Genomic DNA, 121,896 nt, shown 5'->3' with positions numbered 1-121,896 from the left:
ATTTGTGTTTAGCGTTTCACTTTCTTCACACGCCGAGTAGCTGATTTCCACAGGAAGGGGTTAAACTGGAATTAAGAATACATCAGACCTGCAGGTGAGGGTGTTTACACATGTGGGTTTCCAACTTCACATTTCAAAAAAGGCTTGAGGTCTGCTTTTTTTTTTAAAAGTGGAATTTGTTCATATTCTCTACAATTGTAAGTGAGAGACCAGCAGAAAAATGTGAGCCACTAGCAGCATCAATTAAAATAACTTCACTTATGTTTGTACGACCATTAGGCTGATTACAGACTAACTTTTTTCCTCTAATATGTCACACACATGTTTAGAAAACACGTTTGAGAAGAGACAGGCTCCCATGACAAGCAGAGTTTATTTTGAAAACTCCTGACCCCACTTATCTACTTTCCAGGTTTAGGCAAAAGGACATTAAAACTATGCTTTACAATATTTAAATGTCCCCTTGTAACTTCTTTTAATCCAAATGTTTCTGACAGAAAAAAAATACAATCTGTTCAATGTAATATTAGTTTAATTTTGTAAATGGAATGGAAACATAAAAACACGATTACAATAAACATTTAAACTTCATTAAAAGATACTTCACAGCTTACACAAACAGGGACATGGAAAAAAAAAGACTAAATGGAAAAACAAAAGCACAATAAGAAAATCAATAGAAGTGAGAGGTACCATTATTTCACATCAAAAATACACTGAAGGACTTTTTCCAAACAAAAACTGTATTTGTGACCCATTAAATGCTGCAACTATGAATTGGTAACTGAACTTTTCCTAAGAACCAGACAAATTGGAGTGCCGATGTTTCTGTAGAAAGCATATGGATGGCCACCCTCTATTCCAAAGACATTGAGCAGGCTTAGCATGTGTGGGCCAACTGATTGTCAGATATGCTGAAAAGTACGAGCTGCAGTGTGTTTATATTTTTGGTCACTCGGGACTGTGCTGCGTTTCGTTGTAGTTCTACAGTTTGATCCGGAGGTATTTTGACCTGCATCGGTTCACAATGTGTTGTGAGCTAAACTGAACAGTTCCAGACCGATGATTACTTTTGCATTTGTCTGTTCAGGCTAACTGTAAGTAAACACTGAAAATCAATCAGTCTATATAGCAAGCTGTAACTGTGACAACCTTTAGAAAATGTTAACTGACTGTCATGGCCAAAAGAATTCACAATAAAACTGTATTATTAACATAGATACAGAAAATTTACAAAAAAATGTTATCAGTACAATTCTCCAAGAATCGTTGACTTTATTATTTTTCTGTTTTTTTAGAAAAATTAATTGCACTAGTTATAAGAGTGTAGATAGGCATTGTTTGTAACCAAAACTGTATAAAAAGTATATAAAACAATAAACTACAAGACTATTTATTGTATTATCATATCTGTATAGTTAATATGATCTCAATAGTTCATTTTCTAAAGATCAAGGGTCTCGTTAATACTTACTGTTACAGTCCTAATCTGAATAGCCCAATTCTCGTAATTGTTTCTCTCTGTCCATTAGTTGTGGTGAGATCTAGCCAGATCATAGTTCAGATACACCACAGTAACTGTGATATCATCTCTGTACATTCGCGCTAGATCCTCCGGCAAAGCAAGCATTGACGCCAGCCTCTCCTGGGATAGTTCTCCATAGTCCCCAGTGCCGAGAGCATGTCTGATGAGGTGTGTGGCAGCGTTTGTGTCTAGAGCCGGGGAGGCACGGGCCTGGCGTTTCAGCAAGAGTTCATGCATCTGACCCAACTTCAGCTTTCTCTCAGACTGAGAAACTGGAGCCTGGAAGAAAAAAACAAAAAAGGTTAGTTAGAAGCCTTTTTGTTTTTTCAGGTCAAGATTGCAGGATAAAGTCTAAATAAAGTGCTGTATCTAAAAGTTACATGTTGTGAAGTAGTTACTCCATACAAACCTGTAGGTGAATTCCACTCAGGTGCTCTCCAATGAGCCGTACTGCCTCCTCACTCCCTAGTTCATCCCATAAGCCGTCAGTACCGAGGATCAGGAAGCGGTCCTGGGGTCTCAGTTTATGATAAGTGATCTCAGGTGACACGTCCAGGTACGGCGGTGTTAGATAGTTAGGCGGAGTGTACTGATACAGATTAAGAGAGTCAAGGTCTACTCCAGATTCCAGGCTGGCTAAAATACTTTGCTGCAGCTCATGGCTCCATTTAAATCTCACATCACCAAACGCACGGAGTGGCATTAGGACCTGACAGAAAGATAAAGAATTGAACCAATGACTCATTCTCTAAACCGAATGGCAAACAAATTTGTGATCTGTTGCATGTGGCGACAAAAACCCACCCCTAGCAGCCTGTCATCTGTAACCACTGTGTCGCTCTCTGAAGGTGGATGTTGGGCTTTGATGCGTTCCACCTCAGCCTGGTTCTGTGAGTTATGGTCTTGAGAAAGGGGTAAAGCGCTCCATGAGCCATCTTCATTTTGCACCCCTAGTACTGCTCGACAGTCACCGGTGTTCGCCACGTGGATGCCATCCATGCCAACATGGGCCACACAAGCAGTGCACCCGGCAAATGCAACCTGGACAGATAATGCATGTGTATCAACCTTGTATGAACTTAAAACACACTAGAGACCGAAGACTGCTGTATCTTATTACCTGAATGGCTGTACTTCTCATTAGGTCATTGGATAGAGGAACTTGAGCCTCCAGAGAGATGTCAGCATCAAGCCGTTTGAAAGCATAATCCAGAGCATCCTGAGGACTAAAAAAAGAAAACAGGCTTTTTGTTTTGTGCTATTCTGCATACACAGATAACTGACAAGTTAAGACATAAATCAACACGTATTAGTAAAGTGTTTGATGCTGAAACGGCTTCAGTGCGTCCTGTTATTGATTTCTAATTTTCTGTAAGGCTACTACAGGGATGATGTCATTCTTTAAAAATATTTTCCATATATAGTGGTTAGATGTTGGTACTTAAGAGCACTACAGTCACCTCAGTCTAAAATTTCCTACTAGTATTCAGTAGTAGAATATGATTTAGATCATTTTCATACTCATCAGCCCATTGTGTGACCCCTATTGCCCTTTAGATGTGTGCACTCTCATCATAAAAGAGACCACTCACATTAATATAAAAGTGTTTCATGTTACAGTGAAGGTGTTCACTGAGACGTGGAATCAAATCATGCCAGCAAAATAACTTTCAAAGCATAACAGAGCCAACAAATCCAATCACTGCAGAAAATTCATGTTTTTCCTTTCACTTTGTGTTATGTATTTTAAAGGCCGTTTGAAAGCAAAAAATAGCATAAAAATTAAAAAGTAATCGAGGGAAATGACAAAACTAAAAAATCTATCAAATGTGTGGAAATACATATACGTCTAGACACAAGTTTGCAGCTTAGGTTAGTTGCCATCATATCAATAAACATTTTATTTCTTGTTGTGCTTGTATTATTTCACACCCACCTGGTTCCTTTAACAAGCATATAGCCTATTTTAAACTGTATTATTAAACCCCACTCAAACCTTCTATCACTACCACAGCATCCATCCCTCCACAGTGGGTCAGCGCCCTGACCCACTGGTGTCAAGACAACCATCTCACCCTCAATGTCGCAAAGACAAAGGAGTTGATAGTGGACTTCCAGAGGTGCAGAGAAGTACACACCCCCATCACCATCAACGGCGCTGCTGTGGAGAGAGTGAGCAGCTTCCGGTTCCTTGGTGTACATCTGGCTGAGGATCTTACGTGGTCAGTACACACAAACAAAACAGTGAAGAAGGCGCAGCAGCGCCTCTTCTTTCTCAGGAGACTGAAAAGATTCGGCATGAGCCCCCGCATCCTCAGGACCTTCTATCACTGTGCCATTGAGAGCATCCTCACTGGATGCATCACCACCTGGTATGGCAACAGCACCGCCTACAACTGCAAAGCTCTCCAGCGAGTAGTGCGGTGCTCTGAACAGATAATTGGAGGTGAGCTTCCCTCCCTCCAAGACATCTACAGGAAGCGGTGCCTGAGGAAAGCGGGGAGGATCATCAAGGACTCCAGTCACCCCAGCCATAAACTGTTCAGACTACTTCCATCAGGAAGGAGGTTCTGCAGCATCCGGTCCCGTACCAGCAGACTGAGAGACAGCTTCTTCCATCAGGCCATCAGACTGCTGAACACGTCATAGACACCTCAGCTTCACTACTGGAACTTTAACATTATGCACTCCATACTGTACAGTAACGCCACTGTTTTGCACATGTCTCACTCTGTATATTTTATTTTATATATTTTATTTATTGTTTACTCTATTTAATTTGTAAAATATGTGTACACACACACACACACACACACGTAGAAAAATATTTAGTATACACATCCAGAAATGCATATACTATTATATATTGTACATATATTTATTAGTTTCAGATGTAGCCATTCTTGTATTTTGCTTGTTTACATTATTGTATTTGCACAACTCTGTTGCTTGTGAAGCTCGCACACAAGAATTTCACTCACATGTGCTGTACCAATGTACCTGCACATGTGATGTGACAATAAAAGTGATTTGATTTGATTTTGATTTGATTTGACACACACAAAAACTGGATAATGCTTTAAAAGCTGGGTCAAAGCGTTGACATTTGTATAATTTTACACCATTTGCTACATCTATCAAGGACTAGGTTTGAAACAATAAAACAAGCTAAATAATAATTCCTCCCAGTCTTTGCTGAAGAGAAGATTTATTTGCATTTACCTCATGCCTGACTCGTGTTCATCACTGTCCAGTAATTCTTGCCAGAAGACTCTGAGGTTGTCGATGTACAGGGAAGCAGATTCACGATAATTAAAATCTGTATGATGTTTATACCACTGCAGGATGGGAGGAATAGGTCTGCTGTGCTCCATGCATTTTTCGAGTTCTTCCAGGCTGTGCCTTTGCATCATTGCAACTGCTATATAGTACAGCAGCCGCTCACTAACGGCCTGAGCACACGCCCAACCCCCGTGGCCATCAAACACTCCAAAGAGCATGCCCTTTGACTGGAGAAGACAGAGAAACATAAAATTTGATTTTACAAGAAACAAGTGGAAAAAAAACACAGATTTCACTATAGCAAGGGGGAAAAAACTGCATGCCTGTAAGCAGGTGGCTGCACTGCGACGGTCCTCATTAGGAGTGTTAGCAGCTAGCTGGTTGCTCTCAAACTTCCTCACAACACTTAGTCCCCTGCCATCAAACTCTGGGACACTCACAGACTGAAACAGAGATATGGTTTGTGTTACTTTAGCTATTTACCAAAACAGTTACATAATAAATATGAACTTAAAATGAAGACACTTAACTAGAGTTCGTCAATATTCACATTCAAACTGAAAAAGGTTTTTGAAAGAAAATGGCAAAGAAAATTACTGAACTCTTTTCAACCCAACTGAGGCAAGCATTCAGGTTGCTGACAACAAAATGCAATAAATGAATAAAAAGTAAAAACTAGTGTTTAGTGCATACTTCTTCTGCACATTGTACAATGGCCAGCTCATGATAGTCTGAGTGCTAAAGATTGTTACCCAGTCAAAATATGTGAGTAAATTTTTAAGTTCCCAAACACTTTCAGAGTTTTGCTAAATGAAGAGGTGATAGGCATAACGGTAAACACAATATTTTTGATGCATATCGCTGGTATTTAGTAAAAAATTAGCACAATATTCTGTCTTTGTTGTATTTTCATTTAATTAATAAGTTTAAAGTATCTGCTGGGTAAGACTGTGTGCTATCCCTTACTTGTTCATTGGATCTAAGAATACTGTTGATCTGTACTCTCCTCTGCTGAAAGTCCAAATCCTGATGAGTTGAGAGGTGTCGCTGGCTTTTAGACAAATTCCCAGATTCATCACCATTGGATGGACCCCAGGATGAGAAGTAGCAGTGGAGTAAGTGAGACTGAGAACAGCAAATTGCTACAGCGTGTGCATTCTGAGGAAGAAAGGGGATTAAAAATACATTAGGGCAGTGGTTGCTAAAGCTTTTCTGCTAGACCCGCCTTTGATTTAGAAGAAAGAATAAAATAAAAGCAGACAAACCTGGAATTGAGCACCATAATAAAGCGTGAGTGAGTTTGACGCTCGTTGCAGGATGCTGGCGTACACACGTCCATACATCGCTGTTGCGACACTCTAGGTAGGCTGTGCTGCAGCCTAATCACCTTTATGCCTAGCTCAAGGATGAAAAAAATAAAAATGTTATACATTTGCTTATGTGTATGGTGATGCTACGATGTTCCTGGCGATAATTAAATGGCTAGCGTAAGCTGGTAGCATTTTACATGCTCCATAGATCAAACAGTTTCAGATTAACAACATGATACATTTGTTACACGCCACTCCCAAGTGGCATCTTCTGACATTTAGGTACATTACGTGCAAGTCCGCCACGTACCACAGAGCTGTCAACATGACACGTAAAGTTAGCTTGCTAGCTGGCTAGCTTGCGCTAACATTTGGTTATAAACCACACCGTACTAGCGTTACCCAGTAGCCTGTACCTAGCTAAACTTCCACACATGTAGCGGCTTAAGATATATGTCAAGTCAACTGAACAACCAAATACGTACAAACTTCGTAAAACTTCGAGTGAATCGATGTCCATTGAATCACTACTCAAAATCATAACAGGACGGTCACGTGCTGAAACGTCTGACGTAGCAGTTATCGCGCTCTGCTGTAGTAGATGTAGAGCTTAGTGGGGTGCATGCTTCCTCTTTTCTTACCTCTACTGCAAATTTTTGGTGTCGATCCATTACACAATCGATCATTGTGATCTTTACTTCCCACAATAATTAGTGACTATAACAAAACACATTTTTCAGCTTTATATGTATTTTGAAACTGAGTTTTCTTTCGAGACCTGCAATGTATATCTGCTTCTAAAGCACTTTGGATCTGTTTCTGTTGTTTGTATGTGTTTATAGGCCGTCAATAAAATAATCTCGACGAAAAGGTTCAGACATTTTTCATAGTGACTGTTTGAGGTATAGATTTTAATGTAAAAACAATCATTTATCTTTAAATTTCTTTTTCTATTTTTCTGTCCACTGCTTCTTGGCTCTTTCAACGCATTTGGGAGAACAAAAAGTTGTGTTATCTTTCTCACAATTCCTGTTTTTCCTAAAGATACAGTCTTTGTTGTAACCTATTCCTAACCAATCGATATAAGTCCTTTTCTCCTTCCTGTGTTCAGCCGCCTCACATACAACTCACAATGAAAAATTAAATTATTTTATTTATTCGTACAACATCTCTATGTTGTATAAATAAATAAAATAATTTAATTTCAACCAGAGCTCAACCAGAGAAGAAAAAAGTTATTTATATTTTTTCCTCAAGACTGTATTATAATTTAAACGTTAGGCTCAAGTGGCAAACTACCCGTTTCAACTACAAATTTACAAATCAATCAAATTTTGCAATTTCTTTCTTTTTTGTCCATTTCAGTCAACTTCCCTCAGTGACCTCCTTGTTTATGCTGCAGTTGGTTTTTGGCGTTGAATGGATATTGTCAACCATTTTTCTTCGAACATTATATTGATCATCTTTAAGAAGTTATCATTACAAGGCAGCGAGAGAGACAGAAAGGCAGGAGAGTTCAGGTAAGAGTTGGATTTTAAATAGAGGGCTCTGTGTGCGGGCAGGCGGAGATGAGGATCCAAATGCAGGACTCAAACACAGAATTGTAACTCAAAAGCTCAGCTTTATTGCTGGAGAAATTAAAACATGAACTGAACAAGGGTAGTGAACACGAAAATACTGAACACAGTATAAAACACACAGGCATAATCCGACGGTACGATGCAGCACTGAGCAAGGGCAAACACAGGGCTAATATACACAGGGAAGTAATCGGGGAATGGAAAACAGGAGGGAGACACAGCTGGGAGAGATTGGGGCTAACGAGTCAGGGGATCGAAGCTGGACACACTGACATAAGACACAATCCTTCAAAATAAAACAGGAAACAATACACACTAAACTAAGACACGGACTGGACAGAGAGAGACAGACTAGACACTGAACTAAACCAGCAAAAAACATGAGAACACAAAACCTAAGAACTAATCCCTAAACAAGAAGAACTAAAACATAGATTAATAATCATCATCATCATAACCAACAAAAGCACCACAAGAGAATAAGAAAACTATCCATAATGCAAAAACACACCAAAACATAACAACTCAAAATACTGGGTCAAACTGACCCAGAACCGTGACAGGTAATGAGATGTCATTTCAGGACTTAAACCAGACTCTAAGAAATTGCTGTGTCTAATTTTGCGATGCTGCGAGTAACAAACTGGGTTGAGTTTGGAGGTTGAAGAGGAACTTTCCCTCGCCAGGCCTCGACAGCCGTCTGTGTTTATCTCATGCAGCGCAGGGCTAAATTTAAAATTATTAAATACTTAAGACAATGTATATTCTTCTATGACAAAAAATACAAGTGTTCATTTAAGCAAATAAACAGAGCCGTAAGAGATGTTTTTCAGAAACTGTTGTCTTTATTTTGATTTGCAACTAACAATTTTTTTTTAAATTTGTAGTTTTTGTTGTGCTCTCTATTATGTGAACCCCTCACCTAATTTGTTATGTTTTTTAACAAGTTAAACCCCAACAATCAAATGATCCCCTGTGAGCAAGCACTAGGCACGATGGAAAGGAAAAACTCCCTTTAAACAGGAAGAAACCTTTGACAGAACCAGGCTCAGGAAGGGGCAGCCATCTGTCGCGACTGGCTGGGGGGTGAGAGGCAAAAGAAAAGAAAAATGAGAGCACAAGTTAGCTAAATGTTGTCTAACATAAACCACTTATGGTTTTCTGGACTGTGGATGAAAAGCAGTCCATCATTACTAGTCTTTAAAAAGGGACTAATCGATCACCAAGGTAGCAATATGGCTCAAGGAGGCCATAGTCAGAGTTAAATAGGCAATCACTGTTAAGCACTGAAAAGCCCCAGTAAGCTGCAGCTATAATAAGGCCTACTGCAGCAACACCTAAACCTATTTTAAGTAGGCGTTTAGCACCATGACACCATGAACCACTAGTCGGAACCACGTCAGGAGATGGTTCTGAGACAGGAGAAACAAGCTCCTCGGGTTCAGGAGCAAGATTCTGCTGTGTCGGGACCACGTCAGGAGATGGTTCCAAGGCCGGAAAAAAAAGATCCTCGGGTTCAGGAGCAAGATTCTGCTGTGTCGGGACCACGTCAGGAGATGGTTCCAAGGCCGGAAAAAAAAGATCCTCGGGTTCAGGAGCAAGATTCTCCAGCTGCAGAGGTTCACTAGTGATGTTGTGAACAGCAGCTAATATTTTTTCTTCCTGCTCCCTTCTCAGCTGATCCTTAAGATTATTAATTATTTCTCCTTTAATTTTAAGATGTTCATAAAGTTCATCTATGAGATCTTCGTTATGAACAATCTTGAAATTTTGCTTTTTGACTTTTTCTTCCAGCCAAAATATTTGCAGTGTCTGACTTTCTGTTGTGTTCTCATGCATTTTAGCCTCCAGAGATTCCACCTGTGACTGCTTATCATCCAGTGTCTGTCTCACCCGGCGCTGAAGAGTACAAATTTCTCTTTTCAGCTCAACTGTGAGTTCTATCTTCCGAAGTATTTCCCTATATTGTTTTTCTATTATCTTTTCTTTTTTTATCATGTCATGGTGCATTGTCTGAACATTCTTTTCCTGTTCCTGGAGTTTAGCCTCCAGAGATTCCACCTGTGTCTGATTTTGTTCAGCCTGAGCCTTCATGTGTTTAAGCTCATCTCTTGACTGATGGAAATTATCTTTATAATTATTCTTTTTGAGCTTTAGGGTGCTCAACTTCAACTGGAGTTGTTGAATTTTCATTTGAAGCTCCATAAATGTTTCGTTTGACATTTCTTTAAACTCTTAATGCAAAGTGTCGACAAGAAAAAATGTCTGCTTAATTGTTTAAGTTTAAAAACAGTCCCTTTCTGAAAGGTTTCTGGTTTGTTAAACACAACTCGCTGTTTCTGAAAATGTTCCAAGTAAAACTGTGTTTGCAAAGGTGAAGAGGGGCTATTTATAGACTTTTGTGGCAGCGAATTTGACGTCAGCGCTCTTTGAGCCTTTGATCCTTTGTTCGATCACAGGATCACATGACAGCTGTGCGTAATTCTGCGCATGCTCAGAGAATACCCATTGTGATGCACGGTTTTGTTTTGTTTTGAATTTTTTTTAAATACCCTGAAAACAGTCCAAACAGTGTTGCCAACTTAGCGATTTTGTCGCTATATTTAGGGAGTTTTCAAACCCCCTTAGCGTCGTTTTTTTTTTCTAAAAAGCGACTAGCGACAAATCTGGCGGCTTTTTCTGGTGTTATTGGAGGCTTATTTATGACGACTTTTAACGTGAAACCGCTGTTACTCTCAACAAGCAGCGGGTGCTGCCGTGGGCACATCGCTCGTGCCAAAGCGCTCACAGGCGGAGGATAGTCCTCCTCCAGCCGCTATCAGGGCAGGAGATGTTCACGTGCGTCCAAACTGCAAATGAATCGCGCACGAGCAAAGCCGCCGCTCCCGCACTGACTGTAACGCAGTCAATTCTTCTTTTACTGTTATGCTGTTTTGTGGATCACAAGGTTTAAAACTACTTGTAAACACACACACAGTAACTCCACCCTAACCTGCAGCTGCAGCGCAAATAACAACGAAAATTGTTTGTAAACGTGTCCTGGAGTTTACAGGTGCAGACAGTGCAACAGCTTCCAGGTCATTTATTCTGCCAATATGGCAAGAAGGTCATAACTGCTTCAAGCACTGTCTATATCAGGGGTAGGCAACGCCAGGCCTCGAGGGCCGGTGTCCTGCAGGTTTTAGATCTCACCCTGGGTCAACACACCTGAATCAAATGATTAGTTCATTACCAGCCCCCTGGAGAACTTCAAGACATGTTGAGGAGGTAATTTAGCCATTTGAATCAGCTGTGTTGGTTCAAGGACACATCTAAAACCTGCAGGACACCAGCACTCGAGGCCTGGAGTTGCCTACCCCTGGTCTATATGATCTGGTCAGAGAGGCTGACTGCATCACTGCTGATGATGAGTACTAGCGGTTCTGAGACAGGAGAATCAAGCTCTTCACGTTGAGGACCAAGATTCTCCTGTGTCGGGACCACATCAGTAGATGGTTCTGAGACTGGAGAAACAAGCTCCTCAGGTTCAGGAGCACTACTATGGCAATTTCCCACATGCCAAAGCAACGGAGGAATGTGCTTCATTTGAGCACGATGTAGCCAGATGGGCTACTCGCCTTCCGTTTTTTTTCTTCTCTCTCTCTCACTCTCTCTCTCCTGCGCTCGTTCTTTTCGCCGCACAACTCGGTTAATTGGGAACCCACCTGCACATTGATTGCACGGTGGCGCTAGCCCGTATAAAGCTAAGCCGATGTTTTGTTGGATTATTTCCTCCATTTAGCGCAAAACAGCAGTAAATGCTGGCGTACTGCGACGGACTGCTCAGCAAGAGCCGATTATATGACAGCTACAGGTATGCTCTCGCTTAACCTCAGATTCCCTCCGAATACTGGAATTTGTGTTCATAACAGGACGTGGCCATTTTGGCCACGAACAAGCTGAGAGGGAGTTCTTTTGTTTTTCTGTCACTGCACAACAACAAAGATGAATAAAATTCATTGATACTGTTAATTATTGCTAATGTAGACCGCTCATAGTTGTCCAGGATTGTCATGTAACCTGCGAGCCCACAAATCCCATTATTACAGTGATGACTGCAAACACGATCTGAATGTTTAAGCTCAGAATGTTTGAAAGCACACACTAAAGAAAGTGGTTACATTTCTCAGTTTGCTCTCATTAACATTGGAGAAGAGCGGCTGTGAGGCTTGATCCTGCACTGTGAGTGTTATGCCTTTTGGTCAAAAGTCAGTAGTTGGTGCATAGTCTGATTAAGTTACATAAGCAAAGTGATAAATGAGTTCAAAGTTAAGAAATATATTATAAGTGATTCATGCTAACAGTTAAAATGTATGGGTTCGTAATTTGCTCAGAGTGAGAATTCGTTACCACAAGCGATCTTTGTATTGTATGTGCGGAAATGGGAGCAAGGGAGCGCTCTGATTATTAACCTATCTTTGAGGTATTTTCTCCGTTAATGCCGTGAGTTCATGTACACGCTAAGAGTGCCCTACACGCTTGTACCTTGGGAAACGTTCGTCTTTGCGAGTATTAATATGTTCAGAGATAACTTTTGTCTTTACCTGGAGTGAACTGCGATGCTAATGTAACGCACGTGTTAAGCTAGGCTAATCAGTAAGTTTGTCATTAAGATGTGTATTAGCTAGCAATTTATTTTCATTTTCTGTATGTTTCAGTTACAAATAAGAAATGGCAAGGAGAAGCCTTGAGAGATAAGGCTTTAAAGGATCTTCATTAAAAGCAAGAAAAGCAAGCATTGTGTGGAAGATCTCCTCTATTTTGTTCGCTAGCTGTCTAGCTTCACATGTGTCGTGAGGGCAGCATAGTGAGGCTGCACTGACTTACAAAGCTTGCTCTACCCTAGGCAGTTCAAACACAGAACACGTCTTTGTACAAGGACAAGACACAGCAGTCGCTAAATAAACTAGAAAAGATTTGTCACCTGAACAGAGTTTGTGTGGATTCTATCAGTCATGTGTTAGCAGGGTGAACAGCAGTGGGCTGTGTTTATTCCTAGTGAGTCCAACTTCTTTACCAGCTTCTGGGGAAGTTGGGGTGTGTGTGTGTGTGTGTGTGTGTGTGTGTGTGTGTGTGTGTGTGTATATGTATGTGTGTGTGTATATATATGTATATATGTGTATATATATGTATATATGTGTGTATATATGTGTGTATATATGTGTGTATATATGTGTGTATATATGTGTATATGTATATATATGTGTATATGTATATATATGTGTATATGTATATATATGTGTATATGTATATATGTGTATATGTATATATGTGTGTATATATATATATATGTGTGTATGTATATGTGTGTGTGTGTATATGTGTGTGTGTGTATATATGTGTGTGTGTATATGTGTGTGTGTATGTATATGTATGTATATATGTGTATGTATGTATACATATACACACATATACACACATATATGTATATGTGTATATATATGTGTATGTGTATATATACATGTATGTATATATATGTGTATATATATGTGTATGTGTATATATACATGTATGTATGTGTACATGTATGTATGTGTACATGTATGTATGTGTACATGTATGTATGTGTACATGTATGTATGTATGTGTATATATATACATATGTACATATATATACATACATACACACACATATACGTATATATATACATACATACACACACATATACGTATATATATACATACATACACACACATATACGTATATATATACATACATACACACACATATACATACACATATGTATATGTGTATATATATGTGTATGTATATATACGTGTATGTATATATACATGTATGTGTATATATACATATATGTATATATACATATATGTATATATATATATATATATATATATATATATACACATATATATGTATGTGTATATTTAAATTACCAGTAACTTTTCAGATCAAAAGGTGATAAAGTTCAGATTTTTTTTCACCATATCATTGATGAAACTTACTTTTTATTCTTTTTTTTTTTTTTTTTTTTTTTTAATTTCAGCATCAGGGACAAGGCTGTTAATTGTTAAGGTCAAGGTTAAGCATGTGTACTCTGTGTGAACACTCGAGAGCAACAGAACATGATCTGGGATGCACTGAACAGGTTCCTGAAAACTGTGGAACAAACCAAAAATGCTTATAAATATGTGACCTCATGCAGTGTGTGCACTTAACAAACAATGAAGATAGAGATATTCCATTATTAAAATATGTAAAAGGACTCTGATGTGTGAGTGACGTCTATTGTTATATCTTACACCGATTAGTTTTCTCTGAAATGTAAAAAGAAGAAACAAACATGTACTCCCCCTCCGTCTGCTCTCACCTATCATTTTAGTGATAAATGTCTTGAATTCTCGAATTGACTCGTTAAATATTTAACCTAATTAAACCCTAAAAATGGAGTCATAAGACTTTTGTCCAAATGTTACCTGCAGTCACAACAACAGTCACCGGAAGGGGCTGAATACTGCAAAGACCCCACAGAACAATCAGACAATCCACTGTCAGTAAATGTGAGTAAATCTGTGATTCTGTGAGTAACACACTGGCTCCAGTTTGGAGGCTGAAGTGGAGCTCTCCCTCGCCAGGCCGACAGCCGTCTGTGTCACAGTTAATCTCATGCAGTGCTGATTTAAAAACTCTCACATATTTGGACAATCTATAATCTTCTAACACAAAAACATACAAATGTTCATTGAAGTAAACACACAGAACAGTAGCAGATTTTTTTAAAAATGTGTTTTATTTATTTTCATTTGCTGCTAACTGCCTTGTTTTCATTTGTAGTTTTTGTAGTAGGAAGAACTACAAAATCTACAAATAAAAGTGCAGTTAACAAATGTAGTGCTCTCCACTATGTGAACCCCTCACCTGAATTTTTAGGTTTTTCAGTTCAAGCCAATTAAATGAAATCTAAAAATTCAGCCCCAACAATCAAAATACATATTTAAAGTAATACCTTGAGGGCAGCACGGTGGTTAGCACTGTTGCCGCACAGCAAGAAGGTCCTGAGTTCAATTCCACCATCAGGCCGGGGTCTTTCTGTGTGGAGTTTGCAAGTTCTCCCCGTGTTTGCGTGGGTTCCCTCTGGGTACTCCGACTTCCTCCCACCGTCCAAAGACATGCAGCTTGTGGGGATAGGTTAATGGGATAATCCAAATTGCCACTAGGTGTGAATGGTTGTCTGTCCCTATGTGTTAGCCCTGCGACAGACTGGCGACCTGTCCAGGGTGTACCCCACCTTTCGCCCTATGACAGCTGGGATAGGCTCCAGCGCCCCCCGCGACCCTGAAAAGGATAAGCGGAAGCGAATGGGTGGATGGATGGATGGATCTTGATGTGTGTTTCAAAGTTTGTTTTTCATAAAAGCTTCAAACAAACAGAGGTGACTGATCTCGAAACGGTTTAATGCATTTAAAAATGACTACAGCTACCGTCAGCATGCTTGCTTGGTAACGACTACACGTGGCTACTGCAGCATTAGCCATTTAATCCAACGATGATGGATTAAATCTATTACAAACGTTAAAGGACTTGTGTGCTGCAAAATACCCTCACATGGTGCGTAAAGCAGTTTTTGCGTTAGAGTTCTGCTAGCTTTTTATAAACTGATGATGCTAACGTTAACTGGAGCGCCAAGACTGAAAATCATTTGAGTTGCGTTAGTTATGTGTTTATGTCACTGAGTTCTGCAAAAATCTCTTTCCTCTTTAGCTTGAAAATGAGTGATTCAGAGGATCCCGAGCTGGAGGAAGAGCTTACTGGTGTCAAGCCAGCCTCCAATTCGAGACTTGCAGTCAAGCCAGCCTCCAGTTTATTTTACGTTCCCTGTGTATTCAAAGTATTACGGGAATGGAAGTAGAAACCGGATTTCAAAATAAAAGCCAACTTCGAGTGAATCAACAGATATGTTAAGAACATAACATATAATTTAGGCTTTTTTTTTTTTTTTTTTTTCCAAACTCTAATGTTAGATCTATATGACACAGCCTTGTACCCTAATTGTGCCCTGTCACTATCAAGGCCATCTTATTTTGGATTTCGAAGTAAAAGCCCTGTGAATCTTCATTTTTGAACTACTCTTTCAATGACTTACTAATGCTCTTAAAAGCAAAAGTCGTATTTCCAAATACTATTTGAACTTTATATCAACACTTTCCAACCACAGTCTTTTTCACAGTAATACCATATCAATATCAAGTCAGTCTGATTTTGCCTTTCATAGTAATGGCCCTTTGAAATTGCCGATATTTGACTTAATCTTCTAACGATTCAAAATGCTCTAAAATGAAAAATTCTTGTTTCCACAGGGTAATTCCACCTTAGATCAACAGTATACAGACCTACAGTGATACCATATCAATATCAAGTCATTCTGATTTTGCTTTCAAAAATAAAAGCCTTTTCAAATTGTCCACGATTGACCTACCTTTCAGTGATTTCAAAATGCTCTAAAATGTAAAATTCCTGTTTCCACAGGGTAATTCCACTTTAGATCAACAGTATACAGCCCCACAGTGATACCATATCAATATCAAGTCATTCTGATTTTGCTTTCAAAAATAAAAGCCTTTTCAAATTGTCCACGATTGACCTACCTTTCAGTGATTTCAAAATGCTCTAAAATGTAAAATTCCTGTTTCCACAGGGTAATTCCACTTTAGATCAACAGTATACAGCCCCACAGTGATACCATATCAATATCAAGTCATTCTGATTTTGCTTTCAAAAATAAAAGCCTTTTCAAATTTTCCACAATTGACCTAACTTTCAGTGATTTCAAAATGCTCTAAAATGGAAAATTCCAGTTTCCACAGGATAATTTCACTCTGTATTTACAGTATAAAGCCCCACAGTGATACCATGTCAATATCAAATCAGTCTGATTTTACTTTCCAAAGTAATGGCCCATTGAAATTGCCCATATATGACTGACTTTTGTAACGATTTTGAAATGCTCTAAATAGAAAAAAATCCTGTTATCCGCATATTGTAGCATCATCCATAACTGTGTCCCAATTCAGGGGCTGCATTATGGGTAGTAGTAGTAGCAGCTAGGCTAGTCCGTTTCTATGGTAACGTGCAATGTAAAGTTTCGTCGTCACTTTCTTTCTATTAAATATCTCTGGTAACGTTTAATATTGCTGATATCGCAGTAAGATACTCGAACCTTTTTTCCGTGACGGTTTGGGAGTGTGTTTAAAATAGGACATTAGGGTGACAATAAACAAATTGTGGTTTAACTGAGCACAATTACTTCGTTTAGATATTAGGCTTTAGCTAACTTTTGGCTAGTTTAGCTATAGCTAGCTAGTTAGCGAGCATAATTTCTGAAAATGGTAGTATTATAAGGTTCACCTAACTGAACAAATATGGGAAATAAGATATGATGTTCTCGTAATTTGGAGCTATCCAGACACTAATGACATTTGCCAGTGTTTTTGTTAAACACTTCAATTAAACATTGACATGGATAAGACTAAGATTTGCAGCAACCGGCGCAATAGTAAGTGTAATTTCCGTTTACTCCTCAGGCTCTTTCATGTATTTGTGGAAGGACAAATGTATCCCTGACTGGCTATATTACATTCTTCCGTTTTCAGCTATTAAGACAGATCTCAGTTTGCTGCTGGAGTGTCTCAAGTTTCAGATGAAATGCCCCGATTTACAGAAACAAGCCCTTCTCACTATTCATTCAATCTGCGAAAAGAGAGGTAATAATGAACAGTCAATGACATAAACGTACTTTCAACTTGAACTGAACCCGAACACATCTGTCATATGAATACATGTATTTAGTGAGATATTTATATAGCATAAGGTCTTGACATGGTAACTGATGACCGTCTCACTTTAAATTGGGAATATTTCAGAGGATAATGTGGACCTGCTAAGAGAAATGGGAGGTGTGGCATTTGTGTATAACCTCTCCAAATCCAGCATTGTTCATCCAGATGTTAAGGAGACTGCTCTCTTTACACTTGGCACACTGGCAGAGGCCAACGGTAGGCACGTCTGATATTTGTCCAATCTAAGTTCAGGGAGGTTTATTTTTTTTTTTTAAAGGATGCAGTTTCTGGAATCTTCCGATAATTACGTAACATTCTCACGATGGGACGATCAAGCATCGGAAGGAAGAAATACCTTCCCCCTCCCCCAAAAATTAAAGGCAGCTCTGTGGTCCTTAATTGATATCCAACTTGTGCTTTATGTGTGTAATATGTGTTTGTGTGATATCTGGTATTTATTAAGTGTTTATTAAGTGTAAATTTTTTAAAATAAATTATAGTTTTAAATTTTAACAACATATAATTTGTCTTTCATTTTGTTAGTCTACTGCAAGAATTCTCTGTGCAAAAATGAGATATTTGCAGACCTTGCTGATTGTCTAATGAATGAGGACATCCCGCTGAAACAGAAGCGACTCTCTGTTTATTTGCTGCTTGTGCTGGTAGCCAACAACAGTAAGATCAAATTCTAAAAAGACAGAATAAGTTTAAGCTACAGGACTGGATCACACATTTATCTGCATGTTTATCAGTCACTTTACTCTATATGGTCTGGTTTATTTGGAAGCTCATTAAATTTATTCCATATAACTAGAGCAAAATATAGCATGAATCTCTTTTTTTAGTTCTGAGAGCATGATAATGTTTGCAACCTTTGTCTGACTTTGTTTTATTGTAGAATTAGGACAGACTTTGGCTCAGAACAGTGGCTGCCTGGACGTTCTACTGAATCTCTTCAGGTATTTCTCATTGCTGAAATCTCTTTTGACCAAAGATAATTTTTAATCACACCACTTGTAGTTACAAAGAAAGGAAAACAACATCAATAAAAACACTCATTTGAGTCCATGTAAGGTAAATGGTATATATTTTGCAGGGCCACTTTCCCCATCTCCACAGAAGCCACTTTCCGAGCAGCTAATGCTACTCAAACTTACCAGCTTTGGACGTCTGTGTCTAGTGCTCTTTGTGGATGTGTAAACAACCCTCAGAATGGTAACATGAGATTTGTATTTTTCTGTCTTGTTCAGATAAGGTGAAATGTAAAATACAGATTTTCTTGCTATAGTGGCAACAATTTTCAGTACTCAATTAAATGTTTTTTTGGGGTAAGCACAAAAGCTGGGTTTTTTTTTGCTCTGTTATTTCTTTCTTTTGTATTGCAGAGGAGGGTCAGCGTATTTGTGTGGCAGCGTTTCCTGTGATTAAAATCTGGCTTCAGCAGCTTACTTTTCCACAGACTGAAATTTTTCAGCCAATATGCACATTCATAGCAATGACAGTGGCCAACAACTGTAAGTGCTGAAACTGTTTTTGTTTTTTTGAAATGTAAAACATCTTAGTTGATCCTGAAATGCAAATGATTACATGTTCTTCACTTCTTTCTTTTGGCAGCCTGTGTTCAGGAGAGTTTTTCTGCCTGTGGGGGATTAGAAACTCTCGCTCTTACCCTGGGTCGTCTAGCTTCTGCTGCAGATACGAGCTTATTGTCTTGCCAGCTTTCTGTCATTATATCCAAGACTCTGTCAGCTTGCATCACTGATAACTGTGCGAACTGCTCACGAACACATACACATGCACCCTAAATCCACAACTGAATAACCAAAGTATTTCCTTCTTTATTTACAATCTCTTCTTTGTAGCTTCTCTGGCTTCAGGTCTGGCGCAGTATGGCGTGGTCTTACACCTTTTCTCTTTGCTGGCTAGTCCACACTTGGACCCAGAAGACAGGCTTCCTATTTTACTAAGCCTTGGTTACTGCACTGAGGCCTCTGGTGCGACTGCACTATTTTTTTTTTCTGCTTAAAATATATATTCCAATTTATATCATAACTATGATATCTTGCATAATGCACATATTAAGAGCACAGTGTTCCTTTTTTAAAGATCATAACACACTGTCCATGCATTTCACAATTGCACTGTGCTTATTTGGTTCTACAGAAAAGCACCAGTCCCAGCTGATATGGTGTGGAGGGCTCCCCATTATCATAACTTTACTCACAGAGGATTCAAGTGAGGAGGTTAGGAGGGCTGCTACATTCATATTGCAAACTTGCAAAAAGGCCAGTAAGTCAAAGCAGTTTTATTTTCCAATAATTCTGTATTCCTATGTATTTTCACATGTCACAGTCACTTTGATATTTCTGTTTAGCTTTTAAGTTACTGTGTATCACAGCAGTCTATCTTATATACATTTTATTTGCATTATTTGCCTCTGTCTTACATTTAAGATAACTGGCATGTATATAGTATGCAAAACATAAGAATCTGCAGTATTTGCCTTTTCTATAAAGCTATGTGCTCAGGAGTGGGTGATCCGATAGCAAAACAGGCTGAAAATGTGGAAGCCCCTAAACACATTGAGGAGATCAGGAGTTCAGCCAGAGAAATGCTACACAGGATTAACCTGCTAGAGAAGAGAAGGGTGAAAGTTAAACATGCATCAGACACATGTATTTGCCAAGTCTGACCAGATCATATCATGGTGACTCATGATGTGTACTTATGTTGATCTTCAGGATGTCGAGGGTAAGCAGGAAGACACAGGTCTACCAAATTCACATGAGGGGCGAGACCAAATATCTCTACCAGCTTTAAATCTGCCACTGCACATACCACAAAATGAGGGTGTTGAAACTGTCCCCAGAAACATAACTGAGAGGGGGAATAATGGTGAAAACAAGGAATTGACCTCTGGGTTAAGTTCTCACAAAGAAACCAGTGAAGGTGACGTCAGGTGTTCAATGTGCAAAGGTACTGGAGCGCTCATGTCTTCTCATATCCTGCCACTAGAGGGAGCCAGTAAGCAACTTGAGGCAAACAGGTTAGTGGAGTGGCTCTGCGTCTGTTATTTATCAGAAAAAAAATGAGGGTGAATGATAAGGTTTTTTTTTTTTTTTTTTTTTTTTGGTTTTTTTTTAGTCAGCGGTTTAAGCCACTATTTCCAGTGAGGTACACAAAACCAAGCGAGATTAAGTGTATTGAAGGTAAGAGACACAGTATCACTTATTTTCACTTCCAGGCACTAGAATTACAGTATTTAGCTATATGCTCAAACTGCCTTTACTTCCTCACCTGGTTCCCCCAGTTAACTCACCTGTTTGCACTCTGCAAATCACTCCCTCAATATATACACACATCTTCCCAACATTTAATCTCTAGATTGTGTGTTGTCTGATACCTGAGCTTACTGGCATTCTTTTACTCAGTTAATCCCTGTGAATGTTTTTTTTAATGTGTTCCTGGTGTTTGGATTTTGCCTTTTTATGCAATCTGCACAAGTCTCTGCCTGACCTTTTTTGTATCAGACTGATTTGTGTGTATGGGTGTGTGTTTACTTGCCTCCTGTGTCTTACACTTGGATTTTCAATGAAAAGGACTTTGACATTTTCAGTAAGTGTATAGTATGTGATGTTTTCCTAAATGTGTTTTATGTTTAGAGTTACAGCATACTGATATGAAGAACGTGATCAAAGCCCCAGTCCCTTATAGTCGTTGTGCAGGTAAGAAATAGCACAGAAATCCTATTAATTTTGTATTATTAAAGGCAGAGTTTAAACAAGGACAGTGTTCGACAGCCTTTACTTCTCTATATCTTTGCAAACACGAGTGTCTCTCTTAATAAGCCTCATTTCAAAATAGTTATGACGTGTTAAAGTAGGACCATACATTTAAAGTTCTGGTTAAATGTACAGGTAGGCCTCAGTCAAACAGGCATAGACACCGGTATGGGACCCACTGGCATCACTAGTGTGAAATTTGTCGCAAAGAAGTATACACACTTTTCCCAATGGCCCATCTGTAGACCTGCGAGAAAGAAGAGATTTATTTCACAGCCTCCACTTGCTCCTGATGGTCACCAAAGTTCATTTGTTTCTTGCTTCTGGTATATATGTCCAGGTTATCCTGGGGACTGCATCATAAAGCAGCTCGATCCCTTCAAAAACTGCAACGAAGGAGTAACTGGAAAGGCAACTGTACTGAAGAGCTCAGTCACTCTTTGTGGGCTGTGACATTCAGTTACATTTTTGGGGAGGTTGACATGAGGTTATAGTGTAGGTTATGGTGTGGAGTTTGGGAAGTATTTGTGGTTATGACATAAACATGGTTTACAGAAGGAGTTAAACAGAAGTATAAATCCCATGTCCTTCTTTCTCCACATAGCCTGTGTGTTACCTTTTGAGGAAGTGACCAGTCACACTTTTGAGTCTCTCCAAAGCTCTTGCCACCAAAGCTGTGACAGGCACAAGGTTCTCAGAGAGGCCACCAAGCACTTCAGAATGCATCACTGCAGGCTCGTGTTTGAGAAGGAGCACCAGGATCCCGCTGAGGCTGAGAGATATTCAACAGCAGAGCCACAACAAACCTGCAAAAACTGGACTGGTAAGAAGATTCTCCATATGCACAGAAATCCAGTTTATCACTGGATTTCTGTGTATTTACAGTTAACACTAATAGTTCCTGTAGGTCCTAGGTTTGCATTTTTTTTTTTTTTGTTATATTAAAAAATACTAAAAAATACTAATTATTGTTAGTTTCCTTTAAAGGCCTTGCTGCTAATGGATAGACAGAGTTTTCAACATGTTTGGTTCAGAAGGTGATGCACTACCTGCTTTATCACTCAATTAGCATCAAAGTTCAGCAGAAAAATTATTTTCCTCAGTGACCACAAAGGGTGCAATTGTTTGCACTTTGATAGGCGTTTGTCATTGGGTAATCTGCTCTCTGTAAATCACACACTGAGATTCTTTGTCTCTTAGACAGGGTCGAATTAGTGGCAGCATATGTGATTTCAGCTAACCACATTTAATGGTTGAGTAATGCCCACATAATCTCTGAAGTTTTCTTATTAATTTCTTGCATTGGTAGTCTTGCAGTGTCTTGCAGGCACTCTTCACTGTTAGTGTGAGAGAAGAACTGAAATGCATGGGTGGAGCTTTACTTTACCTTTGAACAGTATTTTATTGTCATTGTGTGAAAGTTTTTCTTTTTAATCCCTTTGTATCATATTTGATACATGAGTTTCTGACACCTTTATCTCATCAACATGATCAATACTTGTTGATCAATACTTATGGACAAAACTATTTTTTTTTTTTGTCTAAAATTGACATTGTTGTTAACAAGAAGGTGTCAAAAACGCCCACTGTATCAAATATGATACAAAAAAATATAATTAATATATAATAAAAATATATCATACCCAACATGATATAGCAAAAAAAGTGGATTTTGTTATAAGGGTTAATAAACATCTCAGTTCCAAAAAAATCAGAATTTTCTGGCTAATTTTTGATGGGTTGGGTCTTACAGGGTTAAGTTGAAATAAAAAATGCTTAAATGTAAAATTGTTGCCATGTGTTGCTAATAAAATGACTTTCTACTCCACTGTAGGACCTTCTGAAGGTGAAGGAAAGGTAATTAACAAGAACACTCTGCCTGAACACCGATGGAGAAAGCACAATGGTAAGAAATTTACCACAAACACCTGAAAGCACTGTTGCAAATGAGATTTTGTAAATCTAATATACGAGCTATTTTGAACCCTTTGTGGTAATTATTTTGTATCAGAAATGCACCAGTGCAAGTACAAAAAAGAGCTTTTGCCACATACTTGGCACCAGTCACCTGGTAAAGGTGAAGACATTAACACAAAAGTGTGCCTGGACAACACGCAGTGTTTCCCAACTGTGTAGTTCACTGTGGGGTCCATTTGTGCCTGTGTGAGAATGGTGCTGCTAATGTGCAGCACTCTCAGCTAAACAGACTGAGACTGAAAATTACTTCATTCACACCTGGCCTGGAAACCAGGTGCCCCATGATTCCTCGAAATCCATAGCAGTCTTCTAAGAAGCCACAGTTTAAACTGTAACCTTCTATTATTATGTACTCTGTTTGTTCTGTAGAAATCAATTCAACTCACAAGTCTCAGTTTCCGAGGTTTAATATACCTACTGCTGATATAACAGCACTGAGTAAAATGTATGTTGTTGTTTTTCCTTATTTTTTTCCACCACAAACCCTGAACACATTTTGAGCTTTGGGGTGAGAAATATAGTTACGCATTAACTGACAAACATGACAGCTTTTAATGTGTCACCATTGGTCCAGTGCCAGCAAGAGCGTGCAGTTATGGATTGATTGGCAAACATGCCAGATGTTGATGTGTCACAACAAAACCACCGCCTCTGAGGGCATTTGGCAAAATATGAATTCACAAACATAAAAGATGTTAATAGTCACCTCAAGGTACTTTATATTGTAAGGTAAGGAACTTACAATAATACAGAGAGAGGCCCAACAATCAGATGACCCACTATGAGCAAGCACTTTGTGACAATGGGAGTGGTGACAGTGGGAATGCATGCGTGCATAGGCATGTGTCCCTGAAACAAAGAGTTTGTACTGTCACACCTTATCCTAGCAGTTATCCTGTAAGGGAATAATAATAATATATAACAATAATAAATAATTATTGGGGGGGGGGGACAACAACATTGCTTTATGGTAGCAACAGTAGACATGCACTGAGAAGATTTTCAGATGAGGCAACAACTTTGAAGCAATAGTTTCTCCATTTATGTTGCATCAAGTAATAACTGCAAGAGCAGTGGCAAATAATGCAGAATGACCCTTCTAACTTTTGGTTTTACTTTACATGTTTTTTACCACCACCAAGGATTAGCATTACAGTTTAGTTTTCGGTATAAATTCTATGGTGTGTGGGATGGTTAATGTCACAGAATTATGTGATACAGCGATAGGAACATAGAAACAAATTCAAGATAATAGAAGGCAGCAGGAATGTCCTGAAAGATAAAGAAATTGAGCAGTTGCGAGCTGCTGTGTTTTAGGTGTAGGACATCTATATGTATAATTTGTAAATTAATTTGGTTGTCTTTTTCTTTTTAGGCGTCACATTGGTTCCACTACAAAGAAGAGCTAAAAAGACAACATTCGCCTCTCATAACAGGACTGGTATGAGATGTTTTCACAAAGCAGCAGTTTAATTATTTACTGTAGTCCTGCATTTCTGCCATAATCAGCAACACAGATCCCATCACTCCTCTCTTGGCCCTCCTAAAAAGGGAGAATCCTCCTGAAGATAGATATGCAACATCAGATAGGGGTATTTACAGCTGACTATTTAACTGTGTGAATGTTATGATTGAGAGCCTGTGGTGGGAGCTGTTCTCTGCAATGTGTTCCTGGCAGCAGACAAACCAAACAGCAGAGGGAATGTTGAACTGCAGCCAGTGTTCTCACAGTGCAGGCCGGGGCTGGTTCAAAGCAGCACAGCTGCATTAAGCTGTTTCACACTCTGTGTAACACTGTGAGAGATTAAGGCGGATGCTTTTGTGTCTTGCCAGTGACGCTGTAGTGAAACTAGAGGGATTGCAGTGTTTTGTCAGTTTGCAAGTTTGCATCATCTCAAAGGTTGTGTAGCCCAAGAATTGCAGTAGTGTTGCAAAGCAAGGGGCACTGTTTCATAGTGCATTCTCTCTGTGCTGTCACACTGAGATTTACTGTTGTTTTTTTCCATCTCAGCTCCAGCGCTTACTCTGAGTCCATTCTTCCTTAGATTTTTCCACTGTCATCCATTTTTCAGCATGTTAAACTATAATACCGCCCCTCCTGCTCTGTCTTCATCTTTTTTTACTACAGCTTAGTACTACTATAAAATCAGTCCTAGGCAAAAAGAGAAATTATCTTGCATATTAAATCTGGGGCAATTGAATATATAATGATAAAACAGGAATTGTAAAGCTTTGTCTTTTCCAGTAGAGGTGCAGAGATGATTTGCAGTACTGATTGTTTTCTCACCTTTTGTTGGAGGAGGGGAAAAGCATCTCCACTTTTAACAATAACTTTAAATGTAATTTAAACACACTGTCAGCGAATTTACTGAAATTCAGCTACACAAATATATGAAACTAGATGCAACGCTGGTGACACACAACAGAAATCCACTGACCTCTGTTATCATTTAATGTCATTGTATTTGCTGATGGCTGTATACAAACTGAATATCAGTGATGTTTAGATTTAACTAATAAATCAGTGCATCCCTGGTAAACATGCTTTCACGTGCTGTGTTTCAGATATTGAGATGGGAGGGAGGAGTGGTCACCATAACAATCTGCAGAAGATTGGCTTGGATCACAGTTCCACTGTAAGTTTTCTATCAGATATGTTTTTGGATGTCGAGAAAAAGCTTTATTGTCATAATCAGTATTGCATCGTAGTTATAACAATAATTGAAGATAAAGGGCAGATACACACAGTAGAGTTTCAGTTTACCAAAGCGCCTTTTATCCCTGACAGTGCTTTCTGTTATTGGTGCTTGCATTATTTTGCAATAGGGACAGCCCATCAGAAAGCGAAGATAATCCCGTTAAGAATTAACAAATTACCATTGCTCATCGAGATGTGTTGAAATCATTTTAAATGTGAATAGCATGCTTTGCAAAATGCAGCTATTAATGGGCTGAAACCAGTGTGGTCTGTGGATGCTGGTTACAGGCAACTTGGCTGGATTGTTTTCAGTATGAATAAATGGAAAAAAGAAGAAAAAAAAAAAACAGATGTTTTGAAAACATTTTCCTCTTTCTTTATTATATATGTGATTAACCATGGCTTCAGTAACCAGGCCAATTTTTGATAGAAAATGCTTTAAAAGTTACTAAGCACTGAGAGGTGTGGCAAATGGATGAACGTGTGCATGTGCATACATGTGCACATGTATGCACATGTCTCTGGCTGTCTTTGTTTACTTTTCTTACTTTTTTTGGCTTCAATACTCTTAGAAAAGGAAGAGAAAGGACTTCAGCTGTGAGGAGGTTGGTTACCTGCTGTCTGGAGTAAAGACGTATGGCTTCTCTTGGAACTTAATCTTGTGGTCATATCCCTTCCAGCCTGGGCGCACCAATGTTGACTTGGCCAAGAAGTACAGGCGACTAATGGTAAAATCCTTAAATTAAGTGTTTTACAAGTTACAGTGGCCTTAGAAGTTTTGAGCACAGTGTTACTTATTTCCAAACTCTAAAGGGATGACATGATTTACAAAATGCACAAAGGTAATTTCATACTTTCTAAAAATTATTTTGAGTAAATTACTTTCCCCCCATTCATTAAAAAATTCCCAAAACAAATTTCATCACCTGGTGTTCAGGAAGACCTAATTTGGCCAATTTCATAAATGTGTTTTTTACTCACCCGAAGTTTTTTCCCTTAAAAGCCTCTCCTTCAGACAGAACCTCTCATGAATCTGCATATACATCTCTTCTGATGATGTTTATTTGCAGAATTCTCTCAATGAATAACCTCTTCAGGAGACAGGCGAGGTTTTCTTATGACTCTTTCATGAGGTCATATTTGTGCAGATGTTGCTGCAGTGCACCACCACTCCTGAGTCTACTAAATCTGACTAGAAATGTAATCCTACTGCCATAGGATCAAAAGTTTTTGTTTTATTGGTCTTGTTGTTTTTCACCATTAAGTTGATCTTTCAAACCTTTTGAATTATGTAAGTGTCAGTTTTTGACTAGGGGTGCTCAAACTTTTGAATGCCACCAGAACCGCTAAACTACACAGACTTTAATTAGCTTCATTTGTCTTTTTGCCTTCAGAAACGTAAGGCCCAGGATGCCAGCCGTGCAGATTCTTAATCCTTGTTCAACCTAGGATTTGTTGATCAGCTGACTGGATTTACCTGTGAGGCCTTCATTCTCACTTCAAAAAACATTTCAATAATTTTTTTATGATCTCCAGCAGTATATATTCCTTATATTATACCTGGTGTACTAATTTTAGTGATTTGTGGTTTCAATGCAATATTGTCTCAAACCTGTTTGAGTTATGGTTTGAAAATGAAAATATAGCTGTAGATGTTATTTATTTGTGATTATTTGTTCATGGTTTATGTTCATTTCTTTGAGAATGAATTGTGCCCGAATTAAATTGATATTAAAAGGTAGATTTAAGCGATGCAAAAGCACCTATTGAATAATTACTATATTGTACCGCATAACCGTCTATCAGACTAACTGGCCTTTGAACAGTGTGTTCAGATAGTCAGTATAAGTATAGTTTTCCACATATTTATTTTTCTGTATCATAGCTGTTTTTAGTCCAGGTCAGATTTACTGTATGGCAGTTTGGATAAAATCTGGTCATTAAAATGACTCTTGTTATTTCATATGCATATTAAAGAAAGTGGTGTCTGTTTCACCAGTTATTAACCAGAGTTGTTTTCCATAAAGTTTTCAGGTAAAACAAGACTATTTAGATTATGTCTGATTGCTTCTTTTGCTTAGACCCTGTTAAGGCCTTGACATAGAGCATCACAGAAGCAAATGCCAAGTCCTGCTTTCTTTGTTTTTGTGCTTCAGTTCACAGACAGGAAATCAACAAGGGGAGAGGGAACTCAGGTCAAGCACTTTTGTTTATTGAGCTGAAAGCCTCTGGTATGACAGGAATCACAGTGCAAATCAAACTGCTTATCTTTCCCAGTGTGCCTCAAGAAGCAGCTCAGTCTGCAAAATGTGTCCTTTAAAGCTTAGCTTGACTGAGATCATTGTCTAGAGTGCCTCTCCCATTCTGTGGGGACTCATCAGTGTGTTGCTAAAATCATGGGTCTTCCCCATTTTCCATGCCCTGGGGTGTGGGCTGTAATAGTTTGAGACCTCATATAATAATGGAAGGGTGAAAGGGAATTTTTTACTGGTGATAGTTATACCCTGGCATTAAGCTTTTCCCGTCATTGATTTGTATTTCTGTTGAATTGGCAAAGTAAATGTGCAAATTATTGCTTATTTACATTTGCAAGTACACCCTCTTTCAATTCTAAGCTTTTGCATATCAGGATATTTTTAAAAAATCATTCAGTCCTTACCATGTTCTAAAATTTCTAAAAAATACAACAACCTACAACGAAAAACAACACAACATATTACACTATATTTATTTAACAAAAAGCTAAACTGCAGAAGTGGTATGTGAAAAACTAACTGCACCCATGTAGCTTGTAAAACCACCTTTAATAACAATAACATGAAGTAATCATTTTCTGTATGACTATCAGTCTTTCACATTATTGTCGAGGATATAAAAGACTGATACATGGCCTTACATGTGACTCTAGACTGATGTACAGAGGAGTTCACTGTCGACTTAATGGCTGCAAGGTGTCCGGATCCTGTAGCTGCAAACTGAGCCCAAATATTTACCCCTCCACCACTGTGCACATGGAGATATCCACAGCTGGGAAGATTGGAAACAGTCTTAAATGTTTTCCACTCATGAAAAAACGGGCAATGCTCCAAACCAGCACTATGCCAAAATCTCTGCTTTTATAGAAGTGCAAACATTTGCTAATTAATCAATTAATCAAATGTATTTGGTTAGCAGCACCTGTCGGCTGCTTTTCACACACTGCTTCTACATTGTGGTTTAAGCTTGTTATGATGTAATATCTGAGGTTGTGGTTACCCAGTTATAGGTTATGTTTTATGACCTGATAAATTAAACCACAGAATTGCAAAAGCGTGTGCTTTCTTTCCACATGACTGTAGATTAAAGTTTTAAGGCATTTAGGAGTGGCCTCTCATACCAGTGTCCTGACTACTCAGACAAGATTTTGGGATAGCAATGTAGTGAAAGCAAGGGGTGAAAGCAAGGGGAGGCATGTGAGGAACAGATTTCTCATGGACTGAAATGCAGTCACACTGAAGACTTTTGACCCAGGCCCCATGAAAATCTCCTTCCTCTGGAAAGAATGTGGCCTAGTCTCCCCCCTTTCTCCTCCCTCCTCTGATGTCCTCTCTCCCACGAGACAGTGAGAAGCTCCAGTCCCTCTTAAATGAACTGGGATTTGCTACATAGATTTCTATTGCCATTTGCAGAGTGCCCCGTACATGTAGTAGTTTGTCAAACATGCCCAGAGTATCTCCTATTTTTCTTCCCCCACAAAAATCTATTCCCAGAATCTTCAGCGTGACCAGATACTATAAAATATACCTTTGGAAAAACAGGGAGCAAGATTTTGATGTGTAAATGCCAGTTTATTGTCAAAGGCAACTACTTGACATTGAAAATTCATTTATTTTATTTAAAATTACATAAGATGACAATCATTCTGATTAGTGGATTATTGAAAATGCCAAGTATTACTATGTTAATTCATAAATGTGTAGTAGATACTCGTAACCAGTTGTGGAATGCACATGCCGTTTCCAGCTGAAGTTGCATTCTTTGTCCTTTACATTTATTTCATTAACCTTCTTTTCATTTTTCTTTTTGTTGCTATTTTTTTTTAAACAAAAAAGAAAACTGCTCAAATATATACAAGACACATTTAATTTCTGCCTGGATCTTCACAGATGAAGATCTCTGTCTAATAATGACGCATTCTAGGTCACTCTTCTTTCCATCACAACACACACATGTACACACACACTGCTTTTTGGCACCTTTGGTTCATTTAACATTAAAAAAAGGCTCTATTGGCATTAATGTGGGCACTTGGGTGAGACAAACCACTGTTTTTAGATCCATACACAATTTAGATTTAGAGGGTTTCACTTCCTTCATGAATCCTCTGATGGATTCACATCAGCTCAGTAGATGTGCTCATGTCTGTGATGGGAGTGTCATCAGGGACATTGACATCTCTTGGAATGAGGTCACTGCCAAGGTCATTTCCTCTCAGCTCCGAGTTCTTTGGGGTTTCACTAATGCTTTCCTCGTTGACATCACTTCCAAGCTTCTCCAAACTCTCTTCAGCCTCCACCTCCATCGGCTTTTCCAGATGCGCTTCTGCTGGCTTCTCTGGCTCAAGCATGGAAATGTCAGCAGCCTCATCCCCATCTTGGCATTCCTCACCAGCTGGGAGGTCTGATGGCTCGTCTGGATTGACTGGGACAGGGATGGGATCTTGGGAGGGTGCGAAATCAGGGGAACCAGAGTTGGTCAAAGGGGGCGAAGAAAGAACCGGTTCATGGAGAGAATCTTGTGTTAGTTGATCCGGCTGCTGCTCCAGATGCTCCACTGAGGGTGGTGCTGGCTCTGAGCTGGGCTGGACTATCTCAATGTCTGGTTCGGAGTCAGGAGCAAGCTCAGCTTCAGCAGCTGGTTCTGAAGGTGAAGGTGTGCTGGCTGAGACCTGAGGTTCAGGTTGGACTGGGGCTTCCTTTACCATAGGTGCTGGTTCTGTATCATTTTTCGGGGCTGAGGCACTGGAAGCCTCTGCTTCTTTAAAATCCGCGACACATTCTTCATTGGGTAAACATGCCACTGGTGTCACTGGCTCTCCCACCACCACATCTAGATCCTCCGTTTTGGCGGCTTCGTGAGTCTGTGTAACTGCAGAGTCGTTTCCTGGCTCCTTTGTGGTCTTCTCTTCAACAGCCACAGTTTCATGGGTGCTGGCTGGGGTTTCTCGCCTTCTGCTGAGCCTGTTTCCCATAATGAGCCTGTACAGAAAGTCAAAATGATAATAATAATAATGCCAAGAGAGATGCTTATTTGACTGGTGGAGATGAAATTTGAGTGTTTTAGTACATTATGTTCTTCTTCTTTGCACTGTGTGCTCTATTTTTTCTGAGAAGTCTAAATATATTTCTGGAGAGCCCAAGGACCAACTAAAGCTGTTGACTAAAGCACTTGTTTGATTAATCCTTTACTTCCTGTACCCTGATATACACACGCCGACCACAAAAAAACAAAAAAACACTCTGGACACATCATGACCTGTGCAGTCACAACTTTTGACCACTTCATAGACTTTCAGTCAACATCCCCTTACTTAAAAAGGTCAATTAAAGTCTTCAGATTCATTGTTGTTTTGTCTTTCTTAGATTCTATAAAATAATATGTTCCAGTCGCTTATAAAAACGAAGCATAACTCACATAACTAGTATTATGCGCTACTAAAAAAAAATGCAAGCAACATAAGTTAGGCAGTAAACATTAATATTTGGTGATCGCGAAAGGAAAAACAAGTTTTGCAGACGACCCCGCCTCCCTGTCGCGGTGCTCAGACTGTTAAATTGTATCCAAATAGTAGAGAAGGAGCAAAAACACTGTGGTTAAAATGTCTAGGAGGATAATAGTATTTCACCAACCTTTGTACTTTTGGCGTTGCAGCAGGTCTATATATATATAAAGTTGCTGATGATCCCTCTCGTGGAGGAGACTGCTTGTTAAACCGCTCGAAGTGCGCACAGCAGAGAGGAGCTGAGCCCTGCACAGACTGCTGAGGCGCACATTCTCCGCGTCCACGGCGCGCGCTCCAGCGCGAAACCACTTAACTTCCTGAACCAGATTGGCTTCGTTGCCTTTTCTCGGTTACTAAACGTAAGTAAACAACAACAAAAACGATAATAATAATAATAATAATAATAATTAAAGGATCTGCCTTACTCAGTCAAACTAGATATTATGCCATTAAACTAAACCACTAAATTGTGTGTTATTAAAGCCCTGGACAGTTGTAGATTTGCTTATAGAAAGCTTATGCATTAGTTGTTCAGTATAGCCATGATGACAGGAACGTGAATACAGTTATATGACATAAGGCCTTCATATTGGGGAAGTAAACGTGCTGATCGGCTGACTGAGGCTGAACCCAAAACCACTGACACATTTACTGTAACATCAGTGTGTTCTTAAGCTGCAAGACAGTCAAACGTCTTTAGGATCTTTGGTACATTGAGCTTCTCTTTTCTGCTCTAATATACGTCATTCTCATGCTTAGTTTGCAGAATGTTTGTTTTGATTGATTGCATGACTCTTTATTTAATCTACAGAGTAGTGAGGATGTGGCCTGAGCAGAGAGCCCAATGTGCTGTGAGGAGTCCCGCATGTCACGTTCGTGGGATCTTTCTGCTTCTCCTGCTTGTCATGGTTCAGATGATAATCTCCTTGGTGCCTTTTGATGGTGTGTTCATTCGCTCTGATAAAGTCCTCATCAGCCCCTACAGATTCTGTCAGATCCAACAAACTGGTGAATGGTCCTGTGATAATGTGTATAAGAGTCACCTGTACGAGCGATCGCAATCCCAAGGAGCTGAAGCTGAGACTTTATCTAAGCCACATTCTAACTCTGTCAGAGTAGCGGTTTACCTAGCTGTGTATGTTCCAGTGATTATTGTGGCGTTTGCCCTGATGGGCATGCATTCAGTCATCTCTGACAAAGACGAACCTGCTATCTTTTGCAGCACGACTTTCCAGGTCGGAGCAGCCTTGCTCACCCTGGCTGGCCTTTTCAGTTTTTTGTTTGTCTATCAGTCATATGTGAGCTGGCAAAACATAACCGTTTGGTTCTATATCTATTTGGGTGTGGTGATAGAGCTGGCTATCACATCTGTACTGACCCATGTGTTAGGTAAGCGACTGAGATCATACTGGGAATGCAGCGAAATGCTTAAGCTCATCCCTGCTTAAATGCAAATATGAGCCACTTTGCAGTTTAAATAAAGCGATTAATGTTGTGATCATATCACAAAGACCTTTGAGTGGTCAGTAAAACTAGAAAAGTACTATATTAATGCAATTACACATAAATCTACTTAGGAGAATATGTTGATTGCTGGTGCTGCAATATCACTTTGTATCTCTTTACCAAGTGGTTTATGAAAGCCAACACACATAATGTATAACACAACAAAAAATATGGTCTGTTGAGTCTGAAATGCACAGCTGGTGGATGCATGAGTGGTACCCTAATTGTGCTGACAGTTATTTCTATATAAGCTGTAAGGAATAAAGAATATATGTATTTTTTCAAAGTGTGTTCTTATATCTGCTACCTCATATATTCAAGGAGCAACAGTAATGTGATTTCTGTAACTACAATTTCTAGCTAATTCACATGAATAACAGTATGCTTTATGTTTTGGCAGTTTAATGCAAAAGCAAGGCTTTTTTCAAGTCCCCCCCCCCCCCCCCCCCACAGAACAAGGCCACTTGTACTGCAGCAGTACCATGCTCAGGGTACTTGCAGGAACTTGTTAGGTCTTCTGGTGGAAACATTTCTAACACCAAACCTTTGTGGTGAAAAACCCACAGATGCTGTCAGTTTCATATACAGTGTCATGCATGTGAAAACAAAAAACTTTTTTTTTTCTTCCCCCCATTAAAACCTTCAGTAAACCTAAAAAAAATGCCATGTTTTCAATTTTAGTGTTTGGAACCAAGTGAGAAAAAGAACAAACACAACACTTAAGTAACTGTCACACTGTAAGATACTAAAATAAGTAGTTCCTCTCACGCGAGGTGCTAGATGCTGCCACTGAAACATAGACTGAAGTGCTGAAATTTGATTTCAGTACAGAAGCTTTGGTGAATTAATTACTTGTCTCCTTCTCTGGATGTAGTCCTGTAAAGCGCTGCTGGGATGTACCTCTCTGAGACACCAATTAATGGATCCATTCTCCAAACTGTTTCTTTGTGGATGAGCTGCCAGCTATGTGTCCTCAAGTACTGACTGGACTCTCACCTGAATTCGTAATTTAGGAAGCATTCCCCCAACTGACACTTTTCGACTTAATGCAAAAACTTTTTAGTGTCAATTAGATAAGTTAATCAGCTGAAAAAAATTTCCCGTACAAGGCGTAAGGCGTCGCTGTCCTCTGCTGCTGTCTGGGGTGATTCATGCGTCTTCCCAGCCTCCAAATCCTCAACTGTTCCTGAATGCCGACGCTCAGATGTTTGATGCTGCCGGCTGCTGGTGTACGGTAATGTTTCTACCGCTGTAATGTCCAAGTCTGATTCTGAAACATACGTCAAATCCAGATCTTCAGTGCAGTCTGATGGGGACTCCTCTGCAGCAACTGGATTCACTGTCAGCTGTGAATTTGTGGATTTCCCCATCTTCTTAACTGTGTCCACTGCTTTTTGTTTACCCTGGGTGTGGGAGAAGGGGAGATCAAGCAAATATTCCACGACAGTTAAGAGAGTAACCCACATGTGATGATTAAGAGTTTAACTGCACACAGGAATATTGGATAGAATGGACTTTCACATCATTATATTGCACGTATAGGGCATGTAGGGAAAAAAAAATCAAAGGTCTGAAAAGAGAAGCAGCACCACCTGCTGGTGAGTCACGAGTGTCAGCTCTTCACATGAGCCGTTTGTGACATAGGAAACAGCTGCTTCTACCAGCTCTTGCTCGTTCATACAGTAGAAAGCAGACCTGGGAACATATAAGTGGATTGGGTAAGTTTAAAAAAATTAAGGAGCTTTAAATGGGGCCTTAAACCGACCCCGATCGTGTTTCTAACGATAACTACCTGGCAGCTTTCCGCTTTCTCTTCAGTGGCTTCTTTTCTTGGCTTTTCTCCTCTTTCTTTGCCATCCATGCAGGCAGCGACCTGTGTCTTTCTGACATGTCGCGCTCTTTACGTCGTACGCAGCTTTACAACATTTCGAAAGTCTGCCGCAACATCACGTAAAAAGAAACGAGACTAACCTGTTTACAACACAGCTTGCACGAGCTCTGGTGCCGCTGGCAACCAATCACAGCAGAGAGTAACCGTGATGTCACCGGCTGACAGAGTCGCTAGCGACACCTGGCGGACAAGGATGTAATGGCACCATACAGCCGCGACAACAAAGGATTAGCAAACGGCGGTTTTCAAAATAGTGATTCAGACTTTATTGTCCGCTAGATGGCGGTAGAGCTCTACTTTTTTTTTCATTTAATGCCTGTAAGGAATCTAACCCCCACCTTCACCCACCCCGCCCTTTGTGCTTAAAACCTGTAGATTTGCTTTTTATTTCAGCACTCATGAATGGAGACATTATGTAATCTCACTGTCTGTCCCAGAGATACAATATTTGAAAGGACCTTGAGAAAATTTCTTTGACTTCAAGACTCAAAAGTCACAGTGAACTCACAGAACATGTGTTTTCCCATACTTTAGGATCAACAAAAATTCTAGTAAGACAAAATCGCGACATCATAACATTTATATCAAAAAGGTCAAAGGCAAACTTCCCAGTAGCATCATATATTCTTGACATTATTTGTGGTTATAATTTAAAGAAACCACATGCTGCTCCATGAGAGATTGTGACTGTTTCACATTTGTCTTCATTCTGCAGTGGTGATAATAACATTTTGTAACCAACCTGAGTGGTGGGCAGAGGCATGAAAACCACAAGGTAAAGTTTTAGTTTGAGGGAAAATAGCCAGTTTTTGTACAGTATCTTCCATATTTTCCTTTCTTCCCCCTTATCTTACATTAATATTTTGGCACATGGTGCACTGTACATTCAGAACTGAGCTTGACACAGATTAAGCTGTTGTTCTTACTGCTGAATCTGTTTTGAAAAAGGGTGAGAGTGAACCTCTCATCTGTGAAAAGCACATGGCACCTGTACTCGTCCTGCCCACTAGAGGATGTATGGCCATGACCACATGCTCATGAATGCTTCTGATTGCTTGGTCAGAGACATTCACACCAGTGGCCTGCTGGAGGTCATTTTGTTGCTCTGGCAGTTCTCTGGAGCAGATACTAGTCATGCTCATGATTTATAGATCTTCTACAGCTCTGTCCAGGTCTCTTAGAATAACTATCTGTCTCCTGGAATCTCCTCCACGCTCTTGAGACTGTACTGGAAGGCACAGCAAACCTTCTGGCAATGGCACATATTGATCCTGGCAGGGTTGGTCTGCCTGTGCGACCTCTGTAGAGAGTAGTGACACTGACCCTAACCAACCAAACAACAAACATTCAGTCAGCTAAGATGAGGAGTAAAAACACATCACTGGCCTCCACCTTTAAAACCATTCCAGTTTTTTTGTTTTTGTTTTTGAGGAGTATAAATAAGTGAATCTACAAATAACTTTAAAAAAATAATAAAACAATTCTAAAAGTGGTAAAGAAGAATGTGAACACTATTATGAATAAAACAATAAAAACATCAGTATAAATAAACATCAGATAAACTTAGGCCATTTTTACCTTGCTCAGTTTTTATATTTGCTTTTATACTTTTATGACTGTTTATATCTAAATTTTATCTACCATGTTTGCTATATATACATTTTTCTTATGTTTTTTATGGTATGTTTACGTGTTACTGTAAGGTGACCTTGAGGGTCTGAAAGGCGCCTATAAATAAAATGTATTATTATTATTATTATTATTATTATTATAAACCTCATTAGCCAGTACTTAATCAATAAGAAATGTAGCTTAGCTATTTCCACTTCAGTTTATGATAAGTGGATGGCACTGATAGCAGATTGAGTTTGACAGCTTACAGACGCACTTAAAAAAATGCACCACTATCACTGAAAACAGTTAGTCTAGTGGCACATTTCTGTTAATGATCCTTATGCTCCTCCAGTTAATACACAAATGCGTGGGCCCAAATGTTAAATTATGTGTTGTAAAAAAACGCACAGTTATATACAGTATACACAAAATTCAAGCACCATTTGCAAATCTCTTTCTCTTTCCATGTCATTGCACACTTACTTGTGCACACATATGCTCGCTTTATTTTGCTGGAAGTAATCAGGATCACAAGTACTGTGAGTGCAATTAAAACTGTGTTCTAAGTCTGGTCTAATCTAATTTCCAATCTCTCGCCCAGGACTTTCTATTGTCTCAGCTCTTCTGCAGATTCAAGCACAAAAACGCAGACGTAAGCTAAAATAAATAAATAAAATAATAGTAATCTTTACAGACCAGTACCACTTTCTGATTTGTGTCCTCTCGCTTTAGAGATACAGTTAAATGCTTGTAGCTTTTAAAATGCAATCTGGACATGCTGGAGTGCTGATGATCTCTAGCCATGTGTGACTTGATCTTGCGGGCCATCAGTAGATAATCTGTCCAGCTGCATGACACATTTCTTTCTCGCTCTTTCACTCTACTCCTTTCTCCCCCCCTCTGTCCTTTTATCCTCCTCTTTAAATCACTGATGTTCTAAACAACCTTGCATCAGACTGTCACTTTCTGTCACTTTGTACACCAAAACTGCCTTCTCTCACTCTGGCCTTTTAATTATGTCTCTAAAGCCCCTGCCTACAAGCGCTTAGGCTTTGATTACAAGGACCGGCTTTGTATGTTTGACTAAATTAAAAAGTGGAAAAAAGGGACACAAAAAAAATCTCAAGGCAAACAGCATGTTAACAGCAAGATGTGTTCACAATGTAATTTTCCTTTAAGCTCTTAAGTTCACTGCATTTTAAGAAAAAACAATAACCAGCAGCCTGAACTGGCAAGAAAAATCCTCAAAATCTCCCACGATATTATTTTTATTTATTCTTACAGATTGCACTGAAAAGGGGCTTTTAACCAGCAACAAACTGTATTAGTGACTATAATTTGGAATAGCTTTTAAATCCACCAAGCATGAATTATGAGTTTGTGACTTTTAAAACGCCTCACTAACTCTGTGTGCGGTATTTACAACTTATCATCATCATTAACTCAGTGGCATCACTGCAAAATCAAAAAAATCATATATAAATGATCTAAACGTAAAGACACACACACGCACGCAAATCTGTGTAGACCCCAATATAGTATTGGACTCATCCTCCTCCAGGCTTGCTGCCACATCCACAGATCAGGCTGTGCTAAGAAGATTTCTGTTTGCCAATAGAGTAAATCTTGTCGCTGCTTTTCTAGCCTGCTGAATTTGTGGGTCAGACATGCCCGAAATGTGCTAAACTTGAATATCACCACCATGATTTTGTTAAACACTTTTTAAATGTCTTTTTCAGTAGTAACCCTCTTTTTTTAATTAATTATTTCATTTTTTGTAACATCTTCTTATATTAAATTTTCACACGGTAGATTTTTGTGAAGTCGAATCATTTTAAACAAACCTATCAGCTGTTTATATCGTATACTACTGATCAGCAGTATCATTAACCTAATATTGTGCGGGCCCCTGCTCTGACCCACTGAAGCACAGTCACGGCACCTCTGGGGATGTCCTGTGATGTCTGGCACTGGGAGTTTGGAGTCAGTCAGACCGGGATCTGATGAGTTTTGAGGCTGCGTCATCATTGTGATCTCAGCCCTAGCTGTATGACGAGGTGCATTGTCCTTTCAGAGTGCCATGGCGGGAGGTGGCTGGATCTATGGCAATGTTTAGATGGCTGACACGTGTCAAAGTAGCAGCCATACAAAAGCCAAGAGTTAAGCTTTCTCAGCAACAAGGTGAATAGTATTATTTACTTCACCTGTTGGTGGTTTTAAACTTGTGGCTCATCAGAGTAGAAGTGTAATTATATAATATCTGATTTTCCATAGGCTTGTCAATAACATGTTCTTCTTGCTCTAATTGGTATGAAGCAGAGTAATCTTATCGTTGTCTTCCTGAGATTAACCCTGATTTGAGTAAGGGTCATTGCCATTGGCCATCTGGCTCAGAAGCCCTCCTTGTGATTGGCCATATGGCGCCAGAGAGCGAGATTTATGAAGAGCAGAATGTTTAAATTGAATGAAAATTTTCCACTGAATGACCTTATCTGTTGGCACAGACACAACGCCTTCTCGCTATGGCATAGCTGTGGATATACAGGACCATGAAAGAGTATGTTTGCAGGTCTGGCAATACTTAATGTAACATTTTTCTTTTTTTGTGTGCGTAGCAGAACACAAAGAAGAAAACCTGACACTTAAGGAAAAGCAGAGACTTTTTTTTTTATCTTTCAGGTTGCGTTTGGATGTTCCCACAAAACATAATGGAGCCAGTCATTCCCATTTTCCAAGTTCTGGATGTGTTTACACGTAGGATGTGTGAATGCATCCTTTCACTCCTTTTATTATTTGTGTTTGTCTGCATATATGTATGTTTGATTGGAATGCATCATGACGTGGCTACGATGTGGTTTCCCACGTTAATTTGTAATTCCTTTTAACATTTTGCTTTGCTTCATAAACAGAAATGAAGGAAGAGTACTGACAACTTAAAAACACAAGACTGAGATTAAAGAGAAAAAGCTGTTTTTTTTGGTATATTTAGAACCAAAACTGATTTCATAAGAATTTTGCCCTGTGATCTTCTAAAAGCTTAACCTATAGTTCTCTTTCCCACGTTCTTTCTAATAGGGTCGTTTTTCTTGCCCTTCTTTCTTTCTCTAATCTGTTGTCATGCGGGCCTGAGATCAGTATATTGTTTAGTGTCAGCGCTTCGTGCTTCCTGATATCACATATGTCTAAATCTCTCTAGGAATGGGACATGTGTGTTCACAGTTAATGGCTGGGTCTCCTGGGTCAACGTGACTTTGAACCTTAAGCTGGTTCTTATGTAAGGCTTCATCTTTGGGGATGATTAAACATCAGTTTAAATTTCCTTGAAGATCAGGTTTTGCACCAACAGCTTTTAAATACCCCAAGAACAAAGAAAAGGAAAAGGTCAATTATGCCACAGGTCTGCTGATTAAAGATTTTTTATGGCCCACACTAGAAGACCCAAGTTGGGCTCCTCGGCTGAGTGTAGGATTTAATGCCGCAGACTGTGCGTGAGGGTGATTGGTTGTGACATAATCTACGGCTGTAACATCCAGTGCCCAAAGGCCGTAAAATCTCCAGAGCCCCCCCCCCCCCCCCCCTACTTTATGATGATAAATAAGGAGTTGCTGGGATGCAGTAATCTGTTGTTGAACTTGAGACTTGAAGGCTACTGTGCTGCTTCATCGGCAGTAATAGGCCAAATCCATTGGGATTTCCTGCCAATCACAGGCTTGTGGTGGGATCTTAATAACTTTCCCTTGGAAGCTGATAAAACTGCCTTTTTTTTTTTCTTTCGTTCATCAATCTGTCGTTTAAAATGGTGACACGCAGACATGCAGCTCAAGGAAACAGTGGCATAGATTCAAAGTCCAGGCAGCGTGTTTCTGTGGCAGTATTGTGCTTGGAAAGGGTTAAAGATCCACTGGAACTGCTTTACCGTGTCATAACATGTTACTGTTGAACTCCATGAAACGTCCTTGTGTGTGATGCATGACCTTAAAGTTGAACCTGTTCATGACAGCTCATTCAGATTAATAAAACTGCAAAATTGTGCATGGGCTTGTGCGTTTTCCTAATGAGAAAAGAAAGGCTAAATGAGCTAAAGTTGATTTCACCAACTCACCTGGCTCACTCATCCGTGTACTCTGCAAATTGAAGATGCTAATTTCCTCTGTAATCACATGCGCATAAGAGCAATCACTTGCCTCGTTGAGACTTTAGTCAAAATGCTAATTAAAACTCGCGGCCCTGCAAATGAACAATTTAGAATTCATTATCCTCTTTTGTGTGTCTTTTTCAGTGTTTGCAGTTTTGCATCTAATTGCCAAAACACTGCGGTGTTACAAAAAATGTCAAAATTCCAGCTGGACTTTATCTAATCTTACTCTACAGCTGTTCAGAGGGTGCTATGACTGTTGTCATGCCATTCAATCCACATGGAATATAGATATTCAGACGTTGCACAGGCAGACCAACTCCACTAGGATCAATATGTAGCATGGTCTTCTAGCACATTGTCTTTCTGCCTGAGCCCTACAAAAACAACCTCCAGCAGGCCACTGGAGTGAATGTTTCTGACTAAGCAATCAGAAGCAGACTTCATTAAGGTTGACCTGTGAGCCTGATATCCTCTAGTTGGGGGCGTCAGGACCCCCATTGGTATTTGTCATATTTGCCAAAATTGGCAGGTACATAACTGCTGCCGTGTGCTTTTCACAGATGAGAACAGGTTCACCCTGAACACATGTGACAGCTGTGAAATGGTCTGAAAAAGCTGTGGAGAACATTGTGCATCTAAAGGAATCTATACCATTGACTGGTCTCCTCGTTTGCCTGACCTAAATCCAACAGAACATCTCTGGGACATTATGTTTCGCTACGTCCGACACCACCAGGTTGCATCTCAAACTGTCCAGGAGCTCAGCGACGCCCCGGTCCACATCTGGGAGGTGTTCCCCCAAGACACCATCTGTTGTCTCATTAGGAGCACTGACATTATCAGGCATGCATACAAGCACATGGGGGCCATACCAACTACTGAGTAACATTTTTATTTGCTGTGACTAGCCTGGTGCATCATTTTTTCACTTTCAGGGTGTTTTTGAACTCATATGTATGTAGGTTGATCGTTTTCATTTTCATCCATTTCTGTGGCATCCTTTAATTCCATATCAATATATATGTGATTTTTCCTATGGAAATGTGATGTTTTTAAAGTATTCCTTTATTTTTTTCAGCAGTGTACTAAAGAACAGATCCCTGCTTCCTTCCTTCCTTCCTTCCTTCCTTCCTTCCTTCCTTCCTAATGTTTGAAAAATAAGAAACACTTTGAAACAAGAAAAACATGCCAACTTGTGTTTTGTTCTACTTTTCTATTCAGAAAGTTCAAAGCAGGGGAATAAAAATCAACAGTACTTTTCGCCTCTTGGAGCAGCAGCACACCTTTTGTTCCACTTTGATCCCCCGTCTCTGTCAAACCCCCTCAAACCTCTGCTTTCTAGGTGTCTGATTACCTCAGAAGAAGCAGCCAAGACTAAAGTCTGGTTGCTATGGTAACGGATGTGGATTTGAATACCCTTGATGTGTGGTGAAAGTGTACCTGTATGTGTACTTGTTTTGCATGCGTCTCAGTGAACGAGCAGCAGGCAGAGGACCAGAGGACTGGCTGTGTGTGTGTAACAGCAGGTTTGCGTGGACACTTTGAGTTCAGACTTCACATGGCTCAGGCTGAGGTGGAGTTTAAGCTCTCTTTCCCAACCGAACACATGCCGATAATAAACGATTCACGCAACTCAGAGACAACACCTTCACTTTATAATCAGTCACAGGGGAAAGTGTTGTTTTCAAACACAAGCCCAGAGGATGCAGCTTTGTGAGAGTCCACATGCTGTGTGAGCGAGCTTTTATCTCCTGCTGACTTTCTTACCCACCTAATAAATAAGGATTGTCTTTGGTTTGTGTTGCTCTGTGGTTTGAAGCGTGTTTTTTGAAGCGTGTCGGCGTGTTTTTAATCTGTTGTAGATTAGCTTCCTAATCTCTACTACCTAGACTTTGGAATAGTCTCCTGCTTTTAAAAAGCAGTTATTATTTAACAGCTTTCTGTTAAGATTTTTATTGTTAGTAACTGATTTTGATTAATCGTATTATTTTGATTGTGCTTTGTGACTTGTCTTGTGTCTGCAAAAGGCGCTTTACAAATAAACTTCACTTGCTTTTTCTCAGTTTAAAGATTTGATAGGTTTTCTATGGCCTACTGTGAATAAGATACAGGTTAATAAGATTTGCGGATCACTGAGTTCTTTTTTTATTCATATTTTATACACTGTCTCACTTTCTTTTGTGTGATTGGGTTTGTATAGCACTTGTAGTTATATAGTAAACTGAGGCTTTTTTATACTATTAACTTTTTACCATAATAGTTTTCCCACGTTGATTAAAAAAGCTAAAATTACATTAATTCAGCTTGAATGTTATTAAATAAGCAATATCAATCCAACGATTAAATACATATTTAAAACGTATACTCTTATATGTTATTACTTGTAACAAGTAGAAGTACTTTGAACTCTTGATAGTACTTATCTTTTTACTTAAAGAAATTTCCCTGTAGCTTCTAAAGGAAAGTCTGAGGAATATCCTCCACTATCAGATCAAAAGTATTCATAAATGGTATAACAACTTAATATATTCAGATTTGTCTGCTTCTTTGATTGGTTGTAAACATGCATTGAATGTGAAAAACAAGTAGGAAGGTTTTGATACAACTGATCAACTGAAGGGAGAACTGGCAAATGTCCCACTTCTTGTGACAAGCTTCTGATTTAAAGCAAGCACATTCACCTATAAGATACAGTACAAATCCTCCAGTGGATGTGGTGAGTCGTTTTTGTCTTAAAAGCTAACACATCAAAGGAAAATCTCTATCCCACCTACACTTGGCTTCCATTTCCATCTCTCTCTGGCTCTATAGCCAGCTTTTTGGGGCTTTAGGTGATGAGTGTCCTTGGTGAAAAATGAGAAGGCTAGAGCCAATGTGTCCATGCTCTCTGCTCTGAATAGGAATTCACAGCAATGCACCGACAGACTTATGCTCAGTGGGCTTTTTGGCACGGTCCCCCCGCCGTGTGTGCGTGTGTGTGCGCGCGCGCGCGCGCGCGTGTGACTGTCTGTCTGGGAGAGTGAGTGCGGCAGCCAGTATCAGCTAATTAAAATTTGAAAAATGGGAAATCCCAATTTAATTCATCCCCATGCCAAACGGGCGACTGGAGGTTTATCATATAACCAATACTCATAACTGATGAGGCACATGCGCAATCAGCTTTCCCCTACAGTCTAGCGCCAACTGAGCTCAATCTTTAAACCGCGAGCAGCTGCAGACTGATCATCCGTTTGTTTGAGGCTGAGTCTCATACACCGAGCTGGGCAGGAAAACTGTGCAAACTTCTGATTCTGATGACGAATCAGAAGTTAATCTGCTCTTTTTCGCACCTGAGTCGCTCTCAGTTTGACCAACACGACAAGGATGAAAGTTCGGATTTTCTAAATCAGTAGTTTTAACGTGCGGTAATCCGTACTACTGACATAAACAGGGGATGTGAGGGACAAGTTTGAAAACAGAAAAACTCATAAAAAGGAGCTCAGCGGCGAGGATGTACGCAGGTAAGAGAAATCATCCATATTTTCGCACTTTAGAGCAGATCGCGTATTTATTTACTTAAATGTCTGAGGGGGAAAGAGAGAGTTGTTAGAAACGCGGGTGTCTCAAATCTGGTTTTTAGGGGTTTTTTCTTGGCTGTTTTCTGACATGTTTGTGTAGTTACTTTGTGCAAAGAAATCGTTTTTTTTTTTCTTTGTTTTGAAAGTTTCTCTTGTGCATCGATTCGTGGTGCTGAAGTAACAGCTCCCCACACTTGCTCGGTGCAGTTACTCCAAAAAAGTAAGAAAAATAAGCAACACGGATTTTTCTTTAAAAAAAAGTAGGAAATCCGTTTTTCCCCTTTTGCGTCAGCGTGTGGTGGCTCAGTGCCTGGGCGAGTGGAGGATTTGGGCTGCTGTTGCTGCCTCTGTTCCTCTTCTGCACCCACTTAATATGTTCTCAGAAGAAGGGCTGCAAGTAAATTTTACATGCAGCATGGCAGTGAGCCACACATCTTATTTACCTTATTGTACAACAATAATGAATTGAAAACAAAGTCCGAAGTTATAAATCTGCCTGTTTCCCAGGTCACAAGCTGTGACAGACAGAACATGCAGCACGAACGTCCACAGCCTATATCATAACTGTCATTTTTGTTTTGCTTTTTGTCCCTGGATGTGCAGCAACATGCCAACATGCCACTTTGGTGAAAACTCAAAGCAAGTTCTAAGCAGACTGGTGCCCCTGGGCAAGATGATTTATTTGGGTCACATTTTATGTAATAGGTACAAATGTGGTGCAAGATATGATTTCATGAAACTTTTTTTTTCTTTTTTTAATGCATATTTACCATTAGGTGTCCTTGAACAGCTTCTTGGCAGACAGCAGTCCTCTCACCCAGCATAAATCTTGACGAAAAAAAAGAGGATGCAAAGATAAGAGTAAGAGTTAAGGAAGCAGATGGTAGAAGCAGCTTGTTCTCTCACTCCCAAGCTTTGAACCCCACACCCTTGCCTTTAATATACATTCAAGGATTCTGCTGAGTGTACTGAAACATAAAGCACAGACAAAGAAATCCTGCTAAGCTCTCGTTTCCTTTATTCCTTGATTGTACCTCTCCTTACTATGATTTCACACACTGTTGACTTCTGTACAGTCTGGATATTTCTCCTATTCATTGAGGGGGGATTTGCACTGGTGCAAAAGATTAAAGGTAAGATTGCAATCTTTATTCTGCTCCTTTGACAAATGGACTCCTTTATACATTTCCATATTCTTCTTTAATTTGCGATGTATTTATTTATTTATTACACAATTGTGTCCATAACTGCATTTTAGATGTCAGCAGCTTTTACCCGGATAATTTTTTGTAGGTTTGAATGCCTTGTGTTGCTTGGTTTTCATAATGTGCAGATTCAGGTGCAGGGTCGAAAGCAGTTAACCCTTCTCTACGAGCGCGTCACTGTGGAAACTGGGTACGAACCACTGATGGCGGCACTTTCAGTTCCCCAAACTACCCAAATACGTACCCTCCAAACAAGGAGTGCCTCTATGTGCTGGAAGGTAACTGATGAGAAGCACACAGCCCAAGCTGAAAAACAGTTCAGATATTGGGACATATTCTTGTATTGGCTCGGATTGGCTCTGCGGGAATCCGATGCCATCGACACATATAAAACCTATTATGTACAATGCCTCATTTTCCTCTTTTGTCATTAAAGACAAAACTGTGTTATTTTAATGTATCGTTCATTAACTTCTCAACCAGTAATGATATATAAAGAACATACGAGACAGAGTAGCATCTGAAAGGAGCAAACGTGTCTTTCTTGTTGCCGTTTTTATAGCGTTTTGTATTCCTGAATCGGCTCTGACAGTAAAAGAGTGCCAATTGTTCCCCAGCCCTGCCTCGCCAGAGAATAGAGCTGATGTTTGACGAAGTCTTCCACATCGAGGCGTCGTTCGAATGTCGCTTCGACCACATCGAAGTGCGGGACGGTCCCTTTAGTTTCTCCCCGCTCATCAATCGCTTCTGCGGATCAGCCAGTCCTGGACTCATCCTGTCGAGCGGACGCTTCATGTGGATCCGCTTCTTCAGTGATGAAGAGCTGGAGGGGACTGGCTTCCAGGTCCAGTACAGCTTTGCTGCAGGTGACTAAAATGCAGAGTGGATGTACCATTTTCACACTGCTCAAAAACAAATAGCCTTTCCGGACCAGTGATTCTGTGCTCTTCTTATTTCTCACCCCGAAGATCCTGAATTTCATCTGCATGTGGGAGGACTTTTAAACCCCATCCCAGGTAGTGCAACAGCATGTATAAGAAAACCCATGCAGCTCCAGGTGTACATCTTTAGACTGCCATGTGAAATAAAGTTGTTACTTTCCATCTGATCACATGTCCTCCTTTTTGCTTCCACTTTGTTTCTTGCCAACTGTCGTCTCTGGGTCAGATTGCCAGTTTGAGCTGTCTGGAGCTGACGGTGTAATCCGTTCAAGTCAGGTGGACGAAGAGTCCAAAGTGAAGCCAGACCAGGCAGTGGATTGCATCTGGACTATACGTGCCCCAACAAAGAACAGGGTAAGATATTGAAATGACATCGTTAAATTTGCATTTATACATCCAGTTCTCCATTTCTGCGTTTTCAACTGAGTGATAACTGAAAGTTTTAAAAAGGAAAAGCAGAAAGGAAAGGAAAATAAAGGAAAGGAGAAATATTTCTTCTCAACAAAATGAATTTAAGGAGAGGGGATATAATTCATTGGGAACAAAATGACAAACAGTACAGTGGAATGAAAGATGAGTCTGCAGCCTGCAGCTTATTTTGCTTTCTGCTTTCACCCTTCACCCTCTCCATATCTGCTGTGATGTATTTTTCTATATTCTTTACTTTATTTGAAAAACAAAGCATCCCAAGCATCTTTTTTTTTATATCAAGCAACTACTAATCTGCAGCTTATGCATATAAATAATAAACATGTGCATCGATAATCTGACAGTCAGCTTAAGTACATCTGCAGTAAAGCTGAGTCAAAATGATTTATATCAGTGATGATTCAACTGTCTTCTGTTGGCAAACAGAAACTAGCTGAATTACAAACCCATGTTGTAAAAAGCTGTGAAATGTAAATAGGAAGGGAATGCAATGCTTTGCAAATCTCATGCTGTATGTTATTTACAAGAGAACATGTTAAATGGTAAAGAGTTTAAATATTTCACCATCTACAGTGCATTTTCAAAAGATTGAGAGAATTTGGAGAAATCTCTGTGCAAGGGACAAAGCTGAAAGCCAGAATTGGATGCTGTCATAGTTTAGCAGATTGAGGATCCAAATGCAGACTCTGACAGGCAGACCTCGATGTAGCAAGAACCAAAAATGCTAAAGTCCATTAAGAAGGCAACTGAAAGTTGGGAACACACAGGGAGAGAAACATTAACATACAGACAGAGACAAAGGGAGTCACTAAGCCTGTCTATACAAGCTGACACACTAAAGGCTAATCATGAGGGTTGGGAAGAGGTAGGAAATGAGAAACAGCTAAAGACAAATTAGAGACAACAGAAGTGAAACTAGAAATAAAACACAAAAAAAGGAAGTCACATACCTACCACAGAGATAAGACCTTAGCACACTCATATTTGACAAAGACATGAAGGTAAAGCCAGGAAAATAAACATGAAACAACTATGCTAAATCGACCCAAACCAGAAAATAAACTGAAAGGCCCAAGATACATAAAGATCAAGTTTAACAGTCAACTAAGAACCATAAAATAATAGTATTCAGTTAATAAGGCTCAAACTCTGGAACATGACAGATGCCCATAATCTTCAGGCTCTCAGATGGCACTGCATCAAAAACAGGTGTGAGTCCGCCACGTAAATAACTGCATGAGCTCCAAAATTACTGTCTGTGAACACAGTTTGGCAAATCAAAATTTCAAACTATTTTTTTGGAAAACTTGGGCGCTGCTTTCTCTGGACTAAGGAGGAGAGGGACCATCTGTCTTGTTATGAGCGCAGACTTAAAAAGCATGAATCTTTGATGGAAGTGAAGTAGTACCTATGGAAGTGGCTGTACAGGTACCATGTATATGATATCTTTTTCAGATAAGGCCTTCTATATTTCAGCAAGACAAAACTAAATGTACTGCACGCATATGTCAACATCATAGCTTTGTAGCAGAATTTCTCGGATGCCAAACCGGCCTGTCTGCAGCAGAGACTTTTCATTAAATCAAAACATTTGAATCATTAAGCAAAAGCTACAACAAAGAATGCCCAGGACTGCTGAGCAGCTAGAATCCTACATCAGGCATGAACAGAACAACATTCCTCTCCTAAAAGTCCAGCAGCTGATCCTGCGCTTCCTAGGACGGCGATCTTTTGGACAAAGATCTCAGATGTTGTTCCTGAGATCTGCTGGAGGCACTCGTCCCGTATGGGGGTACCACTGTTGCCTTCACCCTTCACGTCTTCTTGAGCTCCTCTCTCAGCCCGTGGTACTTCTCGAGCTTCTCGCGTACCTTTTTCCTGATGTTGTTATCACTCGATAGAGCTACATCTATCACTACAGCTGTCACTACTATGTCTGGTTGGTTAGCCATCACCAGTTTGTCTGCCTGCATCTGGAAGTCCCACAGGATCTTAGCTCGGTCATCCTCAACCTCCCTAGGGGGCATATCTCATTTTGACCTCAGGACTTCCAGGCCACTTCCAGGCCCTGTAGACTACAACAGCCACTTGGTGATAGCGTTCCACGTATGTCCTTGCCTGCTAGCTCCAGCATGCAGCTGGGGTCTTGCCTGGTGTGGTAGACCCCAACCTCTATGGAAATGGCAGGAATATTGTTCCCAGTTTAAACAGTTGACTTGTTTTTCATGTTTATGGGATTTACAAATCATTGGATTCCTTTTTTATACAGCATCCCGACTTTTTTGGAATCAGGTTGTGTGTGAAAAATGAAAAGTGTACACTGTTTCCCTCTCCATTACTCATTCCAGATTTACCTGCGATTTTTGGAATACCAGATGGAAAACTCCAATGAATGTAAGAAGAACTTTGTGGCTGTTTATGATGGCAGTAATGCCATTGAGGATCTAAAGGTAATTCTTTGCATAACATCATAAATATTACTCTGTCTCTGCCTGACGCACTAAGTTTGTTGCGCATTACATTGCACTATGCTTTCAGGTCTGAGGTTCTTCTTCTGCTACAGGATTTATCTTTCTTTCTTTGCCATACATGCTCCTTTTTAATGCCATATTTAAATCACAAATATGTAGCAACTGTTCTACAGACCTTGGCCTCATTGAGTCCGCACATCAACATCCATAAAAGAAAGTGGTGTGTGGTTTCTTGCAGGCCAAGTTTTGTAGTACAGTAGCTAATGACATCATGCTGGACACTGGTGTGGGAGTAGTGAGGATGTGGGCTGATGAGACAAGCCGTCTCAGCCGCTTCCGGATGCTGTTCACATCTTTTGCTGACCGTGAGTGTCTCCTTCAGATTATTCTTTCCCCCCTGCCCATCATTTTGCTTTTTCAGCTGCGATGGGAAAGTACATGTATTAAAGATACGGTGCATATTTTGGTGGTTACTTTTAATCACTGCACCTTATATAGTACGTCTTAGCAATAGGAAATAATAATAGTTCTGATAAGCATTTTATAGTTGGATCTCTGATAAGGACATGCCACATTCTTTCTGCTTGTAGCTTTCGATGCTTTGTCAGGTTGTACACATACTTCATATACACTTGTGTTTGTGTTTTAGCACCCTGTATGAGCGGTGCGTTCTTTTGCCACACTAACATGTGCATCAACACTTCTCTGGTGTGCAACGGCATACAAAACTGTGTCTTTCCTTGGGACGAAAGCAACTGCAAAGGTACCTCGATTCTGCTGAAGCCTTTTGGCAGAAATGCTTTCTTTGGTCTGCTGTGATGTGTTATGCTGTGTAATTCTGTCATGCTTTGTGAAATGATGGATGTCATGTCTGCCTTTGTTGTGTCACATTGAGTCTCCTTGAGGATCATTATGAAACACACACACCGGCTGCAGCAACTACAGAACAGTTAATATCGATGTGTTTCCACTTGGCAGGAAAAGCACAATCTCATAGTTTTGACGCGTTTCCAACTGAAAGGCCTTCAAGGCTTTTTGGCTAATAAGTGGATCTTAAGCATTTCTAGTGCTGGGATGGGTGTTTATCAGTGCCTTAGCTTTTAGTAACTGCTTTGAATTGTTCCTGGCATCCAGAGATACGAATTGTGTTGACACAGGAGGGAACAAGTAAATGACTAATGCACTCTCGGTGCCTTTGAAAGCCTCTGATATTTTTAACTCTTTATGTCGTCATTTCAATCCTCCAGAGAAAAAGAACAAAGGTCTTTTTCACCAGATCACAAAGACTCACGGGACAATAATCTGTGTGTCTACGGGGGTGGTGCTGTTACTCCTAATTGTCTCCATTCTGGTGCAAGTCAAGCAGCCACGTAAGAAGGTATTTAAGAAAATTTGTTGTCGAATTCTTCTAACATCATCCCACTAAATTTTTCTCATAGAAACTACAAATAAAATAGTGATTCCCTGTCATATTTTAAAGGTGTTGGTTCGTAAGAACAACTTGTTTCCTCGTGCTGACTTCCAGGAGGTGTTTGACCCTCCTCACTATGAACTCTTTAATCTCAGAGACAAGGTCAGTTTTATTGCTTTTACACATTATATTATTGGTACATGTTTATATCGTTTTAAAACTACTAATTTATTAACGTTGTCCTTCACAGGAGATTTATTCAAGAGACCTTGGGGAGTTGTCAGAGGAGCTCCAGTCCCTACAAGCGCTCAGGAGGTCCTCGTCAGGATCGCGCTGCATACACGAACACCATTGTGGCTCTCTGGCCTCTATCAACTCCATTAAAGGCAGCCTAGGGGCGCAAGGCCTGGGAAGGGGATCCATGGAGCTTCCACCTTTCAGAGTAGACTTCCAAAACTCCTTGCCTCCCCTAAGAGATTTCAACAGCAGTCTGAGGAAGAAGAGCTGGCCCAGTATGAAATCAGGCCGAATGCAGGGCCATCATGGTATGGGAGAGAGAGCTCTGGGGCGGCAGGACAGAGTAATGGAAGAGGAAGAAGAGGAGGAGGACGGAAGGTATGATGTGTATGTGCGGAGAGGCGGAAGCCGAAGAGGCTATGAAATAGCCCAGCAAAGATCCCTGTCCATGGACTTTTGAGGAGAAAACACAAGATCTGCGTTAGGGTAGGTAAACACTGCCTCAACTTTAGGGAGGAGCTTTTCAAATTTACAGGAAAAAGGAAAAAGAAAGAAAACCAATGGCTTGTGCAAGTACACTTTCCTTCTTCTCAGTAAGGCTAGAAAACATAGGCTCTATTAAGGAGCAACAAGAAGATCCTCAGGCACTGCCAAATCTGCTTATATACTGAAACAGCAAACAGAGAGCTGTTATCAAGTCTCTGACACTGGTGTAAAAGTGAAACTAAAAGAAAAAGCTGTATAGTGTTCTTGTCTTGATGTATTTTGTTGAATACATTTAACTGTAACGCGAATAGATGTTGTGGAAGTATGTTTTGAGTCAGTGTGTAGAAGAAGTGTGATTACATTTTGAGTATTAGTGAAAAAACTACATTGGTTAAAAACAAAAAGGTAATTTCCACACCTCTGACTTAGGAAAAGTCAGCTCCGAGTTAAAGTCGGTTTTAGTTTTACTGAAGGAAAGTCTGGTTGTTCTGCAATCCCCTTTTGGGCATGTTGCACAAGTACACAGGTTGGAAATTTTACAATTATGTCACTCTTCAGTGACACACCTGACCTTATGAAAACCGGAAAACTAGGTTTCTTTTTACAATCTTTAAAAACAAATGGGTTACCAGATCTTAACACAGTGGGGGAGAAGCCAATGTAACCCACATACAATGAGGGTACCACTTTAAGGACTGATATGAGGAGAGATGGACAGCCTGCCCAACCAATCGAAATGCACAGGTCCCAGTATGTTTTGACCAATGGGAGAGCAGTCTGCCGCTGTATGTCCCACCTACGTGCTCTGTGTTTGCTGCTATGTGTGGAGGTAGTCGCGTGTTGGCAGGAGAAAAGAGAGACTGAAGCTTTTGAGCTGGAAAAAAAGTATTAGATATAAGTTGCAACCAACTGTGTTGCACATAAGTTCACTGGTTATCAGCTACCTTTCATGTTAAAAGTAGCCACAGTGAGTAAGCAGGCAAATGCTGCATTTTTCTGGTGACTTTAAAAAGTACCGCGTGGAGCTAAACTGTTAGCCTTTGTTAGCTCTGGTTGCTATCAACTGCCTGGAAGTTCATCTCAATCTGCTTCCAGAAGTAAGGTAACACTTGAAGCGCAACTTATGTTTATTTTTCCTTCATGTCGTATTACGGTTATTAAAGAGAAAACATGTCCTGTTACGTTATTTAGAGCCCTGCATTTTCCGACCGAGAGACACTATGCCATTGTCTTCGGCCGTGATGCGCTGAGTTCGGTGAGCACATGTTGTATGTCTCAGTTAGTTCATGTCTGTTTCACATTTTATCGTTGAGAAACTGAATTAATCTCAATTGTTTGATTAATAATTGCCGCATATGCGACATATATGCATATGCACTGACTTTACTTGGTTTAATGCATAGTTTGTGTAAGAGAGATGTTTTATTTTTGCAAAATTGAGTATTTTTATTGCAAATTTATGTTGAATGTGATTTAAACAAAATCCTAAGTTGTGAATTATAGCTAGAACAGCATAATTAATATTTGAATTGCTCTTCTGATCCTGTCTGTTGACAGGTCAGGTTTTTTTGTATGCTGAATTGTTCCTGAGGTGGATTCCTCCAGTGAAATAGAATTCCTCCGGTGAAATAGATGGCGAGCCTTCCCACCTGGACTTAGAGAGACTGAGATTCGCTTCTTTTCCACTTGATGATCTGCTGCACCTTGCGGTGTGGTAGGACTGTATCACTCACACTTTCACGCACAGCTGGTTATACATAAGACCACTGACTGACATTCTTTCATCCCTATTTTCTTTCACACCCTGGGAATTTTTTGGACTTTACCCCTTGGACATTTTTTATTTGGGACTTTAAATAATGAGCTGTTGTGTAGAGCATTCTCCACATGTGAAAAGAGTGTGAGATTTTCATTTGAATGTACATTGGATTTGTGTAATCTGTTTCTATAAGAGTTAAGGAGTCAGGTTACTAGGGTGCACCCGAGCATTGAAACCCGAACATTGAAAACCAAAAATAACACTTGGCCAAGTCATTGCTTAGTAGTTTGTGTTTTACTTTTCTTTTAATTTTTGTAAGTTTCCTTTCTACCATTGTAAAGTGTCTTTAACCTGTGCTTGTCAACCTTATGGTTTATGTCACTAAAGTTGGCTGGTTCTTTTGAGTTACATTCTTGTCTCTGTGTCTCATTTGAACACACCCCTGTGCTCCTATAGTCGAGCCTATTGGCCCATTGATATATTCTTTTCAACAATTCCCCTTACTGTGTTACACCAACATAGTCCTGTTAATTAGCAAGGAGGGTATTTAGGAATTAAACCATTTAATAAGAAATGAAACCATGTGAGTACTGACCTCAAAGAAAGTGTTTGAATGGAGAAAGTTAGACATGGTTCGCCTGGTTTCACAGTGGATCTAAAATGCTGTATTCCAATGTTTTCATGTGTTGTGATCTTAAACACAGTGTCTCTGAAATTCCCACAGAACCTCTTACATAACCTTGTAGCTGGCACAAACCTCATTTGGAAAGCCTTGCGGTGTAGTCAGCATACCTCTGCAGTTCATTTGTCATCCTCAAAAAAATTCACTGGACCAATAATTAATGGGGCAACATAGTTTGTCTGCATAGACATAGACAAAAGCCTGACAGTGCATTCTCAGTGCTAGTGTGTGTGCTGGTAACACAGTGTTATACAATTCTCATTTGACCTCTAAGGATAGACTTATAAACTCACGATTAAAGGCTTCCAGTTAAGTTTCTATGCACTGGCTACTTTGTACACAATAAAAGCTATGATCAAACAAGTGATAGATAACGTAAATGGGTCAGTCATGATAATGTACTCTGTTTTATATGCTTCCATAAGTTGACCTTGTTTGTAGGGAATATGCATTATCAGCTCCGGTACACAGTCTTTTTTTTTTTCTTTTTTTTATCTCAACATCTATGAATAGGCACGATATCTGGAACACCTCAGGTAATAAATGACTCCAGAGAAATAGGTCAAAAGGTACAGGAGATGTAGGATTATTGCTATATAATAACTCTCTGTGTGACAATAGTTAAGCCTGTCTTCAAAGGTGTGTCTCATTCTTTTCTCAGTTTGATCAACGCTGGGAAAATATCTGCACTAAGGAGCTAAAGAAGTTTAAGTTGGGGTTTTTTGTCTGATTTTTTTTAGATTGTTACAAGCCCTGTGTGCTTATAGTCACCACAAATAGTTTGAAAGCCATAATCATTTGTTTGTTGTTGTTTTTTTACTACTTTTAATTCATTTATAAAAACATTTTTACTTTGTCACAGTTGGTTAGGCTGATTCCTTTCAAATTAAAACTGTAATATTCTACAAACACTTTTGCTTATGCTTCATGATATCCATCTATCACCTGCAGGTGAGTGTCTGGGATGGGGAAAAAAACAACAATGCTTGACCAGAACTGAACCTCAAGTTTACTTTTAGATTGCAGTACAGTAAGTCAGGTGATAACTTACATTAGAGCAGCAGGTTGGCATGCAGTTTTTCCACCATTCAGAGTATCCAGAGGCAGACAAGAAGGCTTGGGAAATGTTTATAAAAACTGTTTACTGTAACTATGATTGGAAAGAATGACGTCTAATGTTTAGCACAGTTTTTGCCTTGTACTACAGACAATGCTGAGGAGTCAAGAATAAAAAGCACTTCATTGATCAAAATAAATAAATGTGGTAAAACATAATAACATAGAAATTAAACACAAATAGGTCTGTAATTGTAAAATAACATCTTTATAAGTCTTTAATAAAACTATACAAGCAGTTTTTTGGCCTCATTGATAAGAAAACGTGCTGCTGCACTATGACTTAGTACACGTCAGCATCAGCAGCTGTAAATGAAAATATAGCAACAGCTTGTTTAAAGTCTTTGAGTTTCCTTCATCACTTTGTTAGGTGTTTTTTCATCTTCAGTCCACAAAAAAACTCCTTTCAGTCCAAAGTGTGCAGGCAGACCGGGCTCCTAAGGCCAGAATGATGTATTGCAGCACGACATGGTCCATCCATGTGTTTATAGTCCAAAGCATTAAAACGAGGTCCTCAATGACTCATCAAAAAAGGGCATGTGATTATAGGCCACCAAGGGTGTGCTCTCTCCAAGAACAGCCTCTGTGAAGTTGGGCCTTCTCCAGGCGTACACCATGCTGTTCAGGAAACCTTGTAGAGACACGCTGGCAGCCTGCAGTAAACAAAAGCAATATTTTAGCCTGCAAATCTGCCATCTGAGGACATTTTAACCTACTCACTGAAAAGCTGTAACTAAAACATACCTGTAGCATATAAACACCAAATAAACTGTATTGTTCAACGTTTGTTCTCATCAACAAGGTAGATAGCAGGATGAGGAAAAGCGCTACAAGAAGAAGAAACATCAGTTTAATTTTGTCTTAAAGTTGATATTTACACTAGCTTTGTGCGTGCATTTGTGTACCTGGTGCCCAGCAGATTAGGATGACTGTCACCATATTCCTTGAGGTAGAAATTGCTCTTTTCATTCTTCTTCTTGAACGCCCATCCCCCTCCACTGGAAAAAGCCCCTCCGGATCTCGTCTTTCATACCACTTACCAACCTTATAGTAAATAATCTGAACCAAAACAGGAAAAAAAACATTTGTTTCATCAGATTACACTGGTATTTAAACTTGCTTGTTATGTTACAGCAATGTGATTGTTAGTAACTCACAGAGCAAGACACCAGCACCGGTATCACCACAATGAAAAGAAAAGCTCTGATGAAAACGTCATGGATTATCTCCTGTGGGCAAAAGAGAATTATGTATCAAAAATATGCTTATACAAAATGTAACAATGCTAAAGAGCATTATTATTCTGTTAAACAGAGACTATACGCACACACACTACAACAGAGGCCTCGATAAAAGAAAGTGTGTTAAAGGGTTTCATAAGACAGCTGTACACTCACAACATCTGAGCAGGATTCCCTCCAGACGTGCAAGAACAAAATACAACTGTGAAAAAGAGAAAATCAAAAAAGGTGAGAAACACAAGGGAACAGACCCATTTCACTGCTGTGACGTCTTTGAAAGATTTTGAAGGAGGCTGAATCTCTGGGTTGTATGCTCACCTGGTGCAATACGTGCTATCGTTACTGGAGACCCGATTTGGCAAGCTGCTGGTAGCTGGAATCAGCAAAGTAGCTTTCATGAAAGGAGTGAGCACATATGCTAAGTAAAGTGCAAGTGGGATCAACCTGTTATATTGGGCAGAAGATAGAGAAGAAGAATTAAATTGTGCACACATGGGATACCATATGGTGGGTTAGGTAAAAACTAAAGCATTTATTAATTCATTTATTTTTTGAAAAAGTGGTTAAAACTTACCACACAATGGCATACACAGGTATGACTATTTCTGGTCTTCGACATGTATTCTGCAAAACAAGAAAATGTCAGTGAATCTGGCTTCTGGACAAATTATGATCACCAGATGCAGCGAATGCCTCACCAGATCATCATCCGCTGGTCTTTCTCTCCATCCTTGGATTGCATTCTTTGACTTCCAGGCGTAAACGACCACCAGCAGGAATGAAATGAAATAAAATGTCTGGAACAAAACACAAAGAACAACGCAAAATGTGACAGTTTTACCAATAAAGTAGTTTTAGACCAAGCATTAATATTTACTTTAGAGTAAATGTCAGTTAAATATAATTTATGTGAATACTGATGTGCTCTGGTTCTCAGAGAACAACTTTATACTTGAAGATTTCTCAGTTGGTTATGCTGATTCTTAGGACCAGTGTCCGACAAACGTGCAAGAGGACCTTTATCTTTACGAGGACGATCTTTATGAAGCAACGTGAGGACATTTTATTATTTGATTTTACATCTGCTGCTTGTAAAATGAAATGAGATATTTTTTTCTTTTTTTAAACATGCTTCTTTGTATAAGAAGGATATGAAGTATAAATACAGCTATTTATTTAAATGTAAATGTAAGGTACAGTAAACCTCTGCTGACATACCTGCAGACATAAAAATGAGATGCTACATTAGCTAAATTTTAAAATGTAGGGCCATATAAAAATGATTTAATACCATGCTCCTTTAGGATTTGCAGTGGATGTTTGTTATCTTATAGCAGGGGTCCCCAACTCCAGGCCTCGAGGGCCAGTGTCCTGCAGGTTTAGATCTCACCCTGGGTCTACACACCTGAATCAAATGATTAGTTCATTACCAGGCTCTGGACAACTGCAAGACATGTTTAGGAGGTAATTTAGCCATTTGAATCAGCTGTGTTGGCTCACGGATAATCTAAAAACTGCAGGACCCCGGCCCTCGAGGCCTGGAGTTGGGGACCCCTGTCTATATATTATAGCATGTAAACTAAATTTGGAATTTAATGAGTCTGTTGAAGTGCATAAAGACTCTGAACCCCAAAATAAGGTAACCTTAAGTTAGGAACCGGTTCAGTTCATTTTTTTTCTTTCTTTTTCTATATTGAACTCTTAAAAAGGTTAAATATTTTCCATATCTGCATTTTGAAAGAATTCCACAATCTGAGCTAGAGGAATTTGAGAGTTTGGTCCTACAAAACATTCTTTTCTTTTCTTTCCTTTTTCTGTTGCTTTTATGTACAATCAATATCTACTGTCCTTAATGCTTATCAATCTAAATTCTAACGAGAACTCAAAAGACTTTAGTCAACCGAGTTCACAATGGACATTGCCAGTTAGAAATTTATGCTGAGAACAACTGTTATGAAAAGCATGTGGAGCTCCTCCTCTCAGCCTGAGGGATGAATGTGAACATGTTTGCATAACAGGGAACGTGACACAGCAAAACTGCTCACTATGTCATTTTATAGAGGCAATATAAGGAACATGTGTTTTTGATTTACTTTACTGCTTGAACTACGTGATATGTCCTCAGTGCCTTTAGAAAACGTTATATTATTTGACAATAATCTGATTTTTTTACTCTGTAAATGTTGATTGTTATAGCAGGAAGTACCAAAAGGAATGTGAAACCACCTAAACGTTGCCAACCTGTTTAAGATTAAACTACTCCCCCACCAAAACGCAATCCCGTTAATGATTTATTTGCGGTGGTAAAAGCCTGATCAAACAATGAAATAAACTATTGCTCACCAGTGACAGCGGCAGGCCGTATTGGCAGATGACTATACTGTTGTCAAACGGTATTTTGTTCATGACACTCGTGGACATCAAGATCAGAGCAGCTAGGAGGTCGGCGAGAGCAAGCTGCACCAGGAGGTGTACCTGCAAAACAGTACGCATGAAGGCTTGTGCAGTGTTGACAAACTACATAGTTCCTTATGCACAGTAATTATTAATTTCATTAAATAATCCATTAGTAATGCATACACCTAGACTCACCTGCTCTTTTAGATGCTGCCATCTTGCTATGGAAACCACCAGGACGGAGAAACTCCCAATCACACTGACGTTAATAAGAAATATGTAAACTATTAAATGACCGCAGGTCATTTGAAGGAAAAGTTTAAAAGAAATGAACAACTAACATTGTGCCAAACCACAGTTCACCCGAATACTGCTCAGGTTACATTAACTTTTCATACCCTTTATTCAGGTAATACCACTATTATTCAAGCATTCTGTGGCAAGCAGAAGTCTTACAATGAAAATGTTACTTAGCTAAGAAGTATTGTAACAATGTACTCACTATTAGTATTAGTATTAGTATTAGTATTAGTATTAAAAGACGTCAACAGCCCTGAAAAGTGACACTGTTGCATTAATGCATATAATTATTATTAGTACTCATGCAAGATCAGGATTTTCTTGCTGTATTAACTTAAAGTATAGCTAATCTTAACTACTCTGGGTAAATATAGGTAATGCTTAGATTTTTAAATTTATTAAAACTTGTTAAAATTATGAAAAGGAAAAGCAGCAGCTGTCACAATTGTAATGCCAACATCTTTTGTTGTTGTTTGTTTTTTTATATGAAAGATAACTCAAAATATCAGCAAAATGATTCCCATTAAATTTTCTGCAGCAAATGGGTGAACTTATGATTTTATAAAGTAACTAAAGCTGATAAATGCAGATAAATAAAAAAGTTCAATATTTGCCTTTTGAGAGGTGGAGTAGAAATAGAAAGTGGCAAGAAAAGACTAAAGTACGATATCTCAGTTTAGCGATAGTGATAGACTAAATCTGCTTACATCCAGGTTAACATCACAAAGCATGATGGCTTTTTTTTGGGGGGGGGGGTAAACAGACATGTTGCCACATGTCTTAGACATATGGCACCATGTTAACAACAACAATTACAAACTATGTAATTCATTAAAAAAGTTCCTCTCTCCCTTATTCTTGCTTTGCTTTTGTCAAGAAACAAAAAGAAACACAAAAACTCTTCAACAAAGGGTTAGGAGTATCATTGATCTTTAAGGAAGTGTTTAAATTACAGGTATCATCTACACTAAATAACCTAAAACGCAAACATATCAGACAGTGACGATGGATTATGTAAGATAACTGAGAGAATTCAAAGAGAAAGTCCCTGAAATCTCTGCATGGTGCCCTGCTGGTCTCAGTTGATTTTTAAAAAAAATTAGAAACTGTCATAAAGGTAATAACATGCAAAATAAAGTTTCTTGTGTTTGCTATGATCATATTTATGATGATAATAATATGAGGAAGTGCATAGGAGTACCTGGGAGTGAGTAAAACTATGTACACTGTAGAGAGGACATCGATCTGAAAGCAAAATTTGGAAATGCCTGAGTCATTTCAAGGATAAAAGATTTTATTATACAGGTTTTTTTTTTTTCAAAAAAAAAAATTTGTACAAAAGGCCAGCCAGTTCGCAGAACTCATGAACGGAGCCACATCTGCGGAGTAAGATATCAGCATACTGCTGCCGTTTAGCCAATGAGCGGTGAGGCAACCCATTCTCTTCGCCAATCAGAAGACACAATTCTACCTCATCACTACGCACACGTCGACGCAGAGAGTTCGGTCGGAGCTGCAGGTGGGAAGAGTCAGCAGAGTTTACTCACCGTGTGGATTTTCGTTCCTTCTAATGCTGTTAGCGGTGTGCGTCCATGAGACTGTAAGTTTCTGTGTTTTATCGTGTTTGTTCTTTGCTGCGGCCATTATCCTCCCTTGTTTAATCCTTGGCGCACACTTTGTTTACCGATTGTTACTGCCGTTTACTGCGAAGCAGCCTCTGCCGTGCGGTCATTAAGGGACCGTCACTAATTTCTCATGTTAGCTCTAATGTAAAGTGCCTAGTTAGGATTTATGTAAATAGTAAAATTAGCATTTGTTGACACTCCCTTATTTTGGTTGAATGTTCCACTATCCAGTATTGTTTGTATTGTTGTATTACACATTTAATTCACTCTGTTCACCTAATTATGGAAGACTTTTATGTTCTTTCCAACAGAAACCACACCATCACTCACCACACGGCATATAGCATTTTACAGCCTGTTAAATCCCCTCACTCACATTATGGATGTGTGCTTCGGATTCTTGTTAATAAATGAGTGAACGGCAGATACCTGAGTGGCAGTGGATTTTGTGGATACGCCATCTGTTCTTATCGGACAACCCTGTTGAGATTGTGGATTCATAGAGTCAGCACCTTATCATCTACATCATTCATAGTCAGGAGGTCAAGTCCATCCCTCTTAAAGTGACCTCCTCCATTACATGGTCCTTCGAGCCGGAGTTACAGTTTCACAGGCAAGATGGCTTTCTCATCCACTCCTCGTCCTCGTCGCGATGGTCATCGGCCTCGTTACCTCGATGACTTCTTGGTGCAGTTGCCGAGGAGATCACTACCACAGGTGCATGTGTCGCACAACCAGTCCCCAGATGACCATGGGGCACATCCCAACACCTCAGCCACTCTAGCTGACCAGACTTCTCAGCATGGCACCTCAGACGTGGTATTATCAGCACTGAGAGAAATGCAGGAAGATAATAATCAGCTCAGACGAGAGGTTCAGACTCTGCTTGGTGCCCTCTCTCTCCGGTTCTCAGCCCACCAGACGTCACCAGCTCCCCAACCTTCTGCATTAGGCCCCCGTACCCAGGACCAGAGGCAGTCCTTGTGGACTGATTCCATGCCTCAGTCTCCTCATCCTGACCATGCCTCCAGACACTACCCACACACGGTACGTTCCTTTCACATACCAGAGGATGACATACAGGATTTACCTTGGCCAGAGGCATCACTTCCACTTGATCCTCAGAGTGCTGAGCCATTCCCTGTTCCACCACCTCCGGTATCAGAAATTCCTGCTAGTGCAGCAACCTCAGGTCCTTTCAGATGTACGTCACCTTATCAGTACAGTCAACTTCCTGTGACTGAACAGGTCGGGAAAATTAACGTGAAGGACGAGTATGGGCCTGGAGCATGTGTGAAGAGGCAGGTCACCCCTGAATATGCAGAGCCATACACCTTTCAGCGCCAACAACCAGAAAGCTTCCGGGAGATGACTGGGGACCCGCCTCGCTGGCCGCCAACGGATTCCAAAGCCTGGAGGAAATATGGTCAGCACGAACCTCTACCAAGTACAGAGACCGTGTACCGGGGACCAACACCACACATTCCATACTTCACGTCTGATGACCCCAGCCAGTTCGCTCGTTTGCGAATGGCCCTTGACAATATCCTGCCTCACGATGCAACTGAACGTTTCAAGTACCAGATCCTAGTCGATCACCTCAAGTTGGAAGACGCCCTCCTTATTGCCGATTCCTACAGCAATAGTCGCTATCCATACAGCCAGACCATGTCATCCCTGATAGAGCTGTATGGTCAACCTCACAAACTTGCCCTGCAGCGGATCACTGACGTGTTGTCCGAGTCTCCGGTACGGAGTGGTGACAGCCGAGCGTTCCGTCTTTTCGCCCTGAAAGTGAGGGCTCTCGTGGGAATGTTGGAACAGCTTGGGAAAGAGGGGAGAGCAGAACTAGAGTGTGGGTCACACGTCACCAGACTGCTGTCCAAACTGCCACACAGTCTTCGAGCGCAGTTTAAGCGGTTCATCAATCCTCTTCAGACACCCATCCCAACCTTAGCAGATTTGGCAGAGTGGCTTGAATATGAAGTCCGCATCCAAGATGATGATGTGTATTTCCATCATCCTCAGCAACCTCGAGAGCCACGTGTGGATCGTGGGAAGGGTGCCAGACCCAAGCAGAGATCTGCAGCGGCAACCACAACCGTCTTATTGGGCTACGACCCTCCTGCTAAAGGCCCAGAGCCTCCAAAACAGGCATCACGTCCAGTTTCCAAATTGGGGAAGCCAAAGAAATTCTGCCCCTTCTGTAATAATCTTCAGCACTATTTCAATCAGTGCACAGATTTCAAGAAGCTCAATATAGAGCAGAAGTTGTCTTGGATTCAGACAGGCAAGCGGTGCTGGAGATGTGGAAGGGACCATCCAGAGGCGCAATGCTACCTGAAAGCCAGATGCCAGCAATGCAATCAGGTGCATTTGGAGACACTCCATGAGGTTAATGCATCGCGATCCACTGGGTCTGACAGACCAGCGGAGGAAGCCGTCCAACCTGTCACGTACTACGTTGATCCAACATGGGGGACCAGTTGTGTGCTGCTGAAAATGGTCAGGGTGTGCCTCTATAATGGCAAAATGAAGCTAGAGACATATGCCATCCTAGATGATGGGTCAGAGCGCACAATCCTTCTTCACAGTGCTGCCCAAGAGCTGGGCCTTCAGGGAAAGAGGGAGGAGTTGGCGCTCCGAACCATCCGACAAGATATTAGAACGGTGGAAGGACATTCTGTTTCCTTCTCTATAGCCTCCGCCACTGACCCTCGGAGACGGTTCCGGATCCAAAGAGCATTCACTGCCACTGAGCTTGGGCTTGCCAAACACTCACATCCAGCTGATGCACTGCAAAGGTCCTACCGCCACCTGCGAAGTCTTCCACTTCATTCGTTCCACCAAGCTCAACCATTATTGCTGATTGGCTCTGACTACCCACATCTCCTGACTCCAATAGAGCCTGTACATCTAGGTCCACGGGGAGGACCAGCTGCACTCAAGACACGGCTGGGTTGGACTCTGCAGGGTCCAGCCAAGGTTCTTCTACATCAAGCCTCCACTCCTCAGTGTCTACTCACAAGCACCCTGACTCCCAGTGCTGAACTTCTCAGTAATGTAGCCAAGCTCTGGCAGATGGATGTTCTCCCATACCAGAATGAGAAGGTGGCCACACGTTCAAAACAGGATACCATGGCTGTCAAGATGCTAGAGGAGAAGACCATTAGAGTGGAGGTGGAGGGTATCAACCGGTATGCCACCCCGTTGCTGTGGAAAGAGGAACCAGTCCCGCTTCATTCCACTAAGGACTCTGTCTTGGGTCACCTGCGAGCTACGGAGAAGCGCCTCCTGAAGACGCCCGTACAAGCAGCCACCTATAACCAGGAAATTCAGAAGCTGGTGGATGCAAGCTATGTGAGTAAACTGACCATCGCAGACATGGAGATGGATGGTAGCACCTGGTACATACCACACCACATGGTTCAGCATAATGGCAAGGATCGCGTTGTCTTCAATTGTTCTTTCATGCACAAGGGTAACAGCCTGAATCAGCATCTCCTGCCTGGTCCTACCCTGGGCTCGACGCTCCTGGGTGTGTTACTTCGCTTCCGGGAGTATCCCATTGCAGTGAGCAGTGACATCAAGGGGATGTTTCATCAGGTCCGCCTCTTGACTCAGGACAAGCCCTTCCTCCGGTTCCTCTGGAGAGATATGGATCGCACGAGGCAACCAGAGGTTTACGAATGGCAAGTGTTGCCTTTCGGGACGACATGCAGTCCCTGCTGTGCCACCTATGCTCTGCAGCGGCACGTTCTGGATCACAGCAGCCCCAGCGAGGATACCCGTCACACAGTGGAGAAATGTTTCTATGTTGACAATCTCCTCCAGAGCTTTGCATCATTTCCCGAAGCCCAGCAACTGGTTAACAAAATCCAGCAGTTGCTGCTCACCGGTGGCTTCGAATTACGACAGTGGGCTTCTAACTACCCAGAGCTCATCAGTCATATGCCACCTGGATCAGTCTCACAGAGCAGTGAACTGTGGTTTTCCCCCGATGGGACTGATATACCAGAGCGGACTCTGGGCCTGCAATGGCACTGTCAGTCTGACGAGCTCAGATATCAGATTCGGCACACTGAGCAGTTGGTGGAGCCCACAATGCGTAACATCTATCGGGTTCTGGCCAAGCAGTATGATCCGCTTGGCCTTCTCATTCCTTACACCACTCGGGCCAAAATCCTGGTGCAGCATCTCTGGAGGAAAAGGAGAGACTGGGATGATCCGAATCTGCCAATCGACCTGCTGCAGCTGTGGCATGCATGGGAAAGTGAATTGATTCAGCTCTCTGATGTCTCCCTGCCACGTTGTTACGTGCAGCCAGAGACAGACCCATCCCTTTGCAAGCAGAGCATCCACATCTTCTCCGATGCATCTGAGAAGGCATATGGAGCTGTAGCCTACCTTCGGACAGAAGATCATATGGGGGGAATCCAGGTAGCCTTCCTAGCAGCCCGATCTCGAGTTGCTCCCGTCCGTCAACAGTCCATTCCGAGGTTGGAGCTCTGTGCTGCTCATGTGGGAGCCCAGCTTGCTGCCGTTCTCAAGAGGGAACTCACCCTTCATATCTCAAGCATTGTCTATTGGACCGACTCCACTACAGTCCTGAACTGGCTCCAGTCCCAATCCTGCCGCTACAAGATCTTTGTGGGCTCTAGAGTTGCAGATATTCAAGAGCTAACTGAAGGGAGCCTGTGGAGATATGTCAGATCAGGCGACAATCCTGCCGACGACATCACTCGAGGATTACGGCTCTCGCAGCTCACCTCTCATCATCGGTGGCGCCGGGGCCCACCTTTTCTCTGGCAGGCGGCATCATACTGCCCAGAGCTCCCGAACCACGTTTCCCTTGATGATTCATCAGAGCTGCGGAAGGAGAGCTTCTGTGGGAACATCACCAGAATACCTGATCCACATCTACCTGATGTTGGTTCTTTCAGTGGCTTCCAGGCCTTGCTGGAAGCTTACGTTCGAGCTGTCCATGGGACAGCTGCTGACTCGACACCCACGGCAGAGGATTACAGGCAAGCGGAGTTAGCACTCCTCCGGAAGGTACAGGAAGACAGTTTCCCTGAAGATTTTGTTCGGCTGTCATCTCACAAACCGGTAGCTGCCAGCAGTCGCCTACTTGCCTTAGCTCCTGAGTATGACCCAGAGGCTCAACTGATTCGGGTAGGGGGGCGGCTTCGCAGATGTGAAACCCTCAGTCAGGACATCTTGCATCCTGTCGTTCTTGACCCTCAGCATCCTATCACAAAGCTCATCGTCCAGGATTGTGATCGCCAGCTTGCTCACCCGGGCTCCGAGAGGGTCTTTGCTGAGCTCCGGCGCAGATTCTGGATACTTCGAGGACGAGAGGCCGTCCGGAGGCACCAGTACAACTGTCCTGAATGCAGGAGGTGGCGCAGCCAGCCGGTCATTCCCAAGATGGCTGACCTTCCATTATCCAGTTTAAGACTTCATCGCCCAGCCTTCTATTCAACTGGGGTGGACTGCTTTGGCCCATACCTTGTCAAGATGGGGCGTCGTACAGAGAAACGGTGGGGGATCATCTTCAAATGCCTAACGACCCACGCAGTCTACCTTGATCTGCTTGCCAGCATGGACACTGACTCATTCCTGATGGGACTGCGTCGTTTCATCTCGAGACATGGGAAGCCCTTCGAACTGCTGTCGGATCAAGGTACCAACTTCAGAGGTGGTAGCTCTGAACTCCAGGAGGCTTTCAACGCACTCGGCCCAGCTCTGAAGTCACAGTTGGCCAGCCAGCAGATTCATTTTCGTTTCAACCCTCCAAAGGCTCCACATTTCGGTGGTTCCTGGGAACGGGAGATTCGTTCCATCAAGTCTGCGCTGCATACTATTCTCGGCTCGCAGCATGTCACCGAGGAAGTCTTTAGGACGATACTCAGCGAGGTAGAGAGCATCATCAACTCTAAGCCGCTAGGTTATGTCTCCTCAGACGTAGCAGACATTGATCCGATCACTCCCAACATGTTGTTGATGGGGCGGCCTGATTCCGGTATGCCACAGGTCGTCTACCCAGAAGCAGAACTCCTGAGCCGTCGTAGGTGGAGACAATGTCAAGCCTTGGCGGATCAATTCTGGATCCACTACATCCGGAATTATCTACCTTCACTCCAGATGCGGCACAAATGGCAGCAGGAAAGAGATGAGTTGACTGTTGGCACTATTGTTCTCATTGTGGACCAGCAGCTCCCTCGTGCCCTATGGCCAGTTGGTAAGGTCAGCCAAGTAATCCCTGGAGCAGATGGCAGGGTTCGAACCGTTCAGATAAAGGTTGGAGACAAGACATATACACGATCAGTGGCACGACTTATCAGACTTCCAGCTCTTCCACCGGAGTCTACTGCCTGACCTTCCTAGTGAAGTGCACCTTTGCTCCGCAAAGTTGGGGGCGGCTGTACAAAAGGCCAGCCAGTTCGCAGAACTCATGAACGGAGCCACATCTGCGGAGTAAGATATCAGCATACTGCTGCCGTTTAGCCAATGAGCGGTGAGGCAACCCATTCTCTTCGCCAATCAGAAGACACAATTCTACCTCATCACTACGCACACGTCGACGCAGAGAGTTCGGTCGGAGCTGCAGGTGGGAAGAGTCAGCAGAGTTTACTCACCGTGTGGATTTTCGTTCCTTCTAATGCTGTTAGCGGTGTGCGTCCATGAGACTGTAAGTTTCTGTGTTTTATCGTGTTTGTTCTTTGCTGCGGCCATTATCCTCCCTTGTTTAATCCTTGGCGCACACTTTGTTTACCGATTGTTACTGCCGTTTACTGCGAAGCAGCCTCTGCCGTGCGGTCATTAAGGGACCGTCACTAATTTCTCATGTTAGCTCTAATGTAAAGTGCCTAGTTAGGATTTATGTAAATAGTAAAATTAGCATTTGTTGACACTCCCTTATTTTGGTTGAATGTTCCACTATCCAGTATTGTTTGTATTGTTGTATTACACATTTAATTCACTCTGTTCACCTAATTATGGAAGACTTTTATGTTCTTTCCAACAGAAACCACACCATCACTCACCACACGGCATATAGCATTTTACAGCCTGTTAAATCCCCTCACTCACATTATGGATGTGTGCTTCGGATTCTTGTTAATAAATGAGTGAACGGCAGATACCTGAGTGGCAGTGGATTTTGTGGATACGCCATCTGTTCTTATCGGACAACCCTGTTGAGATTGTGGATTCATAGAGTCAGCACCTTATCATCTACATCATTCATAGTCAGGAGGTCAAGTCCATCCCTCTTAAAGTGACCTCCTCCATTACAAATTGATTAAAGCCAATTAAAACAATGAATGTAGTGCCTACCTGAGCTCCACTCAGCAAAGTATTTAGCTCCATCCTGAGAAGTAAAAAGTCACATTCGGCATGTGCACAGCTCCATAACCTGCTCTCATTACAGGCCAATGAAAATGTGACTTCTTTGTGTATAGAGTGCATCTATAAAAAGGTGCACCTTGTCACATGTTGTGACTCCGCCTGCTTGACTCAGTGCGTGTGTGTGTTTGTGACAATACTTGGTAATCCCCAGGTAGAGTGGAATTAGTTTGCGCCTTACTTGATGCCTTCCAAGATAATGACCCATTTAGAAGATATAGTAAGACAATGAAACTGGAGTTTCTCTGCACTGTTTGAGGTTTTGCCCTCTTCGGATTATTGCAAACTAAGAAAATAATAGAGAAAGTCTGAGAAAAGTTTTGCATCCCTAACATTCTTCAGTAAAGGTGTCATGTCTTAGTCTAGTATAAAATGAAAGCATACAGCAGATCAAATATTTTTAAGGTTTTCATGGAAACCTAAATCCTAATCTTATTGACTTAGTCCACAGCTGAAAACACATGTGCAATAAAAAAAAAATGAATACTGATAATAAAAAAATATTCTAACTATTTTGTTTTTCTTTCACTTGTATTCTGGGTTACTGACTTTCTGTAAGATGCAGTGCTGACTAATCAGTGTGTCTTGCTTCTTTTTTCTGGAAGCCATAGCCTGAATATGTACATCCTACCCTGTTTAAGTATCACATGGTTTAATAACACAGTTTGTTCTCACACTTTGTTATCTAACACAGTATATTTATAGTAAATTGTAAAGACTTGCTTTACTTTTAGTTCTGGGAGAACAGGAAAGTCACTAGTCTTTTTTCTCTAAAAGTTAAAAAAAAATTGTACTCAATTTTTATTTTGTCAACACAGTGCTTAATTTGTTTACCGCTTTTGTCAAGTACAGTTGGGTAAATAATTATTTGATCTATTTTTGAAATTCTGGGTTTGCTCATTTCTAAAGAAATGAACACTATCTAATTTTTATTGTAGTGTCATTTTAAAAGGAGAGAGGTAGAATATCAAGTAAAAATCAAGAAAAACAATTACATAAAAATTACATAAAATGAGTGTTTGAGACAATGTAGCCAGAGTTCTGACACCCACAGTTTCGCTGTGTGCCCATGTTGCATGCAGATTTCAATCAATCAGTTACAGATACTTATGACCGCAACTCATTATGTGTGCAAAGCGCACCTGTTCACAGAATCAGTTTCTTCCACTCCAACATCTCCATCACCATGAGCAAGGCCAAAGAGCTGTGACAGGACATCAGGGACAATATTTGTAGACCTACACAAGGCTGGAATGAGGAACAAGACCATCACCAAGAAGCTTGGTGAGAAGGTGACAACCATTGGTGCAATCATTTGGAAATGGAAGAAATTTAAAATTACCTTCATTCAGCCTTGGTCTTGAGCATCATACAAGATCTTCATTGGGTCAAGATGATCATGACAGAAAGTGGTGGATCAGTCCAAAATTACACAGAAGGAGACTGTTAATCATCTGGAGACAGCTGGGACCACAGTCGACAAGAAATCTTGAGTGGGTCGGACTAGCAAAATTTCTGTTTATGTAGTATGAATGGCATAGAACAAATGACAATAAGGGAGGTCTTTATCAGTGCAAAAAGGTGTAAAAAAAAAAAAAGTATGAAAAGTGCCAAATATATGCCCTCCTGCTGTCTGTGGGCCAGATTAGAGTCTGTGGCGGGCCAGTTCTGGCCCCTGTGTCTTGTGTATGACACCCCTGATCTAAATGATTAAGAGAAGGCTTGGGAAAAACTGCTGTGGTCAGCTGAAACCTAAAACAAGCTATGTGGCATCAATTCAACCTGCTGTGTTTGGAGGAAGAGAAATACAGAGTATGACCCAAAGAACACCATCCCCACAGTCAAGCATGGAGATGGAATCATTATGCTTTGGGGCTGTTTTTCTGATTAGGGTACAGGGCAACTTCATTGCATGCATCGTGAAATCTTGGCTGAGAATCACCTTCCCTCAATGAGAACACTGAAGATGGGTCCAACACACACTGCCAAGGCAAGAAAGGCTGAAGAGGAATCATATTAAGGTAATGGAGTGGGCTTACCAGTCTCCAAACCTCAAGGATTTAGAGTTAGTCAAAATCCCACTTTAGATGTGTGCAAACCTGGTGACCAACTACAAGAAACGTGTTACCCCTGTGCTAAACCAACAAGGGCTTTTTGGGATGTATGCTGATCATAGAAGGGCCCTAAACCGTTTTTGCCATTCGTATATTCTATAGATGCACACACACTCACAGGATGAGGACTGGTCGGTGTATTAGATTACAGTAATTGAACGTCTGTGTTACAGGGACATCTAGTGGTAAGAATTGGGCTCTGCATTTTGTTCATATGAGAGCAGGAAAAAATTATTTAAATTATATTAAATAACTTTCTTGAATGGTTAAAGACTCTCTCATATCCCGTGTAATACCGCTCTTTATACCGTACAAACAGACCTCAAGCGCAGCACCGTACAAAAGAGTTGTGGTGTTTACAGAGATTGAGTTGATAAAGTTGATTCAAACTTGTGACGTGTGCGTGTTCCACGTTGGCCCGGACGTGGCAGTCGGCAGTGCTCCTGTGTGGAAATCACGGTGAAAAAGCGGATCAGAGATAAAGCAACACAGTCTACGTGTGTGTTCCTGCTGCGGCTTGTGTCACTTCTACTCCTACAAAGTTAAACATCCACGGACAGTTATGGGGCTCACCATCTCGTCCATCTTCGGTCGGCTTTTTGGCAAAAAACAGATGAGGATTTTGATGGGTGAGTGCTAGCTTTAGATAGCGCTGTTAGCTAGTTGTTGATGAGCGTTCGTGGGAGAGCACTTCCCAGACTTCTAAAATTTGGGGGGAGAAAGAGGAGAAAAAGCACAAAGAAGAGACAATTATATTATAATAACTATTGTTGTTCTTAATATTTTGTTGTTTGAGAAAAGTAACAATTTTTTTGTCGTCGTGGGTTTTAATTTTTTATGTGTGTGGTTTAAAAGAAGTTCCGTAGTAAAGTCTGTTAAAAAGCATCATTTTAAAAGAAATTACGTTAAAATACTAAAAGAAAAATCTTATTGAAATGTTATTGTCATTGGCAAATGGGCACTTGAAAGAATAACAGTGCGACGATTAAAGCTGTAAATGTTTTAACTAAAAATGCTAACATACGTTGTTTGACGGTAACTCGTTACGGCGTTTTCACGTTGTTTAACTCGAGTAATTAAGCAATTATCTTCTGATGACGTTTATTTGCGCAAATGGCGTGACAGGGCACGATATTAGTCGACTTCTGGTGAGTGACTGGACTGGAGGAAGACGCTGTTACGCAATCAGTTCAATGTTCAGCACTGACTTGTATTCACTTTTAATATGAATGTTGACTTGTATTTAAACCACGTTGTTTCCCTGCAGTTGGATTGGATGCTGCGGGAAAAACGACCATCTTGTACAAACTGAAGCTGGGTGAAATTGTAACTACCATCCCAACCATCGGTGAGAGACTTTCCTTTAGTTTTCCTTTTACAACTTGAAGTTCAGTTATGGTTCTTTGATGGTTCCCTCCAGTGTTTAGCAGTGTTAAGAGCTTCTTCTTCTTCTTCTGTAAAGGTTTTAATGTGGAGACGGTAGAATTTAAAAATATCAGTTTCACCGTGTGGGACGTGGGTGGCCAGGACAAGATCAGGCCTCTCTGGAGGCATTACTTCCAGAACACACAGGTATGTAATATGACCGTCATGCAGTTTTGTGACAACTTTGGATTAATAGCCTAAAGGTAATTTAGCTCAGTTCAAGCTTATCAAATCTCAATAACAGTTGCTTTAAAGTGCTTTATAGTGGAAGGTAAAGCTCACACAGTGTTAGAGAGAAAACTCCTACAGTCAGGTAAGCCTCAAGAGGAGGCGCTAGGTAACAGCAGGAAGAAAAAACTCAGTCAGAAATACACTTGGTCAAGGAAGCCATCCAGTTGGAGGTGGAGTGAAAGAGAAAGTAAAAAGAAGTGTGTAAGTGAGACGGGCAGTACCGGAGGCAGTCTCCCAGCAGCCTGAGCCTATAGCAGCGCAATTAATGGATGCCTTAGGGCAGCGGTCCCCAACCCCCGGGCCTCGGACCGGTACCGGCCCGTGAGTCGTTTGGTACCGGGCCGCGAAAGTTGAGGCTCAGGTGTGAAATGTATGGTTTTCAGGGTTTTTATCGGTTTTCAGGGTTATTTTGTTATTGTTTTTATCGTTAACTCGGTTTTCCTGGGTCTTTTCACTTGTGTTATGAATAAATCTTCTTTTTTTCGGTACTGGTACTAGTTTTATTTTGTTGTATTTATCCGCGACACCTTAAAGGCCGGACCGGCCTTTAAGATTTATTCATAACACACGTGAAAAGACCAAGGAAAACCGAGTTAACAATAAAAATGATAACAAAATAACGCTGAAAACCGATTAAAAACCCTGAAAACCATACATTTCACACCTGAGCCTCAACTCTCACGGCCCGGTACCAAACGACTCAGGGACCGGTACCGGTCCGAGGCCCGGGGGTTGGGGACCGCTGCCCTAGGGTCATTTGATCAGTACTATCTGTAAGCTTTATCAAAAAGGACAGTTTTAAATCTAATTTCAGTAGTAGAGAGGGTTTCTGTGTCTAAAATCCAAACTGGGAGCTGGTTCCACAGGAGAGGAGCTAAATAGCTGAAGGCTCCGCCTCCCACTTTACTTTAATTCCTTAATAGGGAGCCAATGAAGCCGATATGTGGGAAATATGAGCTCTCGTTCTTGTCCCTGTTAATACTTCTGTTAAAGCATTTTGTATTAGTTTGAGACTTTTCAGGGAACATTTAGAAAAACCAGATAATAATAAATTACAGCAGTTTAATTTATAAATAATAAAAGCACGAACTAGTTTTTAGCATTGCTCTGAGATGGGGTGTTTCTAATTTTAGTGCCGTTACATAGGTGAAAGAAAGCAGTCCTAGATATTTGTTTAATGGGCACATTGAAGGACACGTCCTGATCACAAACAACTCCCGAGATTCCTCGCAGTGTCCCTGGAGGCCAGGTTAATGGGATTCAAAGTAATCATCTGGTTGGATACAATGTTTCTGATGATTACATAATCTCATGTTTGGCATAACAATGTGTCATTGAGCAATAGTAGCAGTTGGCAGCTAAGAAATGCAAAAGAAACAAAAAAAACTAAATGATGGCAACACAGCCATAATGTTTAAAGCAAATGGATTTGTCAAAATACATAATGACTGGTTTTATTTTATGTGTCTTATATTTCTTGTAGTTTAAGTCATTGCAGTTTCACCAAAGCTGTATGAACATGTCTTTAGTTGTTATCTTGTGGCATGTTTGAGTTGATCTTAAAATCTACATACCAGTACACTGACCATATTTGCTTTTCATTAAATGACCAACATTAAATTCTAATGTAATCACTTCAAAAACCTCTCTTGTTGTGCAGGGCCTCATCTTTGTAGTGGACAGCAATGACAGAGAAAGAGTGGCTGAATCAGCAGAAGAGCTGTCTAAGATGGTGAGTTCTTGGCTAAATAAGAAAAACAGTTTCATTCTGTGTAATTCTGTTCCCATCATGCTTTACAGGGACTCAAAACATAAACCTAGTCTTTACAGGATGTACTTGATCCTTAAATATTTGTCCCCTTTTTTTGTTTTTTTTGTTTGTTTTTTACTGTTAGATGACTGTCCTCCTTACTGTAGGAGTCTGTTTGTAGTTTGAAGTGCTGATTGATTTGGCCGTGCCTTGGAGAAACATGGATTTCTCATCATATTTTTACTTCTTCTGAGCCATCCAGAAGCAAGTAGTGTCTACTTTCTAGTGTTGCCTCACTGTTACTGGCATAGCCCATGAAAATGAAAGATGTGAGTATATGTGTGCATAAGCCTGTCCCAAAGCCTGTCCCCATTTACATATTGAAAATGGATTGAGGTATGTAAAACTGTAAAGTTTTACAAAATAATCATAGAGTTTGTGGACAAATAGAGTTGTACTGTTTGAGATGAGCATGCAACAATATTTACGGTGTAGAGCCATGAACCCGTGGTCCCAAAATTGAAGCACGGAGGTGGTGGCATCATGATTTAAGATGACTTTGCTGCCTCGATAGGTCCCCGTAGTCAAAGAGAAAAATAACAGTCAAGTTTATCAGGACTTGAAACGACAGTAAAGTCGAATCATTGGTGCCACACAAAGATCTAAACTCAGTAGTTTCACCCCGTTTATTTTGCTATAACATGAAATCTTTAATCTGGTTTCTGCAGCTGCAAGAAGATGAGTTGAAAGATGCCGTTTTGCTGGTATTTGCAAACAAACAAGATCTTCCCAACGCCTTATCGGTCAGCGAGCTGACGGACAAACTTGGCCTTCATGCCCTTCGCAGCAAAACTGTAAGTAATTTGAGTAGAAAACAGTCTTTACACCAGAAAGAAAAAAAAAAAACACAAAAACAAAAAACAAGCACGTTTGGCGCTCTTTTTACAATCTCACATTATCTCACCCCCACAGTGGCACATTGAGTCTACCTGCGCTACCCAGGGAACTGGGCTATATGAAGGACTTGACTGGCTATCCCAAGAGTTGTCCAAGAACTGAGGAAGGACTGTTTGGATAGAAGAAAGAGACTAAACGCCACAAAATAGGACTGAAGGCACAGACATTCAGTCAAGAAACTTTCAAGCATTAGTGATCACACAAGGGATAAGGCTGGTAGAAAAAATTAATAACTCCTCTTTTTGATTGTGTTATCAGTTACATTATCTCTTGACCTAGTGTCTATTCTCTTTTTGTTCCTACTTATCACCACTTATCATTTCCATTTAATGCCTTGGCTCCTGTCTAGGCAGCATCTGCAGTAATCATTTCCTTGTACTTAGACTTTATCTTCCTCAACCATTTACTAGGAGGGATATGACAAAATAAAAAACTTTATTTAAAGACAATTTATAGGCCACAAACTGTGAATGTTAGACCCAGCCCTGTGGTTCACCTCTGTGTCCTTAATCTAATGGCAACTCATTTTTGAAAAGGCTTGTGCCTTTTAGTCTGAGGTGCAGGAGGATTGCAGTGATTTTGTTACTAGTGTGGAATCACATGTATCCACAAAGGAGCATCGTGCCTTCTGGTCCCTCTTTGCCTAAATCTGAGTAATCCTTTCTTTATCACATTGTTAGGTCATGCTCCCTCCTAATATGCTTTTGTCTCTCTATGCTTATAAAATTATGCAATAAGATGTGGTGGATTGCATGCTGGGGTGCAGCAAAACCAAAGTGAGGACAGATTTCTTTCTGCAACTTATCCTGTTTGAACATCTGCGAATTTGGCTCATTTGCCTTTTTTCACTTTGTTTTTATGAACCACAATGGAAAAAGAGGGAACTTAAGTTCTTTTATCTTGTGATCTTCTATCCTCCCGACAAAAAATCTTTTTACTAAAAGGAGGAAGGAAGCATCTTTTCAGTGTTGACACACCACCAGTGTCATTGCAACACAGTAAAGCAGCATGTGTTTTTTTTTTTTTTTTTTCTTTGTTGCTTTTGTCTGTTTCTCAGCTGTTGTACTGTTTTACAAATACTGTGTTACATATCCCATACCTACCCATCAATTTATCTGGGTACATTCCAACTTGTGCTTTAAGATGTTGACACTTGTCAAAAATATTCTCTAACAATATTTTCCAAATAAAGTTAGTGTTTAAAGATATTTTTCAGACTCTGCTCATTGTTGACGACATTCGGTGTAATTTGTCAGTGTTTTTTCAGGCCAGGTCTTTCTTGGCTTTCAGGTTTGTTTCATCATCAGTCAACATCTTTTTATCAGGAACCAGGCTGAGCGGAAGTACCAGTATGTTTTGCGCTGTAACTTGGACAGACCTTGCAAACGGATCTCACCTTCTGCCTGTCTTTGCTTATATATTACTTGCTTTCAAGCCACCACATTTCCTAGCACGTCTTCCTTGGTGTTTGGGTATGACCTAAGGTCATCTGTACAGCGAACTGTACGGCTTCTGCATGTTGAGAATGGCCCTCAGGCAGGCAAGATTTTCTTTTAATTAATTAATTTTGTTTACTAATGTAACTAAAGAGTTAAAGGTGAGGAAGCGATTTGACTGTAAACTAACAAACTGAGCTGGAGGAAAATAGCTATCAATGCTTTGAGTAAAACATTCAGCCTACGTGACCTTGATGCAGTTTCCCTTCATTTTGACTGCTAGTGGTATAAGATGGTGACTTGGAGAGAAAAGCAGGATTAGTTATGTGGATTTCTTCTAAATGGCAATTTCCTGAATAAGAGTGTCTGGTCTTTTGTAGCAGTTTGGATGGAAAATGTCAAAGCTAAGTGCCAGGCTGTCAGATGCAGGGATTCAAGTTGAAAGGACTGAATAATAGAGAAGTATAATGACAGATGGTGCACTGGAAAGGGCATAAAGGGAGAGCAGCTCACTCACAGCATCTGCTTAAATTAATACCACTGTCAAGTAAAGAGGAAGGGTAAAAAGTGGACACGAAATGTTAAATGACTAGAATATAAAATTGCTTTCAAATAAAAGCTTTGTAATGTAGCTCTGTTCCCCCAGCATGTCCTGTGCTGAGCAGGAGCAGATGTGTGAAATTTATCCAGCATATAGTAATCATTTTTTAAATGGGAGATGAGCCCTAATTGGGATAGAAAAAAGTTGTATTATCATCTTTTCATCATTACCATGTAGTTACTGTTGCAGCACTGCAGGGGGCGATAATGTCAAAGGGGAGTCAGTAGCTGCGACCAAATCCTCATTTAAGTTTGACAGTGTTTCTAGTAGATGTTGGCAGATGGCTTGAGCATGAAGTAAGGCTGCGGTTTAGGAAAGGCCTCAGAGAGGACTGGTGGCGGCTCCCGGGCTGGGCAGATCCCAGTGTACTAATGAGAAGTGAATTTATTGCACAAACAGCTTGTAGTGCAGGAGGTGGTCATATACAGACAGAGAACCAGGGGCACATATCGTCGTTTATCTCCAATTCACAGCAGTTTAGTGTGCAATAAGATTAAAATGTGTGGCAATTTTCTGCCATGAAGACTTTATAGTCAATCAATTTTCAATAAATCAGTTACCATAGTCGTCAGACTGATCTGGTGTGAGATGATCTGAGATCACCGTATAAGCACAACATTTACACAGTCTCTCTTTTGGTGCTTGTTACAGTTTCTCAGCATATCAAGTGGAGTAAAATCATGTATGACGCCAGGTGCTAAGTAATTAGGACATACACAGTGTTTATAGGTGAAGGTGTAAGGATATAATTGGCTTGCTACGATGCATGAGTGTCTGTTCTAATGTATTTATGACAGCTAATCAGGCTTAGTGGAGCTGGGTCATCACACAGTTTTGTGAGTGAGTGCAAGCGGTGTGCATCAAGACAGATGAGCCCATGTGTACTCTGCTTTGTTGATCAGTTTTTTTCTTCATATTTCTTAAAGCCTCAGAAATACATTAAATGGGATTTAAACCATCACTTCTTAACATAAACAGAAAGGTAAGCATTACATTTAATTGCTGTTTATTACATATGAAGCTATATAAAAACAATATAGTTGGACTGTTCTTAAAGCAGAACACTTTCAGACATGAGATCCTTGCACAGTAAGTAAAATGACAGCTAAAAGTAATACAAATACTGTCAGACTGCAAGCTGCATGTTTGTCAGAGTTGAAGGACGAAGGAAGCTGCTATTTCTTCCAGGTGAGGCATCCTTCACAGATATAATACGTTAGCAAAAGCTGATTTGCAGGTTTTACATGTGCAGGATGATGCCGACGTTGACCCCTCACATACCGGTACCACAGCCCACCTATTCCCAGGCCAGGGAGAATCTGGTGAAAGCTATCCCACCCAAGCTCCTCTGTCTACTGGCCTGTGGAGGTAAAGATTGTCGCTACGAGGGACCAGACTGCTGGAAGCTGAACCAGCAAGTTATTCGAGGCATTTTCTCCTCCTGGTGAGAGTGTTTGGCAATCTCACACATAATTTTGTGTTGCGCGTGTTTTCGCAAAACGGTAAGGAGTCCATGCTGACTGTGAACTTCTACTTGTCTCAGGGTAACAGATGACATAGTTGCCATGGCAAGACCATCAAGTTATCTAATTGAGAAGTACAACATCATAGATCAGTTTCAAAGGTAATCACTGGTCAGTATTGTCTGTGTAGTAAATTGATGCATGACGCCTGCAACCTTACAGTAATTACTGCAAAAAAGGAAGGACATAAAGCATCTTGTATCACTTTTTTACAACGACACTTGACGATCGTAGTAGTTTTAAAACTTCTGGAACTGTGGACACATAGCAAGTAACAAACAAAAAACCTTTGAGATGAACACCAAGTGTCTGCAGGTTTCCTCCAGTTTTTGACTTTATTTGCAGGTTAAACATCAGGTCGATCGTTAACATGCAGCTCCCAGGCGAGCATGCTCACTGTGGACCTCCTCTGGACCCTGAAAGTGGTTTCACCTACTCTCCTCAGATCTTCATGGACAATGACAGTGAGATCTTAAAACACTGAAAGCAAAGCATATTTATTTTCAATACAGAAAACAGTTTATTTTGTGTGCAAACATTATGCTGATGGCTTTAATGCTCTTTCCTTCAGCTCACTATTCTTATGTACATATGTTTATGTGCAGTTTACTTTTACAACTTTGGGATGCCAGATTTTGGAGTGTCATCTCTTGTTGGGTTAATTGACGCAGTGAAGGTTATTGCCTTTGCGGTGAGGGAAGGAAGAGTGGCCGTGCACTGTCATGCAGGCCTGGGGAGGACAGGTAGGGTTAAAAATATATTCCATGTAAGTAAGTATTGCATGTTGCAGATTGGCCACATATAATGCTCTTGCTGTGTTCCTGATCGCCAGGTGTCCTGATAGCTTGCTACTTAATCTACACCTTGCGCATCAGCCCGAGTGAGGCCGTCCACTTTGTGCGGATTAAACGACCTCGCTCTATCCAAACCCGGGCACAGATAAGCAAGGTGTTTGATTTTGCTCGCCTGCTTAGCACACAGCTGGTTCAATACCCAGACCTTAGCCTGAGACACGGAGCCCCTTTCACCCTGCAGCACTATCTAAACCGACAAGCACTCCTACTGCACGGCAAGGAGGCTCGCAATCTCAGACAAACACCAAAGGTCTGGATTTTGTCATCATAATACATTAATCCTGTGTCATGAAATGCCTGGATTGTAGAGCAATTAACCTTCTCCTCTTTTCTGACTTCCACTTGATTAGGTGGTGTACCTCCTGTGTGTGCGTCTCTCCTGCTTGGCTCTGGGTCTTCCTTCACCTCCAGAGGTCTATACTGAACTGGACAAGAGGTCCGCACTTAGGGTCCTGAGCAGCACTGTGAGAGAGACTCTGGTGTCCAAGCAGTACTTGCCCTTGCTGAGAGAAGGTCATAGAAGCTCGTGGGCAGGTTCGGGGTCAATGTCCTCATGGGATGACCCGTTAGGATTCTTGGAGAGGAAGAGGGAGGTATTGATGGACAAACGCAGCTACAGTGACTCTGATCTCAGCAAGATCAAGGTAAATGAGGTCAAATTTTAAAATTGTGCACACAGAATTATTCAAATTCTTGAATAATAATGTAAAATGGGTCTGGTTATAAAGGATTTGTCCCCCTTTGTTGCGTTTTGTACTGAAGGGATCGGAGCTGAATCCATACTGCACCACAGCTCTTGGAGATGAGAACCAGTGGTGTTTGCCGGAACGTATGCGAACTGATCTCAGACCAGTTAGTCCAGTTTTTGGTGGGCTTTCATCAGGCTACCAAACCACCAAAAAGGAAACTCATATACTCAATATTCCAGTGTCCAGCATGAGAACAAACAGCAGCTGTGCTAAGCAGTCAAAGTGCAAGGCTAAAAAGGCTCTACCCAAATACAGTTCCAATGTGGAGGTAACCTTACATTTATTTTAAAAATGGTAAAGGTAAAGAAAGCTTTGCTGTGGATGTGTTCTAACCAATGTCACATGCAGCTGTGCAGAAATCCACATAACCTAGGCCCGACCTCGACGGCTCGTCCTGTAGCTAAAGCAATGTCAGAGCAGGGTCCTCCAGGAGAAACAGTTCTGCAAAGGTCGGCTCTGCTGCAGGTAAAACGAACAAACAAGTAATCATTGTTATGAATCAGAACATATCAGTGAATTAATACTACCACTCACTTTTTCTATAGGAGGAACTGAATAGTAGTGAGTGTGGCTGGGCTCTGCTGGTCACTGAATCAGATCCTCATGTTCTCTGCTGTCTCTTGTGGACCTGGCTGGAGAAGCTGAGGGTTAGTGGCATCACACAAGGGATTTCTGATTAAGCACCCTGTACTGCAGTAAACATTTGTCTCTCACTTTTATTGGTTTTCTCCAATCTCATTCAGGACCCTGTCCTCAGTGCCGAGGACATAGAAAGACTGAGTATTAGAGCAAGCAACAGGAATCCTCTCAGTGTGCTCAAGAAAGTAAGCAAACAATCTCCTGGGCTTTCTTACTAAGCATTTATACATTTATACGTAGATCTCCTTAGATGCAAGATGTTATTTGGGATATTACATTGTTACAGCCACAGAGACACACCATTTACTGTCTGCTGAGCTGCGTGAGCACAGTCACCAGCCTTTGTCCACACAGAGAGGAGGCAGTGCTTCACCGCCTGATACGGGCACTTACAAGGGTAAGACAGAGTGGAAGTTCAATGAGTAAATCATGTTGCATTTGTTCTAAATATGAAAACTTTTTTTCAAGTGTTATAATTTTCCTTTTTTTTAAATAAACACACATATATACATGTATCTTACAGCGCTCCCAAGAGGAAATGGAAAGCCTTGCACCTCTAATGAAAGTCATGAAGGCCACTTTGAGAGAAACCTTCCACAACTACAGATACTTCACTAGAGCCTGCAGCACCAATGCTACACTTTGAAGACAAGAGTTTATACAGAAACAAAAACTGATACTGCATATTCTTGTTGTTGGGGTTTTTCCCCCCCCCACAGAGACATTTTGACAAATCAGAGGAAAAAAAATTGAGGTGCAAGCACTTAAATAAATGATTGCTTAATTCTGTCTAATTACTTTAGTTGTAGGATCCTGTAAGTGTTTGCCATCACACTGAGATGCCACTTTTTTCCCTAATTCCAAATATGACAAAATAGAGCACCCACTGTGAAAAATGCCCTTTACAGTTTGGTTTTTGGAGTGCATTTAAAGCAGAATTTGATATATAAAGACCAACCTCCCCCTTCATGTCTCATATTTATCTTCCCTTTTTTAAAATATCCCTATTTCACAATAAATGTGGGCCTAACAAAATTGCTAATAACCTATACTGATTTAGATGTAAGAAATAAAGTATCACCTACACAATCTAACGAGAACTATTACCTGCTCTACTCTTTCAGTCTAAGCCGTGTTAATGTGCTTCAATTGTAACTGTCCCCTCTGGCACTAAAATATTTTGTTTATGATGTGTCCTGCTTACACTGTTACACACTTCACAGGGGACAATGAAAATGTGCCAATGTCTATAAATTAAGCCTAAGATATTTCCAGTAGAGGGCATTAAGATTAAGTCATATATTTGTTTGTTTCCGTGGATTAAGATGATTTGAAGTATTTGAAACAGTTACCAGGCAAAGAGTAAAAACTACATCTGTGCCATGGACCAGTCCTGCATAGAGTGCTAGAAAAGTGGTTAAACTTGAAATAAAGTTAGAATTAAAAAACAAACATTTAATGAGTTTAGCACTGAATAGTATATCAGGTCCTGTCATTAGTTCTAAGAGGTTAAATCCAAGCAGTGTGCCCACAGTGTGACCCTGTAGCAGAACAGCATTTCATACCTAATAAATCATTTACAACATCTGCATAATGTATTGCATGTATATACTTCTTGCATGTCTCTGGTTAAATGTGAGTGAGTCAGATATTATACCAGGGAGCCAAGACACCCCAACAGAGCTGACTAGAAACCTTTCCCTTTTTTTCATTGTTATTATTAGTAGTATTTTTTTATCGGTCAAACTGGTTAAAGAACATTATATCCAACACATATTAAGAATAAATGTCAGAGAGTCATTGCCATGGAAACGTTGTCATAGTGAAGTTGACAACCATTAAACAATCTGTGTTTGGGTTCAGCGCACATGCTCATTTCTGTGGAAAAAGCCTGTCACGGACTCTAAGCAGGATCGGGATTTTGTGAGGTAAAAATCACGAATCTGTTTACTTTATTTCACCAACTGAATAAAACTGAAAGCAGTCAGTGATTCGTTAGTTTGGAACGCAAACGGTAGAAACAGTTTTTCTTTATTTATTTTTTTGGTGAAAGATTTACAGCTTTTTCTGTTAAAAACATAATCAACCAGGCCTCCGTCAAACAAAAGTCAAGCGTAAGTAAAGCCATGTATGATTCATGAACTTAGCTCGATGCTTTATATAACTCATTAACATGGCTAGCGCTTGTTTTCACAGGTGAGCGCAAAGCTGTTTTATAATTGATTGATTGATCACTTATGCTCAATCAGTGCGAGTTAGCAAATGACTAACGTTTCTTTCTGGCGTTAGTGTTGTTATTCATATGACATATGAAATGAGTTATGGTTGTCATTGTTATTATTGTTCCAAATCTGTTGCCATGATTAGCACCGTGGTGTTGCTGTTCCAGGTGAAGCCACACTCGTGTTACTACTGAGCCACTCAGAAAGGTGCAGGATTTGAAAGAACTTTGAGTTGGCAAACGCTTAAAGAGCCTTCATCGATAGTAATGCACTTTCATGACATGGCAAATATGCTCAGCAGAAATCTGCTAAATCAAACATGTGGACCTACCTGCTGTGGTTAATAAGGGATCAGCTGAATATATATATATATACCACAGAAGGATGAGTGATTTTATCTTTTTTTTTCTTTCTTTCTTTCTTTTTTAATGTGCAAACCCCCCTTAGTCATTTTATTTTTTTTCCATGACTTTCTCTGTCAAGGTAATGATGAAGGCTGATCCCTGGGTTGGCACCTGGAGGCCCCACAAGCCAAGAGGTCCTATAGCTGCCCTCTATGGTAGCCCGGGGCCCAAGTATGCACTGCCTGGACTCACAGGTAGTGTTAGAGAATTTTTTTTTTGTTATCAGCACAATTATTATTAGTAGTAGTAGCAGTAGTATTCAATAAGGGTGTGTTCTTCTTCTATGATAAAGGTGTGTCTCAGCACGACCCTACCAAATGCAAAGCCCCAATGTTCAGCTTTGGGATGCGTCGTAAGGAGGTCAATAATAACGTTTCCCCTGGGCCAAGATACCTGATTCCCACCAACATGACCAGAGAGGGCCTGAGCAGCATGCCTTCATTTTCACTCCACGGCCGTCCAAAGGAGCCCAAGTTCTTCGAGCCTCCTGGACCAGGTCAGCAGAACTCCTAACACATTAAACGCATATGAAGATGCTTTACTCCTGGTCTCAGTGTCTTTATACAAATTTCTTTGTTGCTGTCAGGTCAATATTCCCCAGAGCACTCAGCAAAGTGGATCTACCGCGCTGCGCCTGCTTATTCACTGTTAGCCAGGCACAAGGAATTAGGTGGCAACAAAACACCAGGTAAAATATGTATTTGTTGTTTTGTATTTGTACTATGAATAAAAAAGTTTCATAGTACAAAATCTGTAAGCTTTATCTCTTGCTCCTACTGCAGGTCCTGCAACCTATTCCCTGCCTCCCATGATAGGGAACACTGCGGTTGCATCTTCTGCTCCCTGCTTCTCATTACGTGGCCGCAACAAAATCGGAACCTTCTATGATGACCAAAGCAAGGTGCAGAGTTATATATGTAACATGTCTTTTAAGAGTTATATTTCCCTGAAAAATTTTGTCATTTTTTAATGAATTTATATTATTGGGAGGTTTTAGTTTCTTTGTGTGACCTTTGACTTCTCATGGACATCAGTTCCAGTAGTTTCCCACTGTACTCCTGTTTACAGATTAAACCTGTGTATAAACTTTACATCTTGTCTTTTTAGTGTAAAGTGTTTGTTTTTGGCTGAGTTTGTATTAGTTTGCTGTAAACAATTTTTATGTCTTCTAAGTAATATTTATTGAATTAATACAGGTTAATATTGGTGGTAGTTATGAGGATTTGGTGTTAATATAATCATTAAAAATAGAGTTTACACATCACTCTATGTAGTCCTCTAAAAAACTAAGTAAGCCCCATGGTTCGATAGCTTGTAGAGCCTTCATCAGCAATAACGTGAAGCAACATGGAGTAATCTCTCCCTGTATAACGTTTCTCTGACATGATTGTGGAGGTATTTTATCTCAGTCTTCTTTACAATATTGCTTCAGTTCATAGAAGTCTGCAGGCATTCCTTTATGCACAGCTCTTTTAAAGCCCCTTTAAGGCATTTGTGCTGATACGCTGTTTTGTTTTCTCCAAATGTGGTGCTGTGCGGTATGGACGAACATCTCCAACACTGGTCTTTGTTGTCTGTTAAGAATTGTTCTGGAAGTCTTGTGGTTTGATCCAATGCAAAATTACACATGAAAACCATGCTACCACGTTTTTTTTTTATAGAGAAGACTATTTCTTTTGGCAACACTTCCAAACAAGCTGTGCTTATTCCTTTGTTCTCTAATTCTACTGTCATGAACTTTTTCATTTAACCTGCTAACTGAGGCCTGAAATGTCTGTTTTTGTAGAGGTGCTCAGACTGGCCTGTGAAAAACTTTTTCATGTGACTAGTAAAAACAGTGTTTAACGGTTGTAATGGTTATACATGGTTATATAATGCATTTCATTGCAAATTTCACTTCCATTAAAATTTATCTAAATCATTGTAGCTATTATATATAGCTATTACACCTCTCCCCCAACAGGACCACTAGCTGACTGATAAGGTGTGTGCCATCACATTAAATTTCATTACTCAAATTCCAAAAATATATACAAAGCACATATAAAAACCTGCACAGAAATTGCATTGCATCATGATTATATATTAACAAATTTTCTATTTTATCTCATTTACTGATCTACTTTTGAAATGGCTCATAAGTGAAATTTGCTAAGACAAGTTAAGATGAGAAGGGAGAAACACCCTTCAACCATCTTGTGGTTGTTGATATTGTGTAGTTTGTCAACTAGAGGGCACTTTGTAACTTACCTGTTGGCAACAGGTGTTTGCAAATCCACAAATACAACAACCAGCTGATCCAAGCAGCTATAGGCAGATTGTAAATGAGTAACCTACAGCTTGTTGGAGCAGAGAACAAGTTTATTTTTAAACTGCACTGTCATATTATCTAAGTAAGGACTCATAAGTGATGATACGCAACAAATGCTAGGAAAATCTGTTTATGTTCCATGTGTCTGACAGAAAAAAAATAAATTGCCAAATATTGGTATCTTAAAAATCCTCCATCAGGCTCTATTCCCTATGTATATGAAACAAAACCATAACCACAACACAGACTGTAGCAGGACAGTGTGAGGCCAGACTGGTTACATACAGGTATAAAAGTTACTCAAGCAAACCCTAAAAAGCTGAAACCAAACCAAAACAAAAAAAACCCTAGCAACTGTGGTTTACTGTTGTTGTCTATACTTTTGTTTCTCTTGACCGCAGACTCCTGGCCCTGCTGCCTATAAAGTTGTGGACCCCAGTATTTATGGGCAGAAGCCTCCTCAATTCAGCATGACAGGCCGCAACTTCACTCCCGGTGAAACCACAGCGAAACCAGGACCAGGAGCATACAACCCTGAGCAAGTAAGAAACCTGATCATGTCGTGTTCTTATTATCCTAAATGCTCCACAAATATGAACATTTTTTATTCATCAAGATTTTTCCTTCCTAGGTAAACCTCACAAAAACCAAAGCCCCGAGCTTTACCTTTGGATTGCGTCATTCTGAGTACATCCTACCAGCTCCTGGGAATGTTATGGAATAGTGTCCTCTGTCATCTCTTAATTTAACTGGAAATGACCACAGAAGTTTTTCAATAAAGCATAAAATACAAACTGCTCAGCGCAACAGTGAGATTGTATTTTGATGCCAAAGAATTTAGGCCAGATTTCTCCATTTGTCATATTTGAGGTCAGTTAAGGAAAAAATACTTTAAGAAATTGCTCGTCTTTTTACAGAATAAGATAAATTTACTGTTTCTGTCTTATGTCTCAACTTTGTGGAATTTCCAGGTTACGGTTTAGCCTTTTGCACAGAGTTTATAGCAGAACCTCTGCAATCCCAATTCCTGAGTTAGCCATTTGGTATTTTGCAAAGTGCCACTTTAATGTGCATCCAACTTTCATACCAGGCTGTATGATACATACAAACTACATGATCAGTGATATTTTGCTTTTGCTATTTATATTATCCACAGAGCCACTAAATTGTTAAAGTCAGCCGATACAGAAGATTTAATACCTGTAGACATAGCCTATGTGCAAGAATAATGTTATTTTGCTTTTATATTTGGCCAAATACTAGCAGCTTATGAAGCAGATTGTTGGCTTTATGTGAAAAGAAAAAAAGTGTGTGAAACTGCCTAATAGAGCTGTGAAAAGGGTTTTCAGAGAACTCCATGCAATCCTGTGAAAACCTAAGTACACGCTTACACTAGTACACTCTGTGATGGGTTATAAGGACATTTCCAAACAATTTAATTCTACAGTGAGAAAAACTATTCAAGGCAGTTGCCAGATATTTGTCTTTGTAGGAATGTATTTCCCAGCAAAATCAACCCAAAGTTAGACATTGCAATGCTCAGACAAACTGCAAAGAAATCCAAGCACTACATCTCAGACTCTACAGGCCTGAGTTATATCATGTTTAAAGTTTATGGCACCACAATCCAAAAAAGGCTGAACAAGCATGGCTTCACTGAAGCCCCCTTTTCTCTAAAAAGAGCACTGCAGCAAAGCTTAGTTTTGCATCTCAACGAACCACAAGACTCCTGGAAATATCTTCTTTGGACAGAGAAGACCAAAGTTCACAGCACCACATTTAAAGAAAACTAAAGAGAGCATATCAGTACAAACACCTCATACCAACAGTCAAACACAGTGGTGGAGGAGTGATGATGTTGGCTGGTTTTGGAGCCACAGGACTTGGGGACTTTGCATCTTGGGCATCTTTCCTAGGTTTTGTTGTATAGCAAAGTTTTGTAGAATCAAATGTGATGCCATCTGTCCTATGAATTAAGCATGGCCAAAACTGGGTCACTGATTACTTCAAATTATTGCTGCTAAAGCTGGTTAGAGGCAACCAAATCAGTACTGTAGTTACACTGTTTTTTCATTCCAAATATGACAAGATAGAGTACCCACTGTGAAACATGCCCAACAAAATGGCTAATAACCCCTACTACAGGGTGGGCCATTTATATGGATACACCGTAATGACATGGGAATGGTTGGTGATATTAAAGTCCTCAAGCTCATGAAAGAATAAAGTTACGTTGAAACCAAGCACACCATTGTTTTTCTTGTGACATCACCAATAAGTTTGATGTGTCACATGGCCCTCTTCCTATTGAAAAAACAAAAGTTGTATCCAAGATGGCCGACTTCTAAATGGCCACCATGGTCACATGGTCCTTGAGGAGTTTGCCCCCTCACATATACTAATGTGCCACAAACAGGACTTTAATATCACCAACCATAACCTTGTTATTACGGTGTATCCATATAAATGGCCCACCCTGTATTTTAGATGTAATTTAATGATTTTTAGTGTGCTTATTGTTTCACACACTGCTTCTGCATTTGACCTTTCCTTCTATAAACAAATGGACCCAGTACTAGGACCTGGTAAAAAAAAAAAAAGTAGCCATTTTTTTAATATGTATGTAAAACCTTTTAAGAACCTATGCTTCCAGAAAAAGTCAAAATAGAATTCATGTGTTTCATAGTTTGGTCATATATTTCTCCCCCTCTTACATGCTACAACTGTCAGCGATATTGGCATATAGCAGCACTCTACAGAGGACAGTAAAGGTGTACTAGGTGTGTGGATAAACATAGGTATGAGAAATATTGGGCCAGATACATTTTTTAGTGTTGGAGGAAAGCACATGGTGATATATGAGGAATGTGAAGCTAGGAAGAAGACCACTGAGGTTGTGCAGGTTAAAGCGGGTAACAACATAAGCTATGCCGAGGCTGTTAAAAGGTGCAAAAACAGAAAGGAAAAACGGAGATAGGAAGACTTCAACAGATGTCATCACCAGGTTTGACTCAATTAGACAGAACAGATACTGAAAGCACAGTGGAAAAGATATTCATTGCATATGTAGTCAACTGTGCTGATCAAGTAAAATACAAGACAGAAAAAATCTAAATGGTTGTGAGGGGAGCACAATCATTTATGAGAGGGATTTCATGGGAACATATACACAAAAGACCAGGGAAGATGGGAAGCCAGGAACATCACAAGAGAAGATAATACGATTATGTTGCAATAGAATTCCAGAAGTTTATTAGAAAATGGACAAGAGTTTAAAGGATTCATAAAATTCTTTTTAATAAGACACCTGATATCATTTGCATCCAGGAAACATGGCTCACACCAAATTTAGATTTTGTAATCAAAGGATATAGCAGTGTAGGTAGAGATAGGAAAGAAAGTAAAGGAGGAGGATGTGTAATTTTTGTAGAACAAGGTATTCAGTATAGAGTTCTAGCAATAGGTATGCAGTTGAAATATATTGTAATTGAAACATGGACAAAGAAAGGAAGTATTAAAGTTGTTAATTTTTGCAATCCATATAAAAGGCTGTCATTATATTTTATGGAAGAAATGGATACGTACATAGAAGGAAAAGTGGAATGGTGTGGAGACTTTAATGCTCACGGCACAGCATGAGGTAATTACAGGGAGTGCAGAATTATTAGGCAAATGAGTATTTTGTCCACATCATCCTCTTCATGCATGTTGTCTTACTCCAAGCTGTATAGGCTCGAAAGCCTACTACCAATTAAGCATATTAGGTGATGTGCATCTCTGTAATGAGAAGGGGTGTGGTCTAATGACATCAACACCCTATATCAGGTGTGCATAATTATTAGGCAACGTCCTTTCCTTTGGCAAAATGGGTCAAAAGAAGGACTTGACAGGCTCAGAAAAGTCAAAAATAGTGAGATATCTTGCAGAGGGATGCAGCAGTCTCAAAATTGCAAAGCTTCTGAAGCGTGATCATCGAACAATCAAGCGTTTCATTCAAAATAGTCAACAGGGTCGCAAGAAGCGTGTGGAAAAACCAAGGCGCAAAATAACTGCCCATGAACTGAGAAAAGTCAAGCATGCAGCTTCCAAGATGCCACTTGCCACCAGTTTGGCCATATTTCAGAGCTGCAACATCACTGGAGTGCCCAAAAGCACAAGGTGTGCAATACTCAGAGACATGGCCAAGGTAAGAAAGGCTGAAAGACGACCACCACTGAACAAGACACACAAGCTGAAACGTCAAGACTGGGCCAAGAAATATCTCAAGACTGATTTTTCTAAGGTTTTATGGACTAATGAAATGAGAGTGAGTCTTGATGGGCCAGATGGATGGGCCCGTGGCTGGATTGGTAAAGGGCAGAGAGCTCCAGTCCGACTCAGACGCCAGCAAGGTGGAGGTGGAGTACTGGTTTGGGCTGGTATCATCAAAGATGAGCTTGTGGGGCCTTTTCGGGTTGAGGATGGAGTCAAGCTCAACTCCCAGTCCTACTGCCAGTTCCTGGAAGACACCTTCTTCAAGCAGTGGTACAGGAAGAAGTCTGCATCCTTCAAGAAAAACACGATTTTCATGCAGGACAATGCTCCATCACACGGGTCCAAGTACACCACAGCGTGGCTGGCAAGAAAGGGTATAAAAGAAGAAAAACTAATGACATGGCCACCTTGTTCACCTGATCTGAACCCCATTGAGAACCTGTGGTCCATCATCAAATGTGAGATTTACAAGGAGGGAAAACAGTACACCTCTCTGAACAGTGTCTGGGAGGCTGTGGTTGCTGCTGCACGCAATGTTGATGGTGAACAGATCAAAACACTGACAGAATCCATGGATGGCAGGCTTTTGAGTGTCCTTGCAAAGAAAGGTGGCTATATTGGTCGCTGATTTGTTTTTGTTTTGTTTTTGAATGTCAGAAATGTATATTTGTGAATGTGGAGATGTTATATTGGTTTCACTGGTAAAAATAAATAATTGAAATGGGTATATATTTGTTTTTTGTTAAGTTGCCTAATAATTATGCACAGTAATAGTCACCTGCACACACAGATATCCCCCTAAAACAGCTAAAACTAAAAACAAACTACAAACTACTTCCAAAAACATTCAGCTTTGATATTAATGAGTTTTTTGGGTTCATTGAGAACATGGTTGTTGTTCAATAATAAAATTATTCCTCAAAAATACAACTTGCCTAATAATTCTGCACTCCCTGTATAATAATGAGAATGGAAATGTAACTGAGGAACTCACGGAAAACAAAAAGTATGTATGTTTGAATGATTGAAGTGGAACAAGAGTGAATGCAAGAGCGGGTACAGAAGAAGTAATTGATCTCACTTTGGTTTCAGAGTCACTAGCAGGCATTAGTAGATGGAAAGTAATTAGAGATAACACAATAGGTAGTGATCACGATCCTATAATGACAGAAATAAGTTTGAATGTGGAAGAGTATGGAATGGGAGCAGTAGAGATGTGTTTCAGTAGCACTGATTGGGAATCGTTTAGGCTCATAAGTGAACAGGAGTTACAAAAAGTTGATTTAAGTGTTGGTGTTGATGATTTTAATTTATCTGTGTGTTGTGCCATTTTATAAATCAGCAGCAAATTGATTTATAAAGGAGAAAGGAGGTAAGACCAAGAAGAAGACTACCGTGGTGGACAAAGAAATGTGATGAAGCAATTAAGGCTCGAAATAAAGCTTTCAAAATGTTGAAAAGAAATTGTAACGCTCAGAACCTTATCGAGTATAAAAGGTTACAGGGTAATTTGAGAAGAGTTGTAAAAAATGCAAAGAGAGATTTGTGGAGGAATTTCTGTAATTCAGCAGGAAGACAGACTAAAATAAATCAGGAATGGTCAATGATAAGGGAAATGATTGGGATTAAAAGAGATTATAGGTATCCAATCCTGAGTGATGGAGATATAACAGCAATTAGAAACGAAGAGAAGGCTAATATCATGGCAAAATCATTTGCTAAAATTCATAGTTCAGACAAAATCGATGGAAAGGAAAAGAAGAAAAGGACAGACATTGGCAGAGAATGGATAATTATTAAGACAAGAGGGAGATACTAATGATTTACTAAATATATAATTTACACAAACAGAATTGAACAGGGCTCCTTGTTAGGAGAAAGAGGTAAAGAAGTCAAAGAGTTTTGGGTGGACAGCAACCCAGAAAGCAATAGAAATTCAAAAAGATCAAATTAATATAAGCCCAGTAGTCCCATTACCAGTAGCACCACTACTTTCAGACTCTAGTTCATCATTGGCCTGCTTGGATAACAGTCCTTCAGAAGCCTGACCAGACAAACTGCTGTTTTCTACAGTCACTGGATGGGAGTGATTGCTAAATTTGTCTGGATACCAGCACATTATTTTATTGTCAATGAGGTGGCAGATAAAATTGCAACGCAGGCTGCTAAAGGAGATCAAGTCGGTTTACATAGCAGTATTAGCAAAACTGAAATGAGGAGCACGATAAAACAGAAAATGAGGGAAAGATGGCAAAAGTGGTGTGAGGAGGAGAGGACGGGGAGATAGTTTTATTCTATTCAAAGGAAAACCAGAAGAGAAGAGACAATAATATCTCGAATCAGATTTGGACACACTGGATTAAACAGTTCACTATTCATTATAGGGAAACATGAAATGGGGAAATTTAGTCGCTGTGGAATAAGTGAAACCATTCAACATTTTCTGTTGCATTGTCAAAAAATATCAGGAAGAAATTTATTCATTTTCATTATTTGGTATGAGCGGATTCTGGTCCACACTCCAAACCAGTTGGTGGCGGTAATGCACCACATCGTTGTTTGTGAACCTCCAAAAACTCCTTAGAAGAAGAAGAAGAAGAAGAAGAAGAAGCGAATGACTGAGGATTTTAGACAGGCACCTGTAAAGACAGCCGGATACAGTGCGAAGTGGTCCTGCGGGCGTCCCCGTTGCATAGAAACGAAAATTGTCGGGGACGTCGCACATTTACAAACTTGAGCTACCTGTTAACCCTGATAAATGAAGGAAATCGTTCACCTTTTCATATCGGGAAAGAATGATATTCACGCGATAACAAGCGACGTTTAACCGGGCTTAACAACTGCAGCCAACGCTAGTTCTGTTAGCTTACTTGCGATTAACAATCGTTCCCTCCTGAGTGCGCTGTGAAAGGTACACTTCAGCACTTCAGAAAGAGAATGTAATCAGTGACGGGCTCAGTTTTGTTGTCAGTTTCTGTGAGCATCTGTTTTTACTGACGTGAACCGTGACGAACCAGGAATAAGTGAAGTAAAGGCGAACCTCAAGTAACTAATGGCAAGCTAGCTAATACTCCCTGGGTATTATCCGTCTATCGGAGCTCCTGTGGGAGCATAACGGAATTTCTTTCAGGTATTTATAGCAGCAATCAAAAAGGGAGATATGGCTGTTGACGCTGGCAGCATCCCTGAACTGGACCAAAAGAAATACGATGCGGACGAACAGGTGAAGATCATCTGCTTGGGAGACAGCGCAGTTGGTAAATCTAAGTGAGTATTAGCTGGAAGCAGCGATCAACAACATTTGAGCTTTCCTAACATTGTGGGGTTGGCACTTTTCTCCTTCTTTCGCAGGCTAATGGAGAGGTTTCTCATGGACGAATAGTATCCTTTAGCAGTTTATACAGTTCTTTGTGGATCTAGAAAAAGCAGGTGACAGGGTGCCAAGAGAGGAACTGTGGTACTGCGTGAAGAACGAGAGTGGTAGAGAAGTGTTGTGAGGCTGATGCAGGACATATATGAGGACAGCGAGACAGTGGTGAGGTAGGTGTAGGAGTGACAGATGACCAGGTGGAAGAGGGGTTGGAGGTATGCACCGGAGAGAAATGGAATTGAAGTCAATAGAGGCAAGACAGAATACATGTTTGCGAATGAGAGGTAAACAGGAGTAACAGTAAGGGTAGTGAAGGTAGATGTGTTTAAATACCTTTGGTGGTCAACCATCCCAAGCAACAAACAGCGCACAAGAGAGTTGCAGAAGAGAGTGCTGGTGTGGTGGAATGGGTGAAGACACATGTCAGGGTAGCAGCAAGAGTCAACTGGAAGGTTTACAAGATGGTAGTGAGACCTGTTATGGCGTATGGATTGGAGACAGTGGCATTAATAGAAAGACAGGAGGTAGATATGAAGGAAGGTTGGAAAGATAAATGCTAAGATTTTCATTGGGAGGGATGAGAATGGACAGAATTAGAAATGACTTCATTAGAGGACAATGCAGTTAGGGCGACAACGCAGGTTAAGCAATTTGGAGACATAGTGAGAGAGGCATGCCTGAGAGCATTTGGACATGTGATGAGGAGGGATAGTGGATACACTGGACAAAGGATGTTGAATGTGGAGTTCCCAGACAGGTGGAAAAGAGAGACACCTCAATGGAGGTTTATGGATGTAGTGAAGGAGGCCCTGTGGATGGTTGCTGTGACAGAGGAAGATTTTATTTAACTTTTATTTATATAGGGAATCTCAGCCAATGTCTATTACACAAGAGAGACCTGTTTTAGACAAACATAGTAAAATTTCAACAATAAAAGAAACAAAGACACTAGTTTTGAAGTGAGATGGCTGCACTGTTGTAACCCCTAAAGGGAGCAGTCAAAAGAAGAAGACGAAGAAGCAATTTATAAATTGAGTACTTAATTTTAAATTCAAGCAGGTGGGCTAGGAACAAAGACTTGGAAAAAGATTCTCTTAGCCTTAAGATGCTTTGAAGAAACAAGTTGCATATTGTTAAGATCCTTAACTCCTCGTGCAGTCGTCCCCAGCAGTTGTCAACCTATGCCTTGACTCTCTACAAACACGCAGCCACTGTAGGAGACAAGACCATAGCAGTTGGTAAGTACCATGCACTTGCTGTGACAACATAAAATGTTTGAAACCAGTTTAAAATAATAATCTGCAAATCTTAAATTACCAAATTCTTTTTTTATTATTTTGATCCAAAGATTTCTGGGACACTGCTGGTCAGGAGAGGTTTCAAAACATGCATCCTTCATACTACCACAAAGCACATGCATGCATTATGGTAAGAACACATTCAAGTGTGCATGAAGAAGTGAGGATTAAAAATAGTCTGAAAAATGTAACTATGTTGTCAGCAACCAAGGTGAACTTTTGCTAAATCTTTCATCTTTTTTTTTCTTTTTTTTTTCTTTTTTTTAAGGTTTTTGATGTTCAAAGGAAGCTCACATATAAGAATTTAGTCAACTGGTATAAGGAACTAAGAGAGTACAGACCAGAGATACCCTGCTGTGTTGTTGCCAACAAAATTGATGGTGAGTCTGCACATTAAAGTTGGTGTGGAGTTCTTGTAATGACTGTATGCAATGGTAATGTTAGAGTTCGATGTGTGACATGATTTCTTTAGGTTGCAGTATTTTTTTTTAACTGTTTTGTCCAGCAAACTGGACTTTGTGATTGTGATTGTTTTTCCACATCTGCAGCCGACATGAAGGTCACTCAAAGAAGCTTCAATTTCGGGAAGAAGCAAGGACTCCCGTTTTACTTTGTGTCAGCAGCTGATGGAACCAATGTAGTTAAGGTCTGAGCAGGTTTCTTTCTTCTCCTGCTGTTTTACATAATATGACTGGAGTGAAAGTGTTCATTTTATAAGCCAATTATCAACTTCAGTCAGTGTAGTCATTATAACATGTTCACACCACCTGAACTTCTACTGCCGTCTGATAGCTCTGACTGTACCTCTTTCGTCAGATGTTCAGAGACATGATCAAAAGAGCAGTGGAGTACAAGCAAAACCCCAGTGACTTCATGGATGAAGTGATGCAAGAATTAGAGGTACACTAGCTTCTCTGATTACTAATGTGCTTGTCCTTAAGCAACTGTAGAATTTTAACTTCAAAGAATTAAATATTTGATTGTGCGGTACTTAAAGTAGGAAATATAATGAGTTCATTATTGTCCTTTGTTGTTTTAATATGATTACTGGAGATCCTCTCTACTCAAAATCAACAATCATAGAGTTAGGACTAGTGACGAACTATATATATATATATACTGGATATCAAAGATGGAGAGGTGAAAAGAGGTGGAATCCTAAGATTAGGTGTGCAGCATGGGGAAAAGTTACTTAGAAACTAGTCACAGTTTGTATTGCTGCTGAGACTCACTGATCTTGGATTTAGCTGACTGAATTCAACAAGATATAAGCAGATGTTGCTTAAGTTATATCTGATTTCCAACTCATAGACTATATAAAATTAGTAGGAAAGTTTGAATTTAGTGAGTGAATTTAATCTAATGTCTAATGTAGCATCAAGAGCTTACATTTACACCACAGTCTGCACTGCAACCCATTCAACTTAGTGCATCACTGTCTACTTTACCACAGTATTGCAAACTAACCTGTTTTCATGCAAACTTTGAATAACAAAAAATATTGTACTTTAATTTGTTTAGCAAGACATTTCGCATTATGAAAAATACATAACTTCAGTAACACATCATCTTTATATCCAATCCCTGTTTCTGAAATGAATTAGGACTTTACAAGTAAGTTTTAAATTTCAGCTTTATAAAATGTTGCTTGCTGAGCAGTTCTTACCTTTGAAAATGATTCATCTTCCTCTCCCATCCAGTCTTTATCTCTCCCTGGGAAATACAGCAACTGTAGATTTAGGTAACAAAACACACTATGGTACAATCTGCAGAAAAGCTGTTTGAATTTGGTGATGTTTGTTGAGCTGTGTGAAATCAGCATTTGAAATCACTTCCTACAAATTTCAGAACCACAACTTTATTTACATCTGCACCGTGAACGCACCACAGGGATACAAAGTGAAGAGGTGTGTGTTTAGGGTATAAGTGAGACTGTGGGATGTCATTATTTTCTTATTACTACATGCTGTCAGCTGGAAGCACCTCCAGGCTGCAGCACATGAAAAATTAAATCTCTCAACAGTATTATGTGGCTATTATTCTTCCTATCAGATTTAATTACGCATTTAATGAAGGTGCCGGAACACCATTCCGGATCATTCCAGCCCACTTTAACCCCCGTTGCTAATAGTGTTAAGAAATCGAGTTTCAATGGGCAAAACTGAAAGATCAGAATTCTTAATACATTTAAAAGCATAAAAAAATCAATATCATTTGTCAGATTAGTGCATTCAAAATAAGTGAAACCTAGTTAACATCTGCAGACTACAACTGCCTCTTTACACTTGTGTCATTTAAAGTGGTTCCGATTTTTAAGCTGTAACAAAATCACTACAAATTTATGATATAAAGAAATGTACAAAATGTACAAACAGCATTTGTTTTTGGCAAAAAAAAGTGTAGTTATGAGAAAATTTACTAATAACTGTTGGTGATAGTGCTGATATCCTCCATTCACTGCTTTCTTACAGAATTTTGACCTCGAGAAGAAAGATAATTCAGAGGCAGAAGAGGACGGATTGAAGGCAGAGAGTCCAGAGTTAGTTTAAAACATTTCTGATGACACCTGAAGGATCATTTCTGCTGCTTCTGTCCGGTGTCAAGACATCTTAATCTCCGTGACCGACACCATCAGCAGGAATGCTAATTGTAATTTTGGTGGTCTGCTTTTTAATTGATTGGAGGATGGCGCACGGTAATCTATAGATGTTTTAAATTACTGCCCTCTATTCTGTCTAGTGACGGTAGCGGGAATAATAAATGTGGTGGAATGAATAGGATTTCTGTTGTTTACAGAGCTCATTTAGCTGCTGTCATTCATACTTTGAACAATATCTACTATTCTTAAGGTAGAAAATGAATGTTTGCTTAAGTGTGAAAAAATTACTATGTGAAGCATTGAAAAGTAACTCGCACAGCAAAGAGAACATGTGATTATGAACTGTACTTGCTGCTGTTCTCAGTGTTTGTGTGTAGTGTTGTGTGCCGTGCCAGCAGGGGAGCTGCATCTGTCGACTGCATTAATTTTATGATTTAAATTTTGTGTTTTTTATCTTTTCAATAAATGAGAACTTAATGTACCATGTAACCAAATCTTTATCATGCCTCTTTCCATCTTGCTGTAATGCAGCAATAGGAGCAGAGCACTAAATAATCAACTCATCACCATTTTATAAAAGAAAATGACAACAAGCTGCCTGTGATATGAGTAGATAATAACAGAGATATTAATTAATATTCAAAGTTAGGTACAAATGTATTTATGCAGTTACACAATTTTGTATTTTTGCCACCACAGTGGATTTTAAATCAGTCAAGATGTGCAGACTTTAATGCAAGAGGTGTATTGAAATTTTTCATTAGCGTCTATGAATAATTGCCATTTTCATACATGGTCACCCATTTTCAGAGGTCTGGAAAACTTCACTCATTTTAAATACAAAGACTGGATGTAAGACTTCTTTTGCACTCAGTGCTTAAGTCTAGAGCCCAGCTCACTTGAGCTGCTCTACTAGGCCTTCACTGCAGATGCCTCCAGTTTCTGCTTGTTTGTGGGCCATTCTGTATTCAGTTCATGAAAAGAGTGTCGAGAGTTATGGCTTAGCAATTAAAAAATATCCCTGAGAAGCTCTTGGGTTGCTTTTGCAGTATGCTTTGGGTCATTATCCATTTGGAATGTGACGTGCTGATTCCGGGCAGAGAGTAAAGCCCCGTACACTTCTATCACCGGTCACATCAGCTGCACTGTATCCATATAAGCCCATGAGACAGCATTGTCTGACGGTAGATGGACTGATTCTTATATAGCGCTTCTCTACACAACTGGAGCACTCAAAGCGCTTTATACAGTATGCCTCATTCACATAATAACTTTTTTCTAAGTGCTCTCATACTCCATTGGATGCACCAGAAAACAGCTTGGGGTTGAGTATCTTGCCCAAGGTCATGCAGATGCAAGAAGCCAGATCTACCTCCTGAGAGCATGATGATGGTTCGGATGAGCTCTCTATAGCACACTTTATGCTATAGACATAAAGTTTTATCTGTTCAACCAGATTTTTTTCCCCACAGCTGTGCAGGATACTTAGATGTTTCATGACAAAGTCTAATATAGCCTTCTTTTCCTTGAGTGTACCGAGTGGATTGCACCTCATTATAGTTCCATTCATAAACTATAATATAAATCTCCTGATTAATGGACGGCACGCCTACTTCCTCATGAATATTTATGCCTTAGTTAGATGTTAAGGGTTTCCCCACCAAGGAAAGAATTCTGAAATCATCCACTTTAGTTGTCTTCTGTGATCTTTTGGGCCTTTTTAGTGTCACTGAATAGACATTTATTCCCTTTAAGAATGTACCATTAAGTTGGTGATTTGACCGACCCTTCCTTAAGTTTGTGCTCTTTGTCTTATGCTATTGTTTTGCATTTTTCAGCCTAATTATGGGTTCCTTCAATTGCTTTGATGATCCTTGGACCTGATACTGAACAGCCTCATCTGGCATCAAACTGACTCTCAATCGTAGGAAATCATCTTACTTTTGAGTGTCTAAAAAATGGGGGGCTATATTATATAGTTTTGCTGTTTAAGATCCACTGTGGTGATGTGCAAAACAAGTAAAAGTAGTATTGTCCAAAATCCTGTAGATATGTTGGCATGTTTACCCTTTGTGTCGTATTTCCGTTCAATAAACCACTGAAGAGACTGAAGTCAAAACAAGTAGACAAACTCTTTCATGTTTTAATTATAAATTTATTACATAATATAACAAACATATATCTCTGTGGTGGAGATATCCTGGGCAACATCTCAGATCTTGCCTCAACCTTTACTATCTCCCTTACTCTGCATGAGGAATACTAGGTAGCTTCTGGTTAACTCATATTTGTACACGGGATTTTGTGTATTAAAATACAGAGGGACTTTTATATGAATATTTTTAAGTGTGCAAAGGGAGAATAATTGCAGATGAGTTTTCTGGTCATTTGATGCCGATAAGGGGAAGCTTAACCCGTGAGACAAGGCTGAGGTGTTGCAGTGATACATCCACCAATCTAAACTTCACAGTGCAAACAAGGAGAAAACTGACAATGAAAGAAAAAAAACCCTTTTGATGATAAGATCACTGGTTCCATTTGGTCACTGGACTCCAGTGGGTTTTTAAAAAAGGTCACGCTGCTGCCCCTATACTATGTAGATTGTGCTTTGTTGATTACAAAATAAGACAAAGGAAATTATTTGACCAAATGATGTGTACTTCTGTTACACTTTGCTCATTTTGAGTCTGTATCTGTGGTAATCTTAGCCACCGGTCCAAGCAGTTATTTAGTACAGCACTTATTCTCCTAACCAGGCCAGGCTGTGTCAAACTTCAGACTGCATATGTTCACCCTTTATCACAGTAAATCAAGCAGTTGTCTCCAAATTTCATTTAAATCAATAATTTAATAATACAGATATTAATTAATATGAGAATATATATATATATATGTACTACTTCTTCAAAAAATAAAAGTAATGACTGTACTTCCAGCTGCAGGAAAATACAGAAGGATCTAACAAACATCTGTTCTCAAGATTTCCAGGAGATGGCACCATGTTATCATGTTATCTAACAGCTTTAGAGTGCTGTAACTAAGATAGTCCTAAAGCAAAGACAAATATACAGTGAAAAGTTTATTTACTTTTTGGCACATTTTTCCTTTGTGTTGTTTGTTCCTCACTGGATCACTTCATATAGCATATCCAAAACTCAGAAACTGAAGGTCTGAAAAAGGAAAGAGGAGTGCTGCCAGACAGAGTGGAGGGTAAAGAGCACAAATGCCATCTGGGAATGGGTTTACAAAACAGTGATACTGCATAAGCCGTGCCTACACAGTTACAAGGTGAGCTGTGGTTGTCTTGCAATATAAAATGTGACCGTGTTCATCAATAATGTGGTAATCTCAGTCTGTCTTGTTGCTCTTGAGCCGAGCAGTCCACTTTATGAAGACGTCACTTAGTACAAAACAAGAATGCCGGACGATGATGTTGAGTTTTGAAATGAAGATTAATGCATGTGTGCATTTTTATGTTTGTGTGTGTGTGTGTGCGTTTTGTGAGCACGTGTGTTTGTGTGACACAGCCACTGCTGGCAACATCTGATGGTAATACAGTAAGGCTATAGTGGACCAACTCCAGTGATGTAAACCCTAACAATTAACCACACACACACACTGACGCTCTTGCACTGTCACACGCATTCTCATTGTTTCAATCCCAAACAAACGCACAAAAATGGAAACAAATAAGCGATTGCACACATACACACTGCCATACACACAGTGAAGAAGAACGACCACACAGAGAGATTCAGGGAATCCAGATGCACGCATGCTCTTGGACGATGGGTGGCTTTTATGTTAGCACCTTGTCACCTTGTTTTGTGCAAATCATCCCCTAGTTCATAGTTCAGAGTTCAAAAGTTCAAGAGTTCATAGAAAGAATAAAATCTGCTCACCTTTTTTTCACAGGTGGTTAACTATGCATATATGCCAAACATTCATATATAGATCTATATACTTTTTGTTTTTCAAAAATTTATATGAAATCTATTATATATACATTGCTTGTGATTAAAAAAAGCAAATATTTGTAGTTTGTTTATTTTTTACAAGTGTAAGTATGTTTAGAATGGACAGGAGATTTTTTTTCTGCTCTTTTTCAGTCACTCTAAAATTCAGATGAGTCATGATCCACACGCTACAAAATCTACCCACAGTGTCCGAGGGTAACAAATCAAACGACAAAAGAAGAACTGATAAGAACAATTTAAAAAAAGAAGTGTTCAAATGAGTCTGAGGACGTGACATCTACGTCAAAAACAAAAGAATAATCAGTGAGGTCACAGCGAGGCAGTGAGTGCTATTCCTACAACCCACATACACCGTTAAATTCCCCACCTGCTTTTACAAACTGTGAGAAAAAGAAACTAAACATGCGTGCACTTTTTCGCCAGGTGTAAGTGCCTTGGCATACTGATTGGATTCTGCTGATGCACAGAGGTTTTACTTTTTTTACTGGTAATAGACATTTACTGGCTTCCCGTCAGAGAAAAGCTATAAAATGCATTTCGTTGTGTGAATAAAACTCACTGTTTCTCACTGCCAGCAGAAGCTACTCATGAGTACAATTGTAGATTTGTATTGTTAAAGGAAAATTCAGTGTTTTTTTTTAAACAACCTGCGCCTTATTGTTTTGAGTTGTAGCTGTCCCTCTGTTTATGATATTTTACTCACTTAGAAAATGGTAAAGATCGGGGAAAGCTGCAATAATGTCAGGTTGTAAAATACTGAATTTTCTTAAGACCTTGCAGAGGCTTTCCCATCCCCACAGCCTGAGAAACTACAGACATTCCCTGCAGTGGCATTTCAGAAGGGCATACACATCAAGCTCATTTAAGCTTGTATGGCAAGTTTTTATTGGTTATACAGGTAAAGGAACACAATTATTAGCTTTTTAAAAAAAATTATTTGAACAGTTAAAGCTTGTTTCTCCAGGTTTCCATGCTTGGAAATTGATACCAGACCTTGTGCAAACTGGTATAAGTAACACTATCGGGGACAGGGATGGAATCTTTACTAGCTCTCTAACAGACTATGGTGGTGTTTAACTGTTGAAGTGTAAGAAAAATTCAATTTCTAGTAGTAAAACAGCAAGCAACCTCTTCATGCTGGTGCCCCAAACTTCCATCCCTGAGTGATAAACAGGCATAAGATGAAGAGCCCCTTTAAAGCCAGTCAGCTTGCACATAGGTGGCCGGTGCCCTTGATGTGTTATTGTGGATACACAGGCAGCGGGATCTGTTGCTGAAGCAGTAGGGATGGGTGTCAACTGGGGTCTCAGCCTCACATTACGGGATGCCCTTTAGTATGAAGGAAGACCGTAAGAAAATAAAAACAAACAACAAACTCTTTGTCAAAAACATGAAGCAACTCGTCATGCTACGGTTCAAAAAAGGAGTGACCATAAGGAAAGTTGGATACCTATGACAAAAACTTCATTTCCATATTTATATACTTTTTCCTTTCAAATATATATATATATATATAGAATACTTATATATATGTACGTATATATATAAGTATGTATATAATTGGTAGAAATGAGTAAACTATTAGTGGAATAGATTTAAAGATTTCTCTCTGCCTTCTATACTAAAAACCAAAAAAACAGGTGCAGATTAATTTATTATATTTCCTCTTTGCAACATTGTCTTTTCTCCTGAAAGCTATATTTAAATACATATATATATATATATATGTATATATTATATAATACCTATATATATTATTCCCTTTGGAAAACCAAAAAAAGAAACTGATTATGAAAAAAAGCCACGAGTGTTGGTTAAACATTCTCCAAATATAATAGATAGCACAGTCTGGGTACCAAGGCAGAGGGGGTTTTCTCCCACGGTTTACTTTGTGGAGCTCCGACTCTGGGCTCTAAAGTCTTCGGTTTAAAAACAGCACGTATACAGAAGACACACCTTTTTCAGGGCTGTGTGTCCGTAGCACTGTGTTCATTGCTGTTGATCTCTGTATAAATATTTTGAAAGGCAACTGAGCTTTCTGTGTGGAACAAAAAATTCTGCCTCCTCCTCCTCCTCCTTTACTCGAACTGCAAGAAGGCTTTCAGCAGCCTAATAGAGGGACCTGGGGGGTTATTTGGGAGGGGAGGTAGAAAGGAGAGGAGGGAGCGAGAAAGTGGGGATGTTACTAAGGAAACAAGTGAACCTTTCACAAATCAAATGTTCTAATTGGAGCTTGTCTGGCTCGTCTTAGCAAAAAATAATTAAATAAAAACGCCAAATATCATTTTGGGCCTGATTTAATTGGCCACAAAAGCAGGGTGGTGGGCAAGAAGAAAAATGAATGTATCGACTCCTCCTCTTCAGTGCATTGCCAAGTGCAGGGTGTTAATGCAGAATGGAAACAGAGTGTGCCTAAGAGCTGCAGGTCAACATTTGTGATGCCGAACATAAAAGCAGCCGGAGTAAAAGAGGAGCGGCCCCTATCGCATCGCTTATTTTCCTTAACCCCCGAATCTTCTGTCTGTCTTCACCGATCTCCATCTGTGGCTGTGTCTCAGGGCAGGGGTCAGCTCTCCAGCAGCTGTTTCAGTGCTCGCTCAATGTTCATGCGGTGTCCGACTCGTGTCACTCCCAGCTCTGCAAAGTCATCCTTGGTTAGAGCAGGGAGGTGAGAACCTTCGATCTCATGTTCCTGAAACCCTGCTCTGTGCTCCCCCAGGTTGATGCTCTCCAACCAGTCTCCAACATCATACTTGTTCCAGAGGTGGAGGGGTTTTTGGTGAAAGGGTCGTAGAGCTAAAAGTGGTGAACCTAACCCAGGTGAATGGGAAGGTGACGGGGACGGAGAGCGAGAGCGGGAACGGGCGCTGGAGCTCCTCATTACAAAGCGGACCTCCTTTGGCTCCTGGGGTAGGCTGAGGCTCGAGGATTTGAGGATAGTTTGTGGCGGTGTGGTTGGTGAGGTTGGTAGGCCGTAGCCTGAGAATCGTCCAAGAGGGTCGCCCCGATCAGGTGAGCCTGGACTAGGGGTGCGTCGGGTGATGGGGTAGCGACTGCCAGGGCGGATGGTGTATGTGGTTCCATAACTTCTTTGAGAGATGGTGTGGAGCTCACCTAGGCTGCTGAAAAGTCTGGTGGAAACAGACAGAGGCACAAGGCTTTAAGAATAAGGAAGACTGTTAACGAAAATAAAATAAAGAAGAAAAAATGACACTTTGGGTTATAGAGTGCAGTAAAAAAATATTTGCCCCATTCCTGATTTCTTAGTCATTGTTTTTCTTGCATATTTCTCACACTTGCATTTTTCAGATCATTTTAATGTTAGACAAAGAAAACCAGAGTTAATAAAAAATGCCATTTTTAAATTATGATTACATTTATTAAGGGAAAAAATTTATCCAAACGTGAAATGTTGCCACCTAAACCTAATAACTAGTTATGCCACTCAATTGCAATCAAGCATGAGCAATGAGTCTTTACACTGTGGAGGAATCCTGATCCTCTCATCTTTGCAGAACTATTTTAATTCAGCCACACTGGAGGGTTTTTGAACATGAACAGCCTGTTTAAGGTCATGCTAAGGCACCTTGGTAGGATTGAAGCTTTGACTAGGCCACTAGAAAATTCATTTTTTATTTGTTTTTAGCCATTCAAAGCCTACTTCATATTGCCAGACAGGTTCTATTTAAGTGATTTCTTGATTCAAGGGTGTGGCAGTAATCATGCTTGGATGTCCAGTGAAACTAAACATTTAGTCACAATGAATTTGTGATTTAACAAGGTGGGCAATTGTATTTCCTCATTGGGCCAGGTAGTTTTGGATAGCTTTTTTCCCTTAATCGATAACATCATTATATTAAAACTGCATTTTTGTATTTATTTGAGTTATGTTTATCTAATATTAAAATTTGTTTGATGATCTGACAAATGTAAGTACGAGAAATATGTCAAAAAAAAAAAAAGAAATCAGAAAGAGGGCAAATACTCTTTCACAGCATGTATATAAACAGCAGTCATTCATTTTAAAGTAGGTTAGTGCAGAAGAGAGGTTAATGGCTGTTAGAAAGATCAAACTAGTCAGACTAAGAACATCTAGCTATGCAAGTGACTACAGGGTAGTTCTCCAAAATAAGAGCCCTAGCCCTAATTTTTACTCACACCCATAAAAACCCCTAGTCCCTGTGACATTAATGAGCGTGTTTTTGCTATGATTAATTCAATTAAAGCTGTTGAGTCCTACTATAAGCATCCTTGAATAGGTTAGTGTGACCAACATTAGATTACAAATACAGTGTTTAAACAGATGTATTGTGTTACACTGAAACTGCTGATATCACTAACCTGAAAGCAGAATTCATTTTCTAATGTGTGACAAATTCTGTAGAAACAAACGCACACACACACACACACACACACACATCCAAATTTAGATGCAGAAGGCAGATCTAAAAGTAGAATATTAAATTTGATTTTCAGCTCTCTTGCACATTAGTTACATTTTGACTCACTCAAAAAAATGGATACAGTAAATATTCAATTTCATGACCACGAATTACATTGTTTGAAGAAACAGGTGGGAATTGTTGTTAAACACTAATTAGCATTATTTACTTGTTAATCAAAGGAGTAAATGATCTTGGAAGCTTGGCTAACACTTAATTCAGTGCAATACGTTTAGCATTTAGGAACTCTGAGAAAGAAGGATCGTACTCACGTAAACACTGAGGTATAACTATTATTTTTTTATAGTGACCTGATATGGGATAATAGTTTAAATAGTCTAGTCACCTTTTTTAACATATATATATATCACTCTTTTTTTGAAAGTTATTAGAAGCATAAATTTGTGACAGTCTTAGAGACTGAACGTTAGTATAAGAACAAGAACAGTAAGAAAGAGGGATGGATACAATTAAGGAAATTTTAGCTATCATTGTGCAAGCAAGGAAAAACTGATAGGAGAAACTAAACTACTGAGTTACTACAGTGGTGTCTTTTTCATGCACGTTAACATGTCTGAAGGTGTAGCACACGTTTTCCATCTCCTGCATGTTTTTGAAACTTTTTTATTGGGTGAGATTTGGAGTAAAAGAGTGTAATGAAAGACCGGTAGCTAAGCAGCACTCGGGCTGGAAAAATGTTCAGACTACGGGGAGCCGACAGATATGAGATGAGCTCCATGCGCACTTACACAGTCGTCCTGCCCTCCTGGGCGCACAGTCAGTTCTAGACCAATCAGATCAGAGCAGCAGGGCGGAGCATGCAAGGTGAGCAGAGAGAGAGCAATGGGAGAGAATGTTAGCATCACTCAATGAGACGCAGCCTGCCAACCAGACTTATAATCTGCCTCAGCCCGCTCCGCTGTCTTTGCTGTGCGTCATCTACATGTATAGGTGTATGTGACTGTGTGAGTGTATGACTGTTCATCAGTAGATGGGCATGAATGCATTTTTGTGCTTGGGTTGCTCTACATGTCAGCATGACAAAGACAGCAGAGTGGGTTTCAGCACCTGAAGGTCTGACCAGTGGGCTACATGAGAGAGAAATGAGCACACTGTTCACATATCAAACACTGCACAAAGAAAAACGAACAAATAAAGAAACACAACAGGACAGCACATGTCTCTTGACTTTTAAAGCTGCTTTTGTACTTCGTTTCACATGCATTTATATAAGAAAATAATCTTTTTTTTAACATGGATTTGTATGTAGAGCACAGTATATAAGCGGTGAATGCACGTGTGTTTTGGTGGAGCATATTCTGTTTTATCATGGTTTAAAATACAAGACAGTCAAGGATCATGGCCATCCTCAACACAAACACTGAAAATCAAAACAAAGTTATGCAACTTTCATTAAAAAAGAAATAAAATAAAAAAACAAAGGAAAGAAAACCAAAAAGCACAACAGAAATGAGAAACACACTTTTGTACGTGACCCAAAGCTCTGATACACAGCACATGAACAAGGTGGAGACAAAATTCAGCAGTGTAGTTTTTGAAGGGGTTTAAATGGGGCACAGAGGGGATGGGGTAAGTGATCGACGAATGTGACAATTAAGAGTGCGGAGATGCTGATGCTCTACGTGAAATGCTACAGCAGGTGAAGAGACACAGAGGCAGAGAGGGAGAGAGAGAGAAATAATGGTGTGCGCAGTCATCTTTTTTTACAGCCAAGGGCAATCAACTGTCAGCATGTAGATAGTGGTGATCTCTTCATTTGGATAACATTAGGAAGGTGTGAATCCAGTCTGAACCGGTCTTACTTGATATGTTGTATTTGATATAATTCGAGCTTCATATTTAATTTATGGTCATCCAAAAGTCCAGTGTCTTGTACAAACAGGGATTTAGGACACCAAAGTATTAGGACAGCACATTTCTGTTTCTAATAGCAGTAATGAATTCCTCTGTAAAGACACATTGCTTTAACCCTGAACCATTAAATAATTGCCCGAAAGTCACATTTTTTAAAATTATTTTTAACAAAATCAATATTAATTTGCATATTTTAGTTGTGTAGTTTTGTATCATATTTGCTACATGTGTACGGAGGCCCTGAGAGACCAAACGGAATGCAACTTAAGAAAACACCAGCATTAAGAAAAACGCAAAAGCACACACAACGGAAATAGGAAAAACGGAAATAGGAAAAACGAAAATGGAAATAGGAAAAAGCAGATTTCCAAAAGCACAAGGGAAGTGTTTCTGGGGAGACAATAACCCGGCGGACCAGTTGCAGGAACCAAAATATGCTGAGAATTGTGCTGGGAGACACTTAAAAGAAGTAGAGGATCTATCGGTTTTGTGAGGAAAGAAAAGATGAGAGGTAAGTGTGTTAGCCTAACTATTAGCCCAAAAATCCGTCATCACGATTATATGAATCATGAGATTAAAACACACTTACCTAGCATGTTTTGGTTCCTGCAACTGGTCCGTCGGGCTATTGTCTCCCCAGAAACACTTCCCTTGTGCTTTTGGATCTGTTTTTTCCTATTTCTGTTTTCTTTTTTCCTATTTCCGTTGTCTTTTGTGTGCTTTTGCAGCATTTTTCTTTTTGCTGGTGTTTTCTTAAGTTGCAGTCCGTTTGGCCCCTTAGGGCCACCGTACCTCTGGCCTTTTTTTGAAAACTATTTCTTTTAAATGTATTGCACAATTTATTTTGTTTTTCTGAGGGAAAAAAAACACAGATTGTGTAGAAGTCTCAAAAACTGTATGTATCAAATATGATATACTAGGCATTAAGGGGTTGGAACATCAAACTATACTTGTCTAGAGCAACAGTAAGGATTAAATTCTGTGAATGGACATTAACTTGTAGCTCTATGGTGATTAGTTCTACAAAGACTTTCTCATTGTTCTTTCCCAGTCAGCGCTGTAACTGATTCCACTGACTCGTGGATGGAAACATGAAAATGCGATGCACAAGCTTTGGTGTGTGAAGTTGATCATGTCCTTTCGCTGATGTCACCATGATGAGAAGACTATGAAAAGTATGTTTTGACATCTTGTCAATGTAATATCGTCTGTTCATATCTTTCAGCTCCTCTTAGCAGCAGTGAAGTATGGTGGAAGCAACTTCTTCCATTCCCAATATTCACATAGAGAGAATATGATACAAGAAAAAAAAATCAGAGAAGCTGAAAGAAGGCTGTGAAAGAAAATCCAACTCAACTGCATCTAAAAAAGTGATCACAAACCACAGAGCTCTTTGTAAGGCTGAGACAGATCCACGACTCCATGACAATGCATTTAACATCCCGTCCTGTCAATTGTATTAAATGAGTAGCACTTCAGTGGGCAGCCAATAAAAGATACCATCTGTCCTTCTAACCTCAGATGTTAACTACCAGCTTGTCAAGCCACAAAAATACAACCAGTCTGAAGCCGGTTGCTTTATACTGGAGGAAATCAAAAGAGAAGATCCCACCACTTATGACAACATGACTCTTGAAGACTTTTGACGGGGTCAGACTTTGTCTGGTAATCTCGGCATTAACAGCCTTGTTAATGCTGAGATTGTGAGTGGATGGATTTCAACATGGCACACACCATTATAGTTCAGACAGGTTCAAATACTTGTTAAAATACATCCTTGAACCTTTGAGGTTATCACTGATGATAAAGTCTCTTGTCTTATCAATTATTATCAGCGATGACCGCAAAGAGCAGTGTATATGAGGATGTATTATGCACTATTTGAACAAAGGCTTTGGGAAACACTGGAAGGGGAGCTACTAGCAGGGTCATAGGTTAGAACCCAGAAGTGAGACTGTGCAAGAGATGAGGAGAAGCTTTCAGGAAGTACGTGCCTCCAAGCCCCGTTACCTTGTTTGCACCAACGGATAATCTACTACACACACTCACACACATATACACACACACACACACACCACTAGCTTATCAACTGCTACCGTCTACTCTTACCAACACAGAACACTTAACAGGAAGCAAAGGAGTACAGCTGTAACTATGGAAACAAGGAGCCATCAACTGTAGTACTACTGTACTGTATCTCTAAAAACAATCATTTCTTGAAAAACATTGTGGTGTAGTAATACTTCAATTGTCTTTTTTAATGATTCTTGAGGGACTGTACAAGTGTCAGTGAGGGAATCAGCTGATGCAAACAAGGTAACAAATAACAGTACAAAGAATATTAATGAAAAAAAAGATGTATATAAGTACTGTTCTCCTTCAATGGGCTGATAGACTCGTTATGTAAAATATATTTTAAAAAAAGCTTTGGTTTACCCTAGAGTCTATAACCTTAAGGTTTACTCTCTTCGGTGTCCTCACATCTGCAGAAATATAAAGGATTTCATTGTACTTTCAGGTAAGGTGTGAAAAAAGAAACCCACAGATATCAGACAAAAACACCAGTGTGCTTCAGTTAACCCTGAGACAGCTGCTGCTATGTGAGAAGTCTTCTTCTCACGGATGTTAAAGACCAAAACATGACCTGCTAATGTTATAGGATATATTAACTATGCTGTTCCACTAATATTGTCAGGGAAACTAGCACCAACAATGGTAGTGACCTCTGATATCATTACTATTTACCATCACAACTTAAACAGAAATGTACTAGCTTATAAAAAGAATGCACAATGGAAGATAACAACAGACACTGGTGCAAATAAAGTGATATAATAAAAATGCTGATAAACTAGAGAAAATAATTAACTCAGTGTCAAGAAGTAATTTAAATAAATCAAAAACACACAATGCTTGATTTTTTTTTTACTCTACCACTACATAAAGAAAGGATAAGAATGAAACTTAAAAGGATTTGTTTTTTTTAATTAAAACCCTTTGTTCTCTTACTTTATAAGATCATGTCTTACCTGGCACCTGCCACAGGTGACTTCCTTCCTGGATCAAGTGATGCTCCCAGAGGTTCCTCTCCTAGTGATCTGGTGTCTTTATTTAGCTGCTGTAGTCGTGAACTGAGCTCTCCCATAACAGATGGTTTTGCTCCCTCATCTGCACCCAGCCCCAGTCCCAGCCCACCAAGATTTCCCAAACTCCCAATACCTAGCCCCACTCCTGGGCCACGGGGCTCCACTGGGTCTCCCCATAGCTTGGACCTCCTCTGGAAGAGGTAGCGTGGCTTGGTGGGGGCTAGACCAGTAACTGAGGCTGAACCACCTGGGGGGAGTCCAGCTCCTCCAGCTGCAGCAGCAGCCAGGGCAGCAGCCTGCTGCTGTGATAGCAGCTCGCTGTCAGAGCTCTGCTTCAGCAGAGGGTCCCTGAAAGTGACGGGGCCTTTACTGCCTCCTATCTGGGATTTTAGTCGGGGCTTAGGAGGCACTGGCGGCTTGTCGAGCACAAATGTCTGCCCGTCGGCATAGGAGGTGTGCGTGGTGTGTGTGTCGGCAGGCTCGCCGCTTTCTGAGGACAATGTGGACATGCTGGAAACCGTGGAGACGGTGCTGGTGGTCTCGAGATGGTGGTCTCGCTCTCTCTCGCTGGAGCTGCGCGTGTCAGCTTCCTCCACGCCTGAGTCAGCCGCAGAGCCAGACTCACCCACCGGTGGGGGCTCCAGAGGGTCAGAGGGCTTCCCTGAGACAGCTGCTGCACTGGGTGGAGGCAGGGGTTGAGCAGGCTGAGTGGGGGTCACAGCTGGCGTTGCTAGGGTTGAGGGCGTTTGTGGCGTTGGTGTTGCAGGGGTGGCGGGAGACACAGCAGGCTTAGCTGGAGACACTGGCGCCCCTTGTGCCTGTGCCAGTAGCCCATTAGCAAACTCATCTGGTGGCGGAACAACTCCAATCTTACGTAGCTCCTCTCGTGTTTCCTCATCGCTGGAGGATAACATGGCAGGGGGAAGGGTTACTGTGTACGGATCCACATCCTCCTCTGAGCTTCCCTGAGCCAGACCCTTCTCTTGGACTGGACTGGCAGAACTCTGAGCTTGGAGCTGGGTCTGGGGCTGGGCGACACTGGGACTGGGGGATTTAGCGCGTGGACTTGGTGATTTGCTGGGCTCCATGGAGGCTGGGGCAGGTGTCTGCTCTTGTTCTGAATCCACTCCAACAGCCTGCCCATTACTGGTGGCATGGACCATGATTAGCCCTGCTGTCTTCTGCTGTGATGTATCCATAATACTGATCAACATACTCTTTTTATCCTCTAACCTCTTCTCTTCCTTCCTTTCCTCTATCCTGGCCTCCATCTCCTGCCGGAATGATACAGGTGACGAAGATGCAGCCCACTGTGGCTTGGTGGGCTGCGGGGATAAAATTGATGCTGCGGAGGATCCAACCCCGAAACCCGCTACCTTGGCGCTTTTAGGTGAAAAAGGGGGAGATGTAGCTGCCCCTTCCCCATGTGGAGACTCTTTGGTCTGAGTGTCAATGAATATTACACCCTGGCCTAATTGCTCTTGTTTAGTCCGAGGCTCTGGGCTGCTAGTAGGGGACTGGCTCTGGGAGGTCAGTGCCCTCTCCCTTGCGGCCAGCGCAAGAGCCAGTGGTGAATTGGGGTCCAGAGGCTTTCCTGTAAGTGGATGGATAAAGGTGGTCCCACTAGGTGAGGGGCTCAGAGCCAAGGCAGGGGGAGGCAGCTGTCCCAGCTCTCGTGTCAGCATCCGTTCATCGATGGAGTGAGACTGAGTCAGAGAGGGGGAATCAGAGCTGGTGGTAGATGCCCCCTCCATGGTCCCAACAGAAAGGAAGACAGTGGATTTCCTCCGTTCTTCTAGGCGACGCTCACGATCCTTTACAGCTCCAGCAATTGCAGCAGCAAAGGGGCCCTTGCCCTGAAACATCATCTCTCCTTGAACACGCATACGCTCTCGCTCAGCCATCAGCTGCTGCTGGTAGTAGTCTGCACGGCTGGTGTGTGTGTGCCCGTAGGTAAGTGGGTGTCGTCCTGAGGGTGAGCTCTCTCGCGAGTGGGCAGCAGCTAAGGCCAAACTAGCTTTTTCTTGTGCATCTTCCACCTGCAGTGTAGAGACCAAAAAAATCAGGTTCCTTCTTTTTTTTTTACATTCAAATGAAAGCAACAAAATCAGATAGCATCGATAACATTCCACCTACCTGTAGCTGTTTCACCAGAGGACTCTTCTTTCTTTGGGGCTTGGTAGGTGTGTACAGTCCAATGCTAAACTGACCCACGTTTGCGTAAGGGTTGTCAATAACCCGACCTTTCCTTTTGATTCGCTCAGGTGGAGTAGCAGCAGAAGGACGTGGAATTTCTGTAGGTTCAACAGGTAAATGAGAAGAATCCTGCAGAATGATCATGGAGCGTGCTTTCTTCTGTCTCTCAATGTGTGTGGCCTGCCGCTGAGCGGCCTCGTAAGGCAGGTCCAAGGAGGACGGCTTGAAGCTCGAACGTCCTGCAGGCTCATGGCCCTGACTCTGTGTTCTCGATGGAGGTGGAGGGGGGCAGAAAGCTGGGGGAGGACCAGTGTCTAGATAGTAAGGAGGAGGAGGAGGTGCCGTTTGTGGAGGGGGAGGGATAGGGTGGGGTTGTGAGTGGTCTCGGAGGCTGTCTGTCATAGAGGAACTGCGGGGAAATCGGTGCTCGCCTACAAGAGCAGACAGCCGATCCTCCTCAGTGGCACCTGATGACGGTAAAGAGAGCAAAGAGCACAGATCATCTGGTGATAAACAAGCTCTTGAAAAAGTGCCAAGCTGGTCCACATAAAAAAATGTACTGCATCCATCTGTAAATTTGTTTACTTACATGGATAATATGTATCAGGTGTCAAAAAACACGATTATTAAAGTAGTTTAATAAAACATACAGTTCTATTTTTGACTCACATAGGATTCATTTAATGAGTATACTTACAAAAAGCATAATGTTTAATAATAAAGTTGCGTATTAATAATATATATGTTAAGCTACTTTGAAACAAGCTCTGTGCTACTTGAACAACTGCTTTCTAAATCTGTTCCAGTATCCAGTATTCATATTTACAAATTTTCAACAGTCAATGCCAAGTAATTATATATCCCACACTGTCAACTGACAACATTTGTTAATCAGTCAAGTTTTGACATGGCACATTACGACTTAACAACGAGCTTCAGTCTCAGTATTGCCTAGTCGTTCTCCTGAAACAAATTATGAAAACACAATGAAGCTTCCTCAAATTCTAGTCTCTACTTTAGGTACAATTACACTATCATTCACCTTATTTGAATATGTACAGGATGGGTGATTGCTTTACCAAAAGATTTGGTCCTGGACATGCCCTTTGGTAGTTGTATGTGACCTCTCTCAATCCCTGGATGGAGACCTCCATGTAGAGTCATCCCTTGTCTCTCAAACAGTGACTGCATGAAAAAAAAAACAAGAAAAGTATCTTAAAATCTTGAAAGCACACCATGACTCCTATAGGTTAATTCAAAGAATATGCATAAATGTGCGCAGCAGTGCATGTCGTGTTGGCCAGGTATTTTTGTATGTGCGCTGAGTTTGTATGTATGCCAGCAGAGCAGCATATGCTGTCTGCCAATGTGCTGTGTGTAGGTGCACTCACACTGATCTCTGCTGGGGTTATTCTCCTGCTGGTGGGCCGTTGTTTGACAGTGGCTGCTCTGTAATCTGCCTCAGAGGGCTGAGAACGCAACATAGACTCCTGTGATGCCAACATCTCATCTAGTCTTTCTGTTAAGAAGAAAATTGGCCAGAACTAAATACTGAGACATAAAAACGCTGTGGCATCTATTCCAAATGTTGATATCGCCATAAAGAATACAAAGGCACCTCTAAGATGTAGCTATATGTGTGGGGTCATGCTCTGTGGTACTGTACAAAATCACTACCCTGTCTCAATAAAATACAGGAAAAAGAAAAAAAAGAACGAAAGAAAGAAGCGATAAGTGACAGAAAAGTGTAGACTGTCCACATGGCTCATGTGTTCTTCTGCTCTGCTCATCTGCTCTAATAAGCGGTTCTCAAATTGACACATCATTGATAAATCATCTTTGTGACGTCCAAAGAGATGTCAATTTCTTGTCTCAGACTCACCTCCTCTTCTCCTCCGAGCAGAAGCTTGGTGGGAAAAAGATAGCGTCAGCAGAGGAGGGAAAATGACAAGAACAAGCCAACAGAAGTGACTATTCTAAAAGTTAGGAGACACACCAAGTTTTAATGACAAAGCCAAAGCAGAAATATGACAGAAAAGGAGGGAAAAAAAAGAGTGTCAAGTTTGCATACCACTTATTTGGCACTCACCTAGTTCCTCCAGCTCAGCGGTCATGGACTTAGAGCGCAGTGTCAGGGTGGTGCTGGGAGCTCTCTTGGGTGGTGGTGGCGCTGTGGAGAAAAGGCATGGAGTTGAGGATGAACTTGAGGGGGATGAAAATCCTTTGGCTTTGCGGCTCAGTGCCCTCCTGGCATCCCCGAGACGGCCAGCCCATCCTGTCCTCACTGATTTGATTTGGTCAAATTCGGTTGAACTGGATGCTTCACACTTAGTCAGGACCTTGTTCACGCTACGGTTGGAGCCCAGCTTCTTCATATTTTGCTATCTGTTTGTCAGATGACTTATAAATGTATCAGTCTGTCTTCAAGACTTTTAGTTTTTTAGTCTCTGTGCTGCAAGAATTCCTCTCTGTTGAGGAGCCCATTGGGTGGAAATGTACAGGTCAGTCCTCCCAGTAAACAAAGAACAATAGAGTTTGTCCGCCACAATAGGCAGAAAAAGTAAGAAATGTGTGGAAAGGAGAGGGAGAAAGTCGTCCATCTTACTTTTAATATGCTGCCTGCCTAGAATTTAGCAGATGTGTATCAGACAGAGGCACACATTAATGAACCAGCTTATACAAACATGCATATCCTCCCCCAGAGAAAATTCCTTGAGGGTGCACATAATGACATGTGGGCTGACAGATGAAGAGATGATAGTAAATTCAACAGCTAAGGAAAACGATGCACTGCAGACTTTATATCCCACAGCTTGTGGGAGCCTCCCAATCCTACTATACACACAGGGCAATCGTCCCAGTCAAAGCAGTAAATCATATCTACCAAATCTTAGCTTCAAAAACAAACTATAGAGTTATGGGACTAAAAATAGGTTAGACTAAGCACTGAAATGAACGTAATGTAAAAAACAACGCAGCAACTGATTTTAAAATCATGTTAAACCTGCAGTAACAACACCAATGCCATGCAGTCTGACAGTGAAACCACATATAGCTGCATTCTCTACATGCTATAACCAAGTTTCCCAACAATACCACACGACAGAACTAGATGAGCTCACGCTATCTGAGATAGACCAGCCAACACTCCACTCAATGCACCACTGTAGCGCGATAGATCTCCAAATCCCACAGTTGCCTCAATGCCTTACTAGAGCATAACTATCATCGCTGCCGCCAGCAGCCGCAGATCTAGTGTACATACGCCATCCTGGGTACTGTCCTTATCAAACATCTTCATTTCCTCACAAGCCTGCACATTCTGGTACAGGAGCAGGGAGCAGAGGAGATGGAGGAGGAAGGCGAAAGAGAGAGGAACAGAGACAGACTCAGAGGGAGAGAGAGTTGCTTTTGCTGTAATGTAATGCTTAATTCAAACATGCAGTGTAGTCACCATGGCAACGGTGGCAGTAGTGAGGCCACGCATGGTGCAGAGAATGTGTGTTCGCTCGCGGGTCCGTGTGTGTCTGCATGTTTCTGTGCGTTTGTGTAAAGGTGCAGCACACCAAGTCCCACTGGAGGATATGAGCAGCAGGAGGGGGTGTTCAATATTGATTAGGGTGCAAAAAAAAAGGCATTTAAGAGAAGTTTGAAAAAGGAATGAAGAATTTCATTCCCACCCATGAAACGCCAGATACACCCCATCTACTCTATAGCTGTTTGCACTGTCTGTCTCATCATTTCAATCTGTCTCCACATTTTTTCTTCAGTTGACAATAAAGGAATCTTACCAGTGATTATCTTTACTGTCTACTTTCTCTTTCACCTACTAAATATCTGGCCTTAGAAGCTTTGACATAAGCAGAGGTAAGAAAGCTTTAACGTTGGCTACAGTAAAGCAGCTTTGGAAAAATTGGTGTGCAAGCCCCTCTGCAACCCACATTAATCCCAAATCCTTGCAGTCATGCGGTCTCACTTAACAATTTCATTAATTAAATATTTATAAAATATTAACAAAGTGCCAAACGCATGATGGGGATGCCAAAAACAAAAACAACCCCAAAACAAAGCAAATAATAACAAGTTACATTAAAAAAAATTAACACCATCTCGGGAAAATCCTTTTCACTTGAGTCTAAGAGTAAAATTAAATGATCAATATTATATTTACATTTGTGCACCAGCAAATTAGCCTAGCTTAGCATAGTTAGTGCTATCAGCAAAAGCCCGAGTGTAGCCCAAGTATAAAACCTTTTCATACCTGTCTGACTTTCTTGTTCACTCAGCTCTTTTCACTCACCATGTGTTTATGCACCACTAATTTATTCAGACATTTAAAGCAGAATTAGTAATTATTCAACTCTGGCTCTCTCCTATAGTGTGTTTTTTATCCTCTCTCCCTCTGCTCTGTTCTCTTCCCCCTAAGCTTCCAACACAATCATCCTGGTTCTGCCTGAGTTTTCTTCTTGTTAAAAGGGAGTTTTTTCTTCCCACTGTTGCCCAGTGCTTGTTCACAGCAGGTAGTCTAAATGTTGGGGTTTTCTCTCTAATACTGTTGTGTTTTTATCCTACAATACAAAGTGTTGTTTTGAATGGGCACTATATAAATAAAACTGAATTGAAATTGTAGGTGTAAATGGCACTTCCCCAGTATTTTCTTCAGAGTCAAAGAGGATGCTCACAAAACCTACAAAAAAAGAAAAACTGCTATTTTTACATTTCAGTTTTTGCATGGATTGTGTTTTTGTCATCGGCATGTTAAATAGTGAGATTTTAGAGGCAGACTTTATCTTTGTGTTGAATTACGTGCAAAGACTGTAGCCTCTCATTAGAGACAAGAATAAGAGAGGTAGTGTCTTTTTTAATCAACTGACACCAGGAAGTACAAAAGATTTCCAAAACCTTCAACTTTTACTTTAATTAAATTACGATTGGTGTAGTCAATTGGCAAAATGGCACCATGATGGGAAGTTGAAAGGTTAAAAAAAAAGCTAATAAGTGGACCTTTCTGGGGTCAAAACATGCTAATTTGACTTCTACATGAATGAATGATACTAAGAGACTGGGTTTATTTAAAAGCGACAAGCATGAGAAATGATATTAAGGCAAGAAAGACAGAAAGAGGAAGAAAGAGAGATTAAGAGACCATTAAGCCCTGAGTAGCAGAATTAAGTTGATACAGTACTGTCCTAGTGAAACTAGGTCAAACTCATTTATCACTGTCTGTATCTCAAAAATCACAAAGGACGTGCACACACCACTCTACCATGCATAAAAGCACACACACAGACGGACACGCTGCAGTGTACACAATTCTGAGGTCATTGTGCCAGGACTGTGTGGGAGCTGAGTAATCTGAGCTGTGGTTGACATGGAAACTACATGAATTTACAGCAGGGAAACGTGGTAGAAATTACCCAGACAATACACACGTATCTCCCTCTGTACACAAAAATCAACATATATGTCTCCATTACCTGATAAAATTAATTTACAAATAACAAACATCGCAACAGGAGCTTCACGTACCATATAAAATATCTCGAAGGGCAATCTAATGTAATCAAGCCATGTAGAATATGTTGTAAATTTATGAATAAGCTTAAAAATCCGTCCATTGTTGCATTAATGGCCTAGATATATCTGAGCCAACGTGTGAATACATTTTGCATATTCAGTGTAGAAAGCTACAACTCCCCCACGCTCTCAACTCTTGATCCCAAAACAATAAGAGCAAAATTTTTTAGTTGTCCACTTTATTCTCCAACTGAAAGGAACAGATGAAAGCGTTTGTCCTTGATACATACCCAAGACTTAACAGAATTGTTTCAAGTGACCAAAACAGTTCCTGAGAATGCGTAAGGTCATGTTTTCTCACACATTCCAGCACAACTGATTAATTTACTAGTAATGTTTATAAAATGTCTACTACTGTGTTATGATTTTGCTGAGTACAAATAAGTATGTACCTTTCTTGCGAACAACTTCCTCAGTCTCTGGTTTGCGAGTGACTGAAACCACCTTCATCAGCAGTCTGTTGCCCCCTTGGCGGATCAAGGATACCACCTGCTTATGACCCACCTTCACAACATTCACCCCATTTACCTGAGAGAAAATGCACCAACAAAGACAGAACAGGAAGCAAGAAACATACAACTTAGTTCCTGTTTTATTTAAATTTTTTGCTTTTATGCTGATAAAAGCATAGTTAAAGCACTATATTCAGTTACAGAGGGAAATTTACACGATTAAACCATACATTTACTTTGCATTTTCATCTGGATCTATGGACATTTACACTTCTTTCAGGAGTGAAATGTATACAAATCAAGATGAATAATGAGGCAATTTTTATCACCTCAATGAGGAAGTCCCCTGTCCTTAGACCGGCCCTCCAGGCCACTCCTTCCACGTCAACAGACTCCAGATACTGAAGGGCAGGGAACGCCGGGGTGGGAGTGAACTCCTCAATGGGCGTCTCAGCTGGGAAGAAATAGTTTTTAAAAAGTTTTAAACCCACGTCATCAAATAAAGAAGTATTTATAGCTTCCTTTTGCTTCACTGGAAAGTTAGAACAGATCATGTATCACATGCTCCAAATGCTCCTTTATTTTCCTCTCAAGCAATAATCGCGACAATAATTAAAATTTCTCTTAACCAATTTATTTAATGAACACATTAGCACTGAGTTTATTTCTGCTGCATCTAAACAGTGTTACTGAAGCTTATAGTTCCATACAAACATAATTATTATAGCATGACTAAAAAGCAGACATGCAATACTTAAGAATATTTCGTAAAGTGAGCGGGCTTTCATGTACTCCATTTAATGTTGGAGTGAATCCAGCTAAATCACTGACATATGAGAGCTCTCAGAGGACCACTAAGTGAACTGCAGTGTGTGTGTTTAAGGGTAGTGAGGAGTAAAAGACCGACTGAAAGAGAGAGACGGGCGAGCCAAGACCCACGGTGGTGAGTGATGGAGCAGTAAAGCACACTAAGACTCCCGGCAAGGTGTCTGAAAGGGGTTACCATGGTAACCATGCCGAGCAGGGAGGGAGCTGGCACGTGCGTGAGTAAAACGAATTTGCGGTGATGGAGATGAGTAGAGAGCCGATTTCGGTTAAAGTGCAGAAGGTATGATAATATTTTGAGAGGATAATGAACAGGAAGGATGTGAAGGAGGTGGAGGAGAGCGAAGAGGAACAAAAACAAGAAGAGACAAAGAGGAGAGAGGAGGAGAGAGAGAGTGTAGAGTGTTTCTCTACTAAAACTCAACGCCATGTGCAGGGAACAGATGGGACAGCTAGATGACAGCTCAGCCAAGGATGACACCACCAAAGGGGCCACATGCATTCGCACAAACACATACCCAGAAACCTGAGTGCAACTGAGTACACAAACTGAGTGTTGACCAAAGCTGGTTGTGTTGTTGACTCACACGGTAACAATACTGACTGAGCCGTAGTCAGTGACTCAGATCAACAAGCTACTTCTCAGACCAAAACACTCGCACACCTTGAAAACCTTGTGAATGGCACTGGCGTGTATCTGTATGTGCATCGCTCACCTTTGGCTCCCCGCAGGACAAAGCCAAACCCCTCATTTTCTTTCTTCTGTAAAACAGCATTCTTCTCCTCTATGATATAGTCACTGTGAAGAGAGGAGCAGGGGGATAGCAGGTATGAATCCAACATCCTCCTCACACGGACACAAAGAGAGAGGGGCGAGAGAAAGGGCAGGGGAGTAAAGCGGGTCGGTCGGTGGGAGTTGAGAAGAGGGAGGAGGTGGAGGTGAGGCGCGCACACACAAACACACACACACATATGCGCACACAAAACCGCACGCGCACACACGTGTACATGTACTTCCTCTCTCAATCAAGTTAAAAGCCAAGCAAGACACCACAGCTCAGGTTTCCCAGGTGCCGCACTAGCATTTTAAGAAAGAAAGCAAGACACACACACACAAACACACTCACAAGTAGAAAGACAGAACATGAAAAAGTGCGCTAGAGAATGAGCAGGTGAGAGAAAGTCCTCATGATTGAAGTATCTATGGGATAAAACCTAAGAGTGAATCAATCTTCTAGCTGATCCTTCAGATGAGACTGCAGCTGTGGAGTGTGTTGAGGGACTTTGTGAAAGAAACTGACAGAGCTGGCTCAGATGTAATACTGTGGCTTGACTAATGGCAGTGGAAACAGTAAGTGAGCAGTTCATAACTGTCTGATTTTTCTGAGAGTTCAGTGGTGAAGGCAGGTAGGCGGTGTTAAGCTGAGGTGCTCATGCATATGTTTTTAAAGCCTGTGAGCAGAAAGTAGAGTTAGTAAAGCAGCAAAGCAAATATCTGCAGTATGGATTGTTGTGTGAGGATTAAATCAAAATTTCTGATGCCCAAAGATGTGAAATGAAGGAAGGGAGTTAACTAAAAGATATTTTAATCATGCCTTATGATAAACGGTAACATAAAATTTTTAATAGAAAGGAAAATTGAAGAAAGGTGGCCTGAATAATGCAATATTCCTTAACTCAAATCTAATAAATCTAATAAATGTTCCATTCTTTTAACAGCACAGACTGAGGGGGACTGCTCACACTTTACACCCTGAACGCCTTTACAAAATCTATTAGCTTTACAGAATTTTGAAAGTTTCAGCAGTATCATTCATCTTTCCTGACAGAAGATGCAGATCTAGAAAGGGCTGTGGTTCAGGTTGCAACTCAGTGGGTGGCTGCAGAGTCATTAGCTTAGTTACACTCCACTTTCTCAGACTTACCCAGAGCTCCTGCTGCTGGAGCCAGGAGAACCATAACAAACCTTTCTGCAGGAAGGAGGTCAAAGATTTGGTTTCATAAAGAGATATGAAACCACTTATGCACTAATTATTATGCACAGGAAAATGAGTTGGTTAAGCACCACTAAGATACTTTGCTTCAGTCCAAACCCTTTTATCTGGTATGCTTCCATCTCTGCTCTATGACACGAAATACTGCATTAATGCAATGTGCTCGCTGTCCTTGTTCAGAACATCTACCCGCCTACATAACTCGATAAAGAAAAAATACTCACTTTTCACATATCAACGGTAAATGTTTCCTCAAAATAGACCTGTCCTTTGACATTTGCAATTCTAATATTCTGCAGACAATAGCTCGGATGAAGAAACTCAAGTATAACTCAAGTGTGTGTCCTTCGTGTGCAACTGGTACTTTACTGACTTCAAGGAACTTTAATTTGTACTTCAGAGCCTCTGAACAGAAACAGAACTATGTTTAGTTATAGTTAGCACCCATTCTAAAACAAAAACGTATATGCAGACTATCACAGGTTCACAGCTTTAGTAATGGTAACTCAAAAAGTCTGTGGCTGTGGAAACAGAAGCAACACTTACTTTGACTAAAACCTAGATTGC

General features: G+C 40.5%; 13 protein-coding genes across 32 annotated transcripts in view; 7 read left to right on the top strand and 6 right to left on the bottom strand.

The window, feature by feature from the left end:
• Positions 1-459: 459 nt before the first annotated feature.
• pdp2 (putative pyruvate dehydrogenase phosphatase isoenzyme 2) lies at positions 460-6,752 on the bottom strand. Of its 2 annotated transcripts, none has more exons than XM_085412027.1 (9): positions 6,603-6,752; positions 6,073-6,206; positions 5,774-5,965; positions 5,131-5,250; positions 4,748-5,034; positions 2,646-2,751; positions 2,330-2,566; positions 1,935-2,234; positions 460-1,804 (listed from the first exon to the last, which is right to left on the bottom strand). In XM_085412027.1, the coding sequence occupies exons 2-9, from the start codon at positions 6,148-6,150 to the stop codon at positions 1,529-1,531; spliced, it is 1,596 nt and encodes a 531-aa protein (XP_085268153.1). In that variant the 5' UTR covers positions 6,151-6,206; positions 6,603-6,752; the 3' UTR covers positions 460-1,528. The 2 variants fall into 2 exon arrangements, with proteins under 2 accessions (XP_085268153.1, XP_085268152.1); XM_085412026.1 differs by having other exon boundaries at positions 461-1,804; positions 6,073-6,202; positions 6,603-6,733.
• A 1,993-nt stretch (positions 6,753-8,745) lies between these two features.
• LOC146664768 (uncharacterized) lies at positions 8,746-11,144 on the bottom strand. Its single transcript, XM_085411591.1, has 2 exons — positions 9,073-11,144; positions 8,746-8,776 (listed from the first exon to the last, which is right to left on the bottom strand). The coding sequence occupies exons 1-2, from the start codon at positions 9,918-9,920 to the stop codon at positions 8,746-8,748; spliced, it is 879 nt and encodes a 292-aa protein (XP_085267717.1). The 5' UTR covers positions 9,921-11,144.
• Positions 11,145-11,331: 187 nt separating this feature from the next.
• terb1 (telomere repeat binding bouquet formation protein 1) lies at positions 11,332-27,994 on the top strand. Of its 10 annotated transcripts, none has more exons than XM_085412018.1 (20): positions 11,332-11,550; positions 17,349-17,459; positions 17,619-17,750; positions 18,078-18,209; positions 18,433-18,493; positions 18,631-18,749; positions 18,920-19,048; positions 19,149-19,301; positions 19,397-19,528; positions 19,698-19,823; positions 20,051-20,181; positions 20,276-20,580; positions 20,679-20,743; positions 21,197-21,259; positions 21,921-22,139; positions 23,151-23,222; positions 24,669-24,734; positions 25,859-25,929; positions 26,564-26,719; positions 27,386-27,987. In XM_085412018.1, the coding sequence occupies exons 1-20, from the start codon at positions 11,538-11,540 to the stop codon at positions 27,422-27,424; spliced, it is 2,295 nt and encodes a 764-aa protein (XP_085268144.1). In that variant the 5' UTR covers positions 11,332-11,537; the 3' UTR covers positions 27,425-27,987. The 10 variants fall into 10 exon arrangements, with proteins under 10 accessions (XP_085268144.1, XP_085268148.1, XP_085268150.1 ...); XM_085412019.1 differs by lacking the exon at positions 11,332-11,550 and having other exon boundaries at positions 14,109-17,459; positions 26,564-26,596; positions 26,672-26,719; positions 27,386-27,994; XM_085412017.1 differs by lacking the exon at positions 11,332-11,550 and adding an exon at positions 14,116-17,251 and having other exon boundaries at positions 27,386-27,988.
• Positions 27,995-28,954: 960 nt separating this feature from the next.
• LOC146664766 (uncharacterized) lies at positions 28,955-32,032 on the bottom strand. Its single transcript, XM_085412028.1, has 2 exons — positions 31,880-32,032; positions 28,955-31,228 (listed from the first exon to the last, which is right to left on the bottom strand). The coding sequence occupies exon 2, from the start codon at positions 31,219-31,221 to the stop codon at positions 30,364-30,366; it is 858 nt and encodes a 285-aa protein (XP_085268154.1). The 5' UTR covers positions 31,222-31,228; positions 31,880-32,032; the 3' UTR covers positions 28,955-30,363.
• A 168-nt stretch (positions 32,033-32,200) lies between these two features.
• On the top strand, positions 32,201-33,510 carry LOC146664765 (uncharacterized). The gene has a single exon (XM_085412030.1). The coding sequence runs from the start codon at positions 32,520-32,522 to the stop codon at positions 33,198-33,200; it is 681 nt and encodes a 226-aa protein (XP_085268156.1). The 5' UTR covers positions 32,201-32,519; the 3' UTR covers positions 33,201-33,510.
• A 148-nt stretch (positions 33,511-33,658) lies between these two features.
• Positions 33,659-35,264, bottom strand: LOC146664764 (uncharacterized). 2 transcript variants are annotated; one of them, XM_085412031.1, is made up of 3 exons: positions 35,051-35,264; positions 34,848-34,953; positions 33,659-34,661 (listed from the first exon to the last, which is right to left on the bottom strand). In XM_085412031.1, exons 1-3 carry the CDS (start codon positions 35,146-35,148, stop codon positions 34,341-34,343), a joined length of 525 nt encoding a protein of 174 aa, XP_085268157.1. In that variant the 5' UTR covers positions 35,149-35,264; the 3' UTR covers positions 33,659-34,340. The 2 variants fall into 2 exon arrangements, with proteins under 2 accessions (XP_085268157.1, XP_085268158.1); XM_085412032.1 differs by having other exon boundaries at positions 34,851-34,953.
• An 8,882-nt stretch (positions 35,265-44,146) lies between these two features.
• Positions 44,147-54,871, top strand: neto2b (neuropilin (NRP) and tolloid (TLL)-like 2b). 2 transcript variants are annotated; one of them, XM_085412012.1, is made up of 12 exons: positions 44,147-45,591; positions 45,792-45,941; positions 46,281-46,529; positions 46,632-46,679; positions 46,831-46,958; positions 49,382-49,483; positions 49,743-49,869; positions 50,154-50,267; positions 50,752-50,882; positions 50,985-51,077; positions 51,166-51,638; positions 54,741-54,871. In XM_085412012.1, exons 1-11 carry the CDS (start codon positions 45,504-45,506, stop codon positions 51,610-51,612), a joined length of 1,677 nt encoding a protein of 558 aa, XP_085268138.1. In that variant the 5' UTR covers positions 44,147-45,503; the 3' UTR covers positions 51,613-51,638; positions 54,741-54,871. The 2 variants fall into 2 exon arrangements, with proteins under 2 accessions (XP_085268138.1, XP_085268137.1); XM_085412011.1 differs by lacking the exon at positions 54,741-54,871 and having other exon boundaries at positions 51,166-52,291.
• Positions 54,872-55,373: 502 nt separating this feature from the next.
• On the bottom strand, positions 55,374-70,564 carry LOC146664762 (uncharacterized). Its single transcript, XM_085412013.1, has 13 exons — positions 69,511-70,564; positions 68,100-69,416; positions 60,335-60,378; positions 59,029-59,092; positions 58,780-58,911; positions 57,135-57,233; positions 57,011-57,060; positions 56,755-56,880; positions 56,593-56,638; positions 56,353-56,424; positions 56,101-56,254; positions 55,940-56,022; positions 55,374-55,848 (listed from the first exon to the last, which is right to left on the bottom strand). Exons 2-13 carry the CDS (start codon positions 68,229-68,231, stop codon positions 55,696-55,698), a joined length of 1,155 nt encoding a protein of 384 aa, XP_085268139.1. The 5' UTR covers positions 68,232-69,416; positions 69,511-70,564; the 3' UTR covers positions 55,374-55,695.
• A 132-nt stretch (positions 70,565-70,696) lies between these two features.
• Positions 70,697-75,853, top strand: LOC146664761 (ADP-ribosylation factor 5-like). Its single transcript, XM_085412015.1, has 6 exons — positions 70,697-70,911; positions 71,550-71,630; positions 71,745-71,854; positions 73,599-73,670; positions 74,417-74,542; positions 74,661-75,853. Exons 1-6 carry the CDS (start codon positions 70,845-70,847, stop codon positions 74,745-74,747), a joined length of 543 nt encoding a protein of 180 aa, XP_085268141.1. The 5' UTR covers positions 70,697-70,844; the 3' UTR covers positions 74,748-75,853.
• Positions 75,854-77,935: 2,082 nt separating this feature from the next.
• Positions 77,936-81,755, top strand: LOC146664760 (protein tyrosine phosphatase domain-containing protein 1). Of its 2 annotated transcripts, none has more exons than XM_085411054.1 (12): positions 77,936-78,126; positions 78,226-78,306; positions 78,551-78,669; positions 78,811-78,948; positions 79,038-79,309; positions 79,410-79,703; positions 79,822-80,076; positions 80,157-80,273; positions 80,354-80,455; positions 80,552-80,632; positions 80,734-80,844; positions 80,971-81,755. In XM_085411054.1, exons 1-12 carry the CDS (start codon positions 77,936-77,938, stop codon positions 81,091-81,093), a joined length of 1,884 nt encoding a protein of 627 aa, XP_085267180.1. In that variant the 3' UTR covers positions 81,094-81,755. The 2 variants fall into 2 exon arrangements, with proteins under 2 accessions (XP_085267180.1, XP_085267181.1); XM_085411055.1 differs by having other exon boundaries at positions 79,410-79,712; positions 80,734-80,864; positions 80,970-81,755.
• A 533-nt stretch (positions 81,756-82,288) lies between these two features.
• cimap1b (ciliary microtubule associated protein 1B) lies at positions 82,289-86,130 on the top strand. Its single transcript, XM_085411053.1, has 7 exons — positions 82,289-82,375; positions 83,153-83,267; positions 83,366-83,569; positions 83,660-83,761; positions 83,856-83,974; positions 85,786-85,926; positions 86,016-86,130. The coding sequence occupies exons 2-7, from the start codon at positions 83,156-83,158 to the stop codon at positions 86,106-86,108; spliced, it is 771 nt and encodes a 256-aa protein (XP_085267179.1). The 5' UTR covers positions 82,289-82,375; positions 83,153-83,155; the 3' UTR covers positions 86,109-86,130.
• A 6,134-nt stretch (positions 86,131-92,264) lies between these two features.
• On the top strand, positions 92,265-99,007 carry rabl2 (RAB, member of RAS oncogene family-like 2). The gene is made up of 8 exons (XM_085412014.1): positions 92,265-92,905; positions 92,990-93,019; positions 94,167-94,246; positions 94,357-94,436; positions 94,575-94,686; positions 94,855-94,952; positions 95,123-95,206; positions 96,778-99,007. The coding sequence occupies exons 1-8, from the start codon at positions 92,799-92,801 to the stop codon at positions 96,853-96,855; spliced, it is 669 nt and encodes a 222-aa protein (XP_085268140.1). The 5' UTR covers positions 92,265-92,798; the 3' UTR covers positions 96,856-99,007.
• A 1,366-nt stretch (positions 99,008-100,373) lies between these two features.
• shank3a (SH3 and multiple ankyrin repeat domains 3a) overlaps positions 100,374-121,896 on the bottom strand; it is a 251,622-nt gene continuing 230,099 nt past the window's right edge. For 2 of the 7 annotated variants that reach the window (XM_085412006.1, XM_085412007.1), the window contains 10 exons: positions 120,052-120,134; positions 118,840-118,964; positions 118,451-118,586; positions 114,571-114,651; positions 114,364-114,387; positions 113,873-114,000; positions 113,561-113,666; positions 112,422-112,948; positions 110,229-112,324; positions 100,374-104,013 (listed from right to left, as the gene is read on the bottom strand). In XM_085412006.1, the coding sequence (XP_085268132.1) occupies positions 103,449-104,013; positions 110,229-112,324; positions 112,422-112,948; positions 113,561-113,666; positions 113,873-114,000; positions 114,364-114,387; positions 114,571-114,651; positions 118,451-118,586; positions 118,840-118,964; positions 120,052-120,134 (3,871 nt within the window). In that variant the 3' untranslated portion in view covers positions 100,374-103,448. Of the gene's footprint in view, positions 104,014-105,223; positions 105,261-106,073; positions 106,109-109,635; positions 109,683-110,228; positions 112,325-112,421; positions 112,949-113,560; positions 113,667-113,872; positions 114,001-114,363; positions 114,388-114,570; positions 114,652-118,450; positions 118,587-118,839; positions 118,965-120,051; positions 120,135-121,896 lie in introns of all 7 variants that reach the window. The other 5 variants (XR_014912525.1, XM_085412010.1, XR_014912524.1 and 2 more) reach the window with 5 other exon arrangements.

This window comes from Rhamphochromis longiceps, linkage group LG7 (assembly GCF_057381845.1).
Source record: "Rhamphochromis longiceps isolate RC_006_pf linkage group LG7, R_longiceps_female_GT1.1, whole genome shotgun sequence".
Taxonomy (NCBI): domain Eukaryota; kingdom Metazoa; phylum Chordata; class Actinopteri; order Cichliformes; family Cichlidae; genus Rhamphochromis; species Rhamphochromis longiceps.
Note: the sequence above shows the minus strand (reverse complement) of the source record. Positions and strands in the feature narration are given on the sequence as shown.

What these genes read in the sequence shown, in the direction of transcription:
- pdp2 (XM_085412027.1), bottom strand. Translation starts at nt 6,150, where the DNA reads ATGTATGGACGTGTGTACGCCAGCATCCTGCAACGAGCGTCAAACTCA. An exon ending in TTCTTAGATCCAATGAACAA is followed by an intron (nt 5,251 to 5,773) that starts GTAAGGGATAGC and finishes TCTCTGTTTCAG; the next exon opens with TCTGTGAGTGTCCCAGAGTT. An exon ending in TGAGTGGAATTCACCTACAG is followed by an intron (nt 1,805 to 1,934) that starts GTTTGTATGGAG and finishes TTTTTCTTCCAG; the next exon opens with GCTCCAGTTTCTCAGTCTGA.
- LOC146664768 (XM_085411591.1), bottom strand. Translation starts at nt 9,920, where the DNA reads ATGTCAAACGAAACATTTATGGAGCTTCAAATGAAAATTCAACAACTC. An exon ending in GTTCCGACTAGTGGTTCATG is followed by an intron (nt 8,777 to 9,072) that starts GTGTCATGGTGC and finishes CTCACCCCCCAG; the next exon opens with CCAGTCGCGACAGATGGCTG.
- terb1 (XM_085412016.1), top strand. Translation starts at nt 17,288, where the DNA reads ATGTATTTGTGGAAGGACAAATGTATCCCTGACTGGCTATATTACATT. An exon ending in ACCTGCTAGAGAAGAGAAGG is followed by an intron (nt 20,182 to 20,275) that starts GTGAAAGTTAAA and finishes GTTGATCTTCAG; the next exon opens with GATGTCGAGGGTAAGCAGGA. An exon ending in CCGATGGAGAAAGCACAATG is followed by an intron (nt 23,223 to 24,668) that starts GTAAGAAATTTA and finishes TTTTCTTTTTAG; the next exon opens with GCGTCACATTGGTTCCACTA.
- LOC146664766 (XM_085412028.1), bottom strand. Translation starts at nt 31,221, where the DNA reads ATGGGAAACAGGCTCAGCAGAAGGCGAGAAACCCCAGCCAGCACCCAT.
- LOC146664765 (XM_085412030.1), top strand. Translation starts at nt 32,520, where the DNA reads ATGTTTGTTTTGATTGATTGCATGACTCTTTATTTAATCTACAGAGTA.
- LOC146664764 (XM_085412031.1), bottom strand. Translation starts at nt 35,148, where the DNA reads ATGTCAGAAAGACACAGGTCGCTGCCTGCATGGATGGCAAAGAAAGAG. An exon ending in AGAAAGCGGAAAGCTGCCAG is followed by an intron (nt 34,954 to 35,050) that starts GTAGTTATCGTT and finishes ATATGTTCCCAG; the next exon opens with GTCTGCTTTCTACTGTATGA. An exon ending in TCGTGACTCACCAGCAGGTG is followed by an intron (nt 34,662 to 34,847) that starts GTGCTGCTTCTC and finishes TCCCACACCCAG; the next exon opens with GGTAAACAAAAAGCAGTGGA.
- neto2b (XM_085412012.1), top strand. Translation starts at nt 45,504, where the DNA reads ATGATTTCACACACTGTTGACTTCTGTACAGTCTGGATATTTCTCCTA. An exon ending in GTGCCCCAACAAAGAACAGG is followed by an intron (nt 46,959 to 49,381) that starts GTAAGATATTGA and finishes TACTCATTCCAG; the next exon opens with ATTTACCTGCGATTTTTGGA. An exon ending in GGACGAAAGCAACTGCAAAG is followed by an intron (nt 50,268 to 50,751) that starts GTACCTCGATTC and finishes TCAATCCTCCAG; the next exon opens with AGAAAAAGAACAAAGGTCTT.
- LOC146664762 (XM_085412013.1), bottom strand. Translation starts at nt 68,231, where the DNA reads ATGCACTCTATACACAAAGAAGTCACATTTTCATTGGCCTGTAATGAG. An exon ending in GACCAGCGGATGATGATCTG is followed by an intron (nt 57,061 to 57,134) that starts GTGAGGCATTCG and finishes CTTGTTTTGCAG; the next exon opens with AATACATGTCGAAGACCAGA. An exon ending in CCTGTGTATGCCATTGTGTG is followed by an intron (nt 56,881 to 57,010) that starts GTAAGTTTTAAC and finishes CCAATATAACAG; the next exon opens with GTTGATCCCACTTGCACTTT.
- LOC146664761 (XM_085412015.1), top strand. Translation starts at nt 70,845, where the DNA reads ATGGGGCTCACCATCTCGTCCATCTTCGGTCGGCTTTTTGGCAAAAAA. An exon ending in ATTACTTCCAGAACACACAG is followed by an intron (nt 71,855 to 73,598) that starts GTATGTAATATG and finishes CTTGTTGTGCAG; the next exon opens with GGCCTCATCTTTGTAGTGGA. An exon ending in ATGCCCTTCGCAGCAAAACT is followed by an intron (nt 74,543 to 74,660) that starts GTAAGTAATTTG and finishes TCACCCCCACAG; the next exon opens with TGGCACATTGAGTCTACCTG.
- LOC146664760 (XM_085411055.1), top strand. Translation starts at nt 77,936, where the DNA reads ATGATGCCGACGTTGACCCCTCACATACCGGTACCACAGCCCACCTAT. An exon ending in AAAGGTCGGCTCTGCTGCAG is followed by an intron (nt 80,274 to 80,353) that starts GTAAAACGAACA and finishes CTTTTTCTATAG; the next exon opens with GAGGAACTGAATAGTAGTGA. An exon ending in CTCTCAGTGTGCTCAAGAAA is followed by an intron (nt 80,633 to 80,733) that starts GTAAGCAAACAA and finishes ACATTGTTACAG; the next exon opens with CCACAGAGACACACCATTTA.
- cimap1b (XM_085411053.1), top strand. Translation starts at nt 83,156, where the DNA reads ATGATGAAGGCTGATCCCTGGGTTGGCACCTGGAGGCCCCACAAGCCA. An exon ending in CTTCGAGCCTCCTGGACCAG is followed by an intron (nt 83,570 to 83,659) that starts GTCAGCAGAACT and finishes TGTTGCTGTCAG; the next exon opens with GTCAATATTCCCCAGAGCAC. An exon ending in TCTATGATGACCAAAGCAAG is followed by an intron (nt 83,975 to 85,785) that starts GTGCAGAGTTAT and finishes TCTTGACCGCAG; the next exon opens with ACTCCTGGCCCTGCTGCCTA.
- rabl2 (XM_085412014.1), top strand. Translation starts at nt 92,799, where the DNA reads ATGGCTGTTGACGCTGGCAGCATCCCTGAACTGGACCAAAAGAAATAC. An exon ending in AGCGCAGTTGGTAAATCTAA is followed by an intron (nt 92,906 to 92,989) that starts GTGAGTATTAGC and finishes CTTCTTTCGCAG; the next exon opens with GCTAATGGAGAGGTTTCTCA. An exon ending in TGTTGCCAACAAAATTGATG is followed by an intron (nt 94,687 to 94,854) that starts GTGAGTCTGCAC and finishes CCACATCTGCAG; the next exon opens with CCGACATGAAGGTCACTCAA.